Genomic DNA, 144,179 nt, shown 5'->3' with positions numbered 1-144,179 from the left:
CGTTGGCCCTCACCAATCAATCAGCATTTTCTTGATTACTTTTATAATCTCAACTGTGCATTAATATGACACATCCCAAACTAGTCTTCAGAATAAACTCTAACTTTCATTCTGTGGTGAACACTTCAGTTAGTTAAATTATAAATCTCTGAATACAATTATTTTCTGACTAAACAAAAAAGCCCACTACTACATTACGACACTTCATCTCTTTTTTGTCGCCGTCATTTCCCATTCAATCATATCTAAGTGTTCGGTGTTCAGCATAAATGAAATCTTGTGTATAATTATCTGCTACACAGACGACACCATAATAACTGCATCGCATAATCATAAGTTAAAAGTCCGATACCATGCCCTTTACACAAATTATGACTATTTGTTACTAAAACACTGGGGATTTAATATTTATGTAAGTTGGACGTGTGTCAATTCTGGTTGTCTGATTGTTTTTTTTTTTGAGAGAGAGAGAATTATCTTAAGAGGGCATTTAAATTAGTAGTTTGTCACTTCATGAACTGCATGAGAAATGGGGTTACTAGCAACACCTACAGATTCTTCTAGATGTTATATTAATTTTTGAAGGGGATTTCGTTATCACAAACAATACTTCAATGTTTAATGATTATCTTATTAAATTTATCGATATTTTTGACTTGGGTCTGTGATATTTTATCAGAAAAGGAATCAAACGTTAAGTTTTAATTTGACTTGCAATAGTTTGGATTATCGCGTTGTCTGTGTTTTGACTGGATTTAAATCTCAGCTGGCATATGTGTAAATCCTCTGCCGACTGTCTTGGTATAGCTGTTGTTTCACAAGTACTTATCGAATATATTAAATGTGTATAGCGGTGGGATACAGAAAATTCATTTTGTTCTATTTGGGGTTTGTCAGCTGAATGTACCTGTATCCGAGAATTGACGATCACTACGAAATTTGAACGCAATGCCTTTCACTTAGAAAACCAACGCGTTGCCAACTTAGCTACTGAGTTCAGATAGCCATTCGCCTGTACAACGGGAATGAATTTTAGTTTAACTGGTAATGGTTTCGATTATTCCGTTGTCAATGCTTTACAGGTACATTCAGCTGGGGAGTAATAATTAGAGCGAAATACACGTCCTGGATTCTACTACTAGCCACACCCCCTATTCTGTAAAACAGTTAAGTTTTGTGAGCAATCAGCCAATTCGTATCGCATATCTATTAACTAAATCACTATGAGGTATTTCGATAGAGTGGTCGCTGAAGTCATACAAGTGTTATTTTACACACCAATCACATTCAATAAAAATTTCTATGTGAACATCTATTAAAAGACATTGACCTTCATTATAATAAAGAGTTAAGTGCATTCAGTTGAATAATCTCACTATTTAATTCAAAGCAAATAACCCGTTTTAAACAGTTTCCTATTTATAATGTGACTTCAACAAATTTAGTAAAATTGGTATTGGTATTTTAATGAAGCTTATAATACCAATTATTAGGAATAGTGAAATCATTAATACGTGAACGTGGTATACTGCAAAAGAACATTTTTTAGCATGTTTAACATGATATCTACATAAAACAAAATTTAAACGATTTGCATAATGTGACTGCTATTTTGATCTCTAATGATGCACAATTTTTGAGAAAACATAAACAGGCTGATTTCCAAACCTCAGTTTTGGAATTTTATAAGCAAAAAATTTGCATTCAGTATTGCATTGCTATTTAATTGACTTGGAAATAGTTATCGGACCTATAAAACTCGATCCACTTGCCTGGAAATGTTGGGGAAGGACTTGTATTTGAAATGGCTGACCAGCTGATGCTCCCGCTGTGCCAACCGGAAGTTGAAGAACATATTGCAAAGGAGCTGCGGTGGTAGCGACTGTGGTGGCATTAGGTGCTGAAGCTGCTATTACAGTTGACCCAGAATTAGCTGAAGACTGGGCGATGGCTAAACCATTTCCAGAAGAGATCGTTGTAAAATGAACAGCTGTAGGTTGATTTTGCTGCACTAATGTTTGACATGGAATGGCTGAATTAACAGATGTTGCCCCGGCAAGGGCCGCAGATGCCAGAGCAACAGTTACTGTTTGTGGTTGGGTTGAAGATCCTGTAACATCATTGGACAAACCGGAGACAACCATTTGACCAGAGTTTTGTCCTAGAGATAATGAGTGAGTATCATTTGTATTCGTAAGAAAATTATTTCTATGTGAAGGGTTTTCCGACTTAATATTCGATGAATTCCCATTAGCATTTGAAGCTGAGGTTGTTTGCGTTGGCTTTAATCAAAAAATAGTGTATCATCAAGGTTTATATGACAGTTTAAAAGTAGTGATAGATAAAAATATTATTTTGGAAATATAATGAACCCATTTATAGGAAGACAGACTAATAATATGATTATAATATTACTGTACTATCTGTTAATGATTTAGTTAGAGTTGTTATTTTACAATGATTGAAATAATTAATTTTGTATGAATTGGGTAAACATTTGTTGTTAGTTGTTAGAAGGGACATCAATCTCGTGACTTTCGAAGAATCTCGGCTTTCACCACGAGGCATCACAATTCTTCTGAATGAAGATACTTCAACTCCATGGGTAGAGTTTAAATGGTTTAAAGTAAGTGGGTAAACATATGTGCTAAAAACACTGATGATTCAAAACACAGAATACTCGCCGTAGTAGAAGTGCATTTATAGCACATTAATTTTTAAACAGAGATAAAAAACAAAGAGATGTTGCTAAAAATTATATAATTTGTTTTTACTAATTATTAGCTGTGAATAACTTGAATGAGACACCTAGACTTGATAATAAATTACTTAGGAAACAATGTCAGTCTCAAAAACAAAGGGGTTATCTAAGCTCGTATGCAAGCTACTAATACAGTACGGTCACTCAGACTTGAGTAGATTAAGTGAGGTTTGGAGATATGATCCTGTCCTTGAGAGTTACCAGCCGAATTCAAACTTAACATCCAGATAACTGGGAGATATTCGCATCGAAGGGCATGAATTTCACCTTTTATATTTTGTATAAAGATCTCAGTATTTCCTCAAAGAATTATGCTATGTAATTTTACTGGTTCAATTAACTACAACCAGACGATTTGTGGTTTTAATTTACTTACAATCGTTAACATAATGTGAGTGTATATTAAAAAATGGTTGAAATAATCTATATTTTTCCAAACCCAGCCACTAGCCAAATATACAAGCGTCGAGATGATATTTCATAGTTAAATATTATGAGGATTAATGTTCAGAACACTTGAAAATATTATTAGAAAACAAAACGATGAATTTTATAGCTCTGAAGTATTGTGAATTTCTTAAGTCATAATATCTAATAACTGCTTATATAATAACAAGTAAAAACTTACCCGACGATGTCCTCTTGCTTCTTCACGTGGTACAATATCAATAAGAAAATCAAACTGATCTGTGTCGCCATCACTGACTGCCATTGCTATATCATTTCTTTGAAGAGTACGCCGACGGTTACGTTCTGTATGGATCCATGCCCTCAACGTTAGTTCTCGTATAAAAAGCTCAGCGGCCTTTGCGAACAATATAGGTGCCTCAGCGCTTATCATCTTATAAGTAAAAAGTACAAGGATATTCAGAAAACCCTTAATACTAAAAAAAATGAATATTTCTAAAATTATATTGAAATAATTTACCAATTGCTAGGTCGTTACAAAAAACTTTATGTCATTTTGCAGTAAATTTATGCAGGTTGAACATGATATTTATTAATAGAGACGACCTGTTATGAGTAGAATTAACATAAAAAATCTCCGATTAAGATAAAAAAAATCACATATTTAACTAACTGGAGCACTTCAATTAGAAAAGTATTTATAGTTTTATGGATTTTTAAATATTTAATTTTACGCTAGCTGTGATACAAAAACCACTATAGAGGAAAGTTTATAAGATCTCAGTAGTAGTTTGCATTTTACAAATGAAGTTTTGTTATGCAAGATGACTGTCAATTGTCAAGATGAATTTAAATTTATTTAGAGTAGAGGTAGGTTACTTGCAAACAAACAGAAAAGTTAACTTATATAAATGGGAACTAGTTAATAATATGAAATGTTATGTGAACAGTAATAATGTAGACAAAGATAAACAATCAATGTACAAATATTTAATTTGTGAGGGATTGAAAAGTTTTTCTCTAATTAAAATCAGTGGCTTAATAGGAAACCAGGTTTCTGTAGATATGTTAGAGATAACTTTCTCAACTCAGAGAGGGCAGAATTTTAAAACATAGAGCGGAACTTCCCCCACTGAAGCGTTGTAAACTGGATCTTGAACAGCCGGACAAACATCACAAAGGCACCAAAGATAGCATAAGCAGCTCTCACATTTACTACAGGCAAATTGATCTCATCACTCACCTCACCACTAGTACATCCAAAGCCACTCAGATACACGAACCTTTCGACTACATGTAACTGCTCACTACCAAAAGTGAGTAAGGGTACAGACTCCTGCCAGTCATAGAGAAGTAAATTAGGTTTAGAAGCTGTAGAGTACATCCCATACTTATGGACATTAATCGTCAACTGAGAGCTGATATATAAGGCTATGAAACATTTCTTTATTTTCTCGTTTTCAGTCCGAATAACATCTGTTCACCCAAACTTGTTCTTTGTAGTTTTTTTTAACACTCGTTTGATATTCCTTAAATCCCACCAAAAACTGATTTAAAATTATTCTGAAACAACTTCATTCAACACAAAATCAAGACTCACCATACATTTGATGTCATCATCCAACTTCATAATCTTTTTAATACGAGCCAGTGGTAAGTCCTGGGTTTTGAAAGCGGCATGGTCACATTTTAGACCATCTATTTCAACACGTATGAGATCCCAGAACGATAACATTTGAGACTGACAATCTGTCAGTGGATCACTTGAGTAATCCATTTATGTGAAAGACACCTGAATTTCGAATGCACCAGAGAAAATAAGATTTAAAAACGAACACTTAGTACAACAAGTTAGGCTTTAGAAATTAAACCAATTAGGGAGTGAATTAAGAGTTAGTATATATTTACTTTTTGTGACGGTTCAGTGATAGATGATAACTAGTTTTATCCACCAAAACGTTTGAGCTTATTTTTACTTCCAAACTTAAGTGGGGAGACTTAGAAGATTGATATAACATCGTGACATTATTAGGTATATGTCAAATTCTGTGCTTTGATCCAAACACTGTGGAGGCTGACGATATCACACAGGTTCTCAAATCAAAGTGGAACTGGGTTGTAAGCCAGGTGCTTTACCTACTAAATAAATGGGCATTTGCTAATACAAAACAAAAAGCTTATCATACTTACGTAGACAATCCGCAAAATAAAATGCAAAATAGTGAGTCAGTGCTTAACGTTATTCAGATGACAAATAACGACTGGAGTTCTAACAGACCTCAAGTCAGTCTCGTGGTAAGGGAGAGCCAATGTGCTTAAAATATTTAGGTCAAATTTGTGAATGGATCACTGACATAACTTACTCAAGATTCAATATAATCGTTGTTATAACTGCACCTGAAGTGGAAGACAGGAAGAATTGATGGCCTACTTTCAGCTATCTTTAGAGAAGTTTTCAATTTACATAAAATCCATTGAATGTAATCAACTAAATATACGAGCATTAGTTAAAAAGAACAGTGGTATTTTTTCTCGCTGACTATATTTTATAGTATGGATCGTTTAATTACGCATCTAGACTATTGTTTTTGCCTTAATTAAATATATTTCAGATAAAGTAATCGTCAAAAGTATTGTTTTTTATATAGTAATTTATCATCTATACTTTTTGAGTACAGATACAAAAGGGAAGTAGTATTTTTTTACTCGTTGAGTATATCTTTTAGTATTGTTTGTATCCAAAGGTGTTAAGATTTTTTGTCTATTTAAGTTGGATGTTTTTTTATTGTTGTCAGTTACAGTAACATAGAAACCTCTGTTTTTTGTGTTCAGTGCCTATCACCCATAAAGTCTTAAAAGACACTTATTTTAGAGATCAGTTCCTGTTGTTGTTCTCTCTGTGAAATTATTAAACAATTTTATGGCGCAAGTAGAACATCGTTGTGATAGACCTGCATGCTATTTCACGGTCGATGATGGAATGCAATATAACAACTACAATAAGTCGTGTCATAATGTGTGCACCGGGCTTACTCCGGCTGCGTATAAAAGGTGCTGCAAGCCACTAATATGTTGGATGTATAGAGCATACTGTTCTACAAAGTCTCCACTGATTCTTGAAGCGATTGAGCTTCTGAATATAACTAGAAAAATGCCCTCAGATAAACAGGCAGCAGTAGATGAGCGGATTTTTGTTTTCGAGGAAACAGAGCATTGTCATGAGCCCAGCTTTGGATTTGAATGAGACCATCAAGGTGGACCCCATTGGAGAAGAGGATAATGGGCACACAGATGTAGGCATAGTTACAAGAAAAAAGAAAAAGCACTCGAAGAAACAAATTATAGACAGCACTAAGGTATGTGAATCTACAGTTTCAGTTCCGGGTTCATATATCAACGCAAAACAGACTATGGGAGACCAAAGCCTGAGAGGTGTAGATGATGTGATTAAGAGACATAATAAAGTAATTGATTGGCTTAGTTACACCCAGAAAAAAAAACTAAGAAAACAGAGTAAGACCTTTGCGTTTGACGCCAAATAGGAGTGCAGGCAGATGATTTCAGGAAACAAAACTCCATAGAGTGTTAAAACCAACCTCGTTGACAGGTCAGTCATTTTTCATAAGTTGAGAGAACCAAAAACTAGATTCGAAAAAGACTTAGCCAAACTAAATCCTTAATAAGCAAACTTCTTCCAGAAATAGTAGTAGGAGTTAGCATCTGTAAGCTTCATATAATAGGGCAAAAAGTGAATTCTGAAAGTACGCAAACATCTGCCTTCTAAAAACTACCTTTGTTTCGGCTGAAGAAAGAAACTTAATACTGAAAAACTGACTGGATCCGGAATATATGGCCGTGAGGATCTCAGCCTGGTTAATCGTATTAAAAGACGATCGGCAGAAGTAGAAATAAATGAGGGCCGCCGAAAAAACTTTATACTTAAGAGTTTTCACATTGTAAAAGTTCGGAGCAAAACGATACTCAAACCACTCTGGGTGGTAAGGGAATATTCTCCACAGAATCAAAGGTGTGCTACACAAATGCTCGCAGCCTACAAAATAAAGTGGCGGAGCTCAAGACAATGACAGACATAGAAAATTCTAATGTCATTGTTATCTCAGAAACATGGTTAACGGCAGCGTGCATAATAGTGAAATCCAATTGATTAGTATTTTTTACCCAGTAGGGCTGATAATCTAAACAGTTATCCTGTACACGAAAAGTACCTTAACTATACGAGCTGTCGAGACAGTGGTACATGATTCAGGTATATGTGAACTGATGCGCTGAAGGCTGAAATGTAAACAGCAATATATTAAATTAGTTGTAGTATACCACGGTCCAGAATGTGTAGTAGATGACTTTCTCCCAAGCGAACTTAAGTCATGGTGTAGTAGGAGTAAAAGCCTTATATTAGGCGACTTTAATTTACCGTATATAAACTGGGTTAACTAAGAAGTAGGGTCATCAACAACGTCATTTGATTGCAAGTTGTTAGAAACTACAATTGCATCAGTTTTATTCCAGCACATTAGAGATCCCGTCAGATATGACTTACGAAGCTCCTCATATACGGTGATGTCGGTCAAATGACTTTCTCCCCACCTCTAGGGAGAAGTGATCATGCAGTCGTCTCACTTAAGTTTATGGCCGAGATGGCCTGTCAAATGATTGCCCCGGCCCGTCCTAACGTATGGAAGGCAGACATGGAGGCGATAAACTCTGCAGCACCGGCTGAAAACTGGATAATTGATTTAGAGGTGTGGACTCATCCCAGGTAGTTATACAACCAGGTAACTCAACCACATATACCCTGGACAGTCCCAAAGAAGAAGAAGCACGGTCATCCCTGGATAGGCCGGGATATTCGACGTTTACTAAGACAAAAGAAGAAATGTTGGAACGTTGCCATCAGCCTTGGCACAACAAGTACGATGGAACGCTACAGGTCGGTACGAAATAGGTGTATAATTACAATCCGGGAAGCTCAGAAAAATTATGAGATGCAGTTAGCCCAAATTGTAATCAAGCAGCCTAAGAGACTATTCTCGTACATAAATTACAGAACAAAGACGCAACATTGGATTCCCAACCTAATTACGGAAAGGAGTGGATCTGAAATGATAGAGGATGATCAGGAAAAAGCAGAGGCTATGGCAAACTATTTCTATGCAGTTTTCAATCAGGAGCCTCTTCTAGACAAACTAGACACAACAAAGTCAAGAAACCGTCTGCTTACTGTGGACTTCGGTTGGGATGATGTATTTAAGGCCCTTTGCACTTAAGACACGGAAAAGCTAACAGGACTAGGTTAACTACACCCCAAAATCCTAAGACAAATTGCATAATATATTGCAAAACCACTGACTGTGATGTTCAATGTCGTTTGGCCAAGGCGAGTTACCTATAAACTGGAAGAATGCAATTGTCACTTAAATACGTAAAACAGGATCAAGACAACTTTCATTAAACTACAGACCTGTCAGACTCACCAGTGTTGTGGTTAAAATACTGAGAAGAATAGTCAAAAAGACCACAATGACATTCTTGGAAACCAACAACTTGTTAGACAGCGAACAATACGATTTCAGGGAAGGTTTGTCTTGCACAACAAATCTCCTTATAGCAACGGAGAGAGGCTCTAGACAATAGAAAATTAGTAGATGTTTTTTACATAGACTCCGGTAAAGCATTTGGTAAGGTGCCAACAAATAGACTGCTCTAGAAGTTGGAAAATCATGGGGTCGCCGGACCTCTCCTAAGATGACTTAAGGACATCCTGGTAGGTCGTACACAAAAAGTAGGAATAAATTCCCAATGCTCCACTTGGAAACCAGTACTTAGTGCAGTACCCCAAGGCTCTATCCTAGGTCCTTTATTTTTTATGCTGTATGTAAATGAACACCCAAGTACAGTTGAGTCCCCAATGTTGCGACACGCTGATGTAAAAATCTGGCGACAAATATCAAGAGACGCAGATGCATACGCACTTCAGGTAGACTTAAATATTGTGATTAACTGGTCTAGAAAAGTGACTGATACCTACCAACGCGGCAAAGTGCGTCTGTATACACTTTGGGGGTACAAAGGTAAATAGGTACGGCACAAGAGAAGTGTCTGTACCCATAGCCCGGCGTCACAGGGATCTTGCAATGACACTTAGTCATGATCTTGAGACGTCGGGTTTAGAATGGACATTCACCAAGTTAGATACTACTATGTTCACTGAAGTACACACAACCTTAGTTAGAACTGAGCTTGAAAACTGCGTTCAGGCTGCAAGGTCGTTTTAAAAGGTGACTCCGATATCCAGGAAAAAGCATAAAAGGCAGACACCGGTGCAATTCCAGAAATTCGGGGTTTACCATACAAAGAGCGGCTTGAAAAGTTAGACCTCTTTACCCTGTGCTACCGTAGATTGAGTGGTGATCTGAATATCGAATACTAAGTGATTGTGGACCTAATGTATCCTCTTTTTATTCCCAATAGATCGGGACATTTCAGAGGATATAGCAGGTGAGTACAAAAGCCAAGAACGAAAAATATCCCGGTGGCATACAGGTTCCCGCACCGTCATAAACACTTGTAACCTGATACCTGAAACAGGGGTTTCAACACCTTCAATTGACTAGTTCAAAAGACGATATTCACGGGGGCATACTAGAAAAAAATTACACACGCCATAAAACTTCTGTCCTTTCTACGCAAACTTGAATTTGTGTTCGCGTCATCTAGTTTCAATCACGGACTTTCCGGGCAACGCAAAAACGAGGGGAAGCCCCCATGTTGTTTGGATCGAAAAACTACCTGATACTAGGTGAAGACTAGGTAGGTAATACAATCCTATATGGTGCCCATGGTTTTTGCCCTCTAAAAGCCAAACCAGGACCCATAAGATCATACCACATGATTAAATAAATTCTAGTAAGGGTCGAGCGTACAGCAGGAGCTGGGTTACTCAACATATACAATTATATGGTAGGAAAGATTAAGATAAAATGCACTCGCAGTGCTGTTTCAGTGCAAATTTTACGAATAAATTCTAAGAAAAATGAGAGATGAATGGACGCTGTGCATTTCGCATCACTTTTAAAACGGTTACTAACATAGCGCATACAATGTGAAGAGACAAAACACCAATCAGGACTCACCTCGAAGAGCACTCAAAATAGCCGCCGGAAAAATCAAACGTGTCCTCTAGGTTCACTATAACCGCCAAGGTTGGAGATGGCATTACTAATTATTTTGTTCTTATAAAATCGATGAATTTACATTGCTGAAGATATTTCATGTGACGCAATAGGGATTAAAAAGCTTTTTAGAATTCTGTGTAAGTCGACAAGACTGTCGATATGACATGCTTTCAAATACATATTTTACTGTAGTGTGAGTAGTAATTTGTATGAGAGAATCTAGAAGAAAAGTGGAGAAAGAAGAAGAAAATCGTCTATATGTATTGCTCAAATAGTCAACAGTAAGTAGCAGTAACACGAACGTGAAATTCAGACAATCTGATAGTCGAAACAAGAAGTTGGTGTAGTTGGGTTTCGTGCACGTATGTAGCGGTAAATAAATCCCGAAAAAAAATTCGATAAGTCCCCGGCATTGATGCTGATCTCATTAGTTTTACTGGACACACCTTAGCTGAATGCGCTTGGTCATGCATCCACAACAAGTCTCCTTTGAGTACGCCGTGCTACCCATCCCTCGCAATAACTAAACGGCTTAGATTACGCACTACTTGACATATCGAATATCTTCCTTTGGCGTTTGTATAAGCCAAAGATTTCTTTGTACTTGTCGGATGCTTGATTTCAAATTCAAAACACAGTGCATTCGTTCGTGTTTATCTAGTACTTCTTGACCCGATTTCGTTATTTCCGGGATTCTTAGTTTGTTTTATAATTAAAATACTCCTAGTTATGACACTTCCAAATATATCTTCGAACGTCCTCATTCCTTGATTTTGATTAGACTAGGTTTGGAATATTTCGGTCACAAAGTTTTTATAGACAACAACTCTGTTAAACCCTGAATATCCGTCAGATGCTCATTGCAAATTTGTTTGAACTAACATTCTATGGTCGGAGAATGTGTTTCAGTTAATTACGGCTTAACAAAGCCCATATAGCCTTGTCAAACACCAACTAGTATATTCATCCTAAAACTTGATTCTTTTAGAACTTTGTATTGTAGTGAAACTGGACCCTGACAATCTAACATTTGAAGCCGAGAATATAATTACTGAAAAGACTTACATTGAACAATTAATACGAAGAGGTTAACTATGAAAAGCACTGGAACGTCAATTCAGTTGAATTGGATGGCATGGTTCAGCCTTGCAGGCGTGGTCACTCTTGCGTAACTTACCCTTCTATTCATACTAAATATATTGTTCTATCTCCAGCTTAAATGTGTTTTCCTTCATATGTTTGTGATTGTCCGGATACGATGAGTCGGTGTAGACAGTGATGTGACTTCTACGTAAGATCTTATAGATTAGTTAGTTACATCATGACAAATCTACAGTTTTAGGATTAGGTCTACTATCAGAGCAGTACCAATGACGAAGCAGACCATAATTACACAACTACTCCGGAATACTTTTAGGCTACTTATCATGTAGCACATTTATGTCACACGTAAGAATCGTGAATGTCAGTAGCACAATCAGATGGTCACACAGTTTAAAAACATTTTTTACTAGTTATCCGCCTATTTACCTTTGCACAAAGTATTTGTAATAATGAATAAACAGTCTAACGCCTATATCCCAGGTCACTTGCACTCGAGCTGAGAGTGCGAATCGCTCGTCGAGTTTCTTGTTCTTTTCAACATAGAGCACCTTCCGGTATTGTTCATGAAAAAATGGATCAGATTAGTTAAATACATTTATTCGGAGTACGCAACAAAAGTAAAAGATTATGACCTAGGTTCACCAAAATGTTCGAGTGATTTATCTATAAAATTATATTACACCACGAAACTTTTCTCGGGGTACAACTTAAAACTTGACTTGCGTTAACCCCTCTCTCTTCAATATGTATCAATGGTTATCTAATCTAACACTGCTTTGCAAACATGGAAATCTGTCTTTACTCCGTTTGGTTGATTGGATAGCCATACTTCTACAAATAGTTGTTTTCGACTCGCATTTTTTCATTGTGGAGTAGCACATTAAGAAGCAAAATAAATCTATGTTTTTAATCTATCTGCAAATGACGAATTTTGGAACACCTTCGTTATCATAAACCGTTGTGGCCAAACCAACCAATTACGTTTCGACACATCTGTCATATCAGTTTTCGGAAGAGGTTAATTATTGACCCCGAACTCCCGGTCCTTACCTTGCTACTCGAGTCCTAACTGTACTTCAAGACTCCAGAAAACCCTAATATAGAAGGTTGGTAATGAGTTTTACGGTAGCAGAGAACGGTGTTTGGTAAATTCCCGATATCTGCATGTAAGATCCATTTTGAATGTTTTGTGTGTTTGTGAAAATCCTTCCATGCATATACTTGCACTTTGTTCCCATTGATCCCCTTAGTTGTACATTGTTAGTTTTTTGATTACATTCGAATTGTTAATATTTGTATTTTATCATAGTTTTTATTTTATTACGCCTTCACTAAGTTTTTGTGCTTCTTCCCGAAATGTATCTACGTTTGTTTTAGTTGACACTTGTTCTTGGCGGTAGCCATATTGATTTGCTCCTCCTTTTGTGTGTGTTCTATCCAGTCAGGATAGAATAACGTTCATTTGTTGTGACTGGTAACTTTCCCTCATCGTTTATCAACTTCTTTATTTATTGTAATTTAGATTTGATTGATTGAACAATTAATGGTTGAATAGCCGAGTGGTAATATTTGTTTAGGTAACGATTTACATATAAATTTATGATGAATTATAGAACCGCTACTTATCCGATTACTTGTTTTGATTTCGACGGGAAAGGGCGCGTGTCTAACGTACCTGGAAGGCTATTCAGCAGTCCAAACCGTGGTTTGGATCTTACACTGCATAAAATATAGCTAATTCACTATTCAAGATTTTGGCATTCTGTATGTGGATCGATAGACGATTAAAAGTTGCCCAAATTTTCGAATTTGTATTACCGCTTCAAAATGCGTCCATTATCTGGATGTGGTGATAGGCTGAATATTCGTAAAAGCCGTGTTATTTTCACCTGACCATGGCAGACGTTTACTACAATAACTGACACTAGGGTTTTACCCTTACCAAGTTTCGTTTCAAGTTTTATGTTTATTTTATTCACGAGAGAACTTTCTTGCCCTAGAGTGTTCTGGATGTAACTGAGAACAGACGTACTCAACTTCAGCTGACAAGTGAAGTACCTACGTCAGTGTCAGTGGAATGTTCCAGTTTGTAAACGAAAACCAAATATGTATTGTTCGTCGATACACAATGTTTACTAAACATCGAGTTTTCGATCCGCATTTAAAAGCATGAGGACGAAGGGACAGGCTTAAAGTATTTGTCTTAAGATGCCGGTATAACTTTTAAAGAACATCTGGCATGAAAATGTATTCTACAGGTGCCGATGAGTAACTTGGTCACATGGAAACTAGAAATCGAACAAGTACGGCCGAGAGTGAGGAGAGTCCGCTCTCCCTCTCGAAATACTCTCACACGGCCGCGCGTATACAGCCTCTGCCAGGGAAGTCCTACTCATTGCCTTCTCGTGGCGGGGGTGTTGTTTACGAAAATGAGAGGACGAAAAGCGAATGTCCGGCGCTTTAACCGGATCACAACCCAATGGTGCACATGGGCTCCAGTATCCTGCGGGAACAAATGGCGTATGAACCACTCGTTGGTCACCGGCTACCATGGGACTGCATCTCCTTACGATGCTCCACTGCCTTGTGGGTTAGACCTTTAGGTCAAAGGCTCGGGGTGTGGCCACCTAAGATAACCACCTGCTTCGGTTTGGGCACACAGGCAGTATCACAGCCCACACACAAATGATGAACTCTCTATGTCTATGGAAATTACTTTTCTCGCTTCGAAAAACAATCAATTGATTCAAATTATTATCATTACAATTATTGTCATTATTAATACTATTATTATTATTACCATTATTGTCATTATTATTATTGTTATTATTTTCCACATTATTCACCCTCTTTTATACTTATACAGCGGCTCGTCTTTGGTGGAAATTCGACTGTATCTAAACGTTATCGTGTCGCTGTCCAGTTGAAAATTGTATGTTACCACCGAATATGAGTACTGAAGCAGTTTTTCTGAAACCACGTGCGCCATTCAAACTGGCTACCTTCAACGTTCGCACACTCATGCAGGTCGGACAACAGATAGGGCTAGCTATGTCTTTGGAAAGTCTTAATATTGACGTTTGTTGTCTAGCCGAGACCCGTATTCAAGACTCTGGTGAAGTACTACAAATTCGATCTCCATCTGTCGCTTCAAAAAGCTTGTTTTACGTGCGCTTATCCGGGGACCCTGTGGCATCTTCGTCTGATCTCGCTGGCGTTGGTGTCGCACTTAGCGCTAGAGCTGAGGCAGCACTAATCGACTGGATCCCCATTAACAATCGGTTATGTGCTGTTAGATTAGAAAGTTCCATCAAAGTGAGAAGAAATCGGCTTGAGAAACGATGTCTTTTCGTCATCTCCGAGTATGCAACGACAGATTGCAGCCCAGATGCATTCAAGGATGAGTTTTACACCAGTTAACTGTTCTTCTCCAGAAAGTGCGTTCGACAGATATTGTAGTACTAGCCGGAGACTTGGATGCTCAGGTCGGACGTCTAGGCACAGAAGAGAGTCGTTTAGGTGGCCGATGGGGGATTGTTGTCGCAGGTCAGATAACGGGGACCGTCTACTGCAACTTTGCACAGACCACAAACTGTTTCTGGCTAGCACTAACTTTCAGCACAGTCATCGCCGATGTGCCACTTGGCGTCCTCCATCTGCATCTGAAGCCTGGACTCAGATCGATCACATCGCGATCAGCTACCGCTGGAGTGGTTGTGTACAAAACTGCCGCTCCTTTTGGAGTACCTATCTGGACTCTGATCATGCCTTGGTCTGCGCCAATCTTACCTCACTTTTCAGTGGACAACGAAGTGACCGCCATCAACGGATTGATATTAGCAAGTTGGTTGCAACTTCTGTTGCAAGTAAGTATCGAACCGAACTATCCTCTAGGCTAGCTACCACTCCACTGAAAGGTATAGATGAGCATTGGTTGCAATTGCACGACGCCATGAAAATGGCGGGTACAGTCAGTTGTGGGTTCGCGAAACGTCCAGCTTATAAGCACTGGGTTTCTTCAGGCTCCTTACAACTCATTGAAGCCCGTCGGTCTACTCCGGGTGACCGTGAGTTTGACCATAAACGAAGGATGTTACGTAAGGAAATTGGGCAAAGCTTGCGTAAGGACCGAGAAGCCTGGTGGTCGAAGCGTGCTAATGAGCTGGAAGCAGCAGCTGCATCTGGCAACTACCGGAAGGTCTTCCAACTCATCCGAGCCACTGGCAGCAAGAAGTCTGGTGTGAGTGAAACAATCTGCGAGGATGACGGAACGCCAATCACTAACATCCATCGACGTCCTGGACGATGGGCAGAATTTTCGAAGGGCAGTTCAACTGACCTGCTGCTTCGGCAACATCGGTCAGACTGTCCTGCCCTCCATGGTCGGTGACGACTGATCCACCAAACGAGGAGGAAGTCCGCAAGGAACTCCAACTCTTGAAGCGTTACAAATCACCTGACCCAGATGACTTACTTCCGGCTCTTTTTAAAGATGGTGGTGACTTTCTGACTAAGGGACTGACGACGTTGCTTACGAAAGTCTGGGAACTAGAGAGTGTACCAACGTCATGGAATGAGTCGATAGTTGTCCCTATCTTTAAAAAGGGTTCACGTCGTTCCTGCAACAACTATCGGGGGATAAGTCTACTTCCGATTGCGTCCAAGCTATTGGCTTCCGTCATACTTCGTAGGTTGTTCAAAACCCGAGAAAGATTGACTCGCGAGGAGCAGGTTGGTTTTCGTTCTGGTCGAGGATGTATTGATCATATCTTCACCCTCCGCCAAATGTTAGAACATCGCCATTCTTATCAAAGGCCAACAATCGTAGTGTTTCTTGACATCAGGGCTGCCTTCGATTCGTTGGACAGGACTGTTCTCTGGGATTGTCTATTGAAGAAGGGTGTGCCTGAGAAGTTTATTAACATCCTAAAAGCCCTATATACAAACACCTCAGGCAGAGTGAGGGCATACAACCACCTCTCTCCATTGTTCCATTCGAGTAGTGGGGTTAGGCAGGGTTGCCCAATCTCACCATTCCTCTTCAACTTTGCCATCGACGACATTCTGGAAACAGCTCTGATGAATGTAAGTAATGGTGGTGTGGATCTATTGCCTGGAGAAAGACTTCTCGACCTTGAGTATGCGGACGATATTGTCTTACTGTGCGATAATGCCCAAGGCATGCAATCCACACTTAATCAGTTGGCAATCAGTGTCCGTAGGTATGGTATGTGCTTTGCACCTTCGAAGTGCAAAGTACTTCTACAAGACTGGCAGGATTCCAATCCTGTACTCACCCTGGATGGTGAGCAGATAGAAGTAGTCGAGAAGTTCGTGTATCTGGGTAGCTGCATAAGTGCTGGTGGTAGTGTGAGTGATGAGATCAATGCACGTATAGTGAAAGCCAGAGCGGCTTATGCCAATCTGGGCCATCTTTGGCGCCTGCGTGATGTTAATCTGGCTGTAAAAAGTCGGATCTACAACGCGTCGATGAGAGCAGTTTTGCTCTATGCTTGTGAAACCTGGTCTCTCCGAGTTGAGGACGTTAGAAGACTCTCTGTGTTCGATCATCGTTGTCTCCGAAGGATTGCTGACATTCAGTGGCAACACCATGTCAGTAATGCAGAGGTTCGGCATCGTGTGTTCGGGCACAGAGATGATAATTCAATTGGTGTCACCATCTTGAAACACCGACTTCGGTGGCTTGGACATGTTCTACGAATGTCGTCCCAGAGAATTCCACGTCGTGCATTATTTGCCCACTCTGGGACTGGTTGGAAGAAGCGGAGAGGTGGTCAGTATATGACATGGTGTCGTGGGATGAAAGAAAGCTGCAAAGGACTGGCTTCTGTTGGTCCTTCACGACCCCCTGGCTGGGGTCCTAGAGATGGTGTTACACAGTGGCTAGAGACGTTATCAAATATGGCTCAGAATAGAAGCCAGTGGCGATCCTGCTGTAACCTTCTTTTACTTTCTTCATAAAAAGTGGTTGTGTCTCCCTTAACTGAAAGATTTCTTCTGATTGTACCTTTCCGTTCCCTCATTTCTACCATACTACCTTACACCAATCTTCTCGTTATTGTTCTCTTTTTTTGCGCTCCTTTGCTCTTTTTTTCTATTTCTCTTCGAATTCTCATTGTTTTGTGTGGCGCATATATATTGGCGCTCTCTTGTACCAATATTCATGTGTTCAAATAAATAAATAAATAAATTTACCTCTTGTAATTATCAAAGCGATAGAAGTTTGGGAGGTTTTTACTGGTAGGACATTCTGAACTAACCTTGCGTTTACATGCTGATAAGTGCTGTAAAAATTCAACTGTTTTTATCACAGCATCCTGGAAACTTCCGCTAGGTTGCTAATGAGACCAGAACGTACTTTTGATATGTTTAATGCATTGTAGGTTTGCAATGGAGGTGTGTGAGTCTTAGGACACGTCACGTCCATTACTCTTAGGTTCCTAAAATGTTCTGTATAACTTCGATACACAATCCATGAAGCACCAACTAGACACTGGGAAATCTAAAAACGCCAGTTTGCTTACAGGAGTGATACTACGTAAATATTAACTTGAGTATATACTTGATAAATCACATAAGCGCCTGAATGGTTTCGGGATAGAAAATAATACTTTCCAACTCTGCTTTTAGAATCAGTACAATCTAGTGATAAAAAACAAATGGTTTCCTAGATAACGAAGAACAACATTCTACACCTGATAGGTTCATTGGTCAAACCACAGAGTATCAAGTGGATAAACTGTTAGCAAACATAAAACCGGCTACTTATCAAAGAGAAAATCGAGGTTCTGTCGTTCAAAGAAAGTTCACAGTGCATAAACTAATTCAATTAACACAAATAATGAGTAATCGAAATTTCGAACAGTGACATACGTTTCTGACTATCATGTTAATGGCCAATAGTTGGGGTAATTTCATCATCATGCACAGCCGGTACGAAAATATCGAGAACTATGACACTGGGGAAAGGTCAGTACCATTCTTTCTGATTTCCAGAAATTTTGGAGTCGTAGTGTTTTATGAATCTTAGAAAATGGTACATTTCTAGTCGACCTAAGCCAAACGGACTATCGATTTATGGGTTTTGAAACGAAACGACTGGACAGTCATATAAGATAACTACAGAAGGACCATCAAGCAAGTTTAAATCTGAATCTAAGTTACTCTACTAGGCATGAAATGTGTTTCCACAGACTAATTATTAATCATAACTCAGAGTTTGGGTAATTAATATAAGTGGGATCGAATATTGCTCGGCCATTATCAAAATGACAATTTAATTGAGTTCTTCAAACTCTAGTCTGGAAACTGATAGTGTAAACTTAAATAACTCAATTGGGGTAGCAACTTTTTAAAATGGACAGTGGTATTTTTCCTCGCTGAGTAAAGTTCATTGTTTTGATCGTTTATTACGTATCAAGACTACTGTTTTCAATTTAATTGAATTCATTTCAGTTAAAGTATTCGACTAGAGTACCGTTTTTACCGTTCTCTCAATTAGTTTTGTCGTTGGTACTCCTGAGTACCTCATTTTAAATTGTATCTGTTAGTACTTTTGGTCCTTACAATTTACAGTTCTTCAGTTCTTGGTCATTGATTATTTTTTTGTTTCTGAGTATCATCGCATCTCGTTCCTTTTTGAAAAGGACTCCTTTTAAATGACCGGACAGTGTAAAAAAAGCAATTACCAACGTCCGGGTTGTCGTTATCCCGTTAAAAGCGGCATGCAGTGCGACGAGTGCAAAAGCTGGTACCACGAAGTTTGCACGAACTTAACGCCTGCGGCTTTCAAAAAATTCAGTAAAAAGGGTTGCGTTTGGCTTTGTCAACAGTGCTGTTCGGATGCAAACAGCCTGTTAACCGAGGCCATCTCACCGGTTGATGCTGCAAAGAAGTGTTTTAGCAAGCGTAGTCGGAACACGTCAAACAGCACTCACTATGTCGACACACAAATTGACATGAGGCGAACTAAGGTTAGTTCGATAATAGATGACTCACGCCGTTCAAAGAACGAAAAGCTGTCTCCCAAGGGGCCTGCCTTAAACAAAATCTCAAGGAAAGTAGATCCTTCTGTTCCCCGTCTTCCAAATGACATCCAGCAGGAAACGCCTAGAAGCCGCAATCGCAAGGGTCGATCGGCTTCTATCGGGAAACATGACCTGATATCCCAGGTCGTTGACAACCCTCCGGAATCCAACAGTAGGTTTGACGCAACATTTGTTGCTTCTCCAAGCAACATTGACGAATTGGTACAGGTTGTAAGGAAGAAACAACGTTGCGATATAAAAGGGAATCCTGCCCCCGTAAAAGTATTCGAAACATCGAAAGCTGATCACAGCGACAGATCAGTTATTTTTCATAGAATCAAGGAGAGTGAGAGTTCTGAAACAAAGTCTCGTTTTGAGCATGACATTGTGCTGTTTAAACAGCTGCTTAATCAACTCATGCCTCGAAATATCACCGGGATCACCTTGATAAAGGTTTACAGACTAGGGAGTCCAGCGAACTTGAAACCGAATCATTCAAGACTGCTTAAAGTAGTATTCAAATCTTCGAACGAACGCGACCTAATTTTACAGACTGGACATAAATTAAAGGGTTCAGGAGTCTTTATCCGAAAGGACTTACCATTGGCAGACCGTGTAAAAACGTGGGAAGCCGAAAAAGAACTACAACTTAGGTTAGACGCTGGCGAAAAGGACCTGAAAATTGTAAATTTTCGGGTTGTAAGGCTTCGACAGAGAATGATGCCGAAGACACCCTGGATGAAGCACGAAGCCACTTAAACAGGCTTTGGATCTGTTACACTAATGCCCAAAGCTTACTTAATAAGCGATCGGAACTAGGTGTACAGATTTACTCTACAGAAACCCGGCTGACACAGGCTATAGATATTATGGAACTTGATTTCGAGGGTTTTACGTTAGTAAGGGCCGACAGAATACAAAAGCGCAGAGGAGGGGGAGTAGCTCTATTCTTTAGGAATGCCATCCTATTTGCCATTATCGACAGTGTATCCCATGAGAGTGGGACGTGTGAATTAGTTAGTTGCCGCTTGAAATGCAAGGGACAAGAGCTGCTGATTGGTTTGGTTTAGTGCAGTCCAAGCTGTGAGGCAAATGAGATCCTGTTAAGCAGTCTCAATACTTGGTCCCAAAGTGGTCGACGTCTAATCCTAGGGGACTTCAATGAACCTATGGTAGACTGGGAAAATCTGCTAACTAAATCGTCGGAGAATTCTTTCGAGCAGGAACTAGTTGATGCGGTTATCACATGTGCTCTAGTGCAACATGTGAAAGAAGCGACAAGGTACGATCCGGACACTGAATCATCCTTATTAGATCTTATACTGACTCACTATGAGGATGATGTTGCGAACCTCCATTACATGCCAACCCTAGGTAAAAGTGATCACGCAGTTCTAACTTTCGACTTCCACATGACTGTCCGTCACGAGCACGTGTCAGTCCAATCCAGACCTAACTTCTGAAAGCAAACATACCAGATATCATGCACTCAGCATCGTTGGTAGATTCGACAATAGACCCAGAGTCCTCCATTGAAACGGCCTGGGACGCATTTCGAAATTCAAGCTTAAATGTTACCACACCCCACATCCCTTGGACTATACCAAGGGGGCCAAGAAACTCACCACCTTGGTTCAGTAGGGAGGTTCGCATCCCTCCCCGTAAGAGAAGGAAAATGTGGGATAGATTTAGGTTACTGGGGACTGATGAGTCAAAATCTCAGTATCGAAAGGCTCGGAATACTTGTGCCTCGACCCTCCGTAAGTCTAGAAAACTGTACGAAAGAAAACTTGTTAAGGAATCCATAGAATGTCCTAAACGCTTGTATTCCTATATAAACCAAAGGATAAGGAGAAAAGGAAATATTCCTGCTCTATGGGGAGACAGTAATGCTTTATCATTAGTGGAGGACGACTTTGGTAAGGCTCAAGTGTTCTCGAACTACTTTAGCAATGTATATACCATAGGAGCACCCTTCCCGTCAGTCCATACAAATCCCCTCACATATACACTGGGTAGAGTGACCATTAAAGAACTCGATGTTTTTGGTCCACTAAATAAGCTTGACATAGGTAAATCCACGGGCCCCGATGAATTACATCCTAGGCTATTGAAGGAATTATCTAACTTCTTTGCGAACCCTTTAAGTATATGCTTTAACCTATCCGTAACGCAGGGCCGTTTACCAAACGACTCGAAAAACGCCATAGTAAGTCCTGTCTTCAAAACAGGTACGAAACACAAAACTGAGAATTACTAACCCGTTAGCCCAACTAGTGTAGTCGTCAAAATCTCAGAAAAGATTATTCGGAAAGAGCTGTTTAAGTATAGGTTACTCTGGTCTCACTAACTTATTAGTGACTCGTGAAAGCTAGTGCGCTCTTAAGGACCAAAAGTTACCTGTAGACGTAGCCTTCATTGATTTTAGCAAAGCTTTTGACACGGTTCCGCACAACCGGCTGTTATATAAGTTAAGAAATGTCGGGATTGGAGGCAATCTATTGATGTGGATAAAAGACTTCTTAGTTGGGCATCAACAAATAGTACGGGTGAACTCAAAGTTGTCTAGCTGGGAAACTGTGCTTAGTGGAGTGCCCCAGGGTACAGTTTTGAGGCCGATGCTATTCCTCTTATACGTAAATGACCTTCCTCATCTCCTATCATCACCGGTCTTGCTATATGCTGACGATGTCAAGATATGGAAAACGATACGATGTAAGGGTGACAGCTTAGAACTTCAAAATGACCTGAAGAAATTATCTGAATGGTCTCAAACCTGGCAGTTGCCGATAAATACTTCCAAGTGTGTCGTGATGCATAACGGTCATCAAGGTACAGGTACATACACGATGAATAACACTGGGCTACCTGTCGTCCAGACATATAATGACTTAGGAGTCATCGTTAGTCAAGACTTAAAGACCACTGCACACTGCAGTGCAATAGCCGCCAAAGGTCAATACGTAGGGCTTTTAGTCATGTCGACGCTAAGACGTTTTTGACTTTGTATACAGTGTTCGTACGTCCTAAACTTGAGTACTGCATACAAGCGGCCAGCCCCTGCGTAAAAAAAGCCAGTGAGCTTTTGGAAAAGGTTCAGAGAACGGCAACTAAGCTGGTTCCCGGAACAGTGAAGCTTCAGTATGAAGCTCGACTGGCCAAGCTGAACCTTTTCCCGTTGTCATATCGCAGAACTAGAGGCGACTTGATTACAGTTTTCAAATTACTTAGTGAAAAATTCGCACCTGATGTGCCCCTATTTTTCTTGTCTTCCAAAACAGATAATTTACGAGGACACTCCAAAATGTTCATAAGCCCAGAACAAATTACTTGTCAGATGACTAACGACTTTACCATCGGATCATCAACGAGTGGAATTCGTTACCTCAGCACGTGGTCGAGGCTCCATCCGTCGACTCTTTCAAAAGAAAGTTGGATCAACTGAGGGACCACCATTGCCAGGACTAACACAGGCCACCAGGCCTCCTGTCCTTCCCAAACTGAAACTGAAACTTTATATTTCGTCAAGTATTGTAATGACAATCGTTTGAATTATTTAAAATGAGGTTGCAAATCTTTGAGTTGAATCATCGATTTCTATTGTTTAAACTTACTACAAATGTAAATTATACTTTAGTTCCCTTTACGAAATGTTGATTGCGGATATGAAGTCGGTTTCATAGAAATGCTACGAAAATAGTTGACGCTAGATGCTTCACTGGCTCCTTATCTTCATATTTAACGTCTTCAAAAGTGAAGTAGCTGCGATAAATCCTTGGTTTGGTTGTCCGCAAGATGATATTTGGGATACAAGTGAGCAATTAGTTTTCAAAACTAGTTAAATGGCAGATTGCCCCGATGGATGGTTTAATTTTGAAGCTAACTGTTACTCGTTTTTTGTCCAAAATCCATTAAATTATCCGGCAGCAAGAAAAAATTGCGAGGTAAATTTGTAAGCATGCTCACCCTATCTTTTTTAGAAACATGGTGGATTATTGCTCCGTATCGACACATTAAAAGAACACCAGTTTGTAGCTGACAGGTTAAACGATATTGCCGTTAACCGATCGTAGGTTGCACTTGCTGATCTTTTTGAAAACGTAGTTTACGCTGGTACACTGCTGGTGTGATGCGCCCTGACTCCTTTGGCGAATTTATGTGGGAGGGTCATCCACTGAACTACCAGAGTGTTAGGTCGGAATTACTACATCTGTGGCTTGACATTATACCCAAACCTGCCGAACGTCCAACATTTCCGAGGGATCGTACACGTCTTGTTTATGGTACCGACAGAAATCGCTGGGGATGGTATCTGGATACGCCGAATGCACATAGGGGACATATTTGCCGCGCTCCCGTTGCAAATGCTAACCAACTTCTGCCTATCTCCAAGTCTCTTGCATACGGAAGTGATTTTCCGAACAGAATGGCTCGAGGTCCTTGTTTCATTGTTCATCCGAAAGATGTATTGTAAGATTCAAATGCTTTAGAGGAATTTGTTTTAGATATGTTCATCATATGAGTACTGAAAAGTATGCGGAGTTGCGTTGTGAAGCAAATGGTAACCCCCAACCGACCTATAAATGGTATTATGTTAGCACTGAAATGAGGACGAACAATACCGGTGATACCGTCACAATTTTGCATCGAACACTTATTGACGCAGCATCTGAACTTTCTGGTCGCATTTCTGTTAGTGCTGGATCGTTAGTTATTCACAATCCCGATACTTCAACTGACTCACAAATGTTTCAGTGCGAAGCTAAGAATATATATGGATCTATTCTCAGCCGAACTGCAAGGATTATATTTGGACAGCTTGAAACAGCACCTAAACAGCCGCGAAATGAGAGGATAGTAATGTCACATCAAAGTGAGACTTTGCCATGTGAACCTCCTGCCCATTCGCCTCCAGACAGTAAGTTAATTAACACAGCATAACATAGGTTCTTCAGTATGTATTAAACACAGCTAAGTGATAATTTAATCGTCACTTATATTTTTACTTCTTATACTGTAATGGAGAGGATTGAGTATCGATAAATTCTTCACCTACTCATGTATTTTCGTTACTAACAGTCATGATTATAGTACCGAATATTGAAATTTTTCTTAACCACGTGATTTAGTTGCACAGTAAAACATGTTCCTATCAGTTGAGTTGAAATACTTGACAGCAAAAACTATAAAATTATGACTTTGTAGAACCGGCCTTACTTTTCGGCGACAAACAATAATATAAATTAATTTTTACTCTATATATAAAGGATACATAGTCGTAAGTTAGTATATTGTATGCTATCTTGAGGGATTTACGGTTACTAACTATCGTATTATTACACTGTTGAATACTTCTTTGTCAGTTCAGCATCTCCTTTATTAAGTCCAAAATTATTTCAGTTTATCACTGCTTTATTGTTCAAACCATTATTAATTTTTCCACGGCTTTGACACATAATAACATCCTAAACTGTGGTTCATTTTTAATCTTGTACAAACTTCTAGGCTTGTGTAATTAAACTGTCAAATAAAATTATCACATGATTTACATTAACAGGTTTTTATCTAAACGGATTTTTATATCTTTAATGAAAAGCAGTGATCTGTATGAAAAATCAAAGTAAATGAGTAAAGGTTGATATAAATCCCAGGGGGTATCTTGAAACTACTCAGAACAGTAAAATATACGAAATAAATTCGAGTGATATTTTTACTGACGTTAATATTTAAGGTTTCTCTCACAACTTTCCGTCATAAAAGTGAGGCAAACTTCATAAGTTTTCTCAAACAAGTGACATTCTCAGCCATATATTAGTTGTTAATCATTGATATTAATTTATTTGAGTTAATATCTTTTTGGATTAATGCTTTGATCAACAAAAATACCGAAGATCTTGAAAAAGAATTAACTAACATGTTTGTTCCATTAACCTAAGAAAAGATTACTCCACGCTTTTTCGCGTCCTAGTTTCTTTGAATTCATTTTTCAATATAATGGAATAAAACTATACAATGTGATATTTATTAAATATCTGCGGAAATCTATACTAAAGTTTAGGGTGATTGCCTTCAAAAACAATATTAACGCTTAGAATTTAATTCTTTTTTTTGCTAAGGTTTACTTTATACCGTGTATATGAACAAAAATGGTGAACTGGAACCAGTTTTACCAGAATATCGAAGAAATTTATTTATTTCTCAGGCAAAAGGCCTCATTGGCTTTTCTGAGGTTACAGTGGTGGTAAGTAATAAATTTGTTATATGTATGGGTTGAGAGTACTTAAAAATAATTAAGACTGTTCCAAAGTTATGATTAACTGATAAGTTTGTTGCGTGGACCATAACTTGACGTCAAGTTAATTTTCTCTGTCACTTTGTTCAGAGTTTTATACTTCAGTCAAACAATTATCAAATATGTTGACTTTTTTAATACATGAATGATCTAAATAAATAAATAGAGCAGAGGACATAACTGCTGAGTGATGTAATATTATGGTTTTAACTGCATTATTTGAAATAATTTCTTTCGATAAGGTTAAATTCATATTTTTGGTATCCGAGGATAAAGTGCCTGTGTGGTAGCATTTTAGGTGTTTCAGAATCTCTGAAAGTGTTTGTTTTGTATAAATAACTAGTTGGTCATATTTTAATGTATTTGGGGGCATTTCCGAAGGATGAAATAGCTGAAGTCAAATGAAAGTAAAACAAACCTATTAGCGCTAATTGTTGATCGATAACCCCGATATTATTTTTAAAGCAAGGAACATTTTTGTAGACGGCAGCGATGTAATATTTTAATTCTTTTGGACCATTCTAGAATCTTAATGCTAAATCGCCTGTTATCTCGTTAGATCAGTTTTGTTGGCCAACTAGGGTCGGCCAAACCAAAAAGTGCCATCAATCCTTGGAGTCACTAACTTCTGGTCTGAGCCATGTTGGTATATGCAAACAACTTGGTTGAGGTCCGCGCGACTGTCGTAACCAATGGTTGGGGACTGAGTGACATGGTTCAGAATCGACCACAATGGCCTAGGTGAATACACTCTATGTCTGCCTTTAAACCGTGAGATTAAAATTACTTTATACCTTTGTTTCTATAAACTAATTCTTTCTTCCTGCATTATATCCCTATACACAATCCTTCTTTTATATATTACTACCATTGAAGTAACTACTTCTATAAATTTGGTGTTCGTCCTGTGCTAATGAGGCATGGGGACTTGGACCAATGCATATAAGTGCCTGGTCCTATATTGTAACTGACTGACCGACTGTTGGCCAATTACCAACTGCTTTAAATAATGATACTTAATGCAAATTATGTTACACAAATTACGTTTTCGATCATATTGCATGTACGTAAATTTAGTCTTAAACAAATGAAGTGTTAAAAAATCTGAACAATCAAACTCAAATAACACCTACAGAATGAGATTAAAATTATTTATTCCACCGGGTTTTTATTTGACACATGCTATCTGAGCAGACGGTTTATTTGTAGAAAGTAAATATGGTTTAATATCAAGTTTATGAGGCCCGAGATAGTCAAAAAACCTTCTGAAATTTAAGCTATTCAAGGTATTGATATCTACCGAGCCATTTTTATACACAAACAATACATAAAAGTGTAGTATATTTTGCTCTTAATCTTGATGCGTTCATCTGAAGTGGTTTTTATCTGACTTAATATTAAATTCACTGTGTTATATTTATACACTGAAAGTATGAAGATGATAAATTTTACTAATATATACGTGTCTATCTATTAACAGGACAGTGGGGTCTACGTTTGTATGATAACAATGCAGTTTGACGGCCATCGTATGTATGATTCACCGAAACTTCCAGATATGCCTTTCACTGTGCGCTATAGTAATGAGCCAAGACAAGATCCAAGGATATATGATGATTTTCCGGCTGTTTGGCCAACAAATCCCCAACGTGGTCAACTTGTTCGCCTGGAGTGCTTTGCTGCTGGTTACAGTCAACTAGACGGTCTTAAATACTCATGGCGTAGAGTAAGTTTCTATCAGTGATGCTCCGAGAATACCCAAAATATTGAGTTTTGTCTCTATCTTTTCTTCCTAGTAGTTTGCCATCAACCTATAAACTATAGTCTTCTCAACTGGTTATTACACCTTGGGATATGTAATATATTCTGGTGACTCCCATTTGCCGGTATTTACCAATTGCATTATATCCCTTCTAAATCTTATATTAGCCTTAGTTTATTTCCTGTCCTCGGTGTTACGAGAAAACTTATCAAACTGACGTGGCTACATAAGTGATTCTTTTTTGTAGAAACCACTTTCACGGTAAACGATAGTAAATACAAACCATAAAATATAACTATTTTAAGATATTGTGATAATTAGGAGTATTTGAATTATTGTACAAACTAAGGATCCCAGTAATAACGCAATTTAACCAAGAAGTATTAGAAGAACATGAACAAAAGTATTGTATTTAGAATTCGAAATCAAACAGTCAACAAGTACAAAGGGATCATTAGTTCATACAAACACCACAGGTATCGTTTATCTAGAAGGTTGCCCGATTGAGGTACTTGATACTTTATTTATTTACTTTCAAGCCTTAATAACTGTTAAAGTTTTCCAGGCGAAATACATTTCAAATTATATATTTCGCAATCTATTTCTTGTTATATGTCAGTAAATTCATTCCTTTTTTTGACCTAAATAGATTTATTCTTTTGACGTATTTTAAATATTCTACTAGTGAATATTCAAATTATTTGTTTAGTGTGATACATATATTTAGAGTTTATAATTATGATCTGGTGAAAGATTTATCATTTTTTCATACTTGTACGCAAATCTTTTTTCCATTCCGCTTATCCCATAGTGTTCTAGCAACCAATCTTTTCTTAACAACTCATACTTCTTTCATTCTGCGTCTACCGTAATTCTTAATTTCAATTTGTGTTAGTAATTTCCTTTTCCATCGATCACTTCAAATATTCTCTTTCGAAGTTTTTCATTTCTGAGGAAAACTTTGATTTACTATTTTTTTTACAAGGCACAAACTATCACCATACTTTTAAACATGCTAAAATCAGAACAATTAATACATTAGTGAATAATACTTTTTGAAATTAGATCGTCAAGCTTTACTCACCCAATATACAAAAAAATATTTATAGGCGTATATAAAGACGATTACGCTGACCAAGATGACTTATGAGTAATGAGAAACAATGTCATCCTGATTTATATGATGGAAAGTCTTTCAATAATTTAAAACAAAATTATTTTATTTAACTGTACTTAAATAGCTCTTAAATTCTTTTCACAAAAGAGTGGACAACATTATGTTGTTGATGTTTCGGTTTCGATAAGTGCTGATTTTATAAAATTAATTTACAGAGTACTTTTTCCAACCTATTATAGTGATTTTTTTACTTTCTTTTTTGTTCTGCTTCCATTATTTATATCCAGTTGGATGGTGCACCTCTTCGAACCGATAGTTTAAAAGATTATGATCGTGTAATTGAACTACCAAATGTACAACCTGAAGACCAAGGCGAATATGAATGTAATGTAAGTTGTAAGACTTTCTTATAATTGACCAAACAGAATTAATTGCATTTTAATCCCTGTTAATTCTGCTTTCGGTTTTCATCTATATTTCCTTCTTGTTGAGTTCCTTTTATAAACTACATTATATTACTCACTAATATAGAGTAGTTAATTAATTTTCAATCACTTTTGTATATATAGAAAGTGATATTTCATTGCTGTATGGTCGTGTGGTATTTTCAAGTATTTACATAAACTTGCTATATCCAGCCTATTTTTTACGATATCTTTATCTTCTCATCATTTTTAAAAGTTACGTCAATCTCTTATAGACTCACCCAATTTCAATTTTTTTGTAACAGTAAACGTAACTGGTTTTCCTATTTCGGTTGTGAGTTGCCGTTTACGACACAGCTATTGACTGTTGTGTAGTTTATCATGTTTTCGTAAATAAATCTCATAGAAATGTTGGAGGAGGCATTTTTTTCTTTGAAATGTACATTGACACGACTAATGTCTTAGACACCGCACTTATTAGGGTTCACAAATTCTATGTTGTCATTCTGAGAATTTCTCACGTCACGTGTTTGTTTGTCCTGAAGCTTCGATTAGTCTTAACAATACCAGTGAATTTTTTCATAGGTTATAAACCATCTATATATGTATTTTTCTAAACTATAATATATATGATAAATTTTCAGAGTTTTATTTGTTTCAGTTTTCTAATGTGATATCAGCGAGACTCTAATTTAGGGACGAACCTTGAGCGAATCTTAAATGACCTTGACAATTATTAGCTAATCAGAAGACAGTTAGTATAAAGTAAAAATATATTATAAGAAAGTAATGAATCACAGTGGATAGTCTTCTTTTACATGATTTAAAAACTTGTTAAGGTTTGATAAAGGTTCAGAAGTCCTGAAATCATAATGCATACGGTATAGAAACTCGTCCATATGGCTCCATAACAGTCGTCCTCTAGGGCCGTGGTATGGTCTTAAAAATTCCTTCAGTCTGGACCATATAGCTTCAATATTATTAGTATGGACGCCGGTTGTAGGGTCGACGAAATGGCGCTTGTGCACTACTACATGATGCACATATCCAAGTCTATGTAGGCACTTATAAGCTCGCCAATCATCCGTATATACCGTTGTGCCCGGCTGCACGTATTCCTGTATAATTGGTATTATTGTGTTTGCTTGCCGGTTTCTGACCCTCTGAAAATGTCCCTTTTGCGTTGATCGGTCATAAATTCCAAGTACCTGTCAAGTATATTTACGGAAACGCTACTTACCCATTCTTCCTTGATACTACATCCCCTATTGTATTTTCGCTTTCTTACTACCGTTTCATCTATCTCCACAATGCATCGTACTCCTCCGAATGTTTGGCGTAGACCTGTCATTTTACTTGCACATATGTCACGGCAGTACTCATACCACTAGACTGCTGAAGTTTCAGTAACATCTGCAAACGCCGCAGCCAGTGTTACTGGTGTCTTTATTACCCAATTTGCCAATATTATCATGATCTGCCTTAGTGTCAGTCGCGATCGAGCGAAGAAAGTCCCCGTTCGAGCAGACGTTTTCCTCTAACATGAAGAACAACGAAACATAATCTCACCACGGTGGTCTGCACACTTTGCTGCAGTCATTTGATAACCGCAGTCGCACGTACAAGAACTTCTTAACAGTCCCATCTGTTGTAGCCTCTCAATAATCACCTCTTCTCTAAAATCCGCTGTAAACCGATCGTATGTTACCATCACGTGTTGAACTTGGCTCCGTGACCTTGAAATTGCTCAAACACTTCTGATTGGCTCGTCCTTAAATTACAGTCCCGCCGTGATATCTTATTTGGTATAATAGTGATTTATTTCAGTGTGATGCTATTTCGAGATACGATATTTTTGTATGAAATTAACGCAAACTACGCTCGGCATGATAAACAGCATGTCGATTTGTTACAATTTTTGGGTACTTTTATATATGAGATCCTATTCTAATTACTAATCAAAACGAGTGTCCAATCTATATATATTGAGTCTATTTCCGACTAAGGTTGTCATGTTTTGGTTTTTAATAAATCTTTACTTGTACCAGTCTTGATGTTCTTACTTCACGTCATAGGAATTGCAGTGATTCCTTGTTCTTTCAAGTATAAGAATAAGTAACGCAGGTACTTCTTTGTCATTTGATATTCTAGGGTATTCAAATGTATTTAAATAGTTACAAAGAACTGGTGTGATTTAAGTAAATTACTTTCGTTTTAGAACTAACTTTTAATAACAGTTTTATAAATATTTAATACTTCATTTTTTTTTGTAAATTAGGTTGAAGATTCACTTGGAAAGATGGCTAGACCTAAAACTTTAAATCTGAAAATCACCGCTAAACCATATTTTACAACACCTTTACAAAATACTGTTGTTGATATAAATTCTGATGTGTTTTTAACATGTGAAGCATCTGGTATTCCAAATCCTACACATGAATGGTATAGAAATGATATAACAGTGAATCAATTAATTGCTACTGGTAAACTCAATCCAAATCAATATAGTATAATACATGATGGTCCAACACGTTCAACTTTACGCATTCAAAAAGTAATTTATTTATAATTTTAAAGAAAAAAAATTTAAATCCAGCAAATATATTTGATTTTGTTGTTGTTTTGTATTTATGTAGTGAAGAAAATAATCACTAATGGTCTATAATGACAAGATAACTATACAATACTTAACTTCTTTGTATAAAATAAATGATTTCTGTTATTTTATGATATAACAAATGTTATCATAGCGAGAAATTTTATGAACTCTTAGCTTATGCTATTGATCATTTGACCTGATATGATTTTGTGATCGAATGGATAGTTACTCGTAAATCTAGATTATCAATGCAAAAAAATTTCAAGGGATAGGTGTTAAAAAACATATAGAATAACTCATTGGTAAAATAATTCATTTTCTATATGAAAATGATAAGCTTATTTGTAATTGAAATTACTTTAAAATGAAAATGATTAAAAGATTTTTATTTTGTAGGTCGTTCATTAATTCATGAAATTAAGACCTGATAATTAGACTAACTTATTGTTTTCAATAACAATAAAACAAAGTTTCAAATTTTACTGGATAAGAAATCTAAAATATAATGAATACCAATGAAATAAATTAATAACTACATCATTCTCATACTACTTTTTCACTTAGACTTTCTAGTTAAATAGTTATGTCAAGTTTTAGAACTATCCTGAAATATTATTCCTCATGAAATAATATTATTCACTGAGCATAAGATCTGAAACTCGTAACTTTGATTTTAAAGTTGTTGCGGCGAGGCTCTAATTTATGGACGAGCCAATCAGAAGCGTTTTAGAGATTTCAAGGTTACGGCGCCAACTTCAGTACTTAATTCTAACGTACGATGGGTTCACAACGAATTTTGTACAAAACGTGATAATTGAGCGGCTATAACAAACAAAATGACCAGACTATAATTTGTGAACCAAGCAATGTGGCATAATCTCGGGTTTTATTGAGAAAGCCTTTTATCCTTTTGGTTAAATAAACTCCTGGCATTATAGTTGATGTCACTTCGTGATGAAAACCACATATATAATTCCTAACTAAGGCAAATTATGACAACTATCGCGAACTGGATAATAAAAGTACCAGTAACACTGGCTGCAGCCAGGTACTGCAATATATACAGATGTTTGGAGAGCGTACAGACTCCGACATAGGCTTGGTTATGTGCATCGTGTCGTTATCCACAAGTAGCATTTTGTGTACTCAACAGCAGAAGTACACATAAACAATACTGAAACTATGTAGTCGAGGCTGAAAGAGTTTTTGGGACTTTATCATGGCTCCAGAAGTGGACTATTCTGTAGCCGTATGGATGATTTCCTCTACTGCATGCTTTACGATTTTACAACCTCGGAACCTCTTTCTAACCTTGACAAGTTTTTGAACCACGTATCCATTTTATTTCCTTGGTTTTGTATAATATATTTTTACTCTACACTGACTGTTTACTGATTGGCTAATATTTCTCTAGGTCACTTAAGATTCGTTCAAAGGTCTTCCATAAATTAGTCTCGCCGTTGTTGCTATTAATAGATGAAGAGTTGTAAATATGAGCAAAATAATTGTCCACTTGTCCCTAGATTTTAATGATCATTTGATTGATATCAGATTGTAATGAGGATTGCTTCCAAATTTATTTCCTTAGTTTTGATAAATTCATATTTTGTTTTCAAAGTATTATTTGGATGATCCGTGATTCGTTTTACATCAATCAGTACACTGAATGAAAATGAGAATAATTTTTATAATGTGTGTTATATCATTAAACATCATTTTGGCATTAAAATACTAGATAAGAATTCTAATGAAAAGTATTATTAGCCTCCAATTATACATATCAGTCACTAAAGTTTTGGATTATACTTTGTGATTGTAAATCTTTGAAATGATTATCAGCCAAAGTATTTTAGACTTATATTTTTTGACTGCTCATTTATACTCTGGGTCTATATACTTCTGGGTTTCAACCAAGTATTTTCAAATTATCATAATATGTATTAGTATATATTTGATTAATATTAGTTGTAGTTGCGAAATAACGTTTGATGTAGTGGAAAGTACTCGATATGATCCCCAGACTAAGAAAAAGTGGTAAGCTTATTACGGCAAAATAAATATTGGTTAAATTATATGTTTATTGTCATGAGCTCATATCCGATAGGGTACCATGGAAATTCAAGAAACATTAGTCAATTGTTCCCCCCTGATTTGTAACGTCTTAGTAACTTCCAGTTTCAAGGAGATGGTAATGTATTTAGATGAAGTTTTGGAATATATTGTCCAGATTCCCAACTTCACCCTATTGTTGATATTGGGCGACAATAACCTAGTGTCATCGATAAAGAATCTCCAACTCCGTATATGGCTAAATCTACAAATCATGATTTTCCATCAGAACTTGAGAAAGTTCATTGTTATTCTGGCCCGTTGCAATTATTATCTTCAAATCTTCCGACTACATATTATTCAAATTAACGTATAATATAATAATAAACTCGCTAAAACCTATTAAATTAGCGCAACGAAAAATATGAACCTAAATAATTGTTGCTCATATGTAATATAACTAAACGACAGCATAAATGCTAAATTATTACTAAGAATCTGGTCTAATTCTGTTTCTTCTTATCATTAATATGTAAAAAGAAGTGTGATACGCTTAACTTCCGTGTGACAAAACTGACCTTGAAACATCTGATTGCTAGTAAAGCAATTATACTAGTTAAAGACCAAAATGTACACCAAATAATGGAACATTGCACAGTTCGAATGTATGTCAAAATTTCCATTGGCGTTTTATTATCTGTGGAAAAAATTATAATCAAAGATTGCAAACAGTAACCAACAGAAGTTTTTAGCTTTTGAGTCGTTAATAATTTATTTTCGTGTCTTAGTGAATATGATAAAAATTTCTTTCTTTGCTCAGGATATACAAAACATTTTGTTTAGATGAATCTATGAATAGAGACCTTAAACTACCTGCTTTCTAGACAAATATTTCAACCATGTCGGCAACAAATCATTGAATAATGATTAGAGAAGACCAAACATAGTAGTCGTACTGATAGCTGTAATGGTTTGGGAAATCTAAAAAAATACAAAAAGTAATTATTACTTGATTAAAGCAATCTTATCGCAACGTTTTTTAAAAATGTATTCATACAACATAAACACAGCATTGAAAACTAAGTTTCTTATGACATTCTCTTTTACTCCACTATTTCAGGTTAAACTTTCAGATTCTGGTATGTTTACTTGTTTAGCATGGAATAGTTTGGGTAGTGAAGCTTCATCTGCTGAAGTGCGTGTATTAGAATTAGCACCAACATTTCGTAAACATCCTGTTATGCCTAATGAAGGTATGGTTGGAAGCACTGCAGTCATGGAATGTCAACCTGAAGGAGCTCCTGCAATGACTGTAGAATGGCTTCATGATGGAACTGTTCTAACTACTAGTGACAGTTGGTTAGATCCGGAAACGGCAACTGCAAATGTAGGTTTTGACCAGTCTCTATATATTTCCAAAAATTCTATTTTCCTTACTTATAATATAGCAAATCTAAAACCTGAAACACATACAAAAGTGTTGCTATATTTCAGTTGTGGTACTTTTGATCATTGCATTTAAATGACATCCATATTTTAATAAGTATTACTGAAGTGAATATTTCAAAATTAAAATCATTGGTGTATAGATGTTGATGGCTATTTGTTTTATACCGAATAAAATCAGTACTGACAACAACATCCTATACTGATTAAGAAAACGTTTAATTAACTTACATTAATGACTCAGAATAGGAAATTAGTTCAAATACTTTTAAATTTCCTCAATGGGTAAGTTAGTAAAACTCTGATCGAACTTTTATGCTGACCAAATTTCTTCTCAATATGTTAACATTTTGATGTTGAATTTCATTATTTTCACAACACAGTTCACTGTATTTAAGATTCATTGATGATGATGAACTGGTAGAAAACATTAAATCTACACTTTCATCTCGTTTGAATTTACTCTTCCTTAAATCACTCAAATATGTCAGTAGTTATAAGATATTGCATAATATGTAAAAGATACTTGTGACATTTTGGTTATACTAAAAGTATGCTAAAGGTTAACAATTTTTCGCTAATTTTTCTATTTTGAAAATTTTCTTCGTGGAAAGTATTTGGTAAAATGTTTAGCTTTTAGTCTTTATCTATCATTTAAATGATTGTATATGAGTACATATACCTTCTGCTTCTTATATGCACCTAAAATAAGACAATCTTAATAACTGTTGTAAACAATACTGAAGTCGTACTACTTGGGATCTTCAATCTTAGTTCTGTTGTTTGACCCACTTGCTGTTATTCACTAGAAAAATATCTGTAAAAGGTGAGACTATAATTTATGGACGACCTTTGAGTGACGCTAAAGTGACCTCGAGAATGTCCACCTACTAACAAGGACTAAATAAGGGTTAGTTATAAACCAGTGTTAAGAATTAGAATATTGATTTACAGTTGATGGTTAGGGTTAGGAATTATATTTAGGGTTTTCATTACGAACTGGCATCAGCTATAGTGCCAAAACGCTATTTAACCAAATGTATGAATGAATTTTGTTCCAAAATCCATGATCTGTTGTATTATATCTGATTGGTTCGTTCATAAATTATGGTGTCGCCAAAATAAAAACCATAGTTTACTATGAAAATCCTAAATAATAAATAACTTTAAAACTTTAGCACAGAATGAAAAGAATGCTTAAGTTTGTGTACCGAGTACATTAATTTCTATCTATTTAGTTGTAATTTAGAAGTTTGTGTTATAAACTGACTACAAAACAAATTATCAAAAGGATTTTGAATAAAAGATAATTAATTTGCTTTACTAGTGGAATGAAGTTAGGAAATGCCAGCTGCAAACTTTAAGTCTTTTATTTTTGGAAATTATTGTCAGTGACAAGATGTTCAGAGCTTCTATATTCAACTGCATAAACGTTTCAATACTGTGTACGTACTAAAAGGCTTTTAATTCAAAATGAATAGTTGTTCATTTCTTTAGAATGATATTGTTTTATAAAAATGAAACTTAATTCAAAGTAATTACTTAAAAAAATAATCGCTTGGTTGAAGTTAACGAGTATATTCTTTTGAAGATAATTTGTGTCACAGATTGAATTTAGTTGGACAATCATTAAAAAAGTGGTAGGGGTGGGATAGCTACTTCTTCATAGTGTGAATCAATAACTTTGCCAGGAATCAAAATCAAGGCTCTAAACTTCTTAACTGAGATGCAGTGGACTATCTTTCTAACTCTAGTCAATTCGTAATATTTAACATACACAATCTATTGCGCAATACTACATTATACATAACACTAATTCAAATATTCATTCATTTTTTTGGTTTTCTCATAGTGTGCAAGTAAATACTGCCAACTTCCTAGTAAAAATTTATTAATCGTTAATCTTGTGGAGTCAGATGCTGGACAATACACTTGTATCGCAAAAAATACATTAGGTCAAGCAGAATCAAGTGCCTTATTAACAATAATTCCACAATTAAAAATGAGCTTAACACCGATTTCACGTGTTGTCTATCGAAATTCCACTGTACTTCTCCCTTGTCGTGTTCAAAGTTCATCATATTTAGATGTGAATTATGCTTGGCATTTTGAGGTATGTATAGTAAAGAACGTAGATTTTTGAATAGATTTTTATTGAAATGTTTCATAAACGTGATCTGGTTATAATTTACACTCAATTTACTCAAAATGTGCTCATAGAAGTTCATAGATTACATCACATTTTTTGTTGATAGGTTGATGAAAAAAGTTTGATGAATAACTTTTACACGTAAATCCCGACCGTTGTTGCTACCTTGACGTGACCCTAAAAATGCACACCTCGCCTTATCCCACGGATATCCGTCTCCGGCGGTAAGGTCTGAACAAGTACGGAGCTAACACAAAAATTACCCATAAAAAGGTCGTGTGTGGCCGACCTCAAGCAGTTGTCCCTTGGGCACTGCGGTCACGCTCCCAGGTCACTAAGACCACCTCTAATCCAATTTCCTTTCCAGGCACCTCCACAAGAACCCCTACACGGTATGGGCAACCGGGAGGTGATAACCACCCTCATACCTCTAACAGCACTCAAGACCACTGTATTCATAATCAACCTGTCTTCACTTCCTATTACTCCTCCTACATCGACTTTCACCTCTAAACTTCCTTTTTCGGCTTCCCCCTCAAGTGTCACCATAGCCAACGATTCTAGTGCTCAAAACACTGTCCCAGGTCTACTGAAACCTCTCTGCAAACTACACATTGGAGCCTTCAATGTACACACCCTATGTCAAATAGGTCAACAGGCTTCCTTGGCTAGAACCCTAGAATCTCGTACCATTGATGTATGCTGTGTCTCTGAAACACGCATACAGGATCCCAGTGTGGTCATTCACTTGACCTCACCTCGGCAACACGGAGAGCCAACGAGATATACCCTCCGTGTATCTGGTGACGCGATGGCCAGCTCTCGTGGACTGGCAGGAGTAGGGATAGCACTAAGCATGAGGGCGGAACAAGCACTGTTAGAGTGGATCCCCGTTAACAGTCGCCTATGTGCTGTTCGGCTAAACGGCTCCGTAAGAACTCGGAAGGATAGGGACACACGTCGTTGCCTTTTTGTCGTTTCTGCCTACGCTCCCACTGACTGCAGCTCAGATGAAGTGAGAGATGAATTTTACAGAAAGCTAAACGTTCAGACGTAGTACTCGTAGCAGGTGACTTTAATGCTCAGATAGGTAGTTTAAACCAAACAGAAAGGCATTTAGGTGAGTATTTCAGTATTTCGGCACAACGCACAGATAATGGTGATCGTCTGCTGCAACTGTGCTCAGACAATCGTTTATTTTTAGCAAACACAAATTTTAAGCATAAGGAGAGACATCGTCTAACATGGCGACCCCCTACACCAAACCAACGATGGACTCAAATAGACCATATTGCCATCAGTCATCGTTGGTGAGGGTCGGTAGAAGATTGTCGCTCATTCTGGTGTACCTGCTTGGGCTCCGACCATGCTCTAATACGGGCACGCATCTGCTTGCGCCTTACTGGACGCAAAAACGCCACAGTAAAAAGACCCATTAGAACTGAGTTAAGTAGCGAGGAGACCGAAAGTAGGTTCCAGGAACAACTGAGGTCACACTTAGGTAGTTCTGAAAACGAGGTTGACCCAGATGTCGCTTGGAAATCTATACAAACAGCTGTGGAAACAGCAGTGACATTTATCACTGATTTGAACCACAGGGTTACAAAGAACCAATGGATTTCCTCAAGGTCTATTGCACTGATGGATTCTCGTAAACTCATCCCATCAGGCTATGAACACGATGGAGAGCGTAAACAAATCAGATCTAGGTTAGCAAGTCTAAGGAACGACCGTGAGCAGTGGTGGGCAATGAAAGCAAAAGAGATGGAAAAGGCGGCGGCTATAGGGAACACAAGACAGCTCTACAGCCTAATAAAAGAAACTGGAATTAATAAGTCAAGTGTAAGCCAGACTACTTCGGAAAAAGACGACATTCATTTGCTCCTAGTCCAGACGTTTAGAACGATGGTTGGAACACTTTAAAGAAAAGTTCAGCTGGCCTTCAGCTACTCTACAATGAAATGTATTAGTTGTAATATGAATTGATGGGTGACTAACTATTTGTGAATCCTAACAGTTTAAACTTATATCTGTATAGATATCTTTGATTCCTGATATGTGGTGTTGATCAAACAACGGTATGAATTGAATAAAGCAAAAATGATCAACCATATCATTGCCTCAAATTTTTCTATGCTTCACTGAAATACAGGTAAACCTACTGAGTTCAGAAATTATTATGGGAACATAAAGGATCTATAAATTTCATAAAATTTCAGTAGAACCTCAATTTCGTTACCGTCACTAATCTAACAAAAATTAACGAACTGTTCAGTTGAATAATTTCGTTTAAGTAACTACATAGATTAAGAGTGTATGACAAAATATATTTATTGAATTCATAAACGAAATTATGCTCTTTGGTTAGTGTTATTATTAAAAAAAAAGTAATTTGTTAACATCAAGGTAGCTTAAATCTCTTATCACGTAACTGATTAAGAGTCAGGGATATAAATAAATACATCAGTATACCGCTATTTACTTAAGTTATTAATGTTCCAGCCTTATTTTTGCATTCAGCTTACTTTTTACGCAAATTTGTATCTACTATATGTGTAATCAAAGGTGTAAAAAGTATTTTAAATTATATCAAGTAAGCAACAAAATATTTAACTACATTCTGAGCCTAAACTTAGAATAAAAACGTTTCATTTCAATCATCCTAAGGTGTTTATTAGTTACGTTACTTTGATTTTTACTGAAATAAATATATTGTATGTGAAAAATGATATTATTCAGTAAACAAGCACGATTTCATATACTCTTATTTGAGCTCATGCTTTACATAAGACCTAGTAATACTGTACTGATGACAAAACAAAAGTAGCTGGAGCAGATTTTAAACTAATTCAGTCAAAATTGGATGTTATAACCACTGAACCGACTCTCGCAAAAAAGTAAGTGTTATTTAATGTAAATTAACTATGAAACACATGGTACATATATCCTTTTGGTCTCCCAAGTTGTCCGGATATATATCAGTTTAAAGGTACAAAACTAGCTCCACATACTTCAGCTCAGTCATTTAACTAATATTTTTAACTTTCACTGAAGATCCATACATGTTTTAAGTCTGATAAATTAGCTAAAATTTATTCGAACTTTAACTTAGCAAACTTATAGATCTTGTAAATTATTTGCATATATAAAGAAAATTATGTAAGGTCGGAATACGTTGTTATGTGCGTTCTCATAGTTGTTTTTTTATTTATTAGATCGTTAAGGAACAGTTGATGACTTTAAAATGCTAAAAACTAACTTTTTTCATATTAAATTCCACTTATTTCATCTCTGCTTTTTTTTCCAAAAATGTTTATTTACTAGGGCGTAAATCTTAAATTTGACCGATTAGATTTAGATGCTAGACGATATGAACTTGCTCAACTTTACAGACCCTATGGAAATTATTTTGGAACATTGAAAATAGTTAATGTTCAATTTGAAAATTCTGGAAATTATACATGTTCAGCAGAAACTCCATTGAATTCACAATCATCTAGTGGTGTTATTCGAATAGCAGGACCTCCTGGACCATGTGGCGGTATGGAATTAGTGTATAACATAGTTTTATTATATAGTTTTTTTTCAAAATTTAATGTAAAGTTCACTGAATTTTCTTTTATTATTTAAAAATAATGTAATTTGCTAAATTTTCATTAAAAAAACTATAACATGTATGCAATTGCGATACATTTGCTTAAACTTATCGTAAATCCCTCTATAATACGTATATACTTAAAGCTAGACCACCATGGAAAACCTGGAAGCACTGGACGGCCGTTTCGTCCTAGTATGGGACTGGAAGAGCCCCATGACTTCAACCAGTGAAATTTCTAAAAATCTCCACAAAACCTATTCTCATAGTATATACTTAAAGTTGATTCACTGAAACCTAAAGTTAATGTAACTAATGTGTTAAAGAGCATTCACCATAATGATGTTTTGCTTGATTCAATAGTTTATTTACTATAAAAATAACTAGTAGTTTCTTGTTTAATTGTACATTAATTTATTCATTATTACATTATATCTATGAGAGTATGTCAGTAATGTTTTTTTGGATCCATAACAGAAGTATCCATCTTTTAAATCCTACTTAATATCATGCAAGTTTTCTTTTATAGTTCATATATGATCCAAATAAATTTATTTTCAATTCAATATTTTCCACATTACATAAGATTAACTAAATTATACTAAATATCGTCTCAATTATAAAAAATGTATTCAAGTTTATTAATACAATTAAGATTGATATAATTATCAGTAATTGATTTATCAATTAATTAGTTTGAACAAATTTTTTTCCAGAAAATTCCCTATTATGTGCACTTGGCATTGTTTGGCTTGTGTCTTCCCATTGAGGTTCAAGACTACAATTGATGAGTCTGTTATTGGCATATGTGCGTACTGTGCGTATGCCTCGATATTACCTTAATTCACAAGCTTTTTTAAGCAATGATGGATAGTGGCACAAGCAAGTGGCTATCAGGGCTCAGTAGCTGAGTGGATAACGCGATGGCGTTTGAAGTGAATGGTACTGGGTTCGAGTCCCGGAGTGAACATGAACTCTGAGATGCAGGTACATCCAGCTGACGAGTCCCAAATAAGACAAAACGCGCCTCCTGGATTCCACTGCTAGCCACTGTCCATCATTTCTCTATTACGTGTTTTTTTCTTTTTCGAAAATCCTACTTTCATGTTTATCTAGTTGATCCCAATCACATGCACAAATATAAACAAAAAGTGGCGAGACTTTAATTTATGAATTACCTTTGAGCGACGCTAAACTGACCTTGAGGGTATCCACTTAATAATCAGGACCAAATGAGGGTTATAAACCTGTATGAGGAATTAGAAGCTACAGTTGATGAATAAGGTTAGCAATTAGATTTCTCGTTTTCATCACGACCTAACATCAACTGTAATACCAAAACTCTATTTATCCAAATGGACAAATAAATTTCGCACCAAAATCTGAGATCTGTTATTTTATACGTGATTGGTTCGTCCATAAATTATAGTCTCATCACAAAAATTGTTAATTATTGCACAACATCATTATCATTATCTATCGGGTAAACTGTACATACAATTTCATTATTCAGAAAACATTTAATATCCAATTTAGCATTATTGTTATAAATAAACAAAGACTGATATGTTTCAACAAAAAGAAGAAAGTAAAGATGATAAATGAAGATTTATAGTTATGAACTATATCATAATATCTAAATTATATAGATAGTTTAATTATCTACTCAATAGTCAAATTTGAATACATTGAAATGGATAACACTTGACAGTAATTAATTATTCATCGAATGTATTAATATAATTTACGGCATCAGTAGACTTAACTATTTTAGCTAACAAATAACTAAATTATTGAATCAAATATTTGCTTCTTCCAAACAAAGATAATTTCTAATATGATCATCATAACAACTGGATAAACAACTGAAAATTAAGGAATATTGAGAAACAGTCTTGTCATAATCTTAATTAACAAATTCACAATGATCAGTATCTTATAACCCTTGCGTTTGTTTGAGTTTTGAATCACTTAATTCTCATGATACACAAAACACGTTCAGATATCTTCAATAAATAATCCAAAATTACATTTAAAGTAGACAGGGAAATCTTTTTAATAGTCATATAACTACATAATTCATTATTTATTATAGTTATATTTTAGAACACTCAGTTCCTAAGATCAACAGACATGATGAAGTGAGAAAACAATGTCTATCAAGATTATGAGATAAATAACAACAATAAATTCTAAACAATTTACGAGTTAACATGTATTCATTTAACAAATATGAGGCCAAACGAGAAAACTAAAAATACAGAAAAACAATGAAGGATAATAAGGAAAAACACAAAATCGGAAGACAGATTTCACTTACTTTAAACTTATGCTGAGTAATATCGAGTTTCGAATTATTATGCGACATGGTATGACTAATGATTTTTATTAATTGTCCTTGTTTTTATTGTCCCCGAGTTCGTTAGTTTAGCATTGTGGTTTTTTTATTGAGATCATGAATCGATTGGTGTTAGACCAACGTTGGAAACCTGGAAGCACTGGACGGCTGTTTCGTTCTTATTGCAGGACTCCTCAGTAGTGCGCATCCACGATCCCTCCCGCGGGATTCGAACCCAGGTCCTTCAGTCTCGCGCGCGAACGCCTAACCTACTTGACCACTCGGTCGGCATCCATTGGTGTTAATGTCTAACATCAACCAATCCACGAAATTGCGCGACCATCTTCCATTGTACTGAGGTAGATACCTGTCTCTACCCGACACGGATTAGCTCCACTGGTTACGGCTTCTCACTAGAACTCTGAGAATTCCCTCACGAAGCTAGTCATTAGTAATTCTTATTGAATTTCATATGTAATTCAACAGTTCAAGGTGTATTACAATATCGCATCACGAAGTTATGACAAAGTACGTCTTCATATCATACTACCTAAATAAAAAAATTCATTAGCTAGATTAAAGAATATGATGTTATATAGTTTATTGATTAAAGACAATTAATTCTTCTTGAAAACGATTTAGTAGTTTCTATTAAAAAAAGTTTAACATGATTTTCTTATCGTTATACTATATACATGTATATTTATTGTGGGAAAACCTGTTCATGTTTTATTTATATGAATTATTTTAGGTGTTGTAGTTGATCCTCATGTTGGAGTGGATCGAGTAAACGTTAGTTGGGCTGTTGGTACATCACATTTATTTCAAATATTATATTTTCAAATTGAAGCTAATGCGATGTATGATCCACCTAATCAATGGACGATTATGGCTTCTAATGTTAGTATATCTAGTACAAAACTGCTTAAGCCATCAGGTAAATTCAAGCATACATATTTATGTTTTTTGAATGGTTGTGGGTAGCTATTAGGAAACTCTAGACATAGTTTTTTTGGTAGTTGTGATTCATCAGGAAGGGATACTTGCGGTCTTGAGTAAACTTATACTCCCAGTTGAACCATCATCATAATCTGGGGACTTAACAGCTGAAATATTCGGGCTGCTACCCACCTTCCGTACGACTGATTGATCAATGACCAATGTTATCTTTTTCTAGTTCCTTAGTATTGATTAAATTTTATCGATACATGAACAAATACCATGTAAAATAAAGTTTACAGAAAATACAAATATACAAGTTATAATTCATTATGTTCCTTTTCAGTTATGTATTCAAAACTAAATAAATCCTAGTTATTTCGTACAGTTTTTTCGAAAACACTACTAGCATACTAGAAGATTAGTAAATGGATTATTCAGTAGAGTGCGGTAAATTATTCATTAAAACAAATACATTAAAAATGCAATTTTCGATAGAGTTTTGAAATACACAAGATAATAATTTTGATTACGTTACATTTTTCGAAGATTAAAACAATTCTACTGAACATTGAAATTCACTTAGAAAAAAGGGTTATTTCTTTTCACGGTACTTTCATTTTTTGAATAATCTAATACTTTCTGATGAGTAATATCCATTTGTTAATCTGCTAGTGTGTTTAAACTTAATTGAGAAACTTTAAATTAATTGAGTGTTTTGATAAAATATAGTCCGGAAATGTATGCAATGAAATAAAACAAGGAATTTATTATATCGTTAGTGATTATCATAGAGCTTTGCAGAAATTTTAATTCATTTTATATTGGTTGTTTGAATCTTCTTAGTGTTGTTGACGACTGCAATTGATCAGTCTTATTGGCATATGTGTATCCTGTGCAGATTGTCTCAATATTGTCTTAAGTCAAAAGCACTACCTGGATTTCATTGCTAGTCACCATCCATCTTTGCTTTGTAGAAATTGTTGAATTTTATAGTTTACATCACAAACTGACCTTGGTTAGATAACTTAAAAGATGAGAGAATACTATATAGCTGTCTCATTCTAGTGTGGAACTCAGCAGTGGAAATCTGTAACATTATCAGGGACCTTCGATTTAACGCTGAAGGCTTGACCTTCAGACCAATGGTTTGCATTTCTAACTTGAATTGGTCGGCGATATTGCTCAGCCATCTTCTAGTGTCAGTGAAAAATAAGTGCATCAATACCGACACGGTTGAAATCAGCTGGTCACGGCTTCTCATTAGAACTTCGCAAGTTATCCTTCAAAATTAATTACTGGCGTCGACATGATTAAAATTACCATACGGGATGAGTGCCGCTGTAGAGTCCCATCTTATGACGAGAGTGGTATCCATTGCTTCCTGACTTTCAACGCTTATTTAAAATCAGTCCGCAATTGAAACCAAAAGATTTGGTGATTGCTTATACCAGTTTTAAATACACTACATCAGTCAATATAGGGAATGTATTTGGGCTGCTTATAGTGTCTCATGTAATTCATCTAGACCTGTTTGTCTGTACCAAGCCATAACTATTAAATGTCATCATAGTCTGATGAATTATTTTGTAAACTATCGAGGTATATTCCCATTTGTCATTTTCAATCCTGTAAAAATTACATTGTATGTTTTCTATAAAACATTTGTGTGCGTTGGGTATATATGTCTATCTACTTGTATTTTATACTTCATCTATTCTCATGTGTTAGATAATTCGTACTTAATTAGATCGAGTAGTTTAGTAACAGCTTATCCAAACTCTATCTGCCCAGTTGTCGTTTATGTTTTGTCTGCTACATGGTACACATGAAATACATCCTTCAGGGACATTCCGTATCAGGATTTTTATACCATAGTTTTACAACGTGGTTAGCCTCATTATAATATATAAAAAGGTAATTGGAGAACTTTTATTTCATAGTCATCATTAATTCGAGTCAACTAACATGGCCATAGGCTTTTAATTTGAACATATTTTCTTTAAAAAAACACGATTTTTCATTTGATTTCACATGTCTCTATAGCAATCTGATTAATATGACCCAAAAATTCTCGCAAATCAACACTCTGGTTATTTAACTGATTTTCATGTTCCTGGTTGTTCAAACCTTTAGAACCTTGTTCTAATAAACTAGATGGCATTTCTTTTATCTGAAAGAAAAAGGCTTAAAGTTGTAACTTATTTTAATTTTGTTTTCAACCTGATATTATTATAATAATTAGTTACTTGTTTATTTGCTATCTTTTATAAACAGATCGTCGAATGACTGTCATTAGTAATTTAGCTGCTAATATGGCTTATAGAATACGTGTACGTGCAGGGAATGCTTTAGGTTTAGGTGAACCTAGTCCACCAAGTTTATCTTTTACTACTTTGCCAACTAAACCTACTTTAGTACCACAAAATGTAACCGGTGGTGGAGGTAAACATGGAACATTAGTATTTAAATGGATACCATTAAAACGTGTCAATGAAAATGGACCAAATTTTCATTATAGAGCTCATATTAAAGCTAAAGAAAATTCAGAATATTCTATTCATGATTTATGGACAGCTAAAATGTCAGATGATGGAAAATTTATGCAGTACACATTGACACTTGGTGATAATCTATTTTACAAACCATATGATGTAATGGTACAAGCAGTTAACAGTGAGGTAAAATTTGGTTTAAATTATTTGTATAAATGATTTTAATTTAAAACGGCATTTTATTACTTTATATAATATGGAGTGGCTTTTTTAAAACCAGAATATAAACACTGTTTGGTGTACAAATAAAAACATTTACAAATAATTGTTTATGAATTTCTAAGAAGACATTTATTGTGACCGTTTACTGCTAGTTTAATAACTATTAATAGTTCATAGTTATTAAGTAAATAGTTTGTTTATTAACCTCAAATGTCTATCAGTAATGATTATCAGATATAGTACCCGTTAATTGAGGTGGTGATATTTTCATACACCTGTGTCATATATATTACCATGGTATATTCAGATGGTTACATAATCTAGTCATCCGTCAGTAATAAAATAAAGTTTTCTTATATTTCTTCCTTAAGGATTCCTATTAGAATTGGATGTGCTTATCACATAAATTTGAGAACTTCATCTTTATGTATAAGGGCAATAATAGGTTTCCACGTAATAGTGAGACAGTTGTCAAGTTAAATATGATTGATAAAGTCTGTCCTCCACACATACTGTAGTGAACAGAACACGGGTGGGGACAATCGGATGTATTAAGCACGAAATTACAGAGGTACTTGGTAAAATAGAAAAACCATATAGTAAGTCGTTAATTTGCAAAATATCAATCCATCATATCAACCTGGACTGTTCCTGTTGCAAACATCAATCCATTGTCTCACACTTCATTGTTCATGCGTTTTCTTACAAATTGAATTGTGTTCTTGATCTTCCCCCATTTTCTGCTGCCAGACATTACGTTCCTGACTCGCGTCATATACTACTTACATCAATATAAGTAGCACGCACCACAATACTATCATAAATGTATTGATATAGTACAATTGTTTATTCCCTCAAATGTTTTTTTGTGAAGGTATATTTGAAATGAACTCATTTGCTAAGATTGAAGCAATTGATTTATACTGTCACTTAGTATATTAACAGTTGGGAATATTTTCACAATTTAGTCAATTCCAATTATTCATCAATGATTTGATTTAATATAGTCAAATTAAAAGAAAACTGTAATTATACTATTACGTTTAAATTAAAATGGACAGTTATGAGGATATATCTACTAGTAAATAACTTCAGTCTGCCTAGTTTTTTTCACTTTCTAAAGAATAACTTATTTTTAGGTTGGTTAATATTTTTCATCACAAGTAATTAAGTTCTAATTTTGTTTAGTTCATTTTTGATTACATTAAAAATATTTTTCACTTTGCTGCTTATCGAATATTTATTAATATTCCTATGCACGTGTTAGGGTGTTGGCCCTTTAAGTGAACCAGTAACAGTTATGTCTGCTACTCGTGTACCAACAAATGCACCCAGTGGTGTAACTGCTGGAGCATTCAATTGTTCCTCTATTCGTGTTTGGTGGTATCCACCTCTTCCATCAGAAGGTGAAGGTCCTACTTGGGGCTATCGAATTTTGTACTGGCCACGTATATCTGATTGTCGTTCACTTGAATCAGATCGTGCTAGACATCAACTTGGTCAACGTCAAACAGTTCATGGTGATGTAACAGAAGGTTTAATTATTGGATTAGATGCTGATACTTATTACTGTATTGCTGTTCAAGTAATCTGTTTTAATATTTTTTCGTTAATTTAATTAAATTGTACTATTTAATCTTTTGTATCGTTCTTTGAATGAGATATAATCTTTTAGGTTATGGAAAAATTGGTATTTTCAAGTTCTGAATTCAAATAAGTTAATTTTAAATAATTAAAAAGTATGCAATTTATCACGGTTTATAATGAATTTCAATCTATTATTCACTATACTCTTATCGATTAGATTATGTACACCGTGATAAAGACTATACAAAAACCCACTGATAATACTAGATATTTATTTCTTTTCCTGTTCTTAAGAAAAATTAGACTTATGGTTATGAATCAAGCGATTATTCCATATATGTTGTGGAATTTGTAGGTTTGCAAAACAGCCTTTAAATTCAACTGAAGGTTTATACTAATAGTTGCTGAATATTACCTTAATCTCTATGTACAAACTCATGTGCTAGGCATTTAACAGGTTTATTATACTAGTAATCGGTTGTTGACATTACTGAATTTCATTGAAATCAGATAATAGATCCTTGATCCGGTCCCAGAGTTCATGTTTGTGGATACGCAACATAATATGGCGAAATGACTGTCCAGTGCTTTCAGGTTTTTAATGGTGATTTAACTTAGATCGGTTTATAATTTCAATGAGATTTAATATGTTAATTCTTTATCTCAAAGTTATTTATGGGTATTTAGGTTAGAATATGAAATTGTTGATTAGCTCGATTGAATGAATCGTTTCAATTTATAAATTCATTGCTGTCAATACCCCACAAGATGAATTATATTATTCACATTACTATGGTTAAATTAGTGTTCATCAGTTTCCTTACTTCCATGTGTACTGGAATCATGAAAGAATACATTGGGTATATATGTTATTCGTGTATTAAATCAAATTTCTAGTTGATTTTTACGTTATGGGTCTTGTATCACTAATGCATAAATGCCATATAACTTGAAAGAGATTAGAATAACTAAAAAAATAGTTGTATGTTATATTCGGAGATTGAATGGTTAATTAACGCTAGCTCAACCATAAATTAAACTATTTATTTGTATATAATTTTCATTACAAATGAAAATAAACTGAATAACCATTAACAGATAAGGAGCATCGAACATCTAAATTACTAGTTCTCACTGCAGTTATTCAATAACTAAACAGGAAACCCACGTGTTCAGGGCTCTAATTTGAGTGTTTTTTTATGAGGATTCTGAAGATAAGATAAAATATCTGTTCGGGGTTATTAATTTGTTGATACTTCTTCAAATGATTTTATTTACCAACAGAAATTCAGTTCAATTTTATATAAATTCAACAAAAGTAGCCTAACAAAATCATAAACTATTTGGAGTTATTATAATGATTGACTACAACTTATTTTTACCATTAACGTTAGGATTGTGCTTAATCTATTCACTTACTTTGATACAAACGTTTTCTTTTCTGTTTTTGTAAATCAAAATAAAAGATATTTAATAGTGCTGGAGATGGTCCTGAATCAAGTTTCACAGAACAAACAACATTTAAAACAGCTCCACGTGAATTTCCGACTATGGTTACTTTAAATGCAACCGGTATACCAAATACTATTCGTGTTTCATGGGTAGGAATTCAAGCTAGACCAAATGAAGAATCAGTGGAAGGCTACTGTATTCGTTATTGGCCAACCGGTTCTCAATTTAAACAAACCTTTAAAGATATTGATGTTGGACTTAAAACTTTTGGTTTCGTTAGTGATTTGAAAACTGATGTTAGATACAATTTACGTGTATATGGTTATAGTCGTGGAGGTGTTGGTTCAATGAGTTCACCAGTAAATCAATTTCAAATTATTACTAAAGAAAAATGCATTCCTGGAGCAACTTGGGGTGAGAGTGAAACTGAATTATTCTAATAAACATGATTCAGTTAATTTATTAGAGATCAGAAGTGGTTTATTATATAATGAATGGTTTGAAACATTTTTTATCTCTCAGTTATACTACGATAATACGTTAATAAAATATTGAGACTAGTCACGTTATATCAAATCCAGGATTTACAACACTGATTATCACTGTAATACTTTGTTCAACACAGTTACAAGCAGTCACACTCAGTGAGTTCGGAGTAGAAATCAATGTGAAGAAAGGAAACCACATAATTAGTAGTCACTAAGCTGTGTTTGTTTGTCTACGCTCAGTGATCAATCATATTTTACCTTCATTGGTGTGGATAAATTCCTTAATTTTGTTCTACCTATAAACTGAGGTTCAATGACAATGCACATATTTATCGATAAACACTGATCACTAATAAAATCTGGGGCATTAAATTGATTAACGTTTGATAATACGTTTGTAATAAACAAAAATCTTCGGTTTTAATTCTTTGAAAAAGTCCTCAAACTAAGAAACAGGCGAAAAAGATCAAATATATTAGGAATCATAAATTATCTCCATTTTTGGTGTGTTTATTACTATTCACGCAATAAAATAATTTTACGTCCACAGTTACCACTGGAATTTCTTAAGGTTTTTGCTTCAGACTGTTTAAAAATCCCTAACTTAACGTAGGATGTTTCATAGCTTGAATACTTTTTGTTATCTTTTTGAACGGTTAGCCTAGCCATGAGAAAAAACTTTCAGACATGATCATTTTTCCATGCTACAATTAAGATATGATAGTAATTCATCCAACTAGATACATGAATGTTATTTCAAGTGGTTTCTAATATGTATAATAAATATTCATGGAGTTAATTAACAAAACTACCATTACACATAAGAAAGTGTCACTTATTGGCTTCAGATAACACATTTTCTTTTAATCTTATGATAAATTAGAAAGTTCTTACGAAAAGATTGGTGATCATATATCCATTATCATTATATTAACTTTTTCTACACTGTTAAAACATTTGATAACATAGGTTGAGATGAATAATGACTAAGTTCCCGAAATCCTGTTTGTCAAGCTCAAAAACTCGTATAAATAACCAGTTATATATTCAGAACTTTACAAATCTTCAGCCGTCTGCCAAAATAAATCTATTATTCACAATCAAAGATAGCTTGGTACACCTCACAATACTGACAACATATACATGATAACTGGTTTTAATTCTATTTATGATGTTTTTAATTACAGTTTCCGATTGTTTCAATGAATTTATTTATTTAGCAAAACCAAATAGATAATTATCTGTTTGTTTATCTGCATTTCTATTTTGTAGATGGTCCCGATTTTCGGTATAATTTCATATGTAAAGGTCATCCTATTAGAATATCATCTAGTCTTACAATATTGCTCATAATTTTATGCATAACTTTTAAATATTTTTTGTAGCACTTCTTTCTCCCAGTGTAAAGTGTATTACATATATTTATCTAGAAAGGCTATCTTGACAGATAGTTAATCAAACAATAACATAATGAATAGTGTGTCATTTTTCTATCGTTGAATAATTTTATATACTTGAATACTTTATATAATAAAACAGAGTTCAATAATGGTTTGTACGTTTTGTGTGAAAAAAGTAATGATTCCACACTTCTTTTCATGACACATTTGTTTCAGTGTTTTCAGGAAATTTTATGGATTAAGAGAACAGTGGATTGAGATATTTCAAGTATTTTTCTCTCATATTGACACGGTAAAATAAAAAGATAGGTTCTCCAAGAATGGATGTCACAGTGCGTTATATAATAGCATCTCTGATGCAGTCATCTAATGTTTTCAGATAAAGTTTCTTAAAGTATCTTAGAAAAACTTAATGTGAATTATATCTGATTGTATGTTATTTCCTTAAGGAATACTATTTTTTGTTTTATGTACTTTCTCGTTGTAAGAAGAAACTTTTGTCGTGTTAGGAGTTGCGATTTGTTTGGATACTTCTATCTTTCTTCGTTGACATGCTTCGATATTTGTTGGGCTATAACTTTATTGTTTTGGATTACAACATCTAGTTACCAGTGCTGTGGGTCCTCAAATATCAATAATTACATAGCGTTGATTCGTTCTCTTCACTACTGTGTTTTCGAGAATTGTTACTATGTAGCTATCAAAATAAAGTTTACCTATAACTCATCCCAATGTTGGTGCAAATGATGTTTCCGCTCAAGTCCTTCGTTTGCGACTAAGAGTTTAAAAACACGCCTCAGTTGTTAAATGATATGAAAAATGGAAGATATGAACAAACTTAAAAAATTCAGTTTTCTTTTTAGTGGCGTATGTATTATTACATGACCAACCCGAATTAAGAGATGTTTAAGTTCGCTCAAATTACTATACTGCTGAATAACTGTTCATTTAGCCATGTGCTTACACTGTAGAACACTATCCTTCGATAATGGAATGTGTAGGATTTGTGGTGAAAGAATGAGATTTCAGTTCTGCTCAAAAAGTGCTTGTTAATGAATAGCGTTATCAATGTAGTTTGCACGCGATACGCATATTCCAAAAGAGATTGTTCAGTTTTGCTGATAACATCAATGGGAGGATTCAAGAAACCAGAACAAATGAATTAAATTTCGACACGTTATACAAGCAACTGTTTGTTCGTACTTTTCGTGCTAGTAAATACTACTTGTTTTATCTCTACAAGAAATCAGACTCGTGGTTGAATGGGTTTTTATTCAAATTATTGGACACAACAGTTGAAGAGCGAAGTTCTCATTTTCATATACACAAAGTATAGAATGATGGGAAATATGATGTCTACAAAAAATGCCTTCACGAAAACATTACACCAGCTGTTCAATGAAAGTATAAGTTCATGAAGTCTAAATGAAAACGACTAATGTAGTCATAGCATATCTAGCGTAGTGAAATGGATTTATTGTGGTGCATATAAGAACTAATGATTCCTGTGAACTTCGTTCGTGCTCATATATTTGTTCTTGATGTAATCGCTTTATTTCTAGGATTCTTCCTTTGTACTATTATTCAAATACTTTTAACTATCACAGTTTATACACCCGCGCATATGTTATTTTCAGTTCAGGGAAAATGAAAGTGTGTTATTCTGAAGAGAAAACGCTAAACTCTATATAAACCACACTTCATGGTTCAAAATATACTAGATGCGAAACAGATCAGTAAAAGACAAAGTGGTGTTATTTGAGTTAGTTGCTTTTATGCCCAGTGTGGATACAAAACTTCGTCATCAACATGTGTTGTTTGATTTTCGCGAATTCTGTTGTAAGATTTTCGATGAAAAATATCTTTGCGAATAGTTTCAGTGATCACGTTACTATGTATCGTAGATTTCTATTCCGTCGGTTTTTTCATGCGACTAATTACACTCACAGTTATACAGGTGTTACTTCCAAACTTAATATGTTTAATAATGATTTATAACCATTTAGGTCCACTCTGATACGCGCAATTGCCCGGATGAAACCAAGGCAATTTCAGTGGGTAAATGATGGTTTTAAATTTTATTATAAGTTTAGATGTGCATTAGTACTTAAACAAATAAGACTACCCAGTTGTCTACCTAATAACTGTGTAGCAGTAAATAAATCCCCTAAATAAATAGCCCTGTAATTTTTCGACACTGAATGCTGACCACATTAGTTTTAGTGGACTCACTTAGGTGAAGGCGCTCGGTCACGCATCCTCACCAGATCACGAGTGGGAATGCCGTGCTCAACAATCCCTGCAATCGCTAGCCAGACTAGATCAGATGATCCTCGATATTTTGATAACCTGTCAAATATATCTTCGAATCTCCTCGCTTCTGTCTTTTGATTTCACTTGGTGGTCACGATTCATATTAAGTTTTACTGGCTAAAGCGTACTGAAACTCCGAATACCTGTGGTATCTTCAACTGTTTAATCAATTGTCAAGTTAAAATTGCATTGCTTCGATAAAATAGCAAAGGACAATAGAATTATCAAATAAATCGAACAAATATCATTCTTTTTTTGTTAAATAGATCACGTACAGATTGTTCGAAACATTATTTAATTTCGTTTTAACACTGAGTGCTTCCATTTCTGGAAGAGTGCTTCAATTCACAATCAAAAATGCACAGTTCCAGTCAATTTAAGCAACGCAATCAAAAAGTGAAGTGAATCAATATTGACGGCCACCGCAATTAAACATCGAATAAAATAACATAGATGTAGTTTGAGAGAAACATGGAAATTCAATGATGTAAGGAAAATGTAGTGTTTGTATGAACTAACGATTCCTTTGTGCTTGTTGAATGCTTGATTTTGAATTCCAAATACAATACATTCGTTGGTGCTTATCTAGTACTTCTTAATCCAATCGCGTTATTTCTGGGATTCTTAGTTTGTACTATAATTCAAATACTTACAATCGTCGTATTTGCGCCGCAATGGAGCCTGCGATGGAAAAGTTAGATATTCATTCAACTTCTGAAGCTTTTGAGAAATATCTTGAAAGGTTGCTAACTTAAAATACAGATAGTACCATCCAAAATGGAATCAGAAGATCGAAAAATGTGCATCTGAACGAACCAAGATGAATACACCTCAACTGTGTGAATGGAGAAGGATTTTTAACAAAGATCTTAAATCAGACTTCTAACAGATTAGATCGATTAGTTAAGAGTTTATCTCAAATAACTAAGTATATGTCAAAATAATGGGGCTCAAGTATTCATTCACCGCCTTATTTCGTATAGACGTTATATTTCCTGTTCCCTAATATTGAATATTGAAGAACTTTGTGTGTTTAAACAGGTAATCCCACACTCCACAATCTAAATAAGGATCTATTCACTGCTAGTCTGATTTCTTCTATTAATGGAACAAGGGTTCAGACGATCCAAATGGTTGTGGACGAAATAGAAAAGCTTTCGCTTAACGGGCTTCGGTGCCCAATAACAGTTGATCATCAATATCTCCAGTTAGGATCGTAGGTATTTTGACGATAAAAGGAAAAAAATTGGTAAATTTGAGCAAGATATTGTTTTTAGTTCATAAGTATATATCAAGTTTACTCTAAACGGACTCCTGAGATTCGTTCGGACTAGTTCAGCCGGCAGCGACTTCTATCGTTTAACAATTCTTATGGATTAGAAGTCGTGTCTACAATCCGATCTGCTGTGTTCGATCTCCAGTTTTTAGGTGTTAACTATAAATTAGTGTTGAAGCTACATTTAAGTAGGTGTTTAGTGGAATGTCCAGATGTACTAAGGATGCTATAAGCCATTAGAAGGTCACCTCTAAGACGCCCGTACTTTAATGGGTGAAGGTTCAGTAATTACATTTGCTCTTCATAAGGCTTGGATTTGAGTCCTCGAACTGATTTTGTGGCTCGCTGTTGGATACGCTCCAGAGTGTCCTTATCCTTTTGGAGTGAGTTAGGAAATACTATGTTTCCATGCTCTAAATCGGTATGAATAAAACTGTTGAAGGTTATGTGGAAATTTCTTACGTCAAACAGTCCAATAATGCGCTTCAGTGTTACAAGTGCAAGGTCTGTTCGAAAGACACTTCTGTCGCAGTTAGCATGAGACTTCAAATCGTAGAGTACTAGCGCTCCTAAATCTTTTTCAGTTTCGGGCACTTCGAGAGAAAAATGTACCAAGTTGTAATTGTAGTCTGCAACATGTCTCAGATGGACTACTTTACACTTTGAAGTGTTAGCGGTAAGTCCGTTGTCATCTCTCCAACTTTGAAGTCAAGTCAGGTCCTCCTGTAGTCCTAGAATATCCAGTGCATAGCCAGCATATACCTATAGACACGAAACTGGTTATCGTGACACACTGGAAATGCCCAGAATTTAAGGTCGAGGGAATGGCATATCAACTGTGTTTTCATAATATTTTGAGCAGTTAGGGAAAACATCCCGTTTATCTGAATCTGACAATTCTGTTCTTTATGACATTCAGGTTTTGCTGTCATAATTCATCCAGTTTCTGTTTCATTGACTTCAAACTGAAGAACATGCTGTTCCTGTATTACGTAAAGTGAGATTAATAAGTCAAATATCACTTTAACAGTTGCAAGCATCGAACTTTCATTGTGGTAGAGTCTTGATCTTATATCTTAACATAACTGCACAATGTTTACTTGAGGCTTTCTAGAGATTGGTAAACTGAGAGATTCCACATTGCACAAACTCGCAGTATCAAGATGTGTAAAACCAATTGTTTGAAAATTACCTAATCATTGGCGATAGATTCTTCTAGGTAAGACTGAGTATTTTAGAAGATATAAGCTTTACAGTCAGTAATCAAACTTTACTAGACCGCCCCGTTTATTCATTCCCTTAATTTTTTCTTGGAAAGTCTCTGTAATTTTTCTGAGATCTACGCTCTTATGAAATTGCGAAAATTGGAAACGAAATTCAAACAAACGTCATTACTTATAACTAGTTAATTTTTGTGTTCATGTTTACATCGCCAATTTTGTTGTCAATTGATGTTCTCAAGATTTTGTTTTTTTGAATCTCAACCATCAATGTTTTTCTGACGCACATGTTAAAAAACGACCGCGACCTTGAGCTCGGGGTTTTTGTCACATTAATAAATAAATGACTCTGGATAAAGAAGATAACTTTCAACATGGTCCCCATGCGATTGAGCGTCGTGGGGCATTGCGTCAGAAGAATGTCATCGAGGTCAAGGGTCATAAATTTGTTGCTAAGTTTTTCAAACAATTTACTTTTTGCGGACACTGCAAGGATTTTATTTGGTAATGGCCTTTTTTTCTATATAATTTTTCAGGGGCCTTGGAAAACAAGGAGTCCAGTGTCAAATATGCTGCTTCGCTGCTCATAAGAGATGCTATCAATATGTAGCATTTAAGTGTCCTGGTGCTGATTTAGGTCCTGAATGTGATGTAATTACCTCGTGCTTTTGTCTCATTATTTCAGTCTAAAAGGCGTCATAAATTCAGGCTGCATACTTACTCGAGTCCTACATTTTGTGACCATTGTGGTTCACTGCTATATGGGCTTGTTCAGCAAGGTTTCAAATGTCAAAGTTTGTTGTTTTTTTTATTTGTAATGTTTCAACCAGACTGTGGTATGAATGTACACAAAAGGTGTGAAATGAATGTTCCCCACCTTTGTGGCGTAGATAATACGGAAAGGAGAGGACGAATATTTCTCAAGATTAGCTGGCAAGAAAACAGATTTGCAGTTGAAGGTAGGTCTATGCTTCAATTCATAGCATATGATGTGAACAATTACAAAACAATGACGATTTGTACGTAATTTTATTTTTTTCATGTTTATGTGAACTTTAAAAACCTTTTATCTATTTATCGACTGGATGTTTGCTCATTGACATTTGTTTCTATTTCATAAGCTCCTAGCAACAGGTTTTGATAAGTTAGACCATCAGACCTGCTAATGTGTTCTAGTCTTAAGCTAGAAAAAATCGCAATCGTTATAACTTTGTTTTCTTTGCTTATGGAAAATGCCTTCGCTTAACTGGATTCCATATCTAGTGACAGTGGTTTCCGATACCTCCACATAGGAACCTAGGTATTTTAACGATAAAAAAGATTAATGGAAAATTCTTGCCGTTGCACTGGCCAAAATACGCTTCAATTTCACCAGCACAAGGTTCCCTCGAAGGGCATTTTTGCCCCACATAGCATTAAATTTTAGATCTTAGAGTACTAAAATTAATTTCTTTCTAACTTGAGATGTCCCTAGAGGGGAGTTACTAAGTTACATGCGTAGGTCGCCTCAATTGATTAGTTGACCCTAGGTGTTCCTGTTGATAAATGTTTTAAGCTGTCAGCTCTTCACCTCTGCACACTATGTCTAACCGGTTGTATATTTTGGGAAAAACTAGTAGTTACACTAACTTTCAGACCGTTTATGTAGTTAGAAGCTGAACTCATAAACCTGTAGTTTTTTTTCTGGGTAGCACAAACATATTAGGCCAGCGACAAAATTTATCATACATTGGTTTGGGCAGCCCAGTTAATATTATTAGCCTTCACACTGTTTCACTAGCAAGTACTTGGTGAATGCGCTAAGGTTATTACTATTAAACTTGGCTAAGAATCCTCAAATCAAGACGCTTTGGTTTGTGGTCAATTGCAGAAGATTGTTTCCCATCAAGCCACATTAATGGCAAATACTTTGTAAATGAAGAATTAAAATCTGAAGATCGTCTTCACTTCCAGCGTTTTATTCTCTTCCTTTTTTATGTTTTCAAATTTCCAATTGACTGATACGCTTCTTTCGTGTCCATTCCGAGGCTCATTTTAAGGTCTATGTGTGCTTACTAAGTGTAGCGAGTGATATTTAAGAGTCAATGTATACAGTCTCTGCTTATTAGTACCAACAGTCACCTAGCAAAAGCATTTCATGGTTTATTTGCCGTCTATTCATTTGAATTTTATTAGCTTTTGTCTAAAGGTCAAGGTTACCTAATTTTTTGATCTTTTGTGTATTTCACTGAATTTCAACGTCTTTATTCTAACTGGTTGAAATTAATAATTTGGCTGTAATAATTATCCGTATATTGGATCACTAACACCATATATTTTATTTTGCCTTGTAGTAAGTGATTACTTGTTGGAGCCAACTTTCTTTATAAAGTACTGTTTCAGGTTTTTGACTTAGACGAGATTAATTGTCCATACGTTTTTCGGTTAGAGGAAGTGAACTAAGGGTTGGTCACCATGGTGTCACGTTAATAATCCTTGATTATCGCCAGAATTCATGCAGCCGAGTAACTTCAAGTGGGAGTAAACCTACAAACAATGCATGTTGTGACACTATATAGTTTTGCTTAAGGTTACCGAATTTTTCATCTGTGAAGTAGGAAAGTTGGCTAAAACACACGGTTAGTGTATTTGACATCTGTACTAGATTCGAAGAAGTAAACAAGCAAGTTAAGTGATAAAATAATAATCCTTTATACTTTCAAAATTTAAGAATGTCATCTTGTGTAAAAATATGTTTGGTTTCCACTTTTTGTTAGAGTTTGTTTTAAATAAGACACTGCTTGATATTTCATTTAGCCTTCCGTGTGTTTTCATGTATCGGAGAGTCAGGTCGCGATAGATCTTACTCGTTTCCCGATTATACCTTCTTTCTGAATGTGGCATTTAGGACTCTGTTGTGGTTATCAATTTAAACTCACTCTTTAGTCATCTGGAGATTCGTTAGCAGTTTGTTATTTTCTTACCGATTCATACATATCATTGCTTTAGAAAGTAAAATAAGTACTCCTGAACTGAATTCTTGCTGATAACTGTTTATGCTTCAATCAAGTGGACAATGTAATAAGAATTTGGAGGGAACGTTATATATCATTGTTTCCTCAAAGTAATTTCCAAATGAATGTATTCTGCGTAAGATAAAGGACAAGTTCCGTCATAATCTTTGGAAATTTATATTGGCTAACTATTACTGTAAAACTCACCATTTTAACAGTTGATTTCATCATTCATGACTAACTGACGAGTTTCACTTTACCTTGACTTAGCATCATTTTATTAGTTTCACCTATCACTATTTTCATTCTGTCACCTTTTTTAGTGAAAGAAGGTAGGAATCTTATTCCGATGGACCCAAATGGTCTTGCTGATCCTTATGTTAAAATCAAATTTGGACCAACCGACGAACTTGGACGTAAATTCAGAACCAAAACAATAAAGTCTAACCTAAACCCTATATGGGATGAAAAGTTCACCATGTAAGTTGTAGATCATTCTACTTTCTCCATAGATAGTTAGGTTTTTGGCTTCATTTATAATTAGTTTATTTAAATTTCAAATAAGCAGACGTTCAAATTTACTCTTTGTTAATTACCTAAATTTATTTAATCGGCGCTTGGCCAGATAGTCATTAAAAGACTGACTCGTTCGATCATGAAATATATATCTAGTATTCAATGAATTTTTAATTTTTACAAGCCTGTTTCATAAATTCATGATGGTCTATTATTGGTTATTTTAAAACATAGTGATCTACGTCCAGACGATGAGTCGAAGCGATTGCATTTTGAAGTTTGGGACTGGGATCGCACATCACGTGACGATTTCATGGGTGCTTTATCATTTGGAGTTACAGAATTAATTAAAAAGCCAATTGATTGTTGGTTTAAACTACTAAGTCAAGAAGAAGGTGAATACTACTCGATTCCTTGTACGACAGAGAGTAATACTCCGCCCTATGCAGAAATATCTTCTGAATATGAGGTATGCCCTATGATAATTTATTTAGTTTATATATATTATATCGGTGTAATACGAAGTATTGAGTAAGTCTGCCGATATCACAAATAAGTAGAAATGACTCTCAGTGGCAAGCTCGAAATTCAAATTTAGTGAGTCGATATTTATCTCACTTGAAATCCGAGAAACCGGGTTGTATGCCTAAAAAATTACTGAAATCCATGACTATGAATATAAATGGAATAATTGTAACGATAAGTATAAGCTTTTAGCTATCACAATCCTAGTTAAGGAATTCATCTAGTACACAATTGGAGTTTTAAAACAATCTACAATCATCTCTGATCACTAGTCAAATCGGACAATTAGAATAAAACGATCTACATATATAAGTAACATATTTATAATATCCCAATGAATAGAAAAATAAGATTTTCTGATTGGGATATTACAAATATATTATTTATTTATAACAATCTACCCAATGCTCAATTTATTCAAAATTATCAAATCAAGCCTTGGTAATGATACCTAAAAACATGTACAACGATACAACAGTAAAATGTTACAATCATAAAACATTTTACAAGTACAATAAAGCATTCCAATATTTATGTATAATTTTGATGATTAATGCTGACAAAGGGATATATTATTTTTATTATTAGCGGAAATCGGAGAAGGATAAAATAATGAATAGGCTCATTAAGAATGTTAATCAGGAGCTTAAATAAACATCCTTATACTCTTGAGATTTGAAAATATTTCATCTATCTGTAAATATATAAATATTATCGATGAACTTGGATTGTATCTGCTTGTTAATAGAAATACGGTACGTGTATAATTTTCTCAGTTGATAATCAGTACTACTTTGCTGTAGTTACCACTACTGACTAGTCTTACATCCCGATACCACCATGCGCAACATAATTTGAGAACTGTGTATTAGTTTAGTGGTAAGTTATAAAATTGAAATTTAAACAATCTTAAACTAATGTTTTGTTTTATCTTGTGGGCTGTGTGCCCTGTTAATGTATAACGTAACGATACCGCCAATTAGAGAGCAGTGAATTAACCAAATGTGGCTGTGAATGGGGGTAGTAATTAATAGACAGGGCATAATTCAAGAATGGTAAATCGTAAAATAATAGTCCATAGGTTAAAATAGAGCTTATAATAAGAGGGGCATGAATATGTGTAGTTTAGTTATTTAACAATTATACGTTAAAAATACACGCATAGTATTGGTCCATAAATGAATCCCAAAAGTTACTATTCATTATGCTTATCGGGACATAACATGTTTATATGTCGTAATTTGGATTATCAATTTGGATACCGTTGTGTATTATCAAATGATGCTATTGTTAAAAGATATGTTGATTATTGATCCATGTAGTCTTTTCCTTGACTAATCAACCCAGTGAATAGTAACTGAATTATTTAACCTGTAAGGAAACAGAAAAACGTACAACTGAGTTATTGTTCAAGGTTGTATTTAAACAAACGCAGTAAAACAAACTTCAAAGAACTAAGCTATAGAACAAGTAAACCAAATTAGTGTCGTATAGCTTAACTGGGTAAAATTGATCAACAAAAGAGTCTGTGTTAAAATTCTAGACCATGAAAAATATGCTATTTTCTAGTTTTTTGAATGTCGAGTTTTTCCATTGATCAAGCTTTTTATTTTCACAGTATAATTATGAAATGATGATTGTTTAATGTAATTATTTTATTAGATCATCAGATTAATAATTAAGTACTTTTTACTACACACACATACACTTACAAATTCAGAGTTCATAGTTCAAAAGCCGACATTGATAACATATAATAGTCAGTAATCTGCTACACGAATGTCCATCATACATGATTCCATCCCAGTGACTCGACAAGTGTCGTCTTTGATCCGAGACTTAAAAAAACATGAATTTGATTTCGTGTTCCGTTGTGGTCACTGTTAAGCTTTCATTAAACTGAAATAAAACGACTATCGAATACCTTCTGGTTTTCAAATGATTTTCAAAATATTGTTTATTTATGATTAGGATTCCCTTTATAAGTTGAAAGTTTCACCACAGATTACTTCCTGATAATGTGAAATAGTTTCTTATGTCAAGAGATTTAAACTTGATAACAAAAAGAAGAAATGACACAGTATCTAATGATCGTTTTTTCTTAATAAACATAAGAAAATTAATTTATGAATCAAGAATTTTTAAGTTCGAAAGGGTAATAATAGCACCAATATTGCAACATGCAAACTCTCTTGGTTCCGCATACCTCGTAGATTCCTACCAGAAATCCGGAGAATTCATTTCAACGATAAGTCATATCAATGAACACGCAATCTTTTTAGAATTTTTATCATTTTATAACATGATGTTACACAGTTTTGCCAAGAAATTTACTTTTAAAGTAACTTTCATCAATGGATGAAATTACCTAAATAAGAACTCATATTGTGTTCAAGATAGAACCTTGAGTCCTGAAGTTTGGTCTTTTTTGGAGATACTTTTTAATTGTACAACATCTTAGCTAATATAAATGATCAACTAGTCATTAGGCGTCTGACATACATATGATCTTGGATTTGCTTACCAACTTATGCATTTGTCAGTCAGCCAAACCATCGTGGTACATCGTACATCGGCGGAGAGAGATGAGTGCCGAATTCTATAGGTAACAATAATATTAATGCCAATAAAAAATAAATATGGATAGGATATATGTTTCGAAAGCAGAAAATTAATCTACAGAATATATGTCAAATAAATAAAATTATAGCTGAAAAATAATTGCATCTCTTCCACTGAAATCGATTTTGTGCAATGTCGCTATGTTTTCAATTACTGATCACATTGATCGTGCATATATATATATATATAATTTATTTGAACACATAAATATTGGTACAAGGGGGCACCAAATACATATGTGCCACACAATAACAATGAGGCCAGTAGCAGTTATCATTGATTTGTATGAGGGCTGTGATACTTCCCGGTTACCCAAACCGAATCAGGTAGTTTTCTTAAGGCGCCACACCCGGAGCCTCTTACTTAAAGGTTTGATCCACAAGGCAGTGGAGCGACATCAGGAGATGCGGGCTCATGGTAGCCGGTGACCGACAATAAGTTCATATGCCTTTTTTCCCCTGGGGACCCTGGAGCCCATATACACCATTAGTTTGGAATCAGGGTTTTCAAACTCTCCTAGGTGGATCCTCCATATCCACCAACCCGGTTAAGGCGCCGGACCCTCGCTTTTTGTTCTCACAATTTTGTAAATAACACCCCCACTACGAGAAGGCAGTGAGTAGAACTTCCGTGTCAGTGGCTGTATATGCGTGACCATGTGAGAGCATTTCGAAATAGAGATGACTCCCCACCCTCGACCGTACCAGGGTATTTGAGGGGTCCATATATATATATATATATATATATATATATATATATAATGTTAGCATTGATAAGTTCAATAGTAAAGAAAACAGTTGTTTACAGAATTAGTTTCTATGTATTATCATTCTTCCATGTTTTTATCCGCTAAATTTATTTAATTTTGGTCATTTTTATACGAAGTTAAGTTATCCTAGTACAGTTTAAATGACTTAATTTCCTGTAGAGAAAACAAAGAAATATTCTCCCATTTATTCAGCAAATAGGTGAAAATGTTTTTATTTAAAGAAAAGAAACTCATGAACTTATATCGTTGTTTCAATGCTAAAATCATACAGATTTGTAAATGCACTTGTGATGTGAATTTAATATAACAAAAGTGATTTAATGTTTATTATATTCAATTGAGTTGTTTTTTTCAATTGATACACTTTGACGAACATGTGTCTAGTAATGTCATATCTGGTAGTTTCATACATAAATGTGATCGTTAAGTTAGACCGAATTTTATTGACCACTAACTTATAACGTAGATAATGATGACACTGTATCACTATGTTTTATCTATCTGTTGAATAAATATGTTTCAGAATGTTATTCTGCCTTTTCTTTGTACTTTGAAACTAAATGTATTGAATCTAGTAAGCAAGTTGTTAATATCTTTCATTTGGATTGATTTTAAACTTATATCGTCCAATTATTTTAACTCAGTATCTTAAAAAAATGTCATGCTTACCTTGTTTACTAAAGTTTTTGGCGTTGGATTCTGTTTGAGTTGTGTATGAGCGGTTGTTTCCACTGATTCTTAACTGAAACAGCTTAACAGTTTAAATATTAGACTTTGAAGTATGTAATTCCTTTTTCCTTAAATCGTACTCGACCTATCTTAGTTTGTACAGAGAATTTAGTATCGTTGATTGGCTCACAATTTTAATAAAATTCAACATTCTCCATAACCCTATACTGATAAATAAAAATAATATATTTGTAATATCCCAATGAGTTGAAAATTGGATTTTCTGACGTTTCGTGACTTAGTGTAAGTCACTTCTTCAGAGAATAAATAACCAAATTAAAATTAATCCAAGTTTAAATAGTACAACGGAACAATGCAAGAATTATTCTTACATTGTTGGGATATTACAAATATATTGTTTTTATTTATAACAACCAACCCTATGCTCAATTTATTCGAAATTATCAAATCAAACCTTGGTAATGACACCTACTATACTGATAAAATTGTCTAAAGTTCTTTCAGTAGTAGAATCATTATTCATTTCTCAAGGACTAATTCTATAATAATTTCATTTGATATACATTTACATATCAATATTCATTACTTTATTTGATTCACAAAAATATCGTTTAACTGATTACAATTGATTGATCACTGGGTGGTGATCAAATTCATGCGTGTCTTGTCCTTATTAGTGCAGATCGAATGCTATCGATCATGTTGTAATGTGGCCACCAGTCAAGGTGACTCGACACTGCGGGCACTATATATATTGAGATTAGATAGTGGTTGGAGGTAGTCGACAGGAAACCCTGGACCCGGGTTTCGTGCTACTTGGCACTCGTCAGCAAGGTGTATCTGTAATCTTGAAGGAACTGGTGCTCCCTGACTTTGAAGCTGAGTGACACGAGATCGAATCCGCCAGGGAGCACCAGTTCTCTCAAGATTACAGATACACCTTGCTGACGAGTGCCAAGTAGCACGAAACCCGGGTCCAGGGTTTCCTGTCGACTACCTCCAACCACCATCTAATTGTTTAACTGATTATTTAACTTCATGATTAACTAAACTATTGAATGATCAAGTAAATTTCTTTGATTCAAACAAATTGTGTATTAGAAATTAATTTAAAGTTATCCACTGAAATATTGATACACTACTCATACCCATAATAGTAAAATAAATTGTAACTGTGGTCATTGTTTGTCAAAAAAATTCACCTTTTTATATCCATATAAAATAATTCAATCTGTTGATTTTATTGTGTTATGTTTTAGTCAAATCTATGTTTCTATTTACATTCAAAATCTACACTTACAGGCTTTATGATTTAGAAATGTTTCTTGATCATATTGTTATATGTTTCTTTCTCTTCGGTTTTTAATACACTTAATATCATACAGTGAAATAACTAGTTGACAACTGAGTATCTTGTATAAATATACTAATCATTCTTTTGAATATGTGCTTATCCATTTCAGTTGACTAATTTAATTCCTTTATTTAAGATCTTGTGTTTAATATATTTTGGAGATTCTCATCATATGCAAAATACATACATCTATAATACCTTTTAGTATATGAGGTTTATTAATACCTTTTTACAGAACAATTACATGATCCAATATATGTAATCAAACATTTTTTAAGAAATTCAACTACACTCATATATAAAATTAGATATCATCATTACTACAACAGTCAAATTTGTAGATCGATGACCACTGTCAAGTCGAAAGATTTCTGCCTATCATCTCCAACTTCATCTGATACCTGTTCGTTCATTTACTATGAACTTACCTTATTGGTACCAAGATAAATTTCACAAAAAGCGTTATTTCTTTTCTTTAAACTCATGAAATTATGGAGATGGTAGCATGTTTATTCTAAAACGTACTTTTATTGTTATTATGTATAAATTGTTAATATATTATATCCATACAAATTGTTGGAGTCGGTAATTAATGATTAATAAGCCTTTTTTCTTAATTTCCCTTTTCAAGTTTAACTAACTAGTTTTAATGTACACTTTTCATCTAGTTGTATTTTATCAACTAAGATGTTTCGTTTCTATCCCCTTTTATTTAACATTTGAGAATAAAGTAATTACATTGTGATGAAGACAAAACATTATCTATACTACTGAAAACAGAAAATCCACTAATAATTTAATGAATACAAGTAGATAAAGGGATAGAGAAGGAGAGAGAGAGAAAAGAGGAAATTTACATAAATTCAGTACACTCCTACTTGATCACGTATTCAAGAATAATTTTTATCTTGATCGAAACACTTGTTTCATAGTGGTTTTCTGTCCTCGTAGTGTACATTTGTTATCTTACAAGGGATTGAACCCATAGTTTGAAAGTTTTAAAGCAATATTTTTATGCTGAAATTCAGTTGACATGTTAGTACTTTTCTACTTTGTCTTTATGTGTGTGTATGGAAATCACTATACTTACTTGACCTATTAACCTGGTAAAGAAACGTTTTTCAAAAATAAAAGTCACTTCATTATAAATTCTAATATAATGAGGAAAACATCTAATTAGAAAATCATTTGTTCATCTGTAAACGCCATATAATATTTAACAAGTTATATAAAGTAAAATTTATAAAATAAACATGCGATCACATAATTTCATTGAATTGGATTGGTCAAAGTTAGACATTGACTTCGTTGGTTACCGGCTTAGTGGTTTACAGGTTGTGTTCGTGTCCGAGACCGAAGCTGGGTTCAAATCTCGCGTGCGTGATCGTGGATGCGCACTTCTGAGGAGTCCCATACGAGAAACACACGGCCATCCAGTGCTTCCAGGTTTATAATAGTACTCCAACATTGATCGGTTCGTGGTTTCAATCTCCACAACCCCAAACTAAAAGTATCACTTAATTGTTATGTTAGAGATGATAAGCAAAGAAAGGGATGTTTTTACATTGTTAAAACAACTTATTTCAATTATCTTAAAAATAGCTGATCATTATGTAATAAACAAAAAAAGTTGTATTATTTGAAAACGTGATCAACAATCACCAAAAGCTTATGCTGTGTAATAGTTTTAGAATTAATAGAAAGTAATAACTTATGGAATACAAGATGAAGAAGGTAATAATTAGTTGTGATAATTTATAAAATTTTAAGGAATGCTAAAACTATAGGTAGATAAGGGATTAAAAGTAATTCTTCTGTACACGTAGATCGATTTTGAAATAATATATTATTATAGCCTTGGCCGTGCATAAATTCCTCATCCAAACCTTTTATGAACTAGTTCTTACTTTATAGAGGATTTTGTACGCAGACTTGCGTGATGGGGTGTGACCCGAATTGATCATGTGTTCGAGAATTGAGCTGTCGATTGATTTGTATACCTTTTTAGATAAGCATTCAGGGTAGTGCTTGGGTATTCGTTCACAGAGTGCGCGTTTTGTATGGCCAATGTAACCTGCCTCACAGAAGCATGTAAACTGGTAGATGCACATTAAGATGGTCCAAAGTGGAGGTTTATCCTTGACATTCACTTCATGAATTCCTGCTAAAGAAAACAGTTCAAAGCGCTGCGGAGTTAAATGTCTTTCACAAGGGTCTGGATAGGCTGTTTTTTAATATCTCAGCTGACGTTTATACCGTAAAGGATTATTTTTTATTACTTTCAAAACTTACATAACACAAGCTCTCAATGTTTGTTGATTAGCTCGTTAAATGACGCAACATTTTTTACTCAATATTGGAAGCTTTAATTACATTGGAATAACGCCCTTCCGTTTGTAAATGATTATGTTCTTTTTCGAGGAGTGTTTCAACTTTCACTTAGTTTTTCCGATAAATAAAGCTTAGAGCGTTTCAGTATGCAAAGTATTATAGTATTTCTTTTAATGTCATTATTGAGCTCGTGATTTTTTACAAATCGTTTTGACTTTGAAACCTTAAGTTGATAAGATCCAACAATTAACCTATTGATTCCATTTCTGTTAGGTATTTTATTTATATCACTGTTCCATGTCACTCGCTCATTAAACATCTTTATATAGACGCAACTAATTTATTTTCCTTCTTTCACTTCTTGTATAGATAAATGAATCTATTTATATTAAATATGATCGGTAACATTGCTCAAAGATTATTAAAACTAGCATTATTAGAATTTGAACGGCTTAAACTTTTCTACTTCTTTTCAAGGGCTTTTTTCTATGAGAAGTGTTTTAATTTTTTATTATATCTTTCAAAATGATCTCTTTTGCTTTCTGGTTTGTGGAACTTTTAAACTCGATAAAATATTTTTCAAATTGACTGAACACGTAACTTAAATCATACTGTCCACTTGTAAGTTGTTGACAATGCACTGATTTTGTTTTCATATGGGACGTGAAGCATAAATAAGAAATTGATTCCGTTACCGAATTGCTAGACGATATTACTGCTGTTGTCTCAATGGCTCTTGTGTTGTAAACCGGTTCTAGAAATTATTAATCCTCATCCAAAAATTTAGCATTTCAGAATTAGCGTTCATGAGCAGATGCTTAATACTCATAATAACATCGAAAACAAAAACCTATCTAAGTTAGACCACCATCGAAAATCTGGGAGCACTGGATGGCTGTTTCGTCCTAGAATAGGACTCCTCATTTAGTTCACGACGTCGCATGACCATCTTCGTGGATTGATTAGAGTTCGACATTGTCACTGCTAGATGCTGACCCACTAGTCTGGAGATAAAGCATTCTTGCTCGAAACTGAGGGTTCTGGGTTCCATTTCAGCGTACAAAGTCGTGGATGTGCACGTTTAGGAGTCCTGTCCTAGAATGAGACAGCTGTCTAGTGCTTCCACGTTTTTAATGGTGGTTTGGTTGATTCATAGTTTCGATGAAATTCAATAAACTTTACAACCTCAGACTAACAGTCATAATAATTGTATTAAATTAATTGGACACTTTAATTCATTTGTCATCAATGATGTATGGTGTTTTTCTTGAGAGGCTACTATAATTATGACTTATGGCAGACCCCCTGTTTGTTTTTCAGTTTTTATGTTTGATTACTATCTATTCATTTCTCTTTATCTCATTCGGTTTACACCTAAATTATTTATGCTTGGTTAATAAGCCACACAGCCACACAGAACTACCAAAATATATTGTCTTCATTCATCATCTAGTCAGTGACATTCTTGATTTTGATGATCATTTATGATCGCCAACTCCGCCTGGAGTCCCTCTGGGAGCTACTGCCGGTCCCAAGCCCGGATAAAGGAGGAGGGTTGGGCATGGGGTTAGCGTCCCCATCCCGTAGAAAACTAACTCGCTAAAAAAAACGCTAACAAGAAAAAAATTATTCAAACCTTTTAAACTCTGCCCTGGGAGTCAGAAGGTCTTCATTTAGAAGAATTATGACGCCTCATGATGAAAGCCGAATCCCTTCGGAAGTTACGAGGCCGATGCCCCTTCTGACAACCAGAGCGACCATTTATTTAGGTACATGGAATGTTCGTACAATGTGGGACACCGGGAGAGCCTTCCAAATTGCTGCAGAAATGAGAAGATACAACCTAGAGGTACTTGGGATCAGTGAAACACATTGGACACAAGTTGGACAACAACGACTAACTACAGGAGAGCTCCTGTTATACTCCGGCCATGAAGAAGAAAATGCACCACATACACAAGGAGTTGCATTGATGCTGTCCAAACAAGCGCAAAATGCGCTTATAGGATGGGAATCTCATGGACCAAGGATCATCAAAGCCTCGTTTAAAACAAAGAAAGAGGGCATTTCAATGAACATCATCCAATGCTATGCGCCTACCAACGACTACAATGAAGACGCTAAAGATCAATTCTACAATAGGCTGCAGTCAATAGTCGAGAAGTGCCCAACAAAGGACCTGACCATTCTGATGGGAGATTTCAACGCCAAGGTTGGAACGGACAACACTGGATATGAAGACATCATGGGACGACACGGACTGGAAGAAAGGAACGAAAATGGTGAGAGATTTGCAAATCTATGTGCCTTCAATAAGCTGGTCATAGGCGGCACCATATTCCCACATAAACGCATACACAAAACCACATGGACTTCACCGGATCACTCTACACAAAACCAAATCGACCATATTTGCATCAACAAAACGTTCAGGAGGACTATAGAGGACGTGAGAACCAAGAGAGGAGCTGATATAGCATCAGATCATCACTTACTGGTCGCCAAGATGAAATTGAAACTCAAGAAGCACTGGACAACGGGGCAGACAGTATCACAAAAGTTCAATACGGCCTTTCTCCAGGATACTAACAAACTCAACAAATTCAAGATAGACCTCAGCAACAAGTTCCAGGCCTTTCATGATCTACTCAATGGAGAAGGAACTACTGTGGAGAGAAATTGGAAGGGGATCAAAGAGGCAATCACTTCAACATGTCATGAGGTCCTGGGTCATAAGAAGCACCATCACAAGGAATGGATCACTGTTGATACACTGGATAAGATTCAAGAAAGGAGGAACAAGAAAGCAGCAATCAATACCAGTCGAACAAGAGCAGAAAAAGCCAAGGCACAAGCTGAATACACAGAAGTAAACAAACAGGTGAAGAGGAGCATCAGAATCGACAAACGTAAATATGTGGAAGATTTAGCAACGACGGCGGAAAAGGCTGCAAGAGAAGGAAACATGAGACAATTGTATGACACGACAAAGAAACTACCTGGAAATCGCCGCAAACCAAAACGACCAGTGAAAAGTAAGGACGGCGAGGTAATCACCAACATTGAAGAGCAACAAAACAGGTGGGTAGAACACTTCAAAGAACTCTTGAATCGACCAGCTCCACTGAACCCACCCAACATCGAAGCAGCACCCACGGACATCCCAATCAATGTTAGCCCACCAACAATTGAAGAAATCAGCATGGCCATCTGAAAAATCAAGAGTGGCAAAGCAGCAGGACCGGACAACATCCCAGCAGAGGCACTAAAAGCAGACGTAGCGGCAACTGCAAGGATACTCCACATTCTCTTCAATAAGATTTGGGATGAGGAACAAGTACCAACAGACTGGAAAGAAGGACTTCTGATCAAAATACCGAAGAAAGGCGATCTCAGCAAGTGTGATAACTACAGAGTCATCACTCTTCTCTCAACACCAGGAAGTCTTCAATAAAGTATTATTAAACAGGATGAAGGACTGCGTAGACGCCCAACTTCGTGACCAACAGGCAGGATTCCGTAAGGATAGATCGTGTACAGACCAAATCGCAACTCTACGGGTCATTGTGGAACAATCAATTAAATGGAATTCACCACTCTACATCAACTTCATTGACTACGAGAAAACATTTGATAGACTGGACAGGAAAACACTATGGAAACTTCTTCGACACTACGGCGTGCCTCAGAAGATAGTCAATATCATACAGAACTCATATGACGGATTACACTGCAAAATTGTGCATGGAGGACAGTTGACAAAGTCGTTCGAAGTGAAGACCGGTGTTAGGCAAGGTTGCTTACTCTCACCCTTTCTCTTTCTCCTGTTGATCGACTGGATCATGAAGACGTCAACGTCTGAAGGGAAGCGCGGGATACAATGGACATCTAAGATGCAGTTGGATGATCTAGACTTCGCAGATGACCTGGCCCTTCTATCCCAAACGCAACAACAGATGCAGGAGAAGACGAACAGTGTGGCAGCAGCCTCAGCAGCAGTAGGTCTCAATATACACAAAGGGAAAAGCAGGATTCTCCGATACAACACAGCATGCACCAATCCAATAACACTTGACGGAGAAGATTTACAAGATGTAAACACCTTTACATATTTGGGCAGCATCATTGATGAACATGGTGGATCTGATGCAGATGTGTAGGCGCGGATCTGCAAAACAAGAGCAGCATATTTACAACTGAAGAACATCTGGAACACAAAACAACTGTCAACCAACACCAAAGTCAGGATTTTCAATACAAATGTCAAAACAGTCCTACTGTATTGAGCGGAAACCTGGAGAACTACGAAAGCCATCTGTTGTGGATGCGGAGGAATAGACCAATAATTATGATGTTAAGTCCAATGGTGTCCTTGGACTTTAAATGGACATTTCCTATTGGTCGATATCTGTTCACTTGTCGAATATTGTACAAAATGTTGTTTTCTATTTTATGGTACGATGTGGTGTGCTTGATTGGTATATAAACAAAGTATGTTTGAAATATAATGATTCATATCTCCGAGGCTGTGGCTTGTGTTCTGGACTCAACTGACTGGGCTAGACAGGGAAGCGAGACCAATCGAGACTCTAGGCCGTCCGTTCGTAATCGATCGATAACACAGGGTAAAAATCGACCCAACTTAAAGCCATAACACCATCATCCAGAAAATACAGGTGTTTATTAACAATTGTCTACGCAAAATACTTCAGATCCATTGGCCGGACAGTATTAGCAACAACGTACTGTGGGAGAAAATAAACCAGATCCCAGCGGAGGAAGAAATCAGGAAGAAGCGCTGGAAGTGGATAGGACACACATTGAGGAAAGCACCCAACTGCGTTACAAGACAAGCCCTCACATGGAATCCTCAAGGCCAAAGGAGAAGAGGAAGACCAAAGAACACATTACGCCGAGAAATGGAGATAGACATGAGAAAAATAAACAAGAATTGGATGGAACTAGAAACGAAGGCCCAGAACAGAGTGGGTTGGAGAATGCTGGTCAGCGGCCTATGCTCCATTGGGAGTAACAGGCGTAAGTAAGTAAAGTAAGTGTTTCTTTGAATAAAAATAGTCGTCATTATACTGTGTGATCTCTTTTCATAGTTATTTATTACGTAACACCTGTGTAATGCCTTCAGTGTATCTTCCTCACGTTTCCTGTGAAGCACTACTACAAAATATTCTCCGTGGTCACTACAACACGCCTCATTTAGTGGTACGAAATAAACAATTTTTTTGTTATCACATATTTCCGTCAGTATTATGAGTGTATGGTTTACTAAGGTGGCTGTCAAACAATTAAACCACGTACAAGGGTCAAAATAGTGTTATGAATGATTATAAAGTATTAGGATGAGGAGTTAAAGCTGGAAATAATATTAAGAATTTTCATCCCGAACTAACATCAGCTATAATGTTGAAATACTTTAAATTATATGATATGGGTAAATAAATTTTGCACAAAAATCTAAGTTTATATTAAATTTGTTTGATTCATCATCCATCAATTATAGTCTTGTTGCTGTAATAATAACAATAAATTGCCCAGTTGTTACAAACTTTTCTATTTATATAATAATTAAAGATTTTTATTACTGATTATTTGATTATCTATTACAGTCACAATTCAAAGGAGATATTTACAATGATGATAATGAGAATCTACAAAACTGTCCAACAAAATTACGTGATGTAGTCAGAGCAACAGATTTCAAATTTATCAAAGTATTGGGCAAAGGAAGTTTTGGAAAGGTGATTCTTTTTACTATCAAAGTTATTTTTACATTCTATAATTTTAATAATAATAATAATAAAGTTATTTATGTTATATCATCTGTCATACTTTGGAGATTATATATTTAAAAAGTTCGAGTTTTGATGCTTTTCATTGATTGATGACAGATTTATATACCTCGCTTTGATAAAAATATTTTAGAGCGAAATTTATATTGACACCACCTAGCTACTCTGGGAAAGTCAAATGTTACAAGTTTTTACACTGTAACAAGGTGTCTGAAATGCTGCTATAAGGAGAGGATCAATGATCTTTCAACTTTCAACAATCAGATTAGGAATTTGAGCCCCATTTGACCTACTTCACTCTGTGTAGCTGAATAGTATCATTGGTCATTACACAAACAGTATGGTTCAAAATCAAATACATTTCATGGTAGTTGATGAGTTAGAGCTACATTTTGACATGATTCGGACGATATTTAGCTCAGGTGGATAAATGAGGTGGAATTTTGTTCTCTGTACTGGATGGTTTGATGGCGCAGCTTTCATTATTCTTCTGAACAACACAAACTTCAAGTAGAAGTGAAGTGTTTGAATTTCACACATATGACTCACAGCTTTTCCTATCGACCTCGATCTAGATTGAACAAATATACGACTAAGAATCTAACCAATGGGAGATAAGATCAAAATAAGAAGTTAGACAACGATAAGTTAAAGTTCAACAATAATCATTCAAGTTTGAGGTCTACAGAACAAGCTGTGAGTCATATGTAAGGAATACGAACACTTCACAACTACTTGAAGTTTGTGCTTATGATGTCGTTCAGAAGAACAATGAAAGCTCCACCATCAAACCATTCAGTTCAGAGAACAGAACTCCACCTTCAGCAATGTTTATTTGTGTTAGAGAAATATCGTATAATCCAGTGGGAATTAAGCAGATTTTAATTTTTAAACATTAAAATGTAACTTGATATTACTGATGTATCTATTGTATATAGGGTCTGATTTCATTTAGTTTAATTCATACTATATGGTTTACTCTTATTACATGTAAACAATCTCATTTTTCAAACTTTTCGTATATATTTACTTTACATGAGTTAATATTTTCTGTAATATGCGTACTCTTTTTCATAATAATAATCAGCTGTTTTATATATTACTATTCTTTACTAATCCTTAATCCTCAGAATTGTATTAATCTGTTACATATATATCCAGACATATTTCAAATAATAAGTGTTGGTTAATGTGGATTTCCTCAACTGTGTTTTCTTTTTTTTGGTTTATTATTTAAGTGAAAAAATTTGAATTTATCACTTATCACGAAATTCAGCAATATGTATATATTTACTAAAATAAAATAATAGTATTCTCATTTTATTATCCCTTTCAAGTTAAATAACTCATTCGTATTATATTATACAATAGTGGAAAGAAATGTTTTATTTTGTTTTCATTGAGATTAGACTAATTTGAAGAGGATTTTTCATGATTGCAGACTTAAATCAGTTGAAAAATCTCTGGAAATAACAATGTTATTATAAATTGTTTCATTTTAAAATTGAACAGCACACCCATATGGTTAGATGGTGGTTGGAGGTAGTCGACAGAAAACCCTGGACCCAGGTTTCGTGCTACTTGGCACTCGTCAGCAATGTGTACCAGTAATCTTGAGAGAACTGGTGCTCCCTAGCAGATTCGATCCCAAGAAGCACGAAACCCCAGTCCAGGGTTTCCTGTCGACTACCTCCAGCCACCATCTAATCTCAATATATATAGTGCCCGCAGTGTCGAGTCACCTTGACTGGTGGCCACATTACAACATGATCGATAGCATTCGATCTGCACTAAATAAGGACTTGACACGCATGACATTGATCACCACCCAGTGATCAATCAATTGTGATTATACCCATATGGTATCGTACTATTGATCTGTCACTTTTTTCTGTCATTATCACGATAGTTATCTTAAAATTTTATACTGACTTCATTTGGTCGCAAAGTATCATTTCTTTTGAATAACATACCACATCACATCATTCCAGATCTAATTGATTTTAAAGAAGTAAGAAAAGTTAACTGACTGGTCAATAACTTCCAAAAATAAAATACTTTGAATGGTTTAACTTACATTTCGTGGGGTCATGTCTTGTCTTACTCAATAATATTGAAATAAACAAATTATTTTTGATCTTCCTTGCGTAATTAAGCTGTTAGAATTATTTCCTTTGTAATTTAAATAAAATATATAAATACTTTTAAAATGCGAATGGCTTAAAGATATATATATCAGTTCCTCTTCATAGCTCTTCGCTAACACAATTCTTTCTTATTGAATTACTCTCGCCATGCAAAATGTTTGTCCCCTATTACTGATATTCATCTTGATAATATCATCTCTAATCGTTCTAATGTAGTGTCGCGATTTGGACTAATGTACATATATATCAGGCTCTATGTATTTTATGACTAACTGACTGATTAATATTTCTCATGCGAAGATATTGAACCGGTAAAATGATAATGCGATACATTTGTTTGCGTTTTTTATAGGTAATGTTAGCTGAACGTAAAGATACAGATGAACTTTATGCTGTGAAAATCTTGAAAAAAGATGTTGTTCTACAAGATGATGATGTAGACTGTGCAATGATTGAACGTCGAGTGTTAGCATTACAACGTAAACCACCATTTCTTGTTCAATTACATTCTACATTTCAAACTATGGTATGTTTTGTTTCACAGTATAATATTCATAGATGCTAACTGTTGTTATTGTTCGAATTTTATTGAGAAGTATCTTTCATTGCGGTGTAAAGTGACTGCTAAATGATTGGCTTTTGAAGTGTACTTTAGTTTAGAGAACCGATTCGTATTATTCTATAGCACTGAAAAAAGAATTCGTGAACGTGTACTCAACAAGTGAATTATATTCTGTCACATTTTAAGACGTCATATTATTCTATGTTTTATCAGTGTTTTTTATTAATAATGAGACCGCGAATCAATCCAAATCAGACAACCATTGAAAGAACTGGGCTGCTGTTTCGTCCCAGTATGTAACTCCTCAACCATGCTCATGCACGACCTCATCTGGGATTGAGTGCAGGATTTCCAGATCTCATAGACCACTGAGCTGGTATCCAATACTAAGACAAAACAACTTTCTAATTCTTTGTTCTTTCGATGATTTTACATCTTAAATCAGTTCATGATCTCAATTATATATATATATATATATATATATATATATATATATATTTCAGTTAGATCTTTATCAGACTTTACTCCAATACTGCGTAGTATTTTCATGGATATATGATAAATATGGTATTAATCAAGGCAGTTTTTATGTCAGCAATAACAATAAGATCGATTACATAATGATACACAATAAGTTATTAGCACAAATTGTTAATGAGTTAACAAGTGTTATAGTAGTGATAAAAATATTAAAGGCTTGAATTAATTTTTCAAAATAGGAAGTAGGTCAAAACTTGAAATAGTGAAAAATATTTACCAGAAAACAGTGCTGAATAAACAAACGCTGATGTGATCAGACTTTTAAAATTGATTATTTTCCGGTCTTTTCATTTTTATTGCACCTATCATCTTATTATGATTAGTAATATAAATAATAATACCACTTAATTATTTAGTTGAGTTAGATTTTTCGATATTATTCACTGCAGAACTATTGTTTAGAAAGAATATCTATTGTGTAAATGTAAACTAATACACGGCAAAAAAAGGATAACCATAAGGATTTCTATTTTGTTATCGTTAACCTTATTTTCACATCTAGTATTTGTTTGTAATTTTCCGCCTCTTTCTGTTTGTATTCTTCACTATCTAATTATTTACACACTTCTTATTACGTAATGATTTTAATGTTTTGTGTTGACTATTTCAAGTCTATTTACCGACGTTTGACCTTCTATTCCAAACTTTAAACTATTGATAAGACTTCTGTTATCGTATTTTATTATTCTTACTACTATCAGTATACCTGTCTTCCTACTATCAATTTGCATTTTCACCTATTATGTGTAGAGACTTAATCTATTTCACTGTGATTATTGACCCATATTGCCTTGATTGGTTTACATTTTCGTATAAATATTCATGTATATTAGAGTAAAGCCTGATGACGATCTAATTGAAAACAATATTGTTCGCTTATATGTGTTGTTCTAAATTCTTATTTGTTTCATTATTAATTATTGAAATTTTGTTAAACTTCACACAGTAATAATAGTATGTACATAAATTTGAAATGGTTTTCTTCATAAGATTTTCATATCTCTGTTGATAACATTTTTTGATTATGACTGTTGCATTATATGTTATTCTTTTCGAAATGTGACATTTGTTACTTGGATAGAAAAAAGAATAGTGAAACTCGAGTAACTATCTTCAAACAAATCAGTTGTTGTCTTAGGACAATTTTATATAGCTCTGATTATAAGCTTTTTTTCTCTCATTCTGTAGTTATTATTATCTCTTCTTACTTATAGGTTACGATTAATTTTCTAATAGACTTATTGTTCAGTTTCATATCAAACGTGTTTGTACTTATTTGTAATTCACTAATCTTTGTGTATTATGGTCTGATATTTTATATATTTAAGCATATGAGTTGTAGGTATAGGAAAAATAAAAATATGAGTGGTACCTGGATAACTTTTTATAACTTTCTAATTGGTTGATTAGGAACGGTCAGATTTTGCATGAGAATATATTTCATATATTACATATTATATTCACACAACAATATTATTATTATCTCAGTTGACAAAATTATTTTCAATTTTGCAATAGTACTATTATCTCATTGTGACTGAACAATTTACTGACCTTTATTGAATGACCTTTCTAATTTGCAAATATTACAATTTTTTTCTTTTTTGAAGTATATATATATATCGTAACAGATGCAAACGTTCACCATTTTTAACACATAACATTGTCAAACTCATTAAAACGCCTTATTTTTGGCCTTTGTAAAATATTATAATTATGGACTTATAACTGTAGAGCCTGATGATGAAGTTATTGAAAACAATTGTTCGCTCAAATATTCTTCGTTTTAGAATATATTTCGTTGAATATTTGGAGTAACTGCTTTAGTGTACTATCAGAACTCCGTAAACCTAATGAGTTGTTTATACGAATATTCGTCAATATTAGGACGAATAGTTTGACAGAAAGTGAAAAAAAACCTTTCACATATAACGTCACACGAGTTATCATTTGTAATATGCAGGAAGTCATAGTAGGTCAATGGGCTCTAATAGGCAAGTGGATTACTTCCATAACTAAGATCACCCCCCCCACCATAAGTTCAATATCTTAGTCAGTACAATTATCTAAAAAAACACTATCTATATGGATTATTCGTTTAGCAAATACAGCTTGTCATACAACCTGTTTCCTTCCTTCTGCGTAATTCTGTCGATTAAAGATTAAGGATGAGCTATACGTACCATTTTTATTCCATTTGAATTGATTCACTTCAGATAGAAGAAAATGCGTAGTATTTAAGAACTCATATTATTCACTAATATTCTTTATGTCAATGTATCGAACAAAGTAAACAACCATCAAATATGTAAAGGAAATTTCAAGTTCATATCAATCAACAATTGATTTTACACTTGATTGTAAAACTTTTGATTTCTATATGTTTACAAGGTCAATTATTATAATCTTTTATCACGTTTATTCGTCAAATTATTTTCACTATTAAAATGTTTCGTAGTTATTTAAATAATAATAATGTGTAAGCTGTTTTGACTAAGAAAATAAATCGTTGTAGAAAGTGTTGTTATGGTTACCATATTCTTTTGTTCATTGATATTTATATATATACGTACACTAAACTGGCAAGATTTCTTTTCTTGTATTATTGAAACTACCAGGTCATATGATTACGGTCATTCTGACTTTTCCTCTCTACAGTCAGCTCAATAAATCTACTTTGTAATTAGATTGACAAAGTAGGCAATAGATGGCGAAACTATTATTATTATTATTATTATTATTATTATTATTATTATTACATCAAGGCATATATATATAAATCCCTTTCTAACCATATATTCAAAAGTGTAATATGCATTGATCATTAAATAATACTAACTGGAAAAGTATTGAGGAAATAAAGGCACGTTGAACATCTGTCTCCTTTAAGTTTCGTACTTTTTAGAACTGATTTACTATAGACATATATTGATCTCAGACCAGAATGTCCAAGTCTTACTGCAAACAATATGCGTTTAGATCATTGAGTCAGGATACAGCGTTCCATGTTTTAAAATTCAGGGAATATATATATGTTAGCTTCATTTTCAGCCAATTTTATCAATGAGATTACTGTCCTACTTTTGATTTCATTAATTAAATAGGTCAATAAGCATCTCATTAGAATTTCAGTAAAATTAATTGCAAACCAAGTCTTTACTAAGTAAATAATTCTAATACAATATTAAATAACAGAAAAATGTTTAATACACAACGATAATGATATTTTTCTTCATTTATATATGATCATAGCTTTTTAAAAAAATTAACTACTCAATTATCCATACTTATGTAAGCCCATGTTGACTGTCATATTCTAGAATGAAATAAAACGATTAATTAAAGTTTGATAATGTTTTGAATTGAACAGATTCTTGACTCTACACAAACACAAAATACGATTACTTTCAGATCTAGTACTGTTGCGAAACATTATGGAATTTTGAGAAGTAATATATATATATATATATATATATATATATATATAGATGCATTGTGTAAACATCTTCCAATGCCATAGCTTCTTAAAGCCAATGGCTTATCTTAATAACTGTAGGTTCTTTGTTTGATCCTCATTGGAGGCACAGATTTCCACTACTAAGAAGTTTCATACTAGAATAAAGCAGTTACTCTTTGCTTTCTAATTTTCAATAATTATCTAATCATGATCAGGCTATGATGTAAACTGTGACATTGAGCAATTTCCAAAATGCTCTCTGTAGTAATAAAACAAGTAATTATCAATAAAAACAAAGAATAAATAGCGGAACTAAGCATTCTTGATCCTGTCTACTCATCATATTAACAAACCTTAAATTATTTTCAATAATTATGCTTTTATTAAACAAACTCAAAACAGTTACTTTGTCGTTGATAATTTCTATTGATAAATTAAAATCAACGCATAACATAAATAAGAAAATATTGAATATGATCAGCAACAGAAAATAAGACCGACAGCAACAATAATAATGAGAAGAGATTTCAACAACCACAAAATTCACATCCGTTACTATTGGTTTCCTGATGAGCTATTTCAAAATAACGGAAGTATTAGATTATGTGTTTGTTTCCGTAGTGATTGCCGTCATTGTTCTCAGAAATACTAATGATAATAATAATAATAATAGTTTATTTTTGAATACGAAAAAGTAGTCTGAAGTAATAAAATCAACAAACAAATGAATATAAGGATCTAACCACTTTAAAATAATCAAAGTTTCTTTTCTTTGACTTTTTTTTGGTTTCCGTTGCTTCTCTGTAAGAAATATTTATTCATTGGACTATGAAGATAAAGCAAACATTGAATAATTGAACTAGCTAATTAGATTTTAAAAACATACATTTATGTATAATTGAAGGTTTGTTGGATAGAAGTAGATGAATGTTCTTCTGTCATCATCTTTTCTCCTCAATGATAATGAAAGAAAGAAAGAGAGCACATACTCAAACACAAACACACACGAACATTTTCTTCATGAAATATATGAAATTCTAGGTAAAGTGAGAAAAGAAAAAACAACTCACAGAAAACACTGTTAATTACTTGTGTTTATCCTCATCATAAGCAGTAATTTGTTTGTGAAAGGAATTAGATAATTTTGAAAATATCATTGTGAAATTCAATTATGTTTTTTTCCTCTGAAGTGTTCATTCATCAATTTCTAATCTGTTTTACAACAATAATATCTGTTTGATCTAAGAAGGGGTGGTTTTTTATGCTATGAAGTTGTTTTCTTGTAACATTGTAAATTTGTATTTCTTTTCATGTTACTATGAGTTGATGAAACTTCAGAATTCTTTTTACGTTTTAAGCAGATTATATTATTTAGTTTTTTTTTAATAATAATATCCGTATTGATCGGATATTGCGGTGGGGGAATATGACTATGGAATATAATGAAATACATTATTTAATTCCTTTTTATTGGTGAAAATAAACATTTTCCCGAGTTATAAGTATGTATGCCTGAAAAATTTATTAATGATTTTTTGCTTGATAGTCGACGATTGTTTAGACTAAGGCTTATTAAATAACAATAGTATTAACATTTCAACCATAATATTCAGTTGTTATTTATAATCGATGGAATGTGGCTGACAATATGGTTTGGTTTGTATTGTCCAACCTTTTTGGAACTCATCAGGTAGATGTACCTGCATTCCGGTGTTGATGTTCATATTGAGACTGAAACACAGTATCTTTTGCTCAATGTGTCATCTACTAATCTACTGTGTCCAAATGGCCGTTATCTAGATATTCAAGTTAAATTATCACTGTACTTCATGATCAGCATTATGCATGAATTTTCTAAATTTTTTAAGTTCTGCAACACAATTAAAATGTAAGACGTGTCAGTTATATCCAATACTAACTTATTTTATTAAAATCACCGACCGATTTAAATAGGGTGATTATTGGGAAACTGGAAGCACTTGACGAACGTTTCGTCATAGTTTGAACTTCTCGACGGTGTCCATTCATGACCTTACGGGGGATGAAATTTAGTTCGACTATGTTTAGTGTAAGAAAGATATTTACCGATGACATTGATAATCCGTGGGTTGATCGAAGTTAAACTTGTACAGAATGGGGTCCCAACTTAGTGTTCTAGATGTTAGGCGTTCTTACGCGAGATCGATAAACCTGAGTCTGATTTCTGGTCTCGGTGTCCTGGACTCACACTTCTGAGTAGCCCTACACGAGGACGAAATAGCTATCGAGTGCTTCTAAGCTTCCGATAGTATTCTTACAACGGTCAGTTTGTGATTTCACTAAAATCCAACAATCTGTACAACCTCATACTGACAACCGTCCATTTGTTAATTATAACACGACCAAAACCATCCAGCTCAGAGAACAAAACTCCACCAAATTCATGAACTGTTTTCATGTAGTCGCACTATCTCCGTTTCATAGGTTGGTAACGATCATTAAATTCCCTCTAGAAAAAAAGGATGATATGATGTAGACATGTACACTTGATTATTGAACAATTTATCAGATAATATTGATAAAGCTGTTTGCTTTAGTAATTAATCATAAATAATAGTCGTTTTTCTTACTGTTACTTTCTTTTTACAAGGATCGATTATATTTTGTGATGGAATTTGTCAATGGTGGTGATCTAATGTTTAGAATACAAAAGGAAGGAAAATTTAAGGAACCTATTGCTGTGTAAGTCTACTTATATATATATATATATATTCACTTTCGATCTAATTTTATCCGATTGATACAATCACTTATGAAGATTTCTTTTGTAATTCTAAATTGAAAAGTGTTTGAGTAATTCATGGTTTTTAACTTATTGATGGATTATGATTAACTGTGTAATAGTAACAATAACTATTATTGTTACTGATGGCTTTATTCAGGGGGGAACATGTCATTTTATCTGGGACTTGTGAACTTGGTACATCTCACTAGTGTTTATTATTATTATTATTATTATTATTAATGGCTTTATTCAATATTATATTTTGGTACAATATAGAATTCTCAGCACAGGGTATTTCAACAAGTTACTTACTGAACAACGAACAAAAAGGCAGTAGCAAATACAAAAAGAAATAAAAAAAGGTTTTAAAAATATATATATAAAAAAAATTAAAAAAAAAGAACCAAGAAATAACTGCAAAAACTTTTTTAAAATTAAAGACATGTTAAGAATGCAAGTTATTGACTAGGTTGACTCTAACAACCTGTTCGTCACAGAGTATATTTGCTAGGTAAGGTATTATAGAACTTTTATACTTTTCCTTGCGTGCATGGATTTTAATGTAATTACGTCTCGTTTTACCAGAAGATATACAAGGAGAAAGATAAGAGTGAAGGGGATGGCTAGTATCTGATAAAATAACACCTGCCAGGAGTTTGTATGATTTTAAATGTCTATCCACAACCATATTAATTATGATCTCGAAAGATTCACCACACATCTTGCTAACTGCCTTCAGCACTCTTCGCAATACAGCAAAGTCTTTTCTCAAAAACCCGGGAAAGAATAATGGAGAACAGTAAAGAATAATAGGTAATATGCAAGAATTGACAAATTGTAAGAGTAGATGACGAGTAATTCCAAGAGCATGCAATCTCTTTATGTAGTAGGTCAGACGGAAAACCTTCTTCGATAACGATAAAACGTGGGAAGACCAAGACAGATCAGAGGAAAAGGTGACACCAAGATAATTGACCTTCGACACTGAGTTTATCAAAGAGTCTCAGATGGTACAAGCACTATGGGATCTCAAAATAGTGTTTATATTCCGTTCATGTCTTATGCTAAAGTTAACAGATTGACATTTAGACGGACTAAGTATGAGACCATTACCAACAGACCAACAATCAATACGAGACAAAAACTCATTCATTTCTATGGGATGTAAAGAGGAAGATATAGGCATACATACAGTGAGATCATCCGCATACTTCACAAAAGTGTTTTCTGTGGAAGATGGCAGGTCATGCAGAAAAAATGGGAACAGAAGAGGTGAAAGAACAGCTCGTTGTGGTACACCTTCATGAGACAGCAGAGACTCTGAACACTTTCCTCCAAACACAGTGTACTGTTCCCTTCCAGAGAGTTAGGAACATAGCCAGTTGGTTTCCAGCTGTCAGTGTTGACGCTGACTAACTTGTTAAGTAAACGTTGTCTTGGTTTAGAATCAAAAGCTGAAGTATAATCCAGAAAAGCACATCGAACATACTTTTCATCCTTTTCTAAGTTGAACACTATATTGTGATGCAGAAAAGCAACAGCATCTAAGGTGCTTCTTTTGCATCTGTAAGCAAACTGATACGGATCAATGTGCTCTTTTATCGCAGGCTGAAGTGGAAGTATTAATAATTTTTCCAGTGTTTTGAGGAAGGGTGAAGTTATTGCAATAGGTCTAAATTTTACATTCTTATCACCAGATGCTTTCTTGGGTACAGGAATTATCTTCATCTTTCTCCACATTTTCGGTATGAGATTAGATGAGAAGGATCTGTTAAATATAGTTGTGAACGGATGACACAGAACGTCAGCACATTTTTTAAAAGGGATGTGTTGGATACCATCAGGTCCCAAACATCGAGATGAATTAAGCGACTAGAGACATCCTCGTACATCAGTTTCAGTGAAAGTAGGAACACAGCTATTTTTTAAACCCGTGGATAAAGGGAGCATCACATCAGATGACTGACATACAAAAGACTTATTTAAGTCACAAACATTCAGCTGGTTATCGCTTCTAAACTTTCTGTCACCTGTAAGTTCTTTAAAGAATTTCCACATACTTGGAGTTTTTGCAAGATAAGAGTTTTTGAGTAAACATACAGCTGAGACGTCTAATCTCTATGATATTGAAATCCGGTCCTTTTCGCTTCAAATGCTTCATTCGTTATCCTCTGAAGTATTGAGTCCAAATGGAAAATAATTTGTTAACATTACATTATTATTAGAAAGTGTTAGAATTATCTCGTTGATGTTCAGGGCTAAAGGTATTTTATTACAGGCTTCTATCATCTAGATTGTTGTTAGTAGTTGTTTTCTGTACTGTACCATTTTTTCTTGCTAAGCCTAGACATTTCTGGTTCCGAAACAGTTACATCTAACACTAATTCACGTATTATGTCTTTGGTCTTTCCAAAATCCTTTTTCTTGAGTCAGTCATGCTACCAAGATATTCACTCCTACAAGAATTTTTCATACTTCTCCCTCTAAAAACCTATTTTGCTTTTTTTCAGTTAACAAGTTGTTGTAAATAACATGTAATCAAATATTTTTAACGAACGTGCAATATATTCAATCAAACAGTTTTTCTTGACTTATAAGCAGCACTTGACTCTGTAGACTGTGGGGTTCTCTGGCAGTGTCTGTCATTGAAAGTCGTACCTTGCAAGTACATAAACCTTGTGAAGGCTCTTTACTCGAACACTACCAGTCGAGTCAAATCTTATGGAGAACTGTCATCTGATTTTGAAACGTCAACTTGTGTCCGCCAACGTGCTGTCCACTAATGATATAGCTCTTGTTAAAGATTACATATATTTGTCACTATCCTAAATAAACTAAAAATATGCGATTTGCTTGAATAGATATCCGTTCCTAGAATTACTAAATTCTGCTTGTTTGAAAATTTTCGCATTTTCTCACCAAATATCTCCACATTATTACTCACTTTAAATACATTCCAAACTACTTATATCTCGTTTTGACTTACTGACTGGGTCAATGGATAATAAATCAGTATGAGTAGCCCAGAGTCGATTCTGAGTCTTTACTGGTCCACCGAAATATTTGCTTCTCTCCTAACTCAGCCGGTTTAGTCCAGAACATCAATATCAAGATCCAATAAACGACATACTGGGTTTATATACAAACAAACCAGACCGCAACATACCATAAAATAATAAATAACAATCATACAACATCATACCAAATGTGGCTGCGGTTTTGAGAGCCTGTAACCAATAAACTGGTAATGTCTCAAGAATAGTAAATTGTATGTTAATATTTAATAGGTCAAATAGAAGCTCATAATAAAAGGAATGCGAATATGCATATAATATAGTTATTTTTTAGTTATACAATAAGTATATATATAATAAAAGTCCATAAATAGATCCTAGCGGTTACTATTCACATATTCTTCATCTGAATATAACAATGATGATTACCTGGTTTTCTTATTATCCATCTTATCAACTATATAATTATTAATTTCACAAATAAAACTAAACATTAATACTCAATTTTTTCATTTGAAACTTAACCCTTGGTTAATTTTATTTGTTGATAGTATTAGTCACTGAGCAAATCTTTGCGGATACCTCGTACTAAAATGAAATAGCTGTCCATTAGTTGTTCATATTAGGTCTATGACGATTACCACCACATTTTTTGCCTTAACATATTTAACGAGTGCTTAAGATTGACAAAGCTAATCATCGGTGGTAATGTGATTCGTATCGGTATGTAGAGCTGTTTGAGTTTAATCTCAGCAAATATCATAATATATTTTTAAACAGTCACGAGACCTGATTTTGATCGCTGTGGCATGGTTGGATTGACGTTTTGATTTCTATTCTTCTCGAACTACTTATTTTGCTTAATTCTATTGTCATTGACAATATTTTTATTTTTAGTCGCCTTCCTCATCTCCACTGAACAAATTCACATTTTTTCAGGTACTGTAAGTTTAATGACATCTTAACTGACTACAAGTTGTATATTAAAAAGTATTAGCTTACAGAATTAACTACCTACATTCACATTTTCTTCTTTAAACAAACAATTTATTGAAAATTGCTCTGAGATTCAAAATAAATCACTTATTTCATCATACTTGTCGTCTCAAGTTAAAATTTAAAAAAAGCTTAATTGTTTAACTGATTTTGTTGAAATTTAAATAGTGTGTAAAGTGATTTTCGCTACATATTCTTGCGGTGACCCAGAAAATTTCTCGCAAAAGTCAAGCAAGGATCAGGAAACACTAAGAAGCGTTTCCTTCAATCAACGTTTCACTTGAAGTTTTAGCCAGAAATATCAAGGGGGCGAAACGTCACATGCAGAGGTTCTGATTGGCTAATTACCACACTGCTACTGTGCTTAGTAGCATTCCAGAACCTTCTAGCAACCCAAGGACATTTAAAATATTATAAAAACCCTGTATTTTCTGCATTGAACTGAACCTTGGAGTAAGGTACTTCTCGCATACTTTGCGTTTTCTCTCTCGTTGTTCAGGTTGCTGTATAGTTTTAGCTTGGGGGTTACAGAATAGATTAGGAAACGAATATAGCGTTCAATTTGCAAGGCTTATCACATATACATAGAAGTTACTCACAGAAAAATCATCATTCACATCTACTTACTACAACTTGACTATTTTGAACTAGATGAATTGTGAATGCTAGTATAGGGGTTGTGGAGATTACTAAGTTTTTGATTGAGATCTTGAACCAATTGTGTATGAACACTCATGACGCAATATACACGTATCAATCGTAGAACATTTGATTTTTACAAGAGATATAATATCATTAGATTATTGAATTACATGTGTAATATGTCTATGTTTCTTGTATTTGATATTGTAATCCATGAATTTATTTATTCAAAAGAATTTTATCATTAAACCAGCTTTTTTTAAATAATAAATTTCACTAGAATTACTCATATCCAAATCACCCTTAGATGGTGGTTGGAGGTAGTCGACAGGAAACCCTGGACCCCGGTTTCGTGCTACTTGGCACTCGTCAACAAGGTGTACCTGTAATCTTGAGGAAACTGGTGCTCCCTGGCGGATTCGATCTCGTGTCACCCAGCTTCACAGTCAGAGACGTTACTACAGAGCTATCCGCGCCGCGACCGACCTCCTGTAGGACTGAGATGTAATCACAATTGGTTGATCACTGGGTACACTTTGCTGAAGAGTGCCGAGCAGCAGGAAACCCGGGTCCAGGGTTTCCTGTCGACTACCTCCAACCACCAACTAATCTCAATATATAGTGCCCGCAGTGTCGTGTCACCTAGACTGGTGGCTACATTGCAACATAATCGATAGCATTCGATCTGCACTAATAAGGGCCAGATACGCATGACATTGTTCGCCACCCAGTGATCAATCCATTGTGACAAATCATCTTTACATAACTATAAACATTTCTAGTGTAGTAATAATAATATTTTAGGTTAAAATATCATATTCATGAATAATATCGAAGTATTAAAGTTTTGAACGAAGAATATTCTTTTCGATAAATTCTCTTCAGGTTCTACAATTATATATCCAAATTATTAATCCGAAAAATGGCCAAGTTAAGGGTAAAGTACATCGTTTAGAGCATGTGAATTTAGGATTGTGATAAACAAAATACAATAAAATTGTTAATGTTAATATGACTCATATAGAAATTGAAACTACTGTCCCTATTAGCGTCGTGAAAGAGTTATTACTCAAATGCACCATGAATGTAAATTTCAAGTTCAACGGTGAAGTATATAGACAAACAGATGGTGTTGCAATGGGTTCACCACTGGGCCCTATACTAGCTGATATTTTTCTAGCCAAACTAGAAAATGGTCCACTGAAAAAGATTATTCAGAACTTCACATTTTACTGTAGATACGTGGATGACACGTTCATCCTCTGTAAAGATAATACTTCGCCGCAAGAGGTTCTTAGACGATTTAATGAAGTGCATCCAGCCATTCAGTTTACATCTGAAGAAGAGAATGATGGCCGAATAGCCTTTTTGGATGTTCTCTTGACTAGGAAAGTGGATGGATCGCTAAAAAGGAATATAAACAGAAAAAGTACTTGGACTGGGCAGTATACGAATTTCCTGAGCTTTGTACCTCTACAGTACAAACGAAATTTGATCAAAAACCTTAGCTACCGTATTCGCACTATATGTTCTGCTGATATAGTCGAACAAGAGCTTACCACCTTGCATAATACTCTCAGGGAGAACGGCTACCCTAGAAAGTTTATAATTAAATATATGGTCACGAAGGCGAAATACAAACAGTGAAGAAGAAATCCTTGTTCATGCGTCTACAATTCAGAGGGGATGCGGCTAGCGAAATACTAACTCAGAGACTACGTAGGACAATACAAAAGTCTTTTAACGCCGGAGAACTGCGATTAGTATTTTCTACGCGCCCAATGGTTACACCCTAGCTAAAAGATGAATTACCTAGAATGACCACATCATTTTGTATTTATCAGTTCAACTGCTCCTGTGGAGCGAGTTATATTGGTCGAAGTTCTAGAAATTTACATTTTCGTGCTCGTGAACACCTTCCAGCGTGGTTAAACAAAGGTTTGATGAAGAAGGTGAACAGCTCAATATTGGCCCATTTAGTACAAACCGGTCATAGTGCCAGTATAAACCAATCTTTTTCAATTATTTATAAGGTAAGTAATTTTTTGCCAAAACTGGTCAGACTGAAAGTCCTTCAAACGGCTGAAGCAGTAGCCATCCGAATGAAGAAACCGGAGCTATGCGTACAGAAGAAATATGTTCAGCCACTCCTCCTCCCCTGGCCAACATCAAGGCCAATTAATCAATCGTAATCTTAACTATTGAATGACCCAATTTGACTATGACCTTTCGTAGTCAATTGTAATTGTCCCTGTTATCTTTATTCATAAATCTTTGTATTATTATTATTATTATTCGTATTATTGGTTAAACATCATTAATCTCCCTATACATGATTCATTCACTTCGCATTCATCCATCCGTATTACGTCTTACTTATTTGATCGAATTGTAATTGCACTATTATTTCTCTCTCACCCTATTTGACCCATATTTATTCTGATCATGGATCTTAAAATTTCATTTAACATATACGCAGATTCAAGTTAACATTCTATATGAGTCATATTAACATTAACAATTTTATTGTATTTTGTTTATCACAATCCTAAATTCACATGCTCTAAACGATGTACTTTACCCTTAACTTGGCCATTTTTCGGATTAATAATTTGGATATATAATTGTAGAACCTGAAGAGAATTTATCGAAAAGAATATTCTTCGTTCAAATATTAGTCTTTTAATATGACGGGGATCTTTAAACTATTAAAGTTTTATTAAAATGGATATAATTGGAAACAAAATAATCTTAATTAGTAAATGTGAACACGTTACCTTATAGAGAGGTCATAGAATAATAATATTACTAAAGTAATAAAATAAGAAAATAGTTAATCAAACCAGAAAATCTCATATCATTTCAAGGAAAAAAAGACTAGTTCATCTTTTTTTGTGTGTATGTTAATTGTAAACTTATTTGAAACAGATTGTTTATAGTTTTTGTTATTCCATATTAAAATAATTAACATTGATGATAAATTACTGAAAGTTATATAAAATCTAAGTAATAAGAAAGTGTAAAAGAGTTTAATTGTTTTTTTTCTCTCTCACAGTTAATAGCAAGAAAAAAAAAGTTTTCTTGTTTCCTTTATTTGATTTTAATTCATAAGATTTCAATAGAAAATGTAGACATGAATTTCATACTCATCTAGCTTGACGACTTATTTTAGTGATGCTTTTTTGTTTAGGAAATTTTTTTGATTGAGATGATGAACCGATTGATGTTAAACCACCGTTGGAAATCTGGAAACACTGGACGGCTGTTTCGTCCTATTGTGGAACTGCTCAGCAGTGCGCATCCATGATCCTGCTTGCGGGATTCGAACCCAGGCTCTTCAGTGTCGCGCGCGAACGCTTAACCTACTGGACCACTGAGCCGGTATCCGATGGTGTTAGTGTCTAACATCAACCAATCCACAAAATTGCGTGACCATCTTCGATTGTGCTGAGGTAGATACCTGTCTCTAGCCGACACGGATTGCCTCCACTGATCACGGCTTCTCACTAGAACTCCGAGAATTCCCTCACGAAGCTAGTCACTAGTGAGCACATGTTAATTATCAGTATAAGGGTTGTGGGGATTATTAAGTTTTATATTGAACTGTTTAGGAAATGCTTAACAGCTATTTAAATAAATTATATAAATGTTTTATACCTATTTATTCGGTAACCTACATTTAATAATTTATGGAATACAAATATTTGTACTCAATTTCCGACCATACTTATTTTGAATTTTGGTCAGTTATTTATAAGCATGCAAAATCTGGCAAGTTTACAATAGTTTAAGTTAACACAGTGAGATAAAACTATCAATACAAATTTTACAGTAGTAAAAATAATAATGCTATCAGTGGTAGTAAAAAGGATTGAGCTAAGACTAAATTGTTCATGTGGAAAAAATTAATTTATGGAATAGAAAGTGTAAGATGAATGAAAGATCTAGGCGAATACAAAGTGAATACATCCGTACTATTTTAAACAATATTCTGATTATTCTCACTCAACATATTACATCACTAAATCCTGTTATTCCCGGGTATTCCATGTCTACGAACTCATCTCCATTCAGTAGTCAGCTGCTCCAAAGACTGATGCTACATCTTGGCTCAGCCTACTTTAGGGTACATCCAGACTACTGGTACATCAATCAACATTACGTTTAGGTACTCAGTTGTTGGACATACTTAATAGATGTTCCAACCGCCTCGGTCGGTGAAGATTTACCACATCATCAACCGGCTTGCTGCCTTTCCCTAGTACGTTTTGTTGGTTGTTGCACGTGAGCAATGCTTCGAGTGCATTTATGATCATATATCAGTCACCTATCAGTATTTTCTATTTCTAAGTGTTACGTTTCACAGTCATTAAGTAGAACGAAACGAACTGCTATCTAATCTGCTCACCTTTTACTCGACGGATAGTTATATCGTCTACGCCATATGTTTTCTACAATAACCAAAAGCCAACCAGTTTTTAAATCTTTACCAAGAATTAGTGATCTTCAATTCGGAGACATCGATAATGGGTAGGATGTGGTTTAATTTATCATCTAGGGGTTCGAATTCATCAACCAATAGACAGATCAACTTTGCACATTCATATTTATATGTATTTCATTGCGTCTTTTGATTTCTTGTTAAATATTTCAGGTTTTACGCAGCTGAAGTAGCCGTTGGTTTATTTTTTTTACATGATAAAGGAATTATTTATCGGTAAGTTAAAAACCATTATTATAATATAATACCTAAGGTATAAGAAATGTCATTTTTAAGCTTGTTTCACACTATTGTTTGTTTGAGATATATTATACTTTTCTCTCGAAATAAATGTAACATCACTGTCATTGTGAACTGTTTCCAATAACTGTTATATTTGATTAAAATAAATATCCTTGCGTTTTCGTTTGTTGAATTGTCTAATTATCATAATACGTCGCAGTTTTTAGTTGCTCACTCAGAAGAATATCTATGGATCGACTGGTAAAACTAGAAGTTTAAAGGCAAAGAACTCTAAAAAGTGCTTGAGAAGCTGTAAATCTGATCAGTTATCTCTTTTTTATCTTAAGAAAACATGTTCTTTCAAACGTTGATATACTTGTAACTGATAAATAATAAAATATGGTTATAGACAGAATTTCTGATGTTGTTCAGAATTTCAAAACAAATCACTCTTCCTCAACACATCTAAGTATCTACTCGTAACATTTTGTGATAATATATACGAATTAGCGTATGTGCTTCTTTTAAAATTATTCCGTACGTTAAACTAATCGTTATAAACACATTCAATGTAGTAAATAACCGTCTCATGGCAGGGAACAATATATTTATCCGTTTCTGCATGAATCGATAAATCTAAACATATAAACAAGAAAATGAGAATATGTTCTATCAATCGAGAATACTGATCCGTTACTTCAGAAATGCTGTACATTTACCTAGACACCAAACACTGTTATTTCTCACTTTGCACTTTCATTCATCTGTTTGTAATTGGGACACAGTGTATCACTGAATGTTCTGTTATTTATTATTATCAACCTGTAAATATTCATGTCAAAATATGTTTACTAATTTCATCATAGCTTTTTGATAGTGACCAGCAGTGAAATCCGCTACACGCTTTTGAATCACGAAGTGATTCTAACTAGATCACCTTCGGGAACCTTGAAAGATTGGATGGCTGTTTCGTCCTATTTGGAGAATTCTCAGTTCGTATTTGAAATCACAAAGATTCTACTTTATTCACGATTTCCCCTATACTAATTTCAGTCATGCGCTCTCTAGTGACTAGTGATAAATAATTGTCCAGTTAAACCAGTTTTCTCTTTATTATTGCTTTTATTGACTCTAATTAACGAAATCTATTCTTTAAATTTTAAATGATTATTTTCTTTTTTCTCTCGCATTTCATGTGTTTGTTTTTACAGGGATTTAAAATTGGATAATTTACTTCTCGATGCTGATGGACATATTAAAATAGCTGATTTTGGAATGTGTAAAGATGGTATTACAGGTGACGCTACAACACATACATTTTGTGGTACACCAGATTATATTGCACCTGAAGTATGTTGTGTTATTTTGTTTTTCAAAATGTTTGCACTTCATATAAACCGTGTGAAATATGAGAATGTTTGTTAGTTGAATGAAAACTGATATTTTCTATATTAAAACACAATTGTATGAACGAAGAATATTCTTTTCAATAATTTCTCATCAGGTTCTACAATTATCTCATTTTCAAATTAATAATCCATAAAATTGGCCAGATTTAAGGCAGTGTACATCATTTGGAAATTATAATATGTGAATCAAGAATTGTTGTTTGTTATATAAAATCAAATCAGATCATTAATGTTGGAGCTGCCTAATATAAAGACCATCTAGTTCAGACAGGACGCACAGCCAACATGGAGCAATCTTTTGCAATAATCTATCGTGTTAACAGCAGTCTACCTAATTCCCTCAGACTGCGAATCCTACAGACGGCTGAAGCAATTATTATTCGGATCAAATAGCCAGAGCTTTGCATCCAAAAGAATTATGTTCAGCCACTCCTTTTACCCCGGCCAACTAGTTAATAATCAATTTTATAATATGGTGACGTAATTTGATTAATGTTCATTTTGTCCCAAACTTATTATTGTTATTATTATTATTATTATTATTATTACTGTTATCATTACCACTGTGATTATCATCTTTATCATTGTTATTATTATTATCATTACACTTGATAGCCTTTTTGAGGAATTCATTCAATATCCAACCTTAAATCTACTATATGTGACCTAATTCATATTATTCTACATATCACGTAATTCCCGATTTTTATTGTATTATTTTCTTTCTCACCCCATGTTGACCATATTTATTCTGATCATTTATCGCACAATTTCATTTCGCTTATAAACTGATTCAAGTTAACACTTTATATTAATCAGCCCCAACATTAACGATTTGATTTGATTTTATATAACAAACAACAATTCTTAATTCACATATTACAATTTCCAAATGATGTACTCTGCCTTAAATTTGGCCAATTTTATGGATTATTAATTTGAAAATGAGATAATTGTAGAACCTGATGAGAAATTATTGAAAAGAATATTCTCCGTTCATGCAATTGTGTTTTAATATAATGCGAATTTTTCAGCGATTTTTTATATTCTTTTATTTAATTGTCCGCCCTGATGATAACTGAATAATAGTGAATGGATTTCTTGTGTATTTTACATCAATCTATTACAAATTATCCTTTTAATTAACATGTTCTACTTTTAAATTATTCATTAGTCAACTTAGTTTTGATCTAATAATCAAATGTAATGTGTATTTTGAGTGATTACAAATTGTTTCGATCATATGTGTATTCATTTATACGATAGTAAATGTTTGGAATGATCATTTGTTTACACAAAAGGAAACTATTGAAATTCTAAAAATAAATGTTCTGTTCTTTTGTAGGAAAAACAAATATACTGCCAATAATGCATTATTGTTTTCGCTATTACACTAGAATTATTTAACAATATTTACTATAAACAGAATATGTAGCAATGAGAATTTATTTTCCTCATTTTTGTTTTACTTAATGATATTTTATTTTTCAGATAAGTAATTTTGTTAAAAATAGTTTGTTCAGTGTAGAGATTATTTTCATAAATGAAGCAAAATCGACTAAAGGATAATTTGAAAACCCACAAATTTTACTTAACGATTTTTCATCCTGGTTTGGATTTTTTCAGTTCATTTAATTAGATTTGGTCAGTAAATTAACTGGATTGTTGTTAAAAGCATGAGAGAGGTTGTCACTCCCTAGTTTACCAGGTTGTTCAAGAATGGTTTTGTTCTCTTGAGAGCATTGGAAAAAGAACTATCTAGGTGTGGTCGTGATGACCTGGGAGTGTAACTAAAGAGTCCAATAGATGATGGCTTAAGGCTAGTTACTCATGACCTTTTAGTGATTAGGTTTGTTTGTATTTGTATTGTACTTTACCACTAATGCTGAGAATCTGTGGTGAAAAGTGAAGTATTTCAATTTACGAGTCTCCATTTCTTATTATTCACTTTCGTTTATGAGAAAGCATGATCGCTGTAAATGCTGACCCATTGTGGGAAAAATTTTTCTGTCATCAAACCTTTATGTGTTTATCATTATAAATTCAACCTCGGATTGTAAGTTCGGGGCTTTTATTCTTGCCACTCCCTCCAATCGACCTGTTAGGGATAGTACGACTTGAAAAACAACTGTTCCAGTTTGCATAACTCAAATGCACCATCATAATCTGCTAAACTGACTGTCATGTCAAGGTAGAAACCAAGGTTGAGTTGTATTTGATATGCATAAACTACCCTGACATGTAGTCTTGCCCATAGTATAGTAAAATTGAAACAAAGGTAGAGATTTCAATTTTGATGCAAATTACCTTGAATGTTTGCCATCCGAAGTGTTCAAAAGCAAGTTCTAAGGATCCCTAATGTATTATAGCTCACAACAGATAACAGTGTCTCATAAACGCTCAACTTTCTTTTCGTATATCTGCAATATTTTCTTACGCACCACTTATTTTCACATTTTTTTATATAAACCTACTGTTCTTTCTAGTGCACTTTCGTTTTATATCATTTTTCTTCATGTCATTTCGCAAAGTTTGGCGGTATGATCCTATTCAGTTTTTTATGTGAGATCCTATGATATAACTCTGCCTGCTTTTCATTCGGTATTATCATTTTCCGTTTAATATTATGAGAACGTTAACATAGTACCGTAAACGCCAATTTTGATAAAGATCTCTTTAAATACCAGCAAATGAATCATTTTCAAGGTGATTCGCAAACTAGAAAATGGGTTTTCTTTAATGTTGGATGTTGACTCCAAGATTTTCAAAAATTAACTGAAGCGAAAATACATGGCCTATTACATTCCAATTCAATAATCAAATGTTACGCTACCTTTTTTAAAACCTAAAGGTCCTTTGTTTAATTCTGTCTAGAATGATGTAAATTTCCACTAATCAGATATCCTGAACTTGGGTAAATCAACTTTTTATTGATTTCCCGTGGCAATCTAGGTCACATTTATTGGTGCTGAAGATGATGGAAATCTTGTTCAAAAAACCTTTGAATTATTTATCATTTATTATTATGTTGTCATAGGAATAATCGGACGAAAAATATTTGTTATGGGAAAAGGTATCGTTAAACACAACAGTAAAGATTATGGTCAAAATATATAAAACCAAAACATTTGAAGCAATTACATATATTGTTTTTAGGCTTGTTAATAAAGTCGTGTTTTCAGCTATTACGTTAGTGAATTTGCATGAATGATAAAATATCACCAATAATTATCGAATTACTTATTACAACTGTAGATTGAATTCAAGTAATAATCATGTTTATATCAATGGAATATTTAGGAATTAAATCTACTCGATAGAAAATTACATAATGCATTAGCAGGCTTAAGAGTTACTTTTTCTTCCAAAAATTATAGAAGTCAAGAAAAAATTTAAAAACACCGACAAATTAGCGTTCTTTTGAAACCACTAAGAAATTTCCAGGAACAACACATTTAACTAAGTTTCAGCAGTTTAAAAATCTCCATAGAATTTTGGAAAATGAAGAACATTTGAGCAAACAATCGTTTTCAATAACTTCATCATCAATCTCTACGGTTATAAGTCCATATTTTAAAACGACCATTTTATTCACACGACTTTTTTCTTCATTTTCATTTTGTTATATTAATATTATACTGATTGTGATATGATACTATATTCCATATCATTCTGGCCTTTATTAAATGACCTTTCTTATTCCCATATAACACATTTTTCAACTATATATGTCGTAACAGATTTTTTAAAATTATTTTTATGTATTGCTTTATTTCTTCTTTTCTAAATAAAATCTCATCTCTCTTACTAAAATGATACTGTTAACCATTGATCGATTTTCATCAAGAATCCTTTTTTGGAAAAGAAAATGTAGAATTACTGATTAGTTGTCTTGGTTGCATTTTTCAGAACACCTAATGATTGCATTATCGTTGATTTCACAGAAGAAACTAGGTGCTTCCGGTCTATAATAATACTCTAGCTATATATATATATGTATATTAAATGCCTGTTTAGTTCTGTGTTTTTAAGTTTCTTAATATTATTATGTATTGTCTTTTGTGTTTGCCTGAAAGATCACATTTATTTACATATTGCTGTTTTGTTTACTTTACCAATCTATAAACAGATACTTCTGTATAAACCTTATGGTAAATCAGTAGATTGGTGGTCTTACGGTGTTTTGCTATATGAAATGTTAGCTGGTCAGGTAAGTGGATCTATCTAATGGCATATTTGGAATGACATTATTAAATAATTTGACAAATGTTTACTGATTTTTCTTAATATAAAGTAGCCTATAATGTGATTAAAGTTCTTCAATACCTCATATCATTCTAATATGTATGTGATCTCTCTCTCTCTCTCTCTCTCCAGTCTCTTAGACTATTTAAATCGCAATGAAATAATTTTATCACTATTTTCATGACCAAAATGACACTTTTTCTTTGGTTTTACGAAATTTAACTTTTATACAATAACGTTCCTAGACTTAAACGTATTAATTGAGAAGATCCTTCAAACATCATGACTTGTTTTTATTTTTATGACATAACCGCAGTAAAACTACCATTGAGTACATTTGAACATTAGAAAACTATTTCATTCATGTTTTTAAAGCTTAGAACAGTAGTTTTTTAAAATGTCTTTTCAGTCATGAATAATGACTAGAAATGAATTCCAGGAAGTGCGTCTCGTTCTATTAGGGACTTATTAACTAAATGTACCTGCATCTCAGAGTTGATTTTCACTCCCAAACTCGGACTTAGTACCTTTCGCTTCAAACTCCATCGCATTATCCACTTAACTACTTAGTCCAGAAGGCATGACCAATTACAGTTTTGAACAACAATAGGAAAATTGAAACAACCAATATGTATGAATTATCTTTTCAGTTAGCATGGAACAATAATAACGTATGACTAGTATTATTACCAGATAACTTCTTTTACCTGCATCTCACGAACCAAGTATAAATTCATGTTTTAAGCATTAATTTATGATTTATATTATCAGTCTTAATAATACTGCGTAGGCATGTAAACCGCAAAAAAGTGAGCACAATGTTGAATTTATTTGAGCTACAGATATCTTTTTTATAAACATTCCGATTCATCATAAAATCAGAGTCTGGACGTAACTATTAGTCAAGACAACTAAAAAGTAATGTTTTTCAAAAGTTAATGAATATGACAGCCAATCAGAAAAAGAGAATGTTTAAACATATGCCATAAATTATTAATCATGAGAAACATTATTATTTATAGGGAGAATATTGATTATTATGGCTAAAGAGTATTTAATTAACTTCTAGGTTCTAGTTTCTTGAACCCACGAATTTGATGATGCAAGTAAGAACATAAAAAACGTTCGATAAAGATTTATTTGACTGTCAAAATTAATCAAATCCAAATCTGAATCCATTGCATTTTAATATGATATATTTACAATCAGATGGATGATAAAATGTGTATAAATTGAATTGAACAGCATTTGACATTAATTGGTTGATGAATGATTTACTGTATAATCATAAATATGCAATATCATGAAATTAACTATCTATGACCAATATTATTACTTTTTCAAATGTGATTATTTGTTATAAGAATCGGGAAATCAATATCCTATGTTACTGGTCTTGTTATCATGAGTGTAATTTTATTGACCCGGCTATTTAAATATTAGTAGTTTACAATAAGTTTAAATTCAGTTAAATTAGTGCGGAATTAAAGTAAAATATTTATCGATCACTTTATTCACAAATATAACTAAAATTGTTCCGTTTGAAACGATCACCATGTTTACGATCCATAACTATTGAATTTTTGGTATTCAGTCTCTTCGAGTAAACATGGGTTATATATTTTCGAGTAATTTCTTTTGCTACAGTCGTTAAACGTACAATTCTGACTCTTCCATCAGAACTGTAATTCACTTGACTGACAATATGCTTTTTTCACAGATTTCTTGGCTAGTCAAGATTGTTTACGAGTTACCTAGATCCAGATTTGTTAGTATGTTCAACCATTTGGATCCTGCTCGAATAAGGGACAAATGTCCTCATAACCGTATATTTCCGATTTAATATACGCTGGTTATTGTAATTTCTCCAGTCTGTTACTCTGGGGTATTTTGTTAACACTTTCTTAAAAATTGTCAACAGTAAATTCCCATGAGCTCATAAAAAATCATTACTTATTGGTTGTGAATAACAGGAAACCTTGAAAAATGCTATTCAAATACGATTATAATAGCATTTTTTGAATGCCGTAATAAATAAACACTAAACAAGTAATTCTTAGCCCTGGGTTGCTAGATAAAGGGAGAAAGAAGAGTAAATATAAATTTTGGATAGTAATCCATTGGAACGATGGCAGAATTTCGAACTAGAAAAACTTTCACTGAGCTATATGAGCAAATCTACATGTCAAACCTATTGGGGATTAAATTCAACTATCTGATCTTAAACAGAATGCATTACTGAACAAGTGGCGAAATTTCAGTATAATCAAAACTATTTAATCATTACTAATATGAATTAGACCACGTGATGACATTTCTTAACATTCAATGATCGCTTAACGTAAATATCCTTGTCCTGCTGTTTATTAGCCACAGCCTAAACAATCCAGTGATATCTCTGGTTTTAACAATAAGTTCTGATACAAGATGCATCAATTTTTGTCAAGACTATAGATGCTATAGATACCATATTGGTCAGTTCCAATCAAAATAAATTTTATCTTCAGAGCTCCCTGATGATTGGATCAGATTAACTGATTTAGGAGTTCTATTGAAAATTGTGTAATTCACTGTATAGATTTTTGACACTAATTTAACTTATTGTTTTAAATGTTTTATCTCCACATCTTTTTCTGTTTTTCTCTTTGGTTAAAGCTTAACATATTGTTATATTTGTTATTTTATAGCCTCCTTTTGAAGGTGAGGATGAAGAGGATTTGTTTGCAAATATATTACAACATACTATTTCTTATCCAAAAAGTTTATCCAAAGAATCCGTTTCTATTTGTAAAGCTGTAAGTTTTCTCACTGTTTACTTTCGAATGTTATTAATCAAATTTATTTAGGTTGATACATTCGTTAAACCTCAGGAGCTTTGTGTATATTCAGGTTTGAGTCACACCTTCATAAGTGAACTCTATTACTATTATTATTATTACCACTACTACCGCAAATTCACCTAAATTTTATTGAGTAGAGCGTTGTTCGAAACTGAAAGTCGAGTGATTTTATCATCAAACTACATTTTCGGTGATCATATTCGTATACCCCATCTTTTCTTCTCTTCGTCAATATCCTGTTTTGCATTGTTTTCGAGGACAACCTAAATAAAGCTAAACTTATAAAGACCTCTGCTTGTAATGAGTTGTATTCTTTTCGTGAAAGAAAATAAGCGAAATGGAAGTGATTAGATACAATAGTAATAAAAAATTTATGCATTCACTACATCAAACATTGTTAATTTATAGATTTTGTCACGGACTGATCCCAGTTAGATAACCATTGAAAACCAAGAAGTACTGGATAATTGTTTCGTCCAAGTCCGTGACTCCTCGTCAATGCACGTCCACGATCTTAGTGCGGACCGAACTCAAGAACTTTGGGTCTGATAGCAAGCGCTTAATGTCTAGACTACTGAGCTGGCAATTGAGACTAGCTTTAACCAGTTCACGATAAAAACGTACATCATCCTGTAGGTAGTAATCCCAATATTGGTTTGGTAGTTTTAAATAAATATTTTGTGCTAAAAATATTTTTCATTGCTTCCTTTATACTATTTAAACTTGTGTTAACTTTATCTTGGTTATTTATTTACTCTGAAAAAGTGGCTAACATTAAGTCACGAAGAGTCAGAAATACAATTTCTCACTCACTGGGATATATATCTGTAAATCATTCAATTCACAATTGGTATTATTGATTTTCTCTCCTATTTCCACGATCTCTAGAACCGTATGGATAACAGAAAATATCTAATAATTTCTGTAGTATAATTAAAAACCAAAGTTTATAAAAATTAAACCAATCAATTGTTTTATAATTTTATTTATTTGAACACATAAATATTGGTACAAAGGGGCACGGAATACATATGCGCCACACAAGTCACTTGATTTGTGTGTAGGCGATGATACTGTCTGGGTGCCCATACCGAAGCAGGTGGTTTTCTTAGGAGGCCACACCCGGAGCAAGGTCTGATCCACAATGCAGTGGAGCAACGTTAGGAGATGCAGTCCCGTGGTAGCCGGTGATCAATAATTGATTCATGCGTCATTTGTTTCCTTAGGATCCTGGAGCCCATGTGCACTATCGGTTCAAAATCAGGGTTTTCAAACTCCCCTAGGTGGACCCCCCGTGTCCATCAGTCCGGTTAAAACGCCGGTAATTCGCTTTTCGTCCACTCAATTTCGTAAACAACACCCCCACCGCAAGAAGGCAGTGAGTAGGACTTCATTGGCAGTGGCTGTATGCGCGTGGCCATTTGAGAGCATTTCAAGATGGAGAGCTGACTCTCCCCACCCTCGACCGTACAAGGGCATTTGGAGGAAAGTACTTGGTTAATTTATCAGATCAAGTGAAAAGTTGATGAAATAATGATTCTCAATATTATAAGTATCAAATCACAAATGAATTAACCTGAAGAATGACTTCCGTCATAAAGAAATCAGTAGTATTTTCTTTCCATGTTGATAATCTTGGCGTTTGACTCTTCGACTTTTATGATAATTGTAGAAATGTTTCATGTTTAACATAGTCTTAAATGTGTTGTGAATGGTTAAATTTTGTCATTACATTATAATAAGCAATCATTTATACACAGCCTGAAACCTGATACATTGTTCTGTTATGTATTGTCCGATTCTGATACTAACAAACAAGCATTCTACATTAGCACTGCTAGGTGAAATTATCAAGAGACACTCCGGAGTAGTAGAAATAAGAATAAATAACAGTGGTAGTAGAGAAGATTAGGGACTGACCAGATCACTGGCGAAAAAGAATGAATTAGTGGAGTAGAAAAAGTATTAGATGATTTCGGAACTCAAAACCTAACCTAAGACAAAGAATGAGTGCAAGTACATCATTTACATAGATTCTGAAACTTGTCACTCAACGTCCCCAACCTTTGTTACAATAATCGCGTAGACCTCGCCCAGGTAATTTGCACCTACCTACATGGCTCAATTCAACACTCAAGTACTTCTTCAATTGTTGCCCTGTTTTGGTTTACCTGTCCCTGGGATTCATCCAACTCTCTCGTAAACTATCCAATATCATCCATTGAGGATGAGAGTGGTCAGACAAAAAATAATACATTCTCTTAACCATACGTTGTTTTAAATTTGTAAATTTTATTGTATCTTTTTGTTCTGTGTATTTGTATTGCAAACCAATATATCTTAACTGCAAATTATATACACTGCCTCCCGTAAATGATTTTATCATTTCGTAGACTGATTTTGTTTCTGATTGTATCAGTTCAGGCTGTAAATGTTACCGTCTAACATTTTCGTTTAATTATATTTCAATTTTTTACTAGTGTACAATGAATCTTCAATGCTCGTTCAGAATATTGCTTAATGTTTTTATTTTACAACATTGGTTATTGTATTTACAATGTATTATTATTATTATAACTATTATTATCACTATTATTATCATTATATAGCTGCTTACAAGAGATCCAATGAAAAGACTTGGTTGTGGTTCAGACGGTGAAAAAGAGATTAAAGAACATTTGTTCTTTCGACGCATAGACTGGGATAAAATCGCTTTGCGTTTAGTACAACCTCCATTCAAACCAGTTACTGTATGTGTTGCTTTCTATCTCCTGGAGTATATATTATGGTATAATGTTCATTGTAGTGTAATGGACTTGATAACTGTTAAATACTAAAATTTCTCTGAACAACCCTTTCATTTTACTCCAAAGATATTTAGCACCATGGATTTATGACAATTTTGAAAATGAATGTTTCGACAAATTATTAAGAACAAATGACTACTTGCAAAGTCAGCTGAGTCATTATTGAGACAATTGCTTGCCAGGTGTGATTGGATTTAGACCATATTAGATTACAAATTCGGTGAAATACTAAATGTCGAAATGTTAGATTACAAACTCGTGGTCGGAAAATATTATGCTCATCATAAGAATTCCTAATCTTAATTTCGACTTAATGTATAATATTCTATTGTAGATAAAATTTCAACTTATGAAAAAACAGCCATCCATTAAAGGATTTTGGTTCTCACTAGCTTTTAAACTAATTTGAACTGATCAGAAAATTATCTGACCTTAATTTCAAACTAATATACACTTATATCAACATCAATTTAATTTATTAAAGAAATAGAAAAACAAATCACAAATAGTTATAGAATACATAAGTCAGGTAATAGGAAAAGGTAATCATAATACATATGCTAACAGTGAAATTAAAAGTTTGCTTTTGAAGTTGTCCAAACAAAAATTCATGAAAGTTTCATGACTAAACTATCATGCTCAGAGAATGTAACTCCATTAATATAATTAAGAAGATTGTTGTGGAAATATCTCCTTATGTTTCTCAATGTTACAACAATTAAAGTACATATAAAATTATTATGTATCGCTGGAATTTTCTTTTTGTGTGTAGTCTTTTTTTCAACATTTCAATCAAACTACAATCTACTATTTCTTCGGTCCTGGCAGTAATGATAAAAGATTTCAGTATTCTGTTTATTATAAGGCATGTTGTTCTTTGCAGTAGATTGTCTCTTTCAAATAAAATTCAGTAACCTTATTTTGGTCATTAATTAATCAAACAGTCGACATGTAATTGATTCAAACATTAAACTCTGTTGTTTAACTATAATCAGCTTAAAGTGATAAACATTTTTTAGTTGACCCCTTATACCAATTAGATAACATCATTGTTGTTGGCTAGTCATATATCTACACTAATTTCGTATTTCATCCTATCAGTGAAAGTGAAATTGACCATGTGATGAGAAGAGATAATCTATGATAGACATATTCAGTGTAATCGTCACTTATTTCAAAATTAGTTTCAGTTACAAATAAATTGACAGATTGTTTTATGTTATTCAGATATTATAAAAACTGAAGGGATTATATATCACAGATCTCATCAAGTCACTGAAATACAATTAGAATTCAACTGAACTAGAATTCAGATAATCATTCTCTCCTTCAACTTAATTCAGTTCAATATATTATCAGCATTTAGTTTAACTTAACACCACTGATCAACTTATTAAACCACACTCGTGAAGTAAACTAATTGCTCAGCTACTCGTTTATGTTTCGTTTTTCATATTTTATATCACGAAATGATCATAGTTAAATAGTCATTGAAAGCCAGGAAGCACTAGACAGTTGTTTCATCCTCGTGTGAAACTCCTCGACTGTCCATATCCACTATCTGACCAGGAATTAAACTGAGAACCTTCAGACCCTGCGACGAGCGTTCAACCACTGGGCTTGCATCTAATGGTTGGGATTCTTGATCAATTTGGGATACCGTAAAATCGCTTAGCATTGTCTTCGATAGATAAATGTCTTAGAGTGAAACACCGTTAGCCATAGGTTATCACTAGAAATGCGTAAATTATTTGCAAAATTAGTCACTAGTGAGAAAATTATCATTATGAGCGTAAGGGTTTGTGTTGCGTAAACTTAAGTTAATCAGTCTAAATTTGTTTATAATGACTTACTTTGAATTAATATTTTCCATGTAATCTTTTTGTTTTCTAGTTATCACCACGTGATACAAGTAATTTCGATAGTGAATTTACAAAAGTCACTCCGGAATTATCACCAACTGATAAATTATTTGTTATGAATTTAACTCAAACAGAGTTTAGTGGATTCTCTTTTGTTAATCCGGAATTTATTGTTGAGGTATAAGATTTTGATTCATTCTTAGTATCTTGTTTGTTTGTTTCCTCCCTTCTGTGTATTACTCTTTGAATTTCATTGTGAATAATTACTCAGTTTCAGCATACCTCTATGTTCTTTTCGGTCCATCTATTTATTTATCCATTGTTCCTTACTGTTTTCTTCCGTTCTTTAAATGCATTTATTCATGGCAGTGTTACTTCTGTTGTATACAGAGAGTTTGTTTTTATTATGTGAATTCACAGTGTGTGTATGATGTATGTATGCGTGATCGTTACTTTGAGTTTCTGAAATAAAAAAATGCAAACAATGAAACCAAAACAATGGTAAATATATATATGAATGTTGTCACTAGCTACCTTATTGACATAGTTGCCATGTTACAGGGTATTATCAAGTGTTTCTGTGTTGCATTTTTGGTTTGTTCATATACTTGTCAACTTCAACTATGGTGAATTTATGACTAACCGACTACTTTTCATTTATATATACATATATAGATAGATTCATACAGGAAATGTATTAGTATAAGATCATATTCTTAGTATTGGATGTGTTGGCGTTAATTATTTCACAATTGTTGTTCGTTTTCAATGTTATTTGTAAATTTGTTAAAGTTTTATTTTTAATTAAGAATCTTTTTACTACTTTTCTTTTTCTTACTCTGTGTTTGCTCATTTTTATTTTAATGTGATATAATTCTTGTTGGAACTATGTTTATTATAATCGATTTACTTTGTACTTGTTTATTTAAGATACATTAGGGATACATTAGTTTCCTTTACATAGACTTTTTTTCATTTTTTTTCTGGATTAATGTGAAATTCCTACTTTCTGTTACTGACTTGGATGTGCAATAAAATTGATGGTATATATGAATGAGAAAAAACAAAACATTCCAATTATGAAGTACTTTTACTACTATTAATATATAGTAGTATGTGCAATGTTACTAGTATCAATAGCAGTAGTAGTGATAGCAACTGAACTAATGTACTTGCTGGCTAACCTGATCATCAATAATTTACTTAAATTTTTTATGTATTACACTAATTTAACGTATAATTTATTTTGAAATTTTTTTCATCCATTTTCTTGATAATGTTTAATTTTAGTCAAATTTAGTTGTCTCCGTGTGTTGTTGTCGTTGTTGTTGTTTGTTTGTTTCGTTTTCATAACATCTGCATTGGTCTTTCCTCTTTTCCTCCTTCTCATCTCTTCCTGTATCTGTTTATTTTTCTTTAGTTTTGTTTCTTTTATCATAAGCGTCAAATATAAAACATTGAACACTTCAATGAGATTCTCTGTTGTTTATTATTATTGTTCAAATGAAAGCTGGTTTAAGAAAAATAAAATGCCAATTGAAATGAATCACAACAAAGACATGAGAGTTTTGTATGTTTGTAAGGCAGCTGTTCTCTTCAATTTTTCTCTTTTTTTGTATGTGTACAAACAAGTCAGCGATTATGCACGTTTATTACATAACAAGGAGTTGTTTTCATGTTTATAAACAACCCTGTTTCATTTTTTGTCATTTACATATTTTAATTTGTTGAGCGAAATAACCATTTTATTCCAATTTATTCATTTGTGAATCATTGTGTTTATTCATAAAATTATTGTTAGAAGAAATAAAACGTTTTTTTTTTCTAGAAAAATTAATTTCTTTTTACTGTAATCACTGTTTTATTGATTTTAATTCATATATAATACTAAATGTTGAATCTTATACACTAGTCCGTTAATCAGCACCTGAATATTAACTTGTCTACTACTCAAATAAATGCTTTAGATATTCCTCATTTTGACAAATCAAAATCAGTATAGGTCATTATTACTAATCATTTTCATTATCTCGTTATTGGCGTTTATGTTTTATAAAACAAGATAGTAGGTTCAAGTCTCAATGTAAATATCAGTACGAGAATACAGTTACATCTAGATATTGAGTCTCAAATAGGAAGAAATGTTCTTCTTGAATTTTTACTGTTTGTCATAATCTATCTTTTTTGAAAATCAGTAGTTTTAAACTATTGGAAAGTTGTCATTAATATTGATTTTTCACTGTTTTATTCACAGAGTTATCGAATACATAATCAAAATATGCGAAAAAAACATTTTGAAGGAATTGACGTTGATATATTTAAGCTTTCGTTATTTTGAAGTGTACTTGGAGTTTTTATAATTTTCTGAATTAGGATTGCTTTAATTTATACAAAGTGTTCTTTCGGCACGTCATTTTTTAAGAATAATGCGAAATGACTGGTTAGAATATTGATAAATATATATAAAAGCTTTAGCACTAAGTTGTAGGCTTGAATCTCAGCTACTTTGTGGAGTAGCACTGTTTCTCATGCAAAAGTTTATTTTAAAAGTCAAGTGTATCAAACTTCGCCTGAATAAATAAGTTGTCATATATATACCTTTCTACTGTGCCATAATACTAACAAACATAAAAGCTTTTTTCAGATGCAATGAAATACATTTTTTAATGCAGATATTGATGCTAACTTTCGATTTTTTCCTAAATAATAAATTTCAAATTAAAATTATCCACTATACATTTAATTTCTGGAGAGCACAAATTTTGTGGTTTAAAATTCAGTAGTAATAAGTAGTTTCGATCATTTGTTGAACATCATTAAATTTCATGGAACTATTCATTCGCCTGTTTTAGTTAAATAGTATTAGGTTTTGCGCACAAGATACTGTTCAAATATTGTGTTTGCGAGTTATCAGTGTTAAGCTGAACTATTAACTTCTAACCGAAAAGCTTCTGTGTTTAGTTATCGGAAAAATACATTATGTTTTCATCTAGTGATTTGAACATGACCTTTAGTGATATATATATATATATATATATATATATATATATATATATATAAACGTTGAGCACTTGCACTAGATGTTAACGGAAAGAGCATACATACTGACTGATATAGTTTTAGTAAACTGTTTAATTTCTTATTGCTTTGGATTTTAATCTTTTCAACCACTTACCGCTTAAATTTATCTAATAATCTTAGTTGGTAGCATATTTATATAGAAGTTAAGACATCAGAACATTTCTGAATGATATTTTTCAATTATTGAGATGTTTATAGATTAGTTGTTCCTTATTACGATTGATTGCTCAACGTCATATTACAAATACTCTGCATAGTTTTATGTGTTGAGATTGTGATAGTCAATTTTCAATGGAGCAATCGACTTTTGAATAATTGTTTTATTCGTAAGGATAACCTTTTTTGACTCACGATGGTTTAGTGATGTATCCATCTTATAAATTATTGGAACATGAAAATAAGTACTTGGAGTAGTGTTTTCATGTTGCTTTTTTAAAAAACAAACCAGCCAGTTGGTTTGATACTCGTGCTGTTATTATATCTACAGTTGTGATATTGTGGGTAGTGACTGGAAGCAAAAGAGTTATTATGGTCTTTAAAATAATGATTCGACACTGATTGAGTGTTTGCCATTCACTATACTGCTGCAACACGATAAAGATTATATGGAAACAAAGGTGGATAGCCTTCATCAACTGGAATAGATAAATGATTGTAAGATATTTAGTCACCGTATGAGATCAAATATTATAATTCTGCTTTGATTTTACGGAAATTCAACATTTATATTGACTTTTTGTGTGACTTTTGTATTTGTAATGTATTACATCAAATTTGAATGTAAGATGAAACGTGTATGGACAATAATCTCTTTCACAACTTTGGTAATTAATTCTTAACGTTGATAGCAAGGTGAATACTGTTTCTACTGATATCAAATAATAAGTGACTCGCATAATTTTATTCTACATACGGCATAGTGGATATATGAGTTTTTGAACAAAATATGTGTGTACATGTGTTAGCATTTGCTTGATTTCAGTCAAATTACACAGATTTGTGGTACGCTATGATCATTCTTGATTGTTTCTTTTAAAATGAATAACTATCTATCTTTACAACTTAATTGAATCCACAAACCATATCCTTCATTTGGAACTCCTGAAATGAATCAAAATTTCAAATTTTAAACAAAAAGTGATAACAGCTGGAAGAGTACCAAAAAGTTGTTTCGTCACAGATTGGATTATTATTAACAGTACGTACCCACAGCCTCATACAAGATCAAATCTTTGATCTTCAGGTTATTTAGCAAGCATTACACTTAGTATTTCGGAGAGTTTTTATTTATTTATAAATAACTAGTCGATTCAATCTTTCATGTCAGGCGTTCGATCTCATTATTGTTACTGAAAAAATATTCAAAATGAAGATACGAAAAATTATTGTAATACCACAGTATATGATCTTTCACTTTGAAGATACTACTTTTGCCAAATGTTTTTCAATTCATAAACTTCTCTATATTCATATGTATTAAATCTCACAATGGTTTTATTACGTAACTGATGTTTTCTTTTTTACATTCTCTTTCCATCAAATAGCTTTCATCTAAATTTGTGAAATTCATTCTAAAGTACATTTGTATGGTATACCGAATACATTTTTTACAACAGTGATGATGATGTTATGCTATCGTGATCGGTCAATTCCAAAAGGTTTCATTATATTATTCATTTAATAATGTGTTTCATCTGATAGATTTAAACCTTGTGCAGTTATTCTATAATTCATTAAAAAAGTTTGCCAATATGTACAATGTTTACATACAATTGATTTTATCAGAGATCAATATTGAACAATTGAAAGAAATGATGAAATTATCTGTAAAGTATGTTTTAATTAATAATGACACTCATAATAATAATAATAATTATTATTATTATTATTGAAAATTATAGATGTAAACATTTCAAATCGATATCCAATAAATCAATTAATCATCGTTATGTAAGATAAGTTCATTTATTGTTAATAAAATCCATTTTATATTTTATGATTATTTTAGATTTTTAATATATTACAAAAATATATGGATTGTTTTAAAGATGCTTTCTATTCTAAACATAATTTCAATATATTTTTAAAATATATCCTTTTTATATAAATTGATCATCTGAATAAAAATTAATTAATTTGTAAATATTATTGATTGTTTATATTCTTTGATTAACTGTTACTTGCTTACTTACTTATGCCTGTTACTCCTTGTGAAGGAGTATAGGCCGCTCACCAGCATTCTTCATCCAACCATGTCTTGGGCAATCCTTTCCAGCTCTTTTCAGTTGTTATTCATCCTTTTTATGTCTGCTTCTATTTCCCGACGTGATGTGTTCTTTGACCTTTCTCTTTTCCGCTTCAATTCAGGATTCCAAGTTAAGGCTTGCCTCGTGATGTAGTTTGGTGATTTGCGTAATGTATGTCCTATCCATTTCCATCGTCTTTTCTTAATTTCCTCTTCAGTTGGAATCTGGTTTGTTCTCTCCCACAAAAGGCTCTTGCTGATGGTATTCGGCCAATTGATGTTGATTATCTTCCGTAGACAGCTATTTATAAATACTTGTACCTTCTTGATGATGGCTGTAGTAGTTTTCCAGGTTTCATCTCCGTACAATAGAACTGCCTTGACGTTCGTATTGAAGATTCTCACTTTGATATTGGTTGAAAGTTGTTTTGAGTTCTATATGTTCTTCAATTGTAGGAATGCGGCCCTTTAATTAATTAACTGTTGCTAACCTGATATTATAAAATCATATTTTTATTTTAATATACAATTTTATTGTTTGTTTTTTAACTTTTATTTGTACTGTTGAAAAATTATTTTGTTATCTGATAATCTATAGGTTATAAAGTTTTGATTAAAATTTTTGTGTTGAGATTCATCACCATTGAGAAACTATTAATAGAAAAGCCTCTATTAATTTAGTTTTATCGTCATAACGTTTTTTTTTGGAACTTAAATGATTAATGTTTCTATGAGGTTCAACCTCAAGACAGATTTGTTTCTAATTGAATGTGTTACTTTTGAATTATATAACTTTAATCCAATAAATATCAGTCTCTAACCTTTGGCTATATATCATAAATTATTATACGAATGTGATGTTTTGCATTGTGTATAATAGTAACTAAAAGTTGAATCATCAAGTAGAACTCAGAAAATACCAAGTGAGTATCAATTATTTTCAGTCGTTTTCTTCTATCTAATTAAGTTTACTTTCAGAGAAATATATAATGTCCTAAATCATATACCATATGATTTTCCTGAAGTATATTCACTATTTCTTTAACATTCATTTATTTCTAATACATTTGAAGCATTTTATTAGCATGCAATATGGTTGCGGCATTCGACTATCCTCTATTTATCACTCATTTAAAGTACGTTGTTCAGTTTTAATTTTTGTACTTTGAAATCACTCTTTTTAATTTGTATCCTATACTATGGATGTATTAATTCGTGAAGATTTGCATTATCCTGTGGTTTACATTCATGACTATTGTTGGAATATATATGCATCTTGGACAGATACTTCGATATTGTCTTTTTTACACATTTTAGTTTCGATAATGAAGCTATGCAAGACTTTACTAGTAAAAATAATACCTGGTCAATAAATTATCAGTTATCTGAACTCAGTTGCTTAGTAGATAAAGCTTCGACATTTGAAGTAAATGGTACTTGTTTCCAGTCTTAGTCTACACAGCAGCACTGGTATGAAAGTATATCCAGCTGATAAGTCGTAAACTGGTTAAGACACTCGTCCTGGATTTCAGTACCATCCACTATCCAAATCAATCAAGATTTCTTTCATCTACTTTTGATATATTGATATCCATGATCATTTGAAGCTTAAGAAAGAAAGGAAATATTATAAATCTAGTCAGCAAATAGGTTTGTTGGAAGAATTTTTCGATGATACATGTTGATATAGGCTTCCGTACACTGAATTTCAAATGTTCACTGGTTAGTAATCATTTCTATAGACAAGTATTCTATTGTTGTTGTTTTTTTAAACATTTTAAACTAGCATGTTCAGTATATTGATCATTTCGGTTAGTTCTCCAATTTCATATTATACAATATCGTTTCTTATTTCTGCTTATTTCCTATAACACAGAGACTTTTATTAACAATTAATTCAATAAGTTTATTTTTGTTTCACTATGTGTATTTTTATTAGAAACCGTAATTTATTTCCATCATCATCATGTACTTTTTCAACTTCTATTCAATTACCTCGGAATGGTATAAACTCAGTATAATTTTTTAAATTAATATTTAATTTTCAAATAATACACTTCTACATCAATTAAAACCCTCAAGTACTCCACTTTACCTAATGGTTTAACATTGGTTTAATTAGTAATTCAATAAACAAATCTGTACTTAGTATTCTTTGGTTATAATATTAGTACACACCATTATTCAGCTAATTCGAGATGAAAGAAATAAAGTCTTTTATCTAATTTCCACTTTCATTGGACATAAATATTTGTTGTTAAATAATAAATAAAACCAATACGTTAATAAACTTTCGTTAATCAACTGTATATCGAAGATGTCATCATGATCATCAGACAAATCAAGAGTGAGAAAGCAACAGGACCTGATAATATACCAGCCGAAGCTCTAAAGTCAGACATTGAAGTAACTGCAAGCATGCTTCACGTTCTGTTCAGGGAGCTTTGGAAGGAAGAGCAAGTGCCGACGGACTGGGAAGAAGGACACTTCATCAAGAAAAAGAAAGGAGATCTGAGCAAATGTGAGAACTACAAAGGCATCACACTACTGCCAGTACCAGGAGAAGTTTTAAGCATAGTGTTTCTGAACCGGATGAAAGATTCAGTAGACGTTGAACTGCGAGATCAACAGACCGGATTCCGTAACGATCGGTTGTGCACAAACCAAATAGCGACATTACAGATCATCATTGAGCAATTACTATAGATTAACTCCCTTGACTATGTGAAGGCGTTTTACAGTGTGGATAAGAAAACCTGGAAACTTCTTCGACACTATAATGTACCGGAGAAGATCGTCAACATCATCTGGAATTCATACGATGAAATACACTGCAAAGCCTTGCATGGAAGATAGCCGACAGACGCATTCCAAATGAGGATCGGGGTCATACAAGACTGCTTATTTTCCCCATTTCTTTTTCTTCTGATGGTTGGCTGGATTAAGAAGACTTCCACATCTCAAAGATGGTACGGAATACAATGGACAGCTTGGACTCAACTATTCGATTTGGACTTCGCAGATGATCTGGCTCTTCTATCCCATACACACGAACAAGTGCAGATGAAGACAACTAATGTAGCAGCAGCAGCCTCTGTGGTGGTAGGTGTTAACATACGGAAAGGAACAACCAACATCCTCAAATACAACACGGAGAACATCAACCCAATCACACTTGATGGAAAAACCCTGGAAGATGCGGGATCTTTCACATACCTTGATAGCAGCATCATTGATGAACAAGGAGGATCGGATGCGGACGTAAAGATGAAGGTCGGCAAAACAAGGGTCGCATTCATACAGTTGAAGAACATATGGAACCGAAAACAACTGTCTGCAAGCCAACATCAAAGTCAAAATCTTCAATACGAACGTCAAAATAGTTCTACTGTACGGAGCTGAAACGTGGAGAACTACTACGGCCATCATCAAGAAGGTACGAGTATTTATAAATAATTGTCTACACAAGATTCTATGATAAGATATAAATTTCATTTTGATTGAGTCAAATAAATCCTTTTACCTTTTTATAATTTATACATATATATATTACAAACACGTTTACTTTTTCTGTCATTATTAGGTGCCTGATGATAGACCTTCAATATGGCGACCTTATTTTTATTCACTTGTATACACTTTATTAAGTGGTTTAGTTGTCTTTTACTTGAAAGTAAGGCATAATATTTCTTTTTTGCTTAATCATAATCAATATTACTATTAAGAAATATTTTCGATGGTGTGAATTTAATACTGCTGTGCCGACAGTAGCTTATTTCACACATGAAAGTTGGAAAAAGCTGAGTACTGATTTTATCACTGGTAAGTAATAATTTTTTTCTAATTCATTTTGATTTACCTTTAAGATAGTTAGTAATTAAAATGTTACAGTAAACGATAAATTTTTTAAAGCAGTTTTCATCATGAATCAAGCTAATGAAAAGTAAAGAATGCTAGTTAGTAATTTCGTTGTAATTGGAGACATCTTAACATAGTACATACATATCACTGCTAAGTATTAAACTCAATATATTTAAGTCTCTTGTGGTGATCTTATTGACAGTAATAAATAACTGAGTTGTAATTTACTAATTAATATTTCAATCAGTTCCTAGTGAAGCTTGACTGTTGTTTGAATACAACAATGATGACTGTATCACTTACTATGTTGTTAAACTTCATGAGATAATATTTTACTAATATACATATACCCATAATGAAAACCTTCTCCGCATTAATACAATCTTTGCAATTCACTCATCTCCCTAAGTAAAGTATGATGATAATTTCATACAATTTTTGACGTTTATAAAATCAAATTTAAAAAAAAAAACAAATATCATAGTAGAACAACATGAATTCATTGACTTCGTGGATTGTTCTCAGCTATTTACACATTAAAGCCTTATTACTATTTATTAAAACGTAACAAATGTCAGAATCTTCTAGGATAACTTCAGTTAATATATGGAAATAGAATAATATCTATTATCAATAATACTGAAGTATTATTACTTTTCAAACATTTGTTTATTTTTCGACTTAAATATATGAATATTCTAGAAGATCATGGAAACAGAAAAATAAATTTCTCTCCAAACCAAACATTAATTATGTAATACGGACTAGTTAATTAAAGTTCAGGAGTAAGAATTCGTACATTAAAGTTTATGAAAAATATTCATTTATGTTTTGATGAATAAGATTAGAATTTTAGATTGTAAATAGCTGAGAAAAAAAATCCAAGAATTGTATCAAAAAAGGAGAGAAATTTTCAGGTAAATTCTGATATTTTAATAGTTGAATTCATGAGTCAATCCAATCTAGATCACCATTAAAAACCTGGAAACAATGGATGGCCGTTTCATCCCAGTATGGGGCTCCTTGGCAGCGCAAGATCATAGATAGATTGAAGTTAGAAATTAACACTGCTAAATGCCGGCTCAGTGGTTTAAAGGTTAGACGTTCGCGCACAAGATCGAAGTTCCTAGGTTCGAGATCGTGGATGCGCACTTCTGAGGAGTCCCATACTACGACCAAACAGCCATCCAATGCTTCCAGATTTTCAATTAAGATCTAGTTTAAGTCGATTCATAAATTCAACTATTAAAATCACTACAATCTTCACAAACCCCCATTCTAATAAATCCTGATAAATAACTGGACATAAATTTAAAGGATGTAGTTTAGACCTACCGTTTATATATTTAACACATAAATATTGGTGCAAGGAGGCACCAAATACATATGCGCCACACAGATCTCATTTGATATGTGTGAGGGCTATGATACTTCCCGGGCGCCCAAACCGAAGCAAGTGGTTTTCTTAGGGGGCCACACCTAGAGCTTTCGACCTGAAGGTCTGATCCATAAGGCAATGGAGCAACGTAAGGAGATGCATTATCATGGAAGCCGGTGACCAACGATTGGTTCATACGCCATTTGTTCTTTCAGGATACTGGAGCCCATGTGCACCATTGATTTGGAACCAGGGTTTTCCAACTCCCCTAGGTGGACTCTCCATGTCCACCAACCTGGTTAAAAAGCCGGCAATTCGCTTTTCGTCCTCTCAATTTCATAAACAACACCCCCCACGAGAAGGCAATGAGTAGGACTTCCCTGGCAGAGATTATATACGCGTGTCCATTTGAGAACATTTCGAGATGGAGAGCTAACTCTCTCCACTATCGGCCATACCAGGGCATTTGGGAGCGACCTGCCATTAGAATCTTGAATAACTTTTAATCCAGTCGGTTGATATACATTAAAATATACCTTTTAAAATTTAATTCTCATTCAAGTATTCACTTTTTTCTACATATCAATCAATTATTCAATTTCTTTATTTTTTTTCTCGATTTTAATTTAGATTTAATTAAGAATAATATAATTCAAAATAAAATTAATAATAATTCAATGTCATTAATTTATTCCAATGAAACTATTAATAAAACTTATATATTAACATATAGTATTGGACGTTTATCTATGAAACCTTTTGGAAAAGGTTTTCGTCTAGTTATTAATGCTAATTATCATTTATTATCATTAAAGAATTTAATTAATCAAACAGAATTAAATTCAAATATTCAATATTCAATTCAACCTTGTTTAAGTCTTAATCAACGTTTAAAATTAAATAATGGTTTATTTGAATTTCTTAGAAAATTAAAAATTGAAGTAAGTAATGAGTTATACATTTTAGTTTGTTTTTTTTCTCTCTCCCCTTCAATACTTATTAAAATATAATATAGTTACACTGAATTAATTAACTATGCTCTAAATAGGTATCATTATTATGGGTTGACTTGATAATTGCGAATAAATTAAGCATTGAGTAGATTGTTATGAATAAATTAATACATATGTATTGTCCCAATGAGTAGAAAAATTAGATTTTCTGACGTTTCGTAACTTAGTGTAAGACACTTCTTCGGAGAACAAATAAACGAATTATTTACTCTTTGAACAAGTGACATAAACTGAGTCATGAAATGTCATAAAATTTAATTTTTCTACTCATTGGGATATTGCAAATATATTAATTTGTCTATGTTCTACATGTTTGACTACTAGTTAAATATAGATGGACATGAATTATACATTACTTTATTTTTTAAAAAAACGTTATTGTTAGAATACTCAACGATGTAACGGAATAAAGGTTTCATCAATCCGTCAATTCACATTCATTGTTTTGTTCTAGTTTGAAATTCCTTAGAAATGTGAACTTTCTTCCTCATACTAGATTAAATGTAGTATTTACAAATCTCGCAGTAAGTGTAGTATCTTTAAAATGATCTAGACTATTCATTTACTTCCTACTGATTTGTGTTGTTGTACAATAGTCGTCCAACATCATTCATAAGTTATTATCTTACTTTTCAAATGATTGGCTGTGCAAATTCACATTCTTTAGCAGAACTTTGTAAAATTTATCTGCAAATAGTAATCATTCGTCAATAGAATCGTTCATTAACTTGATAGTGAATACTGCCAACGAATCGTACAAAACACCCATGAGACCACTTTGGAGAAAGAGAATTGTGATCTGTACTAGCCTTCTTTATCAGTCATTTATTGCATTGGTACTTAACAGGGTTGTGTTTTAATATATAATCAACAGTGGATGTCACAAGTTTACAGGCTTATTTCTGAATATTTATTCCTGAAATTTCTTTAGACTCTGCAATGGAACCCTTGATTGTTCTGATAGTTCTGTTTATGAGAAATATTGTAAATATTTGGTAATACTCGCCTTTGATGTTAAGTGGTTTAAAGTAGTTGACAGTAGAACCTGGACTTCCATGCCAGTTGTCACTCTTCAGCAAGACGTTCTCTAAACCTTCAGAATATTAATGCTCTTGGTCATCCAGCTTCTAAGTCTAAGATATCATCACTGACCGCATGTAAAACTGATATTTACATTGGTTGACCTTAACTGGTGACCAGTGTAGTGTTTTTCTATTCACTGGTGCCTTTTCCATATCCTAAAAGTGTTTATTCGCACGTTGCCAGCTAAAGTTAGAACGATTTTTAGTGATTTTTTTTAAAGACTATTTGGTATAATTCATTTATACTATCGGTTTCTTTCCTATCCTCATCATCAACTATATCTTATTTTACTAAATGATCTGTTAAACATAACTGTTTCAAATATTTACAGCTACACTATCAGCAAGCAGAATTCATTACTATATTGACTGATGTTTCTAAATGATGTAACTTATCTCTTTTTCAAAAATGTATTCCTTTTTCTTCAAAAATAAGCAATTCTCAGATTAATTTTAATTGCTTCAATTATCCACAATTTTTATTTCACATGGCAAATTAACCAACAGTTAACCAAGCTTGACACTTTTCCAATATTTTGATTTATTTTCAGTTACCAGGTATTTATGCACCATCTTTATTATCGACAAAATCTGCATTTAAAACTTTATTATCATTTCGTTCACTTGTTTATTCAATAGGATTTCGTCGGTAAGTTAAATACTGGTAAATTGCCTTTATGTTACGTTTTGCTTCAAATAATATATTTATATTATCGTAGGGAATTTGTGGAGAATTTTGAATTTCAGAGTTTACATCACTGGTATAAGGGATTATCCACTAATGACATTGGTCGATAATTGGACAATTTCTCTAATCGTTTAAAGTTAGACATGTAAACGATTGATTACCAGCGAAATAGTCTAAAGTTTAAGCGCTCGTTACATGACCTGAATATGCTGGGTTAAGTCTGCAAATGAGTCGTAGATGCCCACTGTTGATGAGCCCTTGCTAGGACGAAACAGCTTTATAGTGATTGCTGGTTTTCCGTGATTATCTGAATAAAACCAGTCCCCAATGTAAACTGTGTTATGTAAGGTAACTGTATAACTTTAAGAAGGATTTTTATGCTTTGATTACATTTTAAAGTATTTTTTATATGAAACTGTATTTTATTTAGCACAATTAGATTGAATACATTATTTTACCTAAAAAAAATTCTTGTCTGTTACACAGTCACTTATAGTCAGCCGGGGATTTGACAGAAATATATATGTATGTTCAAAGAACCTCATCACTATTATATTGACTCAACTTAGACCATTTTTCAATACATAGTTACAAATTAATATTTGTGGAAACTTTGTTTTTGTTCAACTTTGTTTTCTGATGCTATCACTTATTAGTTTTTTCGTCAGTAAAAGAAGAATTCTTTTTTTATTGTTTGGTTACTGTTTGCTTGGCTGATTTGTTGATTTTTTGAAATCTAAAATAAGTTATTTGTTGAATCCTATCTCATGTATAAATCTTAACTGACCTACATCCACGATGAAGAATGCTTTAGGAAATAAAAATAATAATGATTACACTTAAGATTTATTATTGTATCGAATGAAAATAGCATGATCATGTGCCTTTAAACTAAATCTATCACATATATAAGTTAGGTTGTTTAGATCAATATGTTTTGAATATATATTCAACTATTCCTTTATTTGACAGAAATTGGGATACTCTCAATACTTAAACTTTCTTCAAAATGTCTATAAACGAAACAGATATCTTACCCTCGGACAATATATAATCGTAGTTTATTATTTAAAACACTTGATTTATAACCATAAAGTCGTAGGTTCGAATCCTCTTGCGTCGTTAACTTCCGTCTGAACAACTGTTTACAACCATCAGTTTTTTCGCGTACAAAAAAATGTACTTCGAAATTCAGTACATATTTGCTGAATATCTCCCAAAAATGATCAATTTTCCCCAGTTTTGGATTATCATCAAAATAATCTGCTTGAGTATAATAAGCACGAAAAACATCAACTTCGTTGTTTGTTTTTATTTTGCTTACTGTCTACTCCTAAAAACAGTGGAACAACGTCAGGGCATCCGATTACATGATAACCGGTCACCAAATATAATTCGTAAGCCGTTCAACTTCTCATGGTCACAGAGCCTATGTGTACCATTTGTTTGAAACCAAAGTTTCCCGATTCTCTTAGGTTCATCCTCGGCAGTGACCAACTCAGTTCGGATTCCTGACGTACGGTTTTTCTTTAACTTTAGTTTACGACATCCTTTCTACCAGAAGCCAATGAGCAGGACTTCCTTTATATTGGTTTTAAACACGTGGCCGTAAGATAGTAGTTCGAGAGGGGCTTAGTCTCTATACACCCTCGGCCGTACTGAACCATTCGAAATACAGATGCGTTCAAATAAATCGAAACTGGAAAAACTATTTTACTGTGGTTTTATGTTCTTTCAATTTCTTAACTCATATACATAAAACACGGAAATGGTAGATCGTTTAATCTTGGTAATTATATTTAAAGTTCTAGGCAACCTTTGAATAGTAGTCCTGAAATATAGACCATAACAACACCAACAAAAGACAGTTGTATGAATAGGGCTATTCTGCGATGCGAGGCATGATTTAACTTTGAGAATTAAAAAACTATCAATTATTTTCATAATCTCTATTATTTTCGCTTAAATAAGATTGTTGATTCGATATTTCCCATTGTTGTTTGACAGACGTTATTGTTATGTATTTTACCCTTATTTAAGAATGGTAACTTGAACCAATATTTATACGTACCAGGTTCTACGTTGTGACTGACTGGCATTATTATTATTATTATTATTATTATTATTATTATTATTATTATTATTATCAGCTTTATTCAATATCATATTTTTGGTACAATATAGAATTCTCAGCGTAAAGTATTTCAACAAGTTTCCGTTTCTTTCTTCTTGGTCGGTCCTGGCGATAAATATTGAGTGATCGCCAGTTAGATGTTAGCAGTTCAGTAAATGAACATCTGAATAATGTGCATTCTTTTCGCTGTATATTGCCAGCAACCACATTGGCTCTTATTGAGTTTTTTGTAACTTTGACAACGAAAGGTTATACACTTTTCAGAAACGCAGCAGAATACATCATGCGATTAATAAACATATTGATATATTAAAACAAACAAAAATAGATAACTTGTTGAAATATCTGGATGGCAGGAACAGGTAGCCCAGATGCTCAAGCAGGCCGCCCTTGTCACTGTTATGGTTGCACACCGTTTAGGTATCCCTTCTGTCTTTTGTTTCCTGGTTTTCAATGGCTGTTTAAGCGATATCAGATAACGATAGACACTAAATTACAACCTATTGAAAATAATTTCAGTAATTATTTATAAGTATTTATTTAAAAAAAAAATTGGTCGTTTGATGTAGTATAACCGCTTATAAATATCTGAAAAATTGATTTTTTCACTATATTCTCATACCATCAATACATAAATCTTATAGATTTATTTCTATCAGTCAAATTTAATAATCAACAACGTAGGATCTCGCATGTATATGCATCGCTTAAAGTCGTCATATTATATCAACATAGTGAGATGAAGGTACCACGACAAATGCCAGAGTAGTGGGAATAGTAACAATATCAAAAGTATTGTAATATGCTAAGCAGAAGCACTGTGATTCTAAAATAAAGAACGAATTTACTGAATCAAAAGTATAAGCTAGCCTTTTCCAACAACAAAAAACACAACAGAATCGTCTCTTTTTACTTCAAACACAAATGCTCAAACGTAGAAATATACTCATGATGTTTGATAGTTTTCAATATTAATTTCTTTTGTGTTTGTAGATTTTGGATTGCAAAATTAGATATTTTGGATTTTTTTAATCAAATTATTCATTCTAAATTAGTAGAAGTTTTCTCTGATACTTTAAATGAAGTAAGTGAAAATTAATAAAATGTTTAAAGTGATATTGAATGTTGAGTAATAATTGGTTAAAAGAATGTACATTTTTATTGAGAATAATAATCGGAAAGAATTGTTAACATTATCAAGGCAGGTTTAAGGTTACAGCTTTCATGAAGTTCAAAAATGCTTTTGTACCATTTTTAAATCTCTTAGGGTTATTTTGACGAACTTTTATAACTGTCCTTTTTTTGGCAGTAGATAATTTTGTTTGTCTGTCAATTGTACTTAGTTATCCAAGTCTAAGATTCCATTTGGTCTTGATGCTTTTTAGTTATATATTTTACAATTATTGGTTACATCTCCTAATTATTTCCCCTTTTGTATGTGTGTCTATTTGTACTCACTAGTACACTCAGTGTAAAATGGCAAGCAGTAGTTTTGAATTACACTTTGATATGTAGTAATGTTTTAGTTCACCTGGTAATACTAATTTAGAATATATGGCACCTTATTGATAAGTATAGTTATAAGATAAGCATTGTTTTCCGTAATTATTCATACAAAGGAATCGATCGTTGAAGAGACATTGAGAATGATTCTAAGAGAACATAATCCTATTCATAAACCTTATTCTCACCTTAAACTTGATTTAGTATTCTTCAGAACATTTTTATATGCATGATATCCAAATCTATTACTCTTTTTCCTACCATACATTTCACAATTTTTTATATTTTATATTTTCACAATCTAATATATTGTTTTAGTTTACTTCGTTTCTATGTACGGTTTACGGTCAGATTATATAAAATATTCACTACATTAACAGACTACAACGATACTTGATGATATTTTTTTGCTTCCTTATAGTCTTTTGTCTCTTTGATCAGTTAGTAAACAACATGGAATCTGACATGTATATGTTTCTGTTCGAAAACTAACATTTTCAGAAAAATTTACCAGGATGAAAAACAAACTCATTTAGATTTTAATGATAATGATGATATCCATGGTGCTGGCAAACTAAACATAGAGAGTAAATTAAAAGCGTAATATGATAACCATGAACTAACATTGAAATCAAAGATTTAGATAACTAAATGCATTTGTTCTGTTGTCACCTGAAGTCTGCAATTACGGAATACCATTGTGTTTAAATCTCAGTCTAGACATTTACACGTCCCTATATGCTTCAGTCCACCAGGAACTGACTTTATGGACTAAAAGCATTTTACGAGGCGGTGTCACACTCATCAGTTTTCTCTAATACATTACATTTAATATCAGCATCGATCGCTTGTTTGATCATATGCTAACTATGTTTCTATGTCTACTATGGGAAAGCTAACAGATTGTACATTTTCTCATAAGCCATGTGTAACACATAGAAATTAGTATGAAAAAACTGCTATGAGGCACACTTGGCCTTTGATAGGTAAATAAACGACTCAAAAAGGTCTAGCAAACCCTACTAATAAATAACTGTACGTATAACAGAAACATTCTGTGTTTGATTATGTTCAACTTTTTTTTTCTAACACGGGTTCATTATTCGATAGTATCTGGTTTATTTCCTGTTAGAACAAATACCTGGTATGAACAGTACTATATTATTTAGGAGTATAATAAAAAGACGCTGTACTTTATGCATTTCCTTCATTTTCAAGGTCAGCAATTATATGTATCCAACACCAAATATACATTTCCTTGTTCGTGAATTGGAATGGTTTTTAAAAGAATCCATCATTTCTGTATGTTTTAACCGATTCATTGCTAGTATTAACAATAATAATTCTTATAGAGTTATTTGATGTGTATATTTGTTCCTTTCAGAAATAGTTGAGATTTTTGATGGTTAATTTCATATCTTTTAAGGTAAACGGCATCACGAACTAATGTTAGCTAGTGTAAACTCATTGATTATCAGCAATTACTAGTATTAGGACAGTGTAAAAAACGAAATTACGTTTGAAATAAATGCGATATATATTTAGTTTACCATCGTTTGTATTATTTCAGTGTGAAATTCACTCATTATTACATATGGTTGTATAACTTCGGCGTGAAGTCCAGTTGGATTCCTATCATTTCAGTTGTAAATGATATTCTATGACTAATGATCAAATGTCAGTAGAATCTGTATACAACTGAATCTGTATAATAATCGTGGTTGTCGTGTTTTTGAAGAAAAAATAGAATCTTCATCTGCCATCAGGTTTTGTTTTGTTCCCTACGTTGTGCAAAATCTCAGTGTCTTCCTATTCCAAGCACTAGTTTCCTCGATTATAACACCTAGATAGTTATTACATCCTTATTTTGAACTTGACAGTAAAAGATTAGGCCATATATTGAACTCAAATCACGAACAATAGATCAAAATTAATTTCAAAATCATACCTGTTTATTGTAATTTCGATTTTCAATAGTCTGTTCATGTATAATGTATGCTAACGGAAAATGTTCATCATCGCTAAATTATAAAAAGTGTCTATGTGATAAGACAATTCTATCACAGACCGAAAATCACAGCAATAAAAGTAGGAATGGATCATAAGAATAAAACGTTATTCTTTATGAGTACTATAGGATAGGTATATTGTGGCTCACAGTGAAATTCACGACATGCGTTTCCTCTTACTTAAGACTCCTCAGTTGGTTGTTCCAAAATCCGTGGCGATATTCAGATCGAGACTAGAACCCAGTACTTCTCTTTCTAAAGCTAACGGGTTTATTCAAATCGCTACTAATAACTATATATATGAATAAACATATATTTTTGACCTTTTTTAAACAAAATCTATTAACAGATTGATGGAAAATTATATTCGTTCATCAAAGGTATTCCCCAAGGATCGTGTATTAGTTCAGATTTGGCTAATATCTATTTAGCTCATCTGGATCGTCAATTACATAGAACACAAACTATTCTTTGGTCTCCTCACAAATTCCTACAAAATGATGTGTTCAAAACAACAGATATTCATTTAAATAAATGTTCAATTATTCTACGTTATTTAGACGATTATCTGTGTATATCAACATCTAAAATTGAATTACAAAATTTAATAAAGAGAATAAACACTTGTGAGGAATATTTACTGTTATGATTAAAATATCATATTTTTTTAATCTTTTATTTCGTGGGTGCGCACTGCTGACGAGTCCCACAATAGAATGAAACACCCGTCCAGTGCTTCCAGGTTTTCAACGTTGGTCCAGCTTAGATAAACTCACGAATTCAACCAATAAATTACTACAATCTCCACAAACCCGTTCTGATAATATTTTTTTCCATTCCGAAAAAAGAATAGTCTTTTGCTTTAATCTGGCTATGCATTAATTTTCCTGTCTATAGGTATCAGTACCCCGATTGAACTTGATAGTTCCAAATAAATTGAGCATTGATTAAAGAGTTAATAATATATTTGTTAATAATTATCCTGTTTATAGATTGTTTAGTGTGTTTAAGGAGTCATGATCTAGTTTTGATGTCATCAAATCATCGATTTCCCCCCCAAGATTTGATACACTCATATTCTATAATTAGTTTATATGCGCAACTGAATAGTCCCGATTGGGGTACCATCGGATCACCGAATACCTGTTTCATCCTAGCATGGGACTACCCAAGAGTGTACAGCTATGAGCCAAACGGTTCCATAGGATGAAAAAGGATTTCAATATTTCTTGATTTTCACTAGTATCCCATCCGTGATGAGTAAAGTTTGCAAATTAAGCTGATCTCAACTACACATCTGCTTTATCTTTAAATATCTATCAAGAAAACAAATTCATGAAAACTATGGAGGTGGACTGGTTTTATAAAATACTCTATTTTTGGTTCTTAGATAGAATATCCCATCTTCATAACATCTGTTGGGGTTTAAACAACCGAAAAACATCACAAACACATAGAAACGGTACAGATCAAAGCTGGTTACTTGATAAATGAATTGCATTATGAGTGAGGATAAGCTACTCATAAGATATTAAAATGAAGATGAATTATGTTTGTTCTCTCCAAAGTTGATAGAACATTTTGATAATAAAATAGATGGTACATGGATTCAAATAAATACTAGGATTTGAAGTAGATAATGTTTAGGTTATAGGTTCATAATAGTCGGTCCACTGAGACACGGGACCTAACCAGTCACGGTGAGCATCATGTCTATATACAAATGTGCGTTTGAAGTTTAAGTCCATATCAGTCCTTCAATTTATTTATTGAATTGACAGTATTGGGTTTAACTCTTATGTAATTATGAAAATCAGTTGAAATTACGATTCCGAAATTAAAATAACTCCAGCTACAATTCACCTATACATAAATACTGCTTTTTCAACCTAGGTCATATCAAACTGTCCAGTTCTCTATTCATATAATTCGAAATGCTTTTGATACTAACTGAAGCTTACTACTTTCTCTCTGTCATCATTTATTTACCGAATATGTAAACAATGTGAAAACTCTATATACATTCACAATTCATCATTTTTATGTAGTTGAACTTAAGAAAATCAACCGGTATACTTACTGACTAACAAATTCTTGAAGTTGGTTAGAGATTTACTCATGTTCGATAGTATACTGTAATAAGGTATACTGACAGTAATCATTATTAATAGTTGAACATGTAGCCATAAACTTACTCACGTCTGTTACTCCCAATGGAGCATAGGCCGCCGACCAGTATTCTCCAACCCACTTTGTCCTGGGCCTTCATTTCTAGTTCGATTCAATTTTTGTTCATTCTCCTCATATCTGTCTCCATTTCCCGGCGTAATGTGTTCTTTGGTCTTCCTCTTCTCCTTTGGTCATGGGGATTCCAAGTGAGTGCTTGTCTGGTGACGCAGTTGGGTACTTTCCTCAATGTGTGTCCTATCTACTTCCAGCGCTTCTTCCTGATTTCTTCCTCCGCTGGGATTTGGTTTATTTTCTCCCACAGTAGGTTGTTGCTAGTAGTGTCCGGCCAACGGATCCGAAGTATTTTGTGTAGACAACTGTTAATAATCACCTGAATCTTCTGGATGATGGCTTTCGTAGTTCTCCAGGTTTCCGCTCAATACAGTAGGACTGTTTTGACATTTGTATTGAAAATCCTGACTTTGGTGTTGGTTGACAGTTGTTTTGTGTTCCAGATGTTCTTCAGTTGTAAATATGCTGCTCTTGCTTTGCAGATCTGCGCCTACACATCTGCATCAGATCCACCATGTTCATCAATGATGCTGCCCAAATATGTAAAGGTGTTTACATCTTGCAAATCTTCTCCGTCAAGTGTTATTGGATTGGTGCATGCTGTGTTGTATCGGAGAATCTTGCTTTTCCCTTTGTGTATAATGAGACCTACTGCTGAGGCTGCTGCTACACTGGTCGTCTTCTCCTGCATTTGTTGTTGCGTGTGCGATGGAAGAGCGAGATCATCTGCGAAGTCTAGAGCGTCCAGCTGTATTCTAGCTGTCCACTGTATCCAGTGCATCCCTTCAGGTTTTGACGTCTTCATGATCCAGTCGATCACCAGGAGAAAGAGAATGGGTGAGAGTAAGCAACTTTGTCTGACACCGGTCTTTACCTCGAACGAGTTTGCCAACTGTCCTCCATGCACGATTTTGCAGTTTAATCCATCATAGAAATTCTGTATGATATTGACCATCTTCCCAGGCACTCCGTAGTGTCGAAGGAGTTTCTATAGTGTTTTCCTGTCCAGTCTATCAAATGTTTTCTCGTAGTCAATGAAGTTGATGTAGAGTGGTGAATTCCATTCAAGTGATTGTTTCACAATGATCCGTAGAGTTGCGATTTGGTCTGTACAAGATCTATCCCTACGGAATCCTGCCTGTTGGTCTCGAAGTTGGGCGTCTACGGAGTCCTTCATTCTGTTTAATAATACTTTGTTGAAGACTTTTCCTGATGTTAAGAGAAGAATGATGACTCTGTAGTTATCACACTTGCTGAGATCGCCTTTCTTTAGCATCTTGATCAGGTGTCTTTTTCAGTCTGTTGATATTGAACTTATGAACTTAATGTCATTTATATTTTTACAATGTCTTATCAATCAAACAGTGATCAACGCTATAAATTCTTTTTTTATATCAATAATCATAACTTAGTTAAAATCAATCAACTTTTAATTAATCTAAAATATAGATTGTATAAAAGATTTGATTTTATCAGAAAAATTAATTTATCACTGTATATATATATATATTACATCATAATTTCTTCAATTGAGTATAAGTATTCATTGTATTTCTCTTTATGTTTTTCTTGTTTTCAGCGCTTAACTCTTATGGATTATTATTGAATGAACAAAAATTGCAAACTAATCTATATGACTCAAGTAAAGTTTAAAGATTTTAAATAATCCCTACGTTACATTTTCCTTTTTCAACCGACCTCTATTAGAAAAATATCATTATAAAAATTAGGTCAATGAAAAGTGTGTATTAATTTTGTTATTTTTTTTATTATCAAAAGAATCCATCTCCAAATTAGTTACTAGTTATCACAAGAATACGAATTTCAGCGAAGGGATCTCTTTTCAACGAATTTATTATCAAGCTGTACAATCGTATATATATGAAAATTTTGTTTTGTTAAAAGTACTAATTCCGTGAGGAAATATGAACACAGTTAATAAAAAAAGTCTGGAATCTAAAGGTGATCGAACGTTAGATGTAATCAAGAATCGTCTAACAACAACTATTAGAAGGACGTTTAATGCAGCTAAATTGCGAATAACCTTCACGAGTAGAAACTTATTTCCTGTGTCCATAAAAGACAAGCTTCCGCGTCTGGTCGCCTCCATGTGCATGTACCAGTTCACCTGCCCTTGTGAAGCAAGGTACATTGGCCGTAGCCAGCGCTCGCTTTCAACTCGGATACGGGAACATATTCCAGCTTGGTTCTATAAAGGGGAAAGGAAAGCAGTTAGGAGTTCTATACTTGAACACCTAATCGACTGTAACCATTCTACAGATCCAAAAAATGAATTTAAGGTTGTTTATATGATTCGTTCAAATCTACCCAGATTTCTTCGCACCCAACTTTGAAAAATAGCCGAAGCTCTTACCATCCAGGATTTTAAAGCAGAACCATGCGTACAAAAGAAGTACGTCTTATCGTTATCGTTACCTTGGCCTTAAGCATTTTGATTATCCTATTATTATTATTATTATCATTATTATTATTATTACTGCATTCCCCCCTTTACTTATGTCTTATATTCCGATTGTTTTATTCGTAAATACTCATCATATCACTTTATTTTCTACAACTCTATGACCTTTAACTATTATAACAAAAACATTTTAATCATCTTATTATATTCACTAAATCTATTGTTATTATTCATATTACGTAATCTAGTATTATAACCCTTTTTTATTAACTGTGTTCATATTTCCTCACGGAATTAGTACTTTTACCAAAACAAAATTTCCATATATATACGATTGTACAGCTTGATAATAAATTCGTTGAAAAGAGATCCCTTCGCTGAAATTCGTGTTTTAATCACAAGAATAAACACTGTCGATATCCAGCTTATTAGGTATGATGGAAGTGATTACTTGATACTCTCTTAAATTCAAAAATTATTCGTTTTACGTTAGTTACTGTTATAACTTGTGAACCTGCGTGCCCTGTATATTGGGTAACGCAACGATACCGCCAATCAGAGAGTAGCGAATTATCGATTGGACCAGTGACGCATAAACACGTGCGAGCAGCCTAGAGTCCTGATTGGCCTTGCTCCTCTGTCTAGTCCAACCAGTTGAATCCAGAACACCAATCTCAGCCTCTGCAGTATGAATCATTTATTTCAAACATACGGGGCTTATATACCAATCAAACAGACCACAACGTACCATAAAATAGAAAATAACATGTGTACAATATTTGGCACAAAGTGGCTGTGAATAAGGGAGATAGTAATTAATAGACAGGGCATAATTCAAGAATGGTAAATCGTATAGTAATAGTCTATGTGTCAAATTAAAGCTTATAATAGGAGGGACATGAATATGGACAGTTTAGTTACATAACAATTATACGATAAAAATATACTCATAGTATTGGTCCATAAACGGACCCCAAAAGTTACCATTCATTATTCTTATCGGGATATAACAGTTACAAGCAAAATTATTTATCTCATTGTATTGTAGAAAAATCTCTTCGTCGAATAGTTTATAAGTTAGTTATATCAAACTAGATCAGTAGAAAAATGAACAAAACTAAGATTTTGGATGAACTTTATTATGATTTGTTGTTTATACATTTGATATTGATCAATATATCATATCGTGATTATTATGAACGACCTTTAAGAATAGTTTGAATAATGAGTGATGTTATTATCTAAGTCCTTATTTTTGTAATCAAAAAATAGGAGAAGTTATTGACAGATTTACAAAGAAAGAAATTTGTATACATACACGCGCGCATTCATCATTCATTTGGACCTTTACTGACCTCCTGTATGAGTGATATATTTACAACGGATTGATCACTGATCAATAATCATAATCATGTTTATAGTCCTTTATTACTGATTGGATTCTTTTTTAATTTGTCCAATCAACATATGAAGTCCTGGACCACTATCATTCACAGATATTTATTCCATTTAGCATTATTCTTCATTGTTTTTACTATCTTCTTAATAATAATATCTTGTCAGTCAGTCAGCTACAACGTAGGACCAGGCCCATTTATGCATCGGTCCAAGTTGCCATACCTCATTAACACAACAAGATGGACACCGGATTCATGAAAGTAGTTAATTCAGAGGTGGTAATATATAAAAGAAAGATTGTGCATAAGGAAGAAAGAATTAGTTCGTAGAAAGAAAGACATGAAGCAATTTTAATCTCTTAGTTTAAGGGAAGATAGAGAGTGTACACACCGACGCCATTGTGATCGATTCTGAGCCATGTCAACAAGAGTCTCCAACCATTGGTTACGAAAGTCACGCGGACCCCAACCAAGTAGTCTGCACCTACCAACATGGCTCAGACTACAAGTTAGTGACTTCAAGCACTGATGCCACGTTTTGGTTTGGCCGCCCCTGACTTTCTTCCAACCATCGCCAACAGTAGTCAGCATTGCGCGTTGTGGTAATCTGTGTTCAGGCATACGTAACACGTGGCCCAACCATCAGTCGATGAAGATTGACAAACTCATCAACTGATTTACCATCCTTCCCTAATACCCTGCGTCTAACCTCACTATTACTTATCCAGTGATCCCAGCAGATGCGAACAATATTTCTGAGGCATCTGTGGTCAAATACTAGTAGCTTACGAGTATCTTCTACTCTTAATGGCCATGTTTCGCTGCCGTAAATTAAAACAGAACGGACTGCAGCGCAGTATACCCGTCCTTTTATTGATAGACGGATATCTCGCCTTCGCCATAGGTGACGTAAGTTGGCAAAAGCCAAGCGAGCTTTTCGAATCCGTGCTGAGATTTCGTCCGATACCAACCCATTAGGGCTGATCAGACTTCCAAGATAAGTGAAGTTGTCGACGCGTTCGACTACTTCACTCCCTATCCTTAGTTCAGGTGTTGACGCAGGCCAGTCCTGAAGCAACAACTTGCATTTACAGGGAGAGAAGCGCATTTCAAACATTCTGGCATTGTTGCTTAATGCTACCAGGAGACTGCATTTTATCAGCTTCTTCACCAAACAGGACTATGTCATCCGCGTATTCTAAGTCGGTAAGTGGACCTCCTGGTATGAGATCAATACCCGAGAATTCAGTCGACGAGAGTGTTATTTCCATCAGTAGGTCTATGATGAAGTTAAACAAAAATGGGGAAAGTGGACAGCCTTGACGGACACCACTTGAGGTCGCGAAAGCAGATGACAGTTCGCCATAAGCTCTGACTCGACTAGTAGTGTTCGAGTAAAGAGCCTTCACAAGGTTTATGTACTTCTGAGGTACGCCTTTCAATGACAGACACTGCCACAGAATCTCGCGGTCTACCGAATCAAATGCTGCTTTCAAGTCAAGAAAGACCACCATTGTCGGGCGCCGATGAGTATGCCTGTGTTCTAGAACCTGATGAATGGTGAATATGTGGTCGATGCAGCCACGACCAGGTCTGAAGCCAGCTTGATTCTTTCGTGTTTGCAGTTCACGAGTCCTAGTTAAGTGTCCGATAATTATCGAGGCTAGTATTTTAGATACGATATTAGTTAAACTAATCCCTCTGTGGTTGTCACAGGATGATTTTGACCCTTTCTTATATATTGGGACGATAAGTGATTGTGACCAGTTAGATGGGATAACGTCTAACTCCCAGATCTTATTTAAAATATTAGTCAACCTAATCGCTAAAATTGATCCACCATCCTTAAAGACCTCTGGAGCCAATCCGTCTGGACCAGCTGCCCTTCCTCGTTTCAGATTAACTATAGCCTTTTGAACTTCTGCTAGAGTTGGGGAACCTACTTCAATGTTCCATTCACGCTGTCTGGGAATGGAGAGTAGTTGTAGAGTAGCTGAACGCCAGCTGAACTGTTCTCTGAAATGTTCCGCCCATCGTTCTAAACGTCTGGACTGAGAGCAGATGAGGGTGTCGTCTTTTTCCGAAATAGTCTGACTTACACTTGATTTATTAATTCCAGTTTCTTTTATTAGTCTGTAGAGCTGTCTTGTGTTCCCTATAGCCGCCACCTTTTCCATCTCTTTTGCTTTCGTTGTCCACCACTGCTCACGGTCGTTCCTTAGACTTTTGGTTAACCTAGATCTGATTTGTTTTCGCTCTCCATCGTGTTCAGAGCCTGATGGGATGAGTTTACGAGAATCCATCAGTGCAATAGACCTTGAGGAAATCCATTGGTTATTTGTAACCCTGTGGTTCAAATCAGTGATAGATGTCACTGCTGTTTGTATAGCTTTCCAAGCAACATCTGGGTCAACCTCATTTTCAGAACTACCTAATTGTGACCTCAGTTGTTCCTGGAACCTACTTTTGGTTTTCTCGCTACTCAATTTAGTTCTAATGGGTCTTTGTACTGTGGCTTTTTTGCGTCCAGTGAGGCGCAAGCAGATGCGTGCCCGTATTAGGGTATGGTCGGAGTCCAAGTAGGTACTCCAGAATGAGCGACAATCTTCTACCAACCCTCTCCAACGATGACTGATGGCAATATGGTCTATTTGAGTCCATCTGGGCATTAAAGTCACCTGCTACGAGTACTATGTCTGAACGTTTAGCTTTCTGAAGAAGTTCAGATAGCTTTCTGTAAAATTCATCTTTCACTTCATCTGAGCTGCAGTCAGTGGGAGCGTAGGCAGAAACGACAAAAAGGCAACGATGTGTGTCCCTATCCTTCCGAGTTCTTACGGAGCCGTTTAGCCGAACAGCACATAAACGACTGTTAACGGGGATCCACTCTAACAATGCTTGTTCGCCCTCATGCTTAGTGCTATCCCTACTCCTGCCAGTCCACGAGAGCTGGCCATCGGGTCACCAGATACACGGAGGGTGTATCTCGTTGGCTCTCCGTGTTGCCGAGGTGAGGTCAAGTGAATGACCACACTGGGATCCTGTATGCGTGTTTCAGAGACACAGCATACATCAATGGTACGAGATTCTAGGGTTCTAGCCAAGGAAGCCTGTTGACCGATTTGACATAGGGTGCGTACATTGAAGGCTCCAATGTGTAGTTTGGAGCGAGGTTTCAGTAGACCTGGGACAGTGTTTTGAGCACTAGAATCGTTGGCTATGGTGACATTTGAGGAGGAAGCCGAAAAGGAAGTTTTGAGGTGAAAGTCGATGTAGGAGGAGTAATAGGAAGTGAAGACAGGTTGATTATGAATACAGTGGTCTTGAGTGCTGTTAGAGGTATGAGGGCGGTTATCACTTCCCGGTTACCCACACCGTGGAGGGGTTCTTCTGGAGGTACCTGAAAAGGAAATTGGATTAGAGGTGGTCTTAGTGACTTGGGAGCATGACCGCAGTGCCCAAGGGACAACTGCTTGAGGTCGGCCACACACGACCTTTTATGGGTAATTTTTGTGTTAGCTCCATACTTGTTCAGACCTTACCGCCGGAGATGGATATCCGTGAGATAAGGCGAGGTGTGACATTTCTAGGGTCTACCTTTTATAACCACAGCCCTCCTTGTGGGAAGGCAGCATTGCTGTTATGCTGGTTTTCTGAAGGAAACACCTTACTGCTCTCACACCTCTGTACAGTCAGCAGTACGACTTCGCCTTCGGACCTTGGGTTTGTTGCTTTTAGTCTTACTGCTCTTCAACCGACCTGTCTGACATGGTAGGACCTTGAGGAACAGTTGTTCCAGCCAGTATAGCTCCATCTTCTCATCACGATAGGTAAGTCCGACCACCACGTCAAGGTAGCAACAACGGTCGGGAATAATATCTTGTATAAAGTGAGAAGTCTTACTTTAAGATATATATATTCATTGTGTTGTAATCACTTATGCATCCTTTTCTTTGCATTATATAGATGTCCCTATAAAGTGGCTTGGGATTGAAGTACATTCTAGTTTAGCAATAACTTTACCCAAAAGTAATAGTCCACGTAAGTTTTTAAATTCATCTATAATATAAATAACATTACATGACTTTAACATTAATTTATTGGTTTATTCAGGTCTTTGCTAAAATTTTAAATGTAAACAATTCAAAACTATCTTTTAACACAAATTGACACCAAACAAAAAATAATTACTACGGGGTTATTTTGTTTTAATTTGAAATTCTGTAAGAAAAGGCATGAGCAGCTCCCTTCTCCTCACTCAACAGATTCAAATTCAAGACTTCTGGTTCATATGGAGAGTATAATACTAGTGCTTGTGACTAGTGTTCAATATATTCTTCAATCAGCTGATAGCAGTTTGTAATATGAAATACTTATTAGGTTGGATTGGATTTCTACCAAGCTACTACTCTGGTGAATTAGCAATTGATTCACTCTAGTTATTTGTCGAAATTTGTGTTCATTTACTTGTATGATGATGACGATAACGAAAAAAAAAACCCAACAACAATAACGATATGGAAATTTACTCATCGTTATCTCAACAATACCTTACGTAGAACCATTACTGAAACACAGTAATAGTTATGTTACGACCTTGATCTGTATGTCTACTCGTCCATTCCTAATAAGCAGAAGGGGAAAGAGAGTTGTTTTGAGCTACTCTACGACCTTGACACACTTTATCACTTAGCAAAACTCTGAGAATAGCAAAGTGTATGGGAGTAGTCCATTCATCTAACGAAAGCTTAAAATTTACTGAGTAAAGCAGACACGAAACTAAATCTTAGCATTTTACAGATGTTGAATTGAGCGAGACAATATCCCAAAGCATAGCTTTCGTTGTTTGTCATTTCTTCTTTACTCGTCCGTTTGAATCAAATAATAATATTAGTGCAATTTTTTTGTTTTTCACTATACTTTCTGTTATTATGTTGTACTTTGAATGTTAACTTTTAGCAAGATTTTGTCGATTTTCTGGTCAATCGTTATCAGCCAATGATTGCATGAGACGATTATGTAAATTTCGTCTTCATTGTCCAACTTGGCGTTTCACTTTCCACAAGATAATCTATAATACCAACATTAGGCAAAATGTATTTATTTGTAAAAATGCAAATATCAGAAAAACAGATTATTTGTTACAAATCAACGCTAATCGATTAGGCAACAAAATAGCTGATATTGTATGGATATCTTTGAAAACTTCACCGGAAAAAGATCGATTACTTCTACCTTCTGTATCTCGAAGACTAGCAAGTAAGCGAAAAAATCGATGCTGTAGTATGAAAAGAGGTTTTTCCCCCTTTTTAATTAACATGAAAAATTTTCTTCATATCACAAAACCCAAGAAACTGCAATTGATTCCGCGAAACCCATTTCAAAATAGGCTTATGTAACAGACCCTTATATCATTTATTATATAGCAGTAATGTTGAGAGCTGGGATACGTGTATGAAAATTAGTTAGGGCTAGTCAACTTTCTGATTGGTAATTCACAGGTCGGTATCTTAAATACAGGTCCCTCTTAGTTCTCATACTTCTTATTTTTTCATCCATAATTTAAAAAATATTGAGTAATTAAACTCTTGCTCTCCATAATATCTATTGTCTGGAGATCTACGTTTTTGCACTTGAATTGATAAATCAAGCTAAAAGAAAATGTGAGTTTCAGTATAGTTCAGACAAACAACTGTCAGATCACTGAATACATAGAATCTAACTACCAACTAGGTTTCAATTTCACTTCATTTATTTAATATTGTTCGTTATTGTTTCATGTAAATAACAGATAAGTATATATTCTTAACTGATTACATTCTATAACCTATTAGATAAATTGGTTTCTTCAAATTGAAATCTGAACAAAAACTGAACCGATGAGGATGCGCGGATAAACAGTCATTGGCAATAATCACAAGAACGTTGAGTAATTAACTAAACAATCAGTCGTTCACATCTTTATGTTGTTGATTAAGGTCTCAACAACAACTAAGCAGAACAGTCTGAATTGATTTTATTTCACAGTCTTTCTTCAACCACTTACAAGCGTACTTGTTTTCGGGTGTAACATTAAATTATGATAATACACAATGCTTATCAGTTATGTATATATGGGAATAAACGTATGCAGGGTTATTTGAAAATGAACATTGAAGACCTACAAAAGGTGAAGCAGTGATTACATAGCATAAAAAAAGAAAAGATAGATTACTTAATAACTGCTGGTATTTGTCAAGTTTACATAAGTCTAAGATTTCCAACTTTATACACGTTGTTATTTCAGTTGTTTTCCATCATCAATGTAGATTATATCATAATTCAATACTATACTTCTATACGAATACGCTTGTAAGTGGATGAACGGACCATAGAATAAAATCGATTCATATTGTTTTGTCTTAAATGTTCTTCTAGCTTTATTTCAGTTCATAAACGTAACTAACTATATCTTCTTTATATGCTTTATGATATTTGCTTGTGTTTTAATCATTAACTTAATATAGTCAACGAATTTTCAGACTTAAGCAGGTGTTTCCATCAACTTTTCTTGCCTCACATAAGTTTAGTTGTATGATGTTTTTCTTTCGAAATACTGTTACAAAGGAAAGCATGGACTGTGATTAGTTGAATATTGAATAACATTTTATTAAATGACAGTATATTCCAGTACATAAATAGGGTGATAATGACAGTGATTACAGAATACAATGAAATCATATGTCGTTCTTGCTTAATTGAAATTTATGTAGGGAACCAGCTGCATGAAATACCAGTATTTCAGAGGTATTGTTCAAAATAGTTTATTTGTTTAAAAAGAAGTTTCTGTGCATGTATTTAAAGTTGTTGACAAACAGTTCAACGCTGTTCTATTAAGATTTATTGGATCCATACTGATTAGAATGGTTAAATCTGATTTTCGTATTCAGAGAGTCACTGACTGAGTATCTAAAACAAAGTTCAATTCTTTATTTGTTCTACTGAATTCATATCTTTCTGAAAGAAATGTTATTTTGCTCCACTAAATTAATAGAATTAACTTGTATTCGCTTGTGTATGTTTCAAATTACAGTTGCTATGATTCATCTATCACATATGATACATATACATACTGATGATTCATTCAAATGATATATTTTTTTCAACAAGCCCACACACTGGATCAACCTGTTTCCTGTAAATATTCAAATTTTATTTAATTAGATAAATAAGAAAAGAAAATAACTATAAAAAAGCACATTGGTTTCCTCCCCATAATATTTATTTCCTTTATTTGTATAATTTACTCAGATTACAGTGTTATAGTGTGTACTAATCTTCAGTGATATGAAAATCTGTAAATTTCATTTGTTATATTTCAAGTCGATCTCGGTACATCAATTACAAATCATTGATTTAGTATATAATTATTTTTTATGAGATCAGTTTTTCACATAACCATGATGTACACAAACATGACTTTAAATCAGTCATGGAGATATGAAATTGACCAATCAGAGGTAAAAGGAAAATCTTAAGCATTAAGTGTAGATAGTGCTGAAGTAAGTTGAACTCACTAATGATTCATTGATCTTTAGACCGTGTTTCAGAATCGCATATTAATTAAGGTATTTAGTTATAAAGCGGATCATGTAAATCAACGAACACATTGTTACAATGAATATTACTAGCAATACAATTGATTGATCAGTGTTTAAATTCAATTCGCTTCTTACACATGAATTGGATACATCTGTCTTTGTAAAGTTCCTTGATATCAACGAATACGTTAATCACTTAACACATTAATATAATCCATACAATGTTGAGTCACTTAAACTAGTAGTTACATTGTAACTCTACCAACATAATTCGACCAGTACTAAAGGAGTAGTCAGATATGACATTGATCACTGCCTCATGATCAATCAATTATAAATACCTCTCTCTGAAATTCCATTATTAAGAAATGTCAAATATAAAAAATGTTAATATTCAAGGTGTTTCTAATCGCATAGTAATTATTTTTGACTCGAATTAACCTGATGATAGAAACATTTCAACCATGTTTTCATTTATTTATTTCATGTTTCTGTCATATTAAAAGTAGCTGTTGACAGATTCAGTTCACCACAGGCAATCAAATATAGTTTTACAATATCGTTAATTTATTGATGTTAGATATGTACACTATTATATTCCAATTCAATGACCTAAAAGTTATTCATTCGTGTGTGAGACTGAAAGTCTTGGATTCAATCGTCTATAGTAAGATCATGGATTTATACTATTGAATAGTCTAACATTAGGACAGAAAAGCTATCTAATGCTTCTTGACTATTAGCGATTGTCTATCTAGTATCAATGTATAGTGTAATTAATAGAAATATAATTTATTATTTTACTTAAATTATTTCGAAGAATCAGTTTTATAATTTGTTTTAATTTATTTTTTAAATAATTATACCCTTATTTTATTTTATTAATTCAGAGGTAATATGTAGGTGTATATCTGTCAATATTGGCTTTAATCGTTACTGGTTATATCATTTAACTGTGAATAGTTTTATTAAACGTTTACTTCCACATAAAGGTGAATTAAAATGGTTAATTAATTGGATGCAACAATTTAATCATTTAAACAAAAAAAAATGTTTTTTTTATTTTATAATAAAAAGAAAACAATCACTATGTAATTAATTATTGTAAACGAAATAAATTTTCTCATTTTATTTTATGGATAAGAATGATTGTTTGTTTTTTTTACTCTTGAGAAAATTCAATCAAACAGACAGTTCTTGTCAATTATAACACAACATTATGAGATTGTATAGTGTATATATTTTTTCTTGTATATGCGTTATGTTTCTCCGTTTGTTTAAATAATAATGGCTTAGAGTATTTAGATTGAGATCATGAACCGATTGATGTTAGAACATCATTGAAAACTCGGAAGCAATGGACGGCCGTTTCGTCCTGTTGTGGGACTCTTCAGTAATGCACATCCACGATCCCGCTTGCGGGATTCGAACCCAGGGCCTTCCGTCTCGCGCGCGAACGATTAGCCTACTTGACCACTGAGCTGGCATCAAACGGTGTTAATGTCTAATCTCAACTAATCCACGAAATTGCACGACCATCTTCCATTGTACTGAGGTACATACCTGTCTCTACCCGACATGGATTAGCTCCATGATCTCAACCAAAAACTTAATAATCTCCACAACCCCTATACTGATAGTTAGAGTATTTAGTTGTTGATATTTTTTACTAAAATGTGATCAGTCTTGATTGGTATATATTCATCTTGAGGGACTGCTTTGATATAACAATTATAACACAAGTTTAGTTGGAATGCGATGACATTAAATTGCTCATCACAAGATGTACATATTACTAAAATGGTTGAGTTTCGGTCAAAATATCAACATTGGATTATTCCAAACCATTAAAAAGAAGAAATAAATTCGAATTTATTCTCAATGTACAAATGAATAAGTGTTGGGACTCAAGAACTAAATGGGTAACTCATTGCCGTTTTAAAGAACGGTATTGGGTTTGAGTCCCATAGTGAACATCAAACCTGGGATGCAGTTGTATCCAGCCGATGAGTCTAAAATGAGACGAAACGTCCTTCCAGGATTTCACTGCTAGCTATATTCTACCTATTCTACATAAAGTATTCTCAGTGTTTTTAATTCTGGCTCAGTAGATATGATAAACTGTAGCAATATCAACGAATGGCTTACATTATTGATTGACCGTTATATTGAATTTTGTACTGGCATTCTGTTCTTTTAAGCTGATTAACAATTACTATATATCACTTAGTATGAAGGACACAGAGTACAAACTTATATTGTGTACAATCGTGTGACATGTTTTTATCTGTTCAGTGTACTTTATTTCAATGAATGGTTTGCACATAGCTCTAGAATAGTTTTCGGATTTATTACTTGATTAAATCTCGGAAATAATTTATGTCATGATGTTTATCCAGTTTATTAAGTTATAATTGTACTGACCTTTATTAAAATGTGTAAGCAAGCGTTTTCTTGTAGACAGAGGTGTCTTAACGTGTGGTTATAATCCATAACTGAGATTGTCATTAGTATGGCTAAACTCTACTTGTAAACGATAATCTTACTCATTTAAGTAATTATTCTTAAAAGCGATGTGAAGATTATTGACTTCAAAATGACACTAGATTTCGCATTTTTATGTGAATTATTATTATTTCTGCTGCCAGTTCATATTCTATTTCAATAATGTTCGTTAAATTGTTCTAAAGAATCACTCTCAACCAGTGATTTATTCATCACCTTTCTCTGTATCAGATGATTTCTTTCCTTATGCTTAAAGTTGATGCTTAAGTGACATTGTTCAAAGTTAGTCTCGAATGAGGAGACGCATTCACTTTTTGTCTTCCTTAAAACCTTGAGTTTTGAAATTAACTGACACCTTTTTCTTACACGAATCAATTCTTTCTTCTAAAATCATACTTTTCCTATCACCGATGCTGCTACTGTACTGAACGCTAACACCAGTTGGGTCAACCGAATGTATTTGAACACAAATTTACAAAACATCTTAGTAAAATCCGAGATCCATACAGTAAATGCTTCATTTGCAAAATGTCAATTAATTATCTCAGACTTGATTGTTCCTTCATTTCCACACCAATCAGTCTCTGTTCTCGTTCTCTTCTTTTCTATCTTCTCAACCTTCAGTCGCCAGGTATTCCACTTTCGGTTGGTGGTACATATCTGTTGACATCAGTAGGACATACCACTCTACTACTCTAGTATTCATTTTGATAATTTCATCTCGCTGTGCTGATATGTTGTAGCAGCTTAAACAGATTCACATATGTGTCAGGTTTTATATTGCTTATGGCTGGTGGACAACAGATTTAGTTTACTTGTTAATTTGACCATATTTCAATACTTAGAACATTAACTAAACCTATCCTGTATTTGGGCTTTGAATACCATAAATTATATTTTGCAGTGAACTTCTATCACACTGAACTAGATATTTATTTAGATATGTTCATAATGACCCCATGAAGAGTATGTTATTTAACACAAACTTCTGACAAATTGAAAAGTCGTTCCTATTCGATCAAACCCAGTTTATTTTTCTCAGTCAATAAACTGAAATTTATTTCTGTTCTCTTATTAGAGTCTGACTGAAATAACCTCGATCAGGAGGGCGTAGGCTGACAATTATCAATAAGCTTAGTGGGAATAATATTCATCGTTCCAGTACCAGGTGAATAAATGCTTCTTCTAATATTATAAATTTACCTCAGACAATCGAAAATAGTCGCGAAATTTCATGGATTAGTTGCAGTTAGATATTAACACCGTTGGTTGCCAGCTCGGTAGTCTAGAGGTTAAACGTTCGCGCTATACTGAAGGTCCTGGGTTCGAATCTGGCGTGCAGACTCGTGGGTGCACGCTCCTAAGGAGTTCCATACTAGAGCGAAACGGCCGTCCAGTGCTTTCAGGTTTTCAGTGGTGATTTAACATTAATCGACTCATGATCTTAATCACAAACTTAACAATCCCCACAACCTCACTCTTATGCTTGTGATCAGTGATTTTCTCATAATATTTACATATATGTCCGCTCCCTTCAATCCACTACGAAACATCTAGAACATCATAACTTTATTGATGTTGAAAATTCCCCTTATTAATACCCTCATTTTTGGGCAACCAGTGATGTAATAACTCACATTAGATCAAAGCCCTTGTTCATGCCTGCAGAGATACATGGTTTTAGGCAGATTCGTTGTGATGTGTTGGTTGAATTGAGTAATTAAACCTATGTGCAGTAATTCCATCGTCATATCAAAACAACACTTTCCTATGTATCTCTAACTTGAGTTTCGAATGCATCAGGAAGTGATTTTAACAGATGGGCTGGTGTGTATTGACTACAATACAATAAAAAATAATGTTTCGACGATTTGTTCCGGGCTATGTTGTGCTATATTTATTTACTATTATCCGCTAGCTTCTAATGACCATATGTATCGTAAGGCCAGTTAAATGTCACTGGGTCTTAGCCAAATCACCGTGCAGTTAGATCACTGAATATCGAATAGGTCGTCAATCCATGTCAACGACAAAACCAACGCAAATGTCATGAACTGACGCACGCGATGGTCGTCTCGTTATCTCCTCTGTACTCATTCTTACTAATATATTTCCTTAATAACGTCATTTGTGTTATGCGGTCCTCAAAGCAGCCTTAATACTTTAATACGTCAAAGGGGTAATCCACGTTAGATTTTGACCGAAAAGTGTAACTTCGAAGATAGCTTTTGGTCACACCATTCCCGTCTAACTCGAGTAGGCCTCCAATCATTCGACATAGATCATCTACGTTGGCGATTTACAGTATAGTACACAAAATGCATATTACTATATTTATCTTTGAAATTTCGGTAACTATATATCTTCGGTTTTTCTCGCAACAGGATTGTGCAAAATTCATTTGTATGTGCCGGTAAGAATATATGAGAGAATCCTCCCGTGTGTCCTTTACATTCAACTATTTGCTAGTTGTTTCTTTATATGCATCGTTTCCATACTTGTTTATATTTTTTGGTCTCTTTGCGATTACTATAACTATATTGTTTACAACATCTGAATCGTAACTCACTCCTTATTATGTTGGGTCTTTTAATAACTGCTCTATCCTTATTTTATTGGACAGCGATTTATGGCAGTCACCGTAACGTACTGCAGTACTTCTGTAGCTATCTTGAAAACTGATCGCTCCTGTTAAAAAGTAGGCAAGTTTGTGGGGCCATTTAGATCTGACGGTGTTTGTTGGCGGG

The 144,179-nt window shown here is 33.9% G+C and overlaps 3 protein-coding genes across 5 annotated transcripts in view; 2 read left to right on the top strand and 1 right to left on the bottom strand.

Moving 5' to 3' along the window:
• Positions 1 to 10,355, bottom strand: part of MS3_00010426 (uncharacterized protein) — a 14,362-nt gene extending 4,007 nt beyond the window's left edge. Inside the window, exons 1-5 of one of the 2 annotated variants that reach the window (XM_051218791.1) lie at positions 10,321 to 10,355; positions 8,662 to 8,810; positions 4,770 to 4,961; positions 3,390 to 3,602; positions 1,773 to 2,282 (exon numbers count right to left, since the gene is read on the bottom strand). In XM_051218791.1, the coding sequence (XP_051071902.1) occupies positions 1,773 to 2,282; positions 3,390 to 3,602; positions 4,770 to 4,946 (900 nt within the window). In that variant the 5' untranslated portion in view covers positions 4,947 to 4,961; positions 8,662 to 8,810; positions 10,321 to 10,355. The remainder of the gene's footprint in view (positions 1 to 1,772; positions 2,283 to 3,389; positions 3,603 to 4,769; positions 4,962 to 8,661; positions 8,811 to 10,320) is intronic. The other variant, XM_012939859.3, reaches the window with a different exon arrangement.
• A 12,794-nt stretch (positions 10,356 to 23,149) lies between these two features.
• Positions 23,150 to 52,598, top strand: CNTN5_4 (Contactin-5). Its single transcript, XM_051211801.1, has 17 exons — positions 23,150 to 23,327; positions 23,364 to 23,458; positions 23,495 to 23,583; positions 23,619 to 23,984; positions 24,020 to 24,432; positions 25,631 to 25,755; positions 27,287 to 27,532; positions 28,973 to 29,074; positions 31,389 to 31,664; positions 34,879 to 35,145; positions 37,057 to 37,317; positions 40,678 to 40,894; positions 44,038 to 44,223; positions 46,503 to 46,906; positions 48,210 to 48,527; positions 49,996 to 50,395; positions 51,742 to 52,598. The coding sequence occupies exons 1-17, from the start codon at positions 23,225 to 23,227 to the stop codon at positions 51,852 to 51,854; spliced, it is 3,981 nt and encodes a 1,326-aa protein (XP_051071901.1). The 5' UTR covers positions 23,150 to 23,224; the 3' UTR covers positions 51,855 to 52,598.
• A 4,349-nt stretch (positions 52,599 to 56,947) lies between these two features.
• PRKC1_3 (Calcium-dependent protein kinase C) lies at positions 56,948 to 140,613 on the top strand. 2 transcript variants are annotated; one of them, XM_051211799.1, is made up of 15 exons: positions 56,948 to 57,182; positions 57,215 to 57,329; positions 57,364 to 57,472; positions 57,509 to 57,637; positions 59,995 to 60,151; positions 60,422 to 60,656; positions 74,103 to 74,234; positions 76,785 to 76,958; positions 83,621 to 83,712; positions 93,062 to 93,124; positions 94,342 to 94,480; positions 98,669 to 98,749; positions 101,472 to 101,579; positions 104,234 to 104,374; positions 106,325 to 108,927. In XM_051211799.1, exons 1-15 carry the CDS (start codon positions 57,022 to 57,024, stop codon positions 106,475 to 106,477), a joined length of 1,989 nt encoding a protein of 662 aa, XP_051071900.1. In that variant the 5' UTR covers positions 56,948 to 57,021; the 3' UTR covers positions 106,478 to 108,927. The 2 variants fall into 2 exon arrangements, with proteins under 2 accessions (XP_051071900.1, XP_051071899.1); XM_051211798.1 differs by lacking the exons at positions 56,948 to 57,182; positions 57,215 to 57,329; positions 57,364 to 57,472; ... (10 more) ...; positions 104,234 to 104,374; positions 106,325 to 108,927 and adding exons at positions 110,769 to 111,032; positions 111,076 to 111,205; positions 111,276 to 111,324; ... (10 more) ...; positions 136,307 to 136,606; positions 139,818 to 140,613.
• Positions 140,614 to 144,179: the final 3,566 nt, after the last annotated feature.

Source organism: Schistosoma haematobium, chromosome ZW, assembly GCF_000699445.3.
Source record: "Schistosoma haematobium chromosome ZW, whole genome shotgun sequence".
NCBI lineage: Eukaryota > Metazoa > Platyhelminthes > Trematoda > Strigeidida > Schistosomatidae > Schistosoma > Schistosoma haematobium.
This window is presented reverse-complemented; position numbering and strand designations above follow the sequence as displayed.

Bases quoted from the DNA above. Each gene is read 5' to 3' on its own strand.
- CNTN5_4 (XM_051211801.1), top strand. From the start codon at position 23,225: ATGCTTCACTGGCTCCTTATCTTCATATTTAACGTCTTCAAAAGTGAA. The intron at 23,985-24,019 runs GTAAGATTCAAA...AATTTGTTTTAG, and splicing joins GTTCATCCGAAAGATGTATT to ATATGTTCATCATATGAGTA. The intron at 29,075-31,388 runs GTAAGTTGTAAG...TTTGTAAATTAG, and splicing joins AAGGCGAATATGAATGTAAT to GTTGAAGATTCACTTGGAAA.
- PRKC1_3 (XM_051211799.1), top strand. From the start codon at position 57,022: ATGACTCTGGATAAAGAAGATAACTTTCAACATGGTCCCCATGCGATT. The intron at 57,330-57,363 runs GTAATTACCTCG...TCATTATTTCAG, and splicing joins ATTTAGGTCCTGAATGTGAT to TCTAAAAGGCGTCATAAATT. The intron at 94,481-98,668 runs GTATGTTGTGTT...ATCTATAAACAG, and splicing joins CAGATTATATTGCACCTGAA to ATACTTCTGTATAAACCTTA.